Genomic DNA, 144,179 nt, shown 5'->3' on the forward strand with positions numbered 1-144,179 from the left:
ACGCATGATGTATACAATGTCAAACTTGAGAAATATGATTTTGAACTATTCTCGAAAGTACATCTAAAAATCAAAAACTTAACATACGCTGCTTTCAGAGGGAACCGCCAATAATTGATAATGGTTTATGAGAATCTTAACTAGAGAGAATCTAAATAGGACAGAGCTTTTTATATCCAAGAGTGATTAGCTACGGACAGAAAGATAAAAAGAAGAAAAAGATAACTATGATAAAGGAGATAAACTTTTTCTAAATTTAGATTCCGGGTGTCCATCGATGCAAAAGCTTACAAAAAAAAACATGTAAAATTGTTTTTTTTAAACTCGTCTTCAACAGCAATTATTTAGCACCCAAAAAATCGTAATAAATATATAATGACAAAATGGATATGATACAAGTAGGATATTGTAAGCATGTAATCATATCATTTAGACTCCTTAAAATTCAATTCCACAGGCAAATTCTGCTTTAATCCTGTGAGTGAAACAAAATGCAAGGGGAAAATTGCTAAATATATATTTGGTGGCTGCAAAGTTAATGGTCCAACTAAACATACCAAATGTACCATTCGTGTTCGATTCTGATCATATACTTCATAATTTACAGTCCACCAAGTTATATTTTTGTAAAGATACGCATCAAAGCAATATGCTTATAAGTACTTACTTGGATGCATGCAGTTAACATAGATCTGTTAAAGTAGTCCCATGGCAACGTTCTCGTCATATTGTGACGTCGCGTCCCGTCTTTCATGTCCGTCCTGCACGTCGGAAAGAATTTGAAGGAATTAAATTTATGAATTATTTATTTTTTAGACGAGAAATCTAGCAGCCTTATTTATACAATACAATTTACGAAAAACAAATATGACAGAAATGAACCAACGACAACCGTTGAATTACGAAGCACAAACAAACCAACTAACATAAAAAAATAGGCACAAAGTACCGATAAAAGAGTACTCGTAGCTACTGAAAGCTAGTTCAAAGCCAATTTCAACTGATAAAATAAATAATGTTTTCCATACTAAAGTATCAATCAGTACACATCCAAAGGAATTAATGTAAAGACTTCATAAACAGTCTGAGAAACGCATGACATTGTGTAATGCCAAAATATAAGTAAACAGTATCGACATTTGCTATTTTATTACCATTTTATACGGGAAACTTCTTGATGCGGGTATATATGTATACTGTTTTAAATATTGATTATTTCATTTAATCGATTCTAGTGTTATTATTTTGGGGACAATTCAAGAAATAAAAAAAAAAATTAGCACGTTAAACAAAACTTTGAATGATATAAAACAATATACGATTTTACACAGCAACAAAAAATGTTACATCGACTCACGACAAACAAAATCTAAACTTTAATAGTCACAATTCAAACAGAAAGTCGACTTGAATAGTGCTTATTTGTTTTCAAAGGGGATTTTTACGAACCCCACGACCCCCCCCCCCCTCCATTTCCCCGCCTGGCTACGGTCCTGAATGTACGTAACCTTTGATATTCGTAGATAACATGTCCACCTACGTTACGGTCGCGGTTTGCCGAGAGAAATTACGATGGAGTAAGGAGTAATAAGATTTGCATGAAAGAGGCCCCTCATGGGGGTGTCCAAGTAATCACATAATCACAATTGTTTTGCAAATATAATCACATAATCATTAATTATCTTTTTAAACAAGATAATCAAATAATCAAAAATACAGTCCTAGATTATCAAATAATCAAATAATCATGAAATATTTGGTCTGGTAATAAAATAATCACTATAAAAACGGCCAAGTAATCACATAATCAAAAACCCAATGAGGAGGCTCATAAAAAAACCGGTGAAATATTTTGGCAAACTCTCTCATTCGTTTTCCCCATAAAAGTACAGGATGTGTTGCCACGTTTTACATATAATGAATTGAATATATATTTTAGGTGAAGGCCTATGGCACAACAACCCAACAACATTTGTTACCAGGTTACTGAAACGTTTTTAATAAGCTATAGTCATATGCATGATCCGACTTTTATGATATATTCTGATAAATCGTTGTAACAGTTGTAAACAGAAGAATACAGACTCGCATATTAAATCAAGGAATTGTATATTTAAACTTTCTGGGTAACAGTTCATTTTGGGGTCCTCTTCGCGATCCGCGTTTAAACTATGTCGATTTCTTTGAAAAATCAGAGACAATGATTGGGAATTAAACAACAAAAGCCCCTGCTCAAGTGCCGGGTGTTGGTTGCAGCCTAGGATAAAAACAATATATGTACATTGTCGGAAATATAAAATGTATTTGTACTCGCTACGAAACAGGAGAAAAACTATATACAATTCCTTGGCATAATGTAGTAATACAAATATGTTTATTTCGAGATAACATCAAAATACCGTGAATACGGTTAAGTAAAAAAAAAAAAACTAAAAGCAGAATAATTTGGTTAAAGACGACGGACAAATTTCCAAGCAGTATGAAGGTCTATATGTGGTTTTTAGAATAGATCACTAGGGGGCGAAGAAAATAGAGAATAGTGGAAAAAATAGGCTGAAAAAAGAATAGATAATGACTAAAGGGGTTCTTAAATATAATTAAAGAATAGAGAAAAATGTCAGGCAAAAAGATAGAGAATAGATAAAACTGTCTTAGGTATACTTCTTAATTGGAATAATAGGGTTTTCATTTTTTGACTTATCGATAAAAATTTTAGGTATTATTTTTTAAACTGTAAATTTCTTTTCAAATGAATCTTCAAAGTTGGATTCAGGTTTTTGATATTTTTCTCCAACGTTTCATATTATTGGCTAATCTGTATTGCTACTACCAGAAGGCAATATTCGAAAAATAAATATCGAAATTACGAGAAATGGCAATATTTTGGTCATTATACATATATATATATATAAGCAGTAAGATACTTTTAGCTATAAAATCTAAAAAAAGGGCGGGAAAAATTGAAGTTTTTGACCAGAGTTACTTCCCCTTAATTCCATAGCGACTGCCAGGCGTTGAAAATGGCGGCGTAAACTTTAAAAACATACACATCAAATGACAATTCTAATTTGAACAGAAGAAGAACAATAAATATTGCGAAATGGCTGCACTGTTGAAGAGTGCTGCGGTTGCCTCTATAAACAGGGGACAGCCAAGTTCTTTCTACAGCAAAGACAAAACAAATCCAGTTTTCCAGTCGCTGGACCAAGAAATCAAAAAGTTTATGGGTTATATGCGCAAACGAAATAGCCCTGGCTACAAAAAACCTGCAGAAGAACCATCATCTAGGGCGTTAGTATTAGGTTTTAATGTAATGTCAATTGCCAACCAATTCAGTTATCATAGATATGCAACTAGCACTAGCAGGTGCTTCCCCTTGCATATGACTATGAGGGATCTGGGTATGTCATATCCTGATTTGTGTTTGCCAAAGTTTCTGTTTGTCCTAGGTCTGTTCGCCCTCATTTTTATTTCATTTTGGTGACATGTTGTAGAATTGTTTATTATATTATTTGAATAGCCTCAGTATGTATTGAAGTTATAGAGTGTTGAGATTTTGTAAACATGTTTGCAGGGGATGCTTAAAAATACATATAATTTTTGCTCACTGATTTTGCACAAAATGCAATATTTATGTTCTATTGCTCCAACCAGATAATTATTTATTTTGATTTGGCAAATTGCACTGAAGTCTTCGGAATACAAAGCATAAATTTTAATATAAGACAACTGAAGACCAATTTTACATTTTACTTATACACCTTATCGCTATTTGTCCGCCATTACTGGATATCACACAGGTTCCCGTAAAATTTTGACGTCATAAAACAAAATATCTGATGCCACAATGGAAAAGTGATTGTTGTTGACGTCAAAAGTTCAAGCGGCCGGGTCAGCCGGGAATAGCGATAAGGTGTATTCCAAGCTGACTAGTTTATTTTCATTATTAAACCACCAAGAACAATTTATACAAAAATCAGTGAGATTGAAGTGATAATCAGCATGTTCATAATTAAAATAAACAGTTATTAGAATTAATTCTAAATAAAAACAAATGTAACAATCATGACAATGAAGCCAATCAATGCTCGAAATCAAGCAATTCATTTAAAATATTTCCGTCTTGTTTTTATGAATTTTGAGATAGATATATTTGAGAATATAATATTTAGCAATAAATATCTGCATACATTTTTGTAGTTACATAAAAACCTAAATACCATTAATATATTTAAAAAGATAGGGCGAATAGACTATTGGCATGATGGGTGAATGAACTAAGGGCGAACTGAACCGATACCGCATTTGATTTGTAAGTCGTTGTAACTGGAAGTCTTTCACAAAATAAGATGATGACAAGAAACTAGGTGATATTTACAGTTGTTAAAATGAAAGTTTGGGAGTTGTGGTATTCTACTTAAAAAAATGGCTATATTTTATTTCTACTTCCTCGTCCTACAGCACATGCATTGGATGACTACTTCAGTCATAAGTACTGGACTTGACTTGAAAAACAATATTTTTATTTATATATATAGTTTTTAATTGTTGATTCAACTTGTAGATCTCAAGACAAACATGTAACATGTTGAGCATCATTAAAGAGCTTAATATTTGAAAATTATTTATTTTAATAATATTTGTTTAACCTTTAATCCAATCGGTTGTTGGAAATGAAGAATAAGATAATGACCATTTGTAGGGATAATCCAGTAAACTGAGCATTTAATTAGAACTGTTTATTTAGTAACTAAAGTCTAAATCAATTCTACGTTTTTTAACAGTTATCAATATTTATGTTGAGATTTGTCTATTTCATTGTATTTTAATTACACATGACAAGACTTATGTCTAATGAATGTTAACCTGTGTAAGTTGAGACAGCTTCTTTGAACAACATGAACAACTGATGGTTTCATATTGCATTCACCTAATTGGAAGGCTTAAGTTGTCATGTTCCTGTTCTATTAAATGATGTGTATAGATATTTTCTTTCCTATAAAGCTCCATAAACATGATAGAAATTTTCAAAGAAACAACACTCCTGCATATATATATATATATGAAAGAGGGATTGAAAATACTTTGTTTTTTTTTTCTTTTAGATCAGACACTCTGTTTGAATTATGGAACAAATATGAGCCAAAGCTACCAGAGATTTATTACCAGGAGAAATTGCTGCAAATGGGTGATTTTCTGATGACTGTGCGGGTAATTTAGAGTTTTATAAAAATTTATAACAAAAGAAAACTGATTTCCCCCCCACCAATTTAGAACAGGTAAAACAGTATCATATATTTTTTACCTCAATGTGTTATCAAAAACCTAAAAGATCATCTATAATGCTGCTATTCAGTTATTACTATATCTATTACTATATGACTATAGACAGTTTTAACATAGAAGAAAGAAAGTGTCCTTGTACACTAGATCCTGTAAAATACTACAAAATTATTCATATATCAAAACAATATCCCTTTTATTATGTTCAAAACTTTCTTAACATCCAAGAATAGAATCAGAATATGCCAGTTGATTTTTTTTAAAGTTCTAATAGGGTGGAAAACCACAGATAAAATACACATCACTTCTCATCTAACACTTTTTATTGGTGTCAAAAGTCTGGTAGCAGAAAAGCAAAAATTGGTAAATTTACTATTTAACTATTTATTATAAAGAATTTTATATTTTAGGAATACAGTTTAGCATTATGGCAGTGCTATGACAGGTATCTGTTACATTTTGGTAACATCAATGTGGAGGAGATCACTGATGTCGACATCTTTAGAATGACTTTTTTTCCAGAAGGATTTGATAGTGAGAATGCTGGATTGACAGTAAGTCTGAAAAAGAATACACATTTAAAAAGTAAAAGGAAAATATATTATACTCTTAATCAAGTAAATCCAAAAAGGAAGTACTTATTACAACAAAACCATATCCTGTAAACATGAAATATGTTCGTTGTTTGTTTTTTTACGATTTCAATGCCTTAAATTTTTTCCAGGAGAACATTTTTGTTTGATGAAATACCTATGTAGTAAAAACTGTATTGATAGGGCGAAGAATTTGGGAAAACTACATGACACTTTGACAAATGTATAGATTGAAAGAGGAAAGAACTATTATTTTCTACTTTTGGTACAGGAGTTGGAACTTAGTAAATATTCATCAGTTGTGTATTGATCCAAGTTAAAATCAAATAAACGCATTTTGAAGATTTCCACCAATGTTTTTGGTGTAAAAAAGGGAGTAAAAACATTCAGTTTAAGTGCCAATCTGACTAAGAATCAGGCAGTGGTGAAAACATGACAAACAAAAACTCACTCAAGTTGACATTAGTTTATGTTCAAAATGTATAATGGTGCATGAATATAACATTCGTTTCCTTTTCCTGTTCTGGTAATTACAGATATAATTTGGTTGATATGCACCAGAAATTAACTATTAAGGGGAGCTAACAGTGTAATTTGCTATTATTCTAACCAAAATTTATCAAAAGATTTCCGGAACTACCAGACACGCAGAAACGAAAGACCTACCATTTCTAACTTAGGATGAGTGTAACTTCAAAATAGGATGGTTAGGTCCGATGGTTTTTTTTCGGTCATGTTTTGATTTTTTTCAAAATTGCCTGATTCTTACAAAGACTGGCACTTAAGAAAGATAGATAACAACATTACCAAAGAAAAAAGATGAACAGACAAACAAGTCAACAAAACATTACATAGTAAACTAAAGACTGATCAACACAAACAACACTTCATTTTTTTTAACTATAAAAATATTATTTCGTAACTATTTGCATGTGCATATGTTACTATTTATTAGTAGTAATGTTAACTTTTCTACAGAAAGAGGAATTTTTTGTTAAGCAGGTAAATTTTTGCATAATTTCAACGTAAAGCTTAAATATTTTTATACATACTGTATGTTAAACAATTCCTTTAAACAGATGAAAAACAGAGTTGTCTCCTGTTTATGTGTTTTAATTTTAATATTTGTCATTTTAAAATACATGCTATACAGCATACCCAGAAGAATTAAAAGTATTAGTAGATTTTATATTCAATTTGTATACAAATATATATATATATATATATATATATATATATTAAACCTGCCTCTGAGAACATGTTTATTATTGTAAAGAATCTACAAACAGATGAAATGGGAGACAACTCACTCTCACCAAGATTTTTTTTAATCTGCATGATACAGGTTTGTTGTGCATAATAAATGTTTTCATAAAACATTTTTGGTAATCACTGCTGCAGTAAGAATTCATATTTTGAATGTATAACTTAATTTAAAAAACATTATATAATAGATAATTTGTAATTTTAATGGAAATATTTTAAATGGATTAATAAAATGACATATGCATGTTTGATGTGTTATTATATTTGTAGGTAGATCTCAAATGCATGTTTATTTGTGTGGTCAAATTATATTTAACAATCAACTTAATACATAACTGCACAGTAACAAGTGAAGACTGACATCCCATACACCAAGACAAATAAGCATGCAAATTAAAAAGACATAGACATATGAAAAAATTTCAGGCCTGATCTTTTCAAATAGGTTTATTTATATATTAACATATAATCTGCATGAAGCTAAAGGACAAACAAATTATCAAGGTTTCTCTTATTTCTTGCAAATGGTAACTGCAAAATTTGATGGAATTTTATTTCATTTCTCAGTTGTTATCTTAAAGATATGTGTTGTACAATATATTAAATTAAGTGGAAATTGCTTCCTAAATACCATTTTCAACATTTACAAGTTAGTGGAAAGATAGTGTATTATTTTTTAGTGCAGCAAAATATGTCTAAAACAAATCCTTTCTGAATCCAAGGTTTAAATACTGTTTAGATCAGACATGGCAGACATGGTTGGTTTATGCCTGTCAAATGACCAAAGAAAATATGTCCCTTTCTAAGAGTTTAGTTGAGAAAGTATACTTTTTCTATTTCAAGGCATAATTTTTAAATTGATAATCTACTTAGAAAGGTTGCTTTATTGTAAATTGATAAATTGGATTTGCATGTTTCAATAAAGTTTTGAAATTGATACTTTTACTTTTTCAGTTTCGTGCTTTAATGGGGAAAAGTATAAGCATGTACCAAACAGTTCGTATGGTTGATCCAAAACTTCAAAATACACAATCAACAGACAAATGTGTACATATACTGTCCTTTCTTAGACTTGTAATGCAGGTTGTACTGCCAAAGGAGTCATTATGTTGGCTTGTTTATAATGGTAAGTAATGTAGTAGTGATAAGGTCAAGTTTTTTCTTTATTATAGGATACGTGTCCTAATCACTCTGTCTGTGCTGGGCTTCCAAAATTTGTCACCAAAAAATCAACAGCAATTTTTTTTTCCAAATACAAAACGTTTGCCTTAACTCCCTCTAGTTGGATTTAGACCTTTGAATTTCAATATACAAAACTTCTGATATAAAACTCTGGTTCTCTGTACTTCCAGTGGACACCAAGTGATTTAAATTGTTGAATTGTAAACGTTCAGTTTACAGGTAAAAAAGTATGAGGATTTATAGAATAACATATGAAATACTCAGATGTTGAAACAAATTATTTGAACCTTGTAACTGGATGGAAACTAGCAAGCTAGCAAACACTTTGATCAACTTGAGTACGATAGTTTGGTGGTCATAGTCGTTTATTGTATTTTTATTTTAGAAAAGATTTTCTATGCACATTTCTGAAGGAAAACATGATTGCTTCAAATATTGTGCTGTATCTGTAAATGGTTAGTGACATAGTTTCTACTTATTTGTGTATTCTTGAATAATGTTATTTGAAATATTGATCCATTTATAAAAAGTACTTGATGAGTAATTATTTTTCTTGTTCTGACACTTTGTATTTTTTTTTTATCCTTAATAGGAACCATCCATATCTACAGTATATCTAGACATCTGATGTCCCTTGGTCATTCAGCTAGGGTAAGTCTAGAACTCGCAGAGATACAGTACATTACATTGTACTTACTATTGTCTATTCACATAGGTGCGTTTGATTTTCAACAATTCAATCAAAAGACATCATGTAGATATTATGAAGGTCTTAAATCAGTGCATGATTGTTGATAATTAATGGTTAATAAAGTATTCAAAAGAGACAGTATGATAAAGTCATAATTTTGGTTCCTTGATTTGAAAATTATAAATTATAAATCCATCAAATAACAGCATTCTGGTGTTTATAAGACAGTAGTCAAACAGATTTCAGTAATTAATTTTTTTTTGTTCATTTGCAAATTTCTTGCATTTAATGCCAAATTGCAAAATAAATCATAATAGCCTATTGTTGAGATCTTGACATTAGTATTTAGATATAAGACAAAGTCAAAGAATGCCAAAAGGGCCTAGTTAAAAAAAAAGGATATCTTTGCTGGAGGGACTTATAACCTTACCTTTAGCACAATTACAATGAAATAACAGTATAAACAAGCACCCTTACATATAAATATAGATTTGAATTAGGACACTTATAATCGGGTCTGAATATCCTGTATTACAAGTCTTTTAAAAAATAAAATGAGCAGCATATCTCATATTCTAAAAATAAATCTTAATCCATCAATCCATGTAGCAGTTCCTGTTATCACTTGTTTTGGAAATGATCCATGGAATTTTAGACATTATTGGAAAGACTTGTTCTTTTTATTAAAGCAATATATAAATATTCATACATGTTTTTTAATATAGGGGTGATGTTTTACATATTTCAGGTTTTAGAATTCCTTTTGTGGGCGTGTATGTGTATGGAGACATCTGTACCCCTGCTGTCAGTCAAATATTTACCATGGAGATCTACACTTTATACAGCTGTTTGCCAGTCTTATTTTGATTGTAAAGCATCACATCATGCTGAGGTATTTAAGTTATAACTTGAATAAATTCTTGTTAGCATAGTTAATCTGAATTGCATAGGCTTTAGTGGAAATTTTTTTATGCAGAGTTTGTAAGTTGGGTATTTTTCTGGTCATACATTTTAAACAGATCTGTTAATAATTTGTACCAAGTTTCAACAGAGATTTACAATTATCAACTAGACAACACTTTGAAAAACTTGAGATTTATAAAATTCATTTCTGAGCAACTAATATTCATGAACTGTTCCTAAATAAATCATAGTTGTTTTTTTAACTGCACACCAATACCAGGTGATCAATTTAGGCCCTTATGAGCCTCTTGTTTATATGGCATATTTTAATGAGGCTGTATAAACTTTCATTTTAGGCCTTTGCAAGAAGAGGATTAGCCAAAATTAATGAATTGAATAAATTGGAGAGTTTAAGTAGTGCTCCTGAAAGTGCTGATTCAGCAGAATCCTTCAGACAAGCCACAGTTAAGGTGAGTAATTATTTATTTAAAGAAAAGCAAAATTTTCTAATTGTTATAAAGCAAAAGTTGCTGGTCTATAATTGTATATGGACCAGAGTGTAATTAAAGAAAAAAAAAGCAAAGAAAATGACAGAAATAGAATAAGACTGACACACAAGCAAATGAAAGAAGTCACTTTTAATTTGACCTCAGAAAGTATCATTTGTGTAATAAAATAGAAAGAATTACTGGAAAACCTTTTTATCCCATGATGACAAGAACATATGCTTTTCATTTTCTACCTTGTTTGATAGCACACATGACTATTGGAGTGTCTGGTTATATACATGTATGGATGTAAAAGGAATTTATGAGTATTGAATTAAAGCAAACTTAGGAACAAAAATGGTGATACCTTTACAAAAAGTTTTGTAAAATATTGTATTTCAGATGGCAGTTATGGTGTTTAAAAGGTCTGTGTATGAAACAAGGAGAAAACCAAAAGAATGGCTGAGACCAAAGACAAGAGCTAACTTGGTAGAGGCAAAAAATATGCCATGGCCAAGAACACCAACAGAGAGATTATTAGCTGATATGTTTGAAGGAAGTGCTTCCCAGTTTCTGTGCATTCTGGAAGCACTGAATGATACTAATCGTCGTATATTGCTAACATCCCCACCAGCTGCTGATAGAGAAGTAGAAATCCTTGACGTATATGCAGAATTGTTTATGTCTGGACAAGAGATCTTAGCAGGAGGTGGAGGATTGAGAGGAGCCTCAATAAAACCACAGAGTCCATATCACCTTCCAGCATTAGCCGGAGTAGTGTCTGACAGGTCATTGATAGAGATGGCTACTAAAGGAGAGGACGGAGCTACTATTGATGGGGCTATTAAACTTGTCAAGATGGCCTTCTGTTTTGAACAGTGGGATGTATTTGATGGATTGATTGAAAGTGTCTTGGGATACCTACGGGTAAGGTGTCCAGATTGTTATCATTAATTTGATGTTTCAGATTCTGATAGATACAGTGGATTCATTTTTGTGTATACCAATTTTCGTGGATTGAGGAACAATTGTCTTTTTGAAGATATTTAATTTCATGGTTTCGCCAAAGTTTGCTTACAAACCTATAGAAAATTTAAACTTTGTTGAAGATATGAATTTGTGGTTAACCTTTACCAATGTAATCCTCAAAAACTTGTACCCCATAAAAATAATGAATCCACAAAAACTTTTTGTTGTTGTTGGAAATATACTATTGAAATCTTTTATTTAAAACACTCAGATACTTTTATACGGAATAAAAAGCAAAATTGTTTAGTTTTCCAAAAGTTTGTCTGAAAATTGCACAATTTTTGGTCTACACTGAGTATGGTGAGTCCAAAGCATAAGTTTCAAGGATCCCTGCAGAAACACAACTTGCCAAACAAAAATTTGATACTTAATGCATTTCTCTTTAAAGCTAATTTTTATCCCATAATGTTTTTAACAGCTGCTTGGTGAGGAAAAATTTGCCTGGGATGAAAAAGCTTTAGAACTGCTCCTTGCATTTGAGAAATTAAACCCAAGTAGACGTCACAAGCGAACTCTTACATCAATTGTTGAAGATGATAAAGATACGAGCAAAGATCGGGAAACTAAGGATACCAAAGACTCATTTAAAGAACATGAAAGTGGATTTGGTGGAACTGGCACAGGGATTACAATACAGCAAGTACCATCTTCAAGGTCGATGAATGTAAATGACGAGATGATACTTGCAGCCGAGTGTCTTCTATCTGTGATCAATGGACCTTTTCAGCCTTCCGGAATTGAAGTAGACATAATCGTTGATGCTGCCTTGATTCTCTGGAACAAGACTAAAAATGTTTTCCAGAAACACCAGACTGGATCTAGCGACAACCCTAAGTACCTGACGAAAATGGAAAACCCGAGCAAATGGGTGTTTCTACTGGATGTAGTACACAAGGCCTTGTGTTGGTGTGGTATAAGTAGTGTTGATCCTGCCCTGACTGCTGAGGTTGTTCTTAGACTGGCTCTTGTATTAGAGAGTAGTGCTAATATTGACGAAGGTTTGTATTAATTCAAAAAATTTTAAAATCTTTTAACATCCTTTTAAAAGAAAATTATGTTGCATATTTTGTTGTTGAGATCATGCAAAAAAAAATGATTGAATGTTTATTTATTTTTTTCCAAAACTTAAAATCAGTTTGACTATTTTTTTGTGAATATTTTAAGAAAGATTTGCTTTAAAGTGAAATTCAAGAAATTATGATTTATTTACATCTGTCTGGCTTAGTTTGAAGAATAGTATGAAAGGGTGTTGTACTGTTTAGAGTACATAGCAGTGTCCTGTTCATTTTGAAAATATGAATTCAAAGGACCTTAAATTGTGTATTGAAGCAAATAAATTATAAATTTATTTAAAAAAAATATATATATTCTTGAAAGAACAAGAGCTTTTATATTTTAATTATCTGATGCAATTAACCTTGCTGGGACAGAATGAGAAAATCTAAGGTTAAGTGACCATACTTGAGCTTTTTCAGTGCAGCAATTTTGTTTCCAACAACTAACAGTTTTATTAATTTAAATTGAATTAACTGTTTTCATGAATAATGGGTTTACACATGAATGTTTTATGCTGTAAATATGAATTTCATATTATGTTTACCTATTATTTACTTGTTCATTGATGTTTTTTTCAGGTGATTCTTCTGGAATAAAAGAGTCATCATTTTCTGACACACAGCAAACAGATGGCAGTCAGTTATTGGTCAGTCGTACGTCCATGTTATCTATGTCAATGATCAACATGAATCCACGTAACCAGCTTCTACAGGCTCGTGACATACTAGAGTTAGGGTTACAGAATGTGGCTTATGCCAGAAAGGCTAGTGCCAAACAGGATGGCACAAACATAGCTGATGTTTCCTGGGCTAAGGTATTTTCTATGCTTGATATTGAATCATTGATTTTATTAAAAAAAGTTAAGTATTGAAGAAGCAACCCAAGAATCACTTGTTTATCGAAAATAAAGTTATGTATGTCATGTGCACCTTAGTTCTTAAATGATGCCAAGCTCCAATTCTGTTTTGCAAGCTTAAGATTGATCTTGAAAATCTGAAAATCAAGTTAGCAGATGAGGTATTTTTTTATCTGAATTTTTGAGACTCATTTATAAAGTTCTTCAAAATTTGATTTGAACTAAGCATGTTTTAAATGATTTCAGATCAAAAAAATTTTAACCATTATTGTGTGTTCTTTAAGACGACAGCAGATTTTTTTCTGTTTTAAATCAAGTCAACCATTTTTTCAATGAAAGGCATTAACGTATTGAAGTACTACACACACAAATAAAGTTTTTTTAGATGATAAGTTTGATATTTAAAGGGTTAAGAAAACCTTGTAGTTGCTGCTAATACATATGTTTAATTTGCCTTTTTTGCCTTCAAGATTTGAAAAGTTTATGGTTTTATTAATCATTTGAGAATATGAAATACTAAAATATTGAATTCAATTCAAATATGTATAGGAAAAAGTGTAGAATAAGAAAAATACAACATTACTTTTCATGAGTTTTATCATAAGACATGAATATGATGTAGTTGATTAGTAAAACTTTTCTGATCGAGTTGAAATATGTACAAGTATATGATATTATTAATAGCTTGACACTGATATGGAAAAATGTCCCACTATGATTAGGGACGATATAGAAATACAAAGTATTGCTGGCAGTAATGCCAGTACTCTAGTAAGTATGGAGTGACTTCCCCTTAATATGTCAGGCAGACCCTCTAACAGGTCAAAATTCTGGAGAATTAACATCCCCTTTGATAGGAAATCTAACAGTCCTCTTCCAACTGATGGGTTCATCTTCAGTTATTACTACACATTTGACATCAAAGGGCAAAGAAAAGATTTTTTTAGCTTCTGAACACCAGCCTCATGAATTTATTTTATTTTGAGAATTTTTTTTTTCAAATTGGGATTTCTTCTTTTTTCTTATGTTGAAATATCAGTAATTGTTCATTTAATTTTGGGGCCGAAAATTTCAAAAGTATATTTTTCTATCTTAATGTATTTTTTATAAGAAAAAAAGTTAAGTCTTGGTTTATTTTATGTTTTGAAAATTTAATTATAGTGTGAATCTAAAAATTTATTTTGCATTGCCTAAAATGTGTAATAACAAGATGTTAGTGGAAAAGTTTACATCTAATATGGAGAAAATTTGTTTTTAACTTTATTTTGTTATCTTTAACCATAAATGTTCTAACAATGGTACAATGAAGTGATATGTTTTTGTATGTCGGTTAGCTCTTAACACATGGTGTCTTTCTGTTGATAATGAACTAGACACTGTTTCAATGTGATTAAGTTTTGTTATTGTTATAACAAAGTCTTGTTCAATCCGTGCACCATCTTATGTTGAAACTTAACTTATATGTGTAGATATAAAACTTAAAGAGACCTAGCTACATTTAAACAGCATTGTGAAATTCTAGCATTTTATTTCCCCAGATTTAAAAATCAAAACCGACAACATTTTCTGTTTTGATTATTGGAAATTAGTGTGAAATTTTATGGCTCAACTTCAATAAGATATTTAAAGGAGGAGATAGGGTAAGGCCACTTTTTTAGTCCTTTTTAACACAAATTAAAAAAAAGTATTATAAATCTACCAAATAAAATCATTCAGATGTTCACACGTCATCAGCCTTTGAAAATAACAGATATCAATATTTCTATTTTTGAATTTTGCTCTACTTATCTGTTTTACATATTTCTTGCATTTAATGCAAAACTGCCAAAAAAGTCTCAGTTTGAGATTTTTTTCATTAATATTATGATATGAGTCCTTACATAAAAAAAAACATTTTGCTACAAGATATCTATAATAAAAAGATGTTAAAATGAGTATAACAAATTTTTGTGTCTGACTTTTTACACATATTTAATCAGGAACATAGAAATAATATGAAACAAAAAGTTTTTTTCTAAAATCAGTTGACACGAGACTTACCGTTTGGTTCTTCTTTTAACTTCCATACAATATCAATTAAATAAACCTGGTTGCTCAAAAGAGTTTTGGATGATTGTTGTTTGCTGAATATTCAGTGGCAAATATTTCATGGATAATCAAGACAGTTTTGGATTTCTGGGGCTTGAAGTGACTGTAAAATAGTCAGAAGCGAAAGAAAAAGTTATTTTTTGTTTTAAGGACTTGAATGAAGATGTTTTCACACCAGACCCTCAGACAAGAGAGAATACAAAAATAACAGATACAAAAGAAGAAGAAGCACCAGGACCAAGAACAAGGGAGCCTACCACAATGACCGAAGCTAAAGATGATGATGCACAGGCCAGCAAAATGGACTTAATACCAGAGAGTATGAGAGGGTCTGCCATGGCAGTATGGAATACAATTAAAGATCTCCATCTAGAACTCATCTTGATGTATCATAGGGTCAGCATAAAACTGACCAGTTTGGCCCCTGAACCAGCACCTAAGAATAATCAGCCATTCAAAAGAAGAACTTGTTCTAAAATGGAATATGTAAGTTGCATGAAAAAATTATTTGCTGAAACAATAGATTGTCTCAAAAAGGGGGTAGGAGATCATGAAACAAAGCACACAGACCAAGAATATTGCAAATTATATTACAAGTTACTTAATATGAAAGGAAAGCTTGTACCACTTTTTATTAATTATAGCCTTTTAGGCAGCTTGTTGCTGTATTTCTTATTTCTGTGGATTTTGAAAGTTTAGTCATAATTTTAACAGTACAAAAATTTAATGTTTTTCAATAATATAGATAGACTAAGTGCATAAAAGATTATAATTTAATAAGAGTATATCTTTTATAAATAGAATCTAATATTCTTGATATTGTGCTAGTACAAGATAAGAAAACCTCGGACACTCTGGGGCAAAAATCCTTGTCTTCAACAATGCTTGTCTGGTGAAAACTGAAACCTAATCTATGGATATTTAAGATTTTTTTTTATATTGCATTTTACTGGATTTGCCTCAGTTTCTTGCATGTTTTAGGAAAAATCATAAGATCAAATATTTCGCATAATATTAAAAGGAGTACACATCATAGTTCATGGATTATTAAAATACATGTCTACTGAAAAAAAAAAGTTGTTTTAAATTTAATGATAATTACCTAATGGAGAAATTTTTTTTTAGGGAGAGGATGGAGAAATGATGAGTAGTTATGTAGAGAACTATGAAGAACTTTTAACCAGGTGTAATAAAAACCAGTTATCTAAATCACTTCTGCTGATGCAGAGGTCACTGTTATTGAGTGATGGTGTAGGATATTCAAAAGAACAGAAAAAACTTTTAGAGGTATAATATCTTTGAGAGCAATTGATTTTTATATGTATCTTCCAAGCCAAAAAAAAATATTAGTAGGTAAAATGATTTTGATTTCCTACTTGTGTTATTTTTTTTAGTTCGGTTTAATTTTCTTTGAAACTGCTTAAAGTTGAAATAAAATGTCAACTTTAAAATGGGTTGTGAAAATAGAAAAAAAGGAAAGTGAGGAGATGAGAATCTTAATTTATTATATGATGCCTACTTTTTTGCCCATTACCAGTTAATATTCATTTTGATAAATGAAATGTGATTTTGGTTGTTCTAATAGCTTTTCATTGGTTTAAATTTTCTTTCTTTATCAATATTCTTTTTTGTTCTTTGATTTTGCCATTGTGGCAGTCTTAAAAAAAGGTTGCCATACCTGATGTTGCTATGTAAAAAGAACATATTATGAATTTACAGAAAAATAGAAAATATGGACCATCATGAAAAAGATTCCAATTTCAATACTAAAAGGAGTATGAGCCCTGTTTGGCCCTCAATATTAAAACCATTATTTCAAGATGTGAAGAGTTTCAAGATCATACATAAACGTGAGGATGTGGAGTAGAACAATTTTTGTTAAGCCTTTTGTATCAACTATTGATCTTTTCGCCCTAAATAAGCCCCAAAAACAAAACTGTCAATGGCTTATATAATAGATATCAATAAAAATTTACAAACTTAAGGATGTTTTTGTTTCACTGATTTTACAATCTTTACTATACAGGATGCTGTAGCATGTATACAGAAAGCTCAGAATGAGGAGAAAATGATATTCACGGTCAATAATACTGTGGTTACTGATCCAAAACCCACCAAAGTACCAACAGCACCTATACTTCTATGTAGAACAGACACCATGATGATATTCAAACCCTCACCTTTTAAATCTGAGGATGGACAACAGGCAAGTTTACTTTACACCATAACTTGAAACAGTGTTAACTTATTTATCACAGTAAATATAGAAATGCATGTCATAAATAATGTCAGGACAGAATTATTGACTCGTGAGTTGATGATACCATCGGTGACAAAACAGTCCATCAGCAGCGATATCCAACCGGTGCTAGAAAATTCAATTTTGAAATCAAATTTGCTCAAGTAGCTTCGTAAAAAGATTTACTTGTCGGTTTTAAAACATCAATTCAATAAATTAAATTATAAATGACAATTTGAAAAAAAATAAGAAAACTTATGTATAAATGTGATTTTAATTTGGTATTTACTTAACATTTCATCTTTCCAATATTTTATATTTTAAGTATGCACTTTTTACATTAGTCTCTACTTTCTTGGTTATCTTGTCACAACAAGCATGACAAATGTGTGGGATACATGCTGTGTTTAAAAACAAAGAAAAATTCCCACAATGATTTACAGAACAAGATTTACAGCAAACTTCATGAAACATCAAATCAATATCAAGCAAAATTAAAAAAGGATTTCTTTTTTTTCAATTTATCATTTATTTTGGTAGGTTCTACTGTTAGTGATAAAATATTTGTTGGACTTTATTTACAATTATGGCTTTACCTATAGAAGATATGTTTTTTATTTAAATGGAACATTTAGATTTTGCAAGTATTACAATATTGTAAAAACTCAAATATTTGTTCTTATTTTAAGATTTGTATGTTTTCATTTTCATTATATTTTTTAACTTTATTTTGAAATACATTTGTTGTAGGTTTCATGGTACAAGTTATTCGCAAGGTCATCATCTGGAAGTAATGTCAAAGTGAGGCTCAATGATTATTTCTTGCCAGGAACTGGAGAATCTGTAAGTTTCTATGAAAAAGTATGAAAAATGAAATAGAGAAAGATATTTAAAAATTTCTTTGGTACTTTTAAATCGGGATTCATTTAATTTTCTTATTATTTTTCATGCTTTATTAATTTATTAGTGACTGTGACAAATTTTTAAGACAGAAGTTATCAGACCAAATATATCTTTATTGATAGTTGATAAATATGTGTAGAATCTATTATTCTACACATACTATTTACCATAATTATAATTTATATCAAATATTTTTTATTATCACTATCTTCAGTATCAATTTATCTATTTTTCATCTTTAACAGGTGCCAAGCAACCAATCTGAACTGAGAGTATCAGGATTGAAGCCAGATGAGAAATATGTTTTTGCTGTAGCAGCTTATAATTCTGATGGACAGATCATAGGAGGTGGCATTGGAGATAGCTCTAAACCAATCTTAGCATCAAGTCCCCTACCTGTACTGATGACTTGGGCTTTCCTTAGTCAGGTAAGTGTTTTAATTTAGTTCTCAGATAATTGGGCAATGGAAAAATTAAACTTCAATGTCAACAAATAGAAAAGTTGTTATTATAATAATAACTTTCATACAGACTTAATAAAGATTTGTCATCACTATTCAATCTGGGATTTCCAAAAAAAAAAAATGAGGTATGCAAAACTTTTACCAAGAGATCATTCAAATACTTAGACACCCAAAAAAAATACACATAAATTTTATGACAAACAAAAGGCTTGAATGGAAAATTTATAACGAAGATTTTTTTCTTCTCATTGTTTTGTTTTTGGCAAACAAAAAATCATGGTAGTAAAAAGGGAATTGCTTTGTCTTAAATGTGAGAAAATAAATATGTTTTTAACTTGTATTGAATCAGAAATGAACGGGATGTTTATATTATTATAACAGAATGAACTTTACAAGAATAACAAAATTTCATATTTTGGCAAATTAATTTCTACTACAATGTTTAGTAATCACATCAATTTAGGATGCGGGGCCTCGATGGCTGAGTGGTCTAAGTAGTTACTACTGTAATCACTAGCCAGTCAATACTGAGGTTGTGAGTTCGAACCCTGCTTGTGCAGGTGCACTCGTCTCCAATCTTAATTGACAAGGATTGTCAGTTTTCCTATCGAAGGTCGTGGTTTTCTCCGGGCACTCCGGCTTCCTCTACCTATAAAAACTGACCGCCACAAAATAGCCCAAAAGCGGTGCTAAAAAGTGGCGTTAAAACACCAAAAATCAAAATCAAATCAATTGAAGATGCAATAATGTTGGTAGTTAAAGATTTGCAATAATGAATGCATATATTTAATTTGAAAATGCACTATTAATATATGTACAATTTTATTGTAGATTGCCTACCAGGTTGGATGTTATGACATAGCCAAACAGGCCTGTAATGTTCTATGGGACCATTTTATTGCTGAACCTCCTGAACCACAGAGAGTGACCTATAATACACAATCAGAGGGAGCATTTGCTATAGATCTGATGAAGTAATCCTGATTTTCTATTTTTTTTGCTATTTTTCAAATATGAATGAAAGGAAATGTTTTGTTAACATCAGTGATAATGCACGTAATAACCTCCTCCCAACATGTGGCCTTCAACAATAGAAAAAGTGTCAATTTACAACTGGATATTAATCAGACAACAAACAGTCAGTCACATAATGCACACCAATAATAATCATACTGAATGTTATGTTAAAATGTTATTTGACACACAAACAAAAAAAGAAAGAATTAAAATCAATTATTAACAATTGCAATTATTATATAACACTGAACAATATTTTCTTTTTTACTTCAGACATGTTATACTGGATTATGATTTTTCTGTTATTTCAGATTAAACCAGAAAGTTGTATGCCTGACTTCCCCTGTGTTGTTACGACAGTTCTTGACCAGTATCTTCATCAATGTAGATATTGCTGTAAGAGAGGGACAACTTTTCTGTGATGTCATCAATGATAGAGGACCTTTACTTAAAGGACAAGTGAGTAATATAGAATTGAATTATTCAAAAGGTCATTTCCTCATTGGGTTGCTGCCTCATTGACACATTACCCCATATCTCTTTTTATTCATAAGAACATTTCAAATGCATGCAATATTTCATAATATATATGAGATTGTTCTATTTTCGAAATATCCACATTATTTGCTTGATCTAAAATAACTAAAATTAGGGTTAGTTTAGTAAAGCTCTATACATGTTGGACATGTAAAGTAAAAGAAAACTATTCAATTTTTGAAATCTATAAAAAATAATTTTTTGCTGTTTGACCTGCCCATCATGTCAAAATTTTGGAATGGTAAATTAACATCTTTAGTCATTCTGTGAAGAGCCAAGAAAAATTCCAACAGAACAGTGTATAAATTGTTAAAGAATTAAAGAAGGAAAATCATTTGTTCTTTAACTTTGTTAAATTGATCCTCTTTATGGAGTGAAATATTCTGTTTGTCTTCATTTATTATACCCCTGCTTTAAAAAAGTGGGGTATACTGTTTTACCTCTGTCTGGTCATCCATACCTCCATCCATCCGTACACCCATCAGTCCGTCCATCTGTCCCATGAATATTTTTTCGTCGCATCATTCTCAGGAATTACATCACAAGGATTTCTGAAATTTGGTTTCGGGGTTTATATAAGTCAGCTATACCGTGTGATGCGTTTTCAGATTCATCACTCAACAACTTCCTCAAGTATTTGGCCGGGGGTATCATCAGTGAGCAGTAGCTCGCAGTTTCAATTGTTTGTTGGAGTAAATGTAGCTGATCTTGCAAAAAGTGGTAGTATTCAAAAATCTAATCTTGACACCCAACTGTAGTAAGACAATATTTAGTCGTCCTGACAGTCAAAGTATGGTAGGTAATCTATTAAAATTGAAAAGAATTCGCATTTTACTGACATTTTGATGAATTGACTGCACAATCTTAGAATAGTTGACAGATAAGAATGCATAAATAAACCTGGCAACTCTCATCCGGAACCAAAAACAATTTCTGGTTTGAAATAAAAAAAAAAACAAAAACCTAAAGGAAAATATTAAGATATCTTGAATCCACATTATTTCTCTTTACTTTATTTATATTTGAGTAAGAGGATTCGGAAAATGATTTATTAAACTTTATTACTTTAAAGAACCTGTAACCAGTAACATTAAAAAAGAAAACAAATGATATAATATACAATAAATTGGAAGCTTTAGAAAATTGGATTGTTGCAAGTGTAAGCATTTTGATACAGGTAGTTATTGTATATTTGGCACAAAAAAAATATTCCCGTATTAGTAAGAAATTTGACACAACTTTCATATTACATGTACAATGTTAATCTTGGTAGGGAGATGGATTTAAATAAGAGCACTGCTCTTGTTTCCTAATCCCAATTTTTTAATTACTTGTATATTTCATATTTATTTACTCTTGTAGCTATAGCTGCTATTCATAACAAATTCTTAAATAACATATATTTATACTAATTTTGACTTATTTTTACAGTTAAGAAGACTAAAGGAATGTGAGAAGATGATTGTAGCTATAGAAATGGCTGGATGGTTGAATGAAGCTAACTTAGCTTTACAAGGTGTTGTTCAGTGTTATGGACTGCTAGCTCCTCTTATATTCTACAAGATACCGTCAGTGGCTGTTATCCAGGTCAGATACTTATTTAATCTTAGGTGGAATAAAATTTATTTAGTTCCTGTCACCAGTCATATAAAAGGGTCAGCCAGTCAGGATTCTTTTTTATTTTTTTATTTATTTTTATATTTGGGTATTGACAAATGTTTCCACCAAGTCAAATCCAGATTTGCGTATATTGTAATTTATAATATTCTGACAACTTTTCACTTGATTTTGGTCATTCTTATTACAAATTTGAGTGAATAATCCAGCAGAACTAAGATTTGTAGTCTACTCATACAGCATAAATCTCTAATTCTTGAATGATTTAATTGGAAAGGCAATTCAATTTTTTAGACTCAGTGATCAAACTTTGGGTTGGTAGGGAGGCTTGGTCATATAGCTATATAGTCGTTGTATGGAAACTTTATTGTACTAATATTTTATAATGGGTTGACAGCCTGGGCCAATCGGGAGAATAGTTGCACTGTTTTGAAGTTTGAGGATGAATGAATTTGCCTTCTTTAAAAAAATCAATGATTTTCTAGTTTACAATTATATTGCAATTAAAAGATTGTTGGATTCCTTTTGCTCTTATACAGACAGCTTATTACCTGCGGAGTTTGTGCCACTCTTTGAGATTGATGAATCTTTCCTTAACATTTAGTGGCAAATATTTCATGCAAATTCAGGATGGGCAACTGAAAATGGAATATATATAAGTTAAAAAAAAGGTCAAGGCCTTCCTTCTAGAAATGGTTTTCCTGGAGGCCTTCTTGTTTTGAAGTTTTAAAAAACAAATGAATATTTCCACCTTTTCATTTGTGATCATTTAAAGCTAATAAGATTTTCATGTAGTTATCTTTTTCCCAGGTACTTCAAAGATGCCATGCTGTTCTTCAAGAAATACCAACTGGTTTGCGTCAAAAGAGACAACAGAATATAGCTGATAGTTTACATCACATGACAGCCTGTATTACATATCACATGGCCAAGGTAAGATCCTGTGAAAACCCCTTAGTTGGAATATATCTTTATTTATTGTAGACATTTTTATGCCCCACCTAGGGGCATTATGTTTTTCGGTCTGTGTGTCCGTTCGTTCGTTTGTCAGTCCATCCGTCCATCTGTCCAGCTTCAGGTTAAAGTTTTTGGTCAAGGTAGTTTTTGATGAAGTTGAAGTCCAATCAACTTGAAACTTAGTACACATGTTCCCTATGATATGATCTTTTTAATTTTAATGCCAAATTTGAGTTTTGACCCCAATTTCACAATCCACTTAACATAGAAAATGATAGTGTGAGTGGGGCATCTGTGTACTATGGACACATTCTTGTTATACCAATTTTAAAAGAGGAGTATGCACAGACTTCTGCTTTGTGTTTCAACATTTTTTAAGAAAAAGATTTGTTATAAATATATGTTCAGAATTTTTAATGAAAATAGTGAGATTTTTGTTGTTGAAGAATTTCTAAAAGTGCATGAAAGTAAAAATATAGACACCAGAGGGTAGAGTTCCCTGAAAAACCTGTAAGTAACCAAACATCTTACTGCTGGTTGTCTGAGATTTCTTGGCAGCACTCTTGTACAATTTACATTCTTACAATGATTTCTTTTGAATGCATCATGCTGAACTGTGCTTGAGACTTTCTTACATTCATGGAAACTATTTCAGACAATCAGAATAAACACATTTAAGAATTTCGTGGTTACAGATATACCACATATTTAAATGCTCAACAAATTACAAATTTTCTATAGGAATATATGCATTAATTTTTAAAACACGAAATAAAATATCCAAGAAAGTAAAAGTTTACCTCAATCCACGAAAATTGGTACACATGAAAATACATGAATACACAGTAGCTGTATTATCTTTCTATAGGTATTGAGGTCATGGGGTCAAAAAGGTTTAGCCAACAACTTTAATGAGGCTGGTAAGAAATTACTGGCTTTAGAAACAGCTGAAGATGAGAAGAAAGATAGAAAGAAGGACCAGAAAGAACAGCCAGATAGTCCAGATAAAGATAGACCAATTGACCAGATTGGGGACAATGAAGGGGAATCTGCTCCACTGGCTAAGATGAAGAAAAAAATGAAGAAGGCCCCTGGGGCTGGCAAGGATGACCAAGATTCAGTCATGAACGAGGAACTTAAGGCTCTTGTCGCTCATATGTATAGCCTTTCTAAACAGAGTAAGTTGATTTAAACATGATTTTAATGATTGAGTAGGTTTGCACTTATGTAGCTCATATGTATAGCCTTTCTAAACAGAGTAAGTTGATTTAATCATGATTTTAATGGTTGAGTAGATTTGCACTTGTGTAGCTCATATGTATAGCCTTTCAACACAGAGTAAGTTGACTTAATCATGATTCTAGTGGTTGAGTAGCTCAGTGCATTTGTAGCTTATATGTGTAACCTTTCTAAACAGAGTAGGTTGATTTAATCATGATTTTAATGGTTGAGTAGCTCAGTGCATTTGTGGCTTATATGTGTAACCTTTGAAACTGTGCATTAAGTGGTGATATTTTTTGTTTGAGTGTTTGTTTAAATGGCAAAATGACTTTTTCAACACCTCCAAAGATAACATGTTAGTCCCATATAAACTGCTTTATTATGTTGGACATCAAATTAAAAGTGATGAGTTCACCCCTGGTTAATATTTAGTGGTGTTCTAGTTGATTCATTCTTAAGTGTTCTGTGTAGGGTTTGTGAACTATTGTTTGTCTGTTGGTGCTATCTTTTTTTTTCTTACTTTCTTGTTTTTAATTGCCACATTTGTACCCTCTACTTGCGTTTTAAACCACGCCAAGAAAAATTTCATTGACCAAAGTCCTGATTTGCAATATGGTAATGGAAATTAAGAATTTTTGGGATTTGACAATTAAAAATAAAGATCAATACAGTCAGCATTGGGAACACTCTTTGGTGTCTAAATAGCAAATACTAAATTTGTTTGGCAATATAAAAGAACAAGCTGTGTTACTTTTGTTTGAATAGCTTAAGTCAAGTACTGTTCATATTATTAAGTATCATTAACATCATAGAAGTTTAACTCCTCTAAAAAGATGCAGAGTGCATTGCATTAGCATAAATTTCATGGCTTTTGTTTTTGTTTGTGTGAATTGTTATGGAAATGGAAGAGTTTTTAATTTTTGTTTTTTATTTATTAGTTTTATACGCCCGTTTACAGGACTATTATGGTATATCGTTACCCGTCCGTCTGACTGTCTGTCATCAACATGTCGGACAATAATTCAAAAACGCTTTAACCAATTTGCATGAAACTTTGGTGAATTGTTTATATTTATTGATAAGCGCTCCCTTTCGATTTTTATAAATTTCAGATTTTACGTTTCTGAGTTATGGGGTTTTATTCATTAAAAAAGGGGGATTTTCCAGTTTCAGACAATAACTCAAAAATGCTATGAGCAGTTATTGTGAAACTTTGGTGAATTGTTTATATCTATTGACCTAAGCTCCCTTTCGATTTTTATAAATTTTAGATTTTACATGTCTGAGTTATGGAATTTTATTCATAAAAAAGGGGGGAGTTTCCAGTTTTCGGACAATAACTCAAAAGTGCTTTGAGCAGTTTTCATGAAACTTTGATGACTTTTTTATATCTATTAAAATAACCTCCTTTTAGTTTTTTTTATAAATTTCTGATATGACATTGAGCAGTTATGGAACTTTATTCTTTGAAAAAGCGACGGGCATATCATGCGCTCATGGCACAGCTGTTTATTTTATTTTTGGTTACTTTTAATTGGGTTTTACTGATATTATTATTATTTATATATATGTCGCAAAGTGAGACCTAATATGGAAAAAGTAAAATAACAACAAAACCCAACTCTATGGGGCCAAAATAAAAATACTGTATGTTTGCCCAAACGCGACCGACCCAAAAAAAACCCGCCGACTCAAATTCTTTTTTTGCCGTTTTTTTGAAGATTTTTTTTTTTTTTTCGGATCTTTTTCGTGTCCGCTCCGTCATCGTATAAAATTTAATGTTCGTCGTCTTTGCGTTTGAAAGTAACTGTGAATAAGATTAAAAGAAAGCTTGTTAGAGACGCAGTTAATCGATATTCGATGTTCTCGGTTTTTATCTTCTGATTTAACGAACGGTTACTTCTGCTTTGGCGCCGGCTACTTCAAAATTGTCAAAAATAATATTTTCACAAAGTTTTCATTTTTTACCAAGTCGATGAAACATTGATAATTAAAGAAATTCAGACATAAACGATTCATTTTCTGAAGAACAGAGATTTAAGCATTGACTTTACAGTGTGAAGCAGATTATTTAATAAAAAGACAACTTTTTATCACTTCATTCACTTCCGGTACTTGTTACACGAGATCGTACATCAATCTAACTTTCGGCGACAAAACAAGTTTGTTACTTCATTTGAACGTGATAAAAATTGCCTCCAGTAAATGTTTAATCCATTTATAGTCCGAGATTACTCTGACGTCATTTATTGCATTAAAAACGTTATATTCCTTTCCAAATAGCTTGTCAAACATCGTTTATTTTTGTAAATTTTCTTCATCCGCCATTAACTGTTTTCTAACTACGGATCGGAAACGGACCAGCTATGACCGAAATCCGTATTTTTACAATAATAACTACGGACGCATGAATGGAACAGCTGACAAGGAAATTGATCCCAAATGGAAAAATTGCGCATTCCACACGCATTAACAGACTATTTGTTAGATTTACTTGATTAATGTATATAATTCCATATATATGGATTGTTTCAAAATATTGATTAAACTTGCTTAATTAACTCTGGGACTATAATACTAATATCAATATATATGGCCCAGCTTAACTTTGTATATCTTTTGATGAGAAACACTGAATTTCATAAACATGATAAACAAGATAGTTTTTTAATTGAATTGTGATTTATATATTATAATTTCTTTTATCTTTTTGTCATAAAAAAAAATCTTTTTAGTGCTAGATATTTAGTTGGTAGTTTCTCACAAGAACCTAAACTTAAACAACTTTGAATTTGAACTTTTACTTTAATTGTATACTCAGATATGAATTGAACAATATAAAAAGAACATTATTTACATATGACCCTTTGTACTATAGGAAGTAAAAACCAAACATTGTAGCACAGTGTGCAAAGGAGCACTTCTCCCTATCAGTTTCAAAAAGAGAAGTCACTTCTCCCTATGATTCTGAAGTAGTGTGAGCCCTGCATGATTATGCATTTAAGGATATACTTAGGTCAGGTTTTGGAATTTATGTCAGAAGTTTGGACTCTGGTTTTTTCCTACGATACAGGGTAAATGGTTTTTTCCTACGATACAGGGTAAAATATTTTGCCCCATGACCCCCATTTTTTTTCCATATATAATACTTCAATTAATAACTCATAAAAGGTCATATACCAAAATTAAAGCAGATTGTAGATTTGATCATTTTTTCTCTTTCCATTAGTTTGCTTCTTAACTTAAATGCTCTTGAAGTCTTCTGACTTATAGTATCAATTTTAAATTCTACATTTTTCTAATTTCACCAAAGTACATCCTTAAAGAGTTCACCTTTTTGCCTGCAACAGTCCAATTCATCATTTGCTTTATTGTAATAAGTATGTGAAATTATTAATACTGAGAAATAAAAAAAAATGTCTATGGGTTCGAATTATTTGAATAATTGCATGTCTACAGTTAAACTAAAAATATTTTCAACTAATAAGATCAAATTTGAATCTTTTCCTGAATGATCACCATGTCTTACAGAGTCATCCTTCATCATTTTCCTCAAACAACTTCAACTACTTGTTAGCTGAAAGTCTTGTTATAGTGATAATAATATTTATGTGATCAACTTTATAGAAAATATGTGACCATCTTGCTGCTCATTTACCTTATCATCATTAAAAAAAATTAGAGTTCAGGAGCCCCCAGAATGCAGGATTTTTGCACCATTTTAGAAAAAAAAAACCCCTCGCCGTAAAGAGTTCACCTTTTTGCCTGCAACAGTCCAATTCATCATTTGCTTTATTGTAATAAGTATGTGAAATTATTAATACTGAGAAATAAAAAAAAATGTCTATGGGTTCGAATTATTTGAATAATTACATGTCTACAGTTAAACTAAAAATATTTTCAACTAATAAGATCAAATTTGAATCTTTTCCTGAATGATCACCATGTCTTACAGAGTCATCCTTCATCATTTTCCTCAAACAACTTCAACTACTTGTTAGCTGAAAGTCTTGTTATAGTGATAATAATATTTATGTGATCAACTTTATAGAAAATATGTGACCATCTTGCTGCTCATTTACCTTATCATCATTAAAAAAAATTAGAGTTCAGGAGCCCCCAGAATGCAGGATTTTTGCACCATTTTAGAAAAAAAAAACCCTCGCCGTCTTCTGACTTATAGTATCAATTTTAAATTCTACATTTTTCTAATTTCACCAAAGTACATCCTTAAAGAGTTCACCTTTTTGCCTGCAACAGTCCAATTCATCATTTGCTTTATTGTAATAAGTATGTGAAATTATTAATACTGAGAAATAAAAAAAAATGTCTAGTCTATGACGTCCGCAATCCTTGCCTGCTACTTTAATTATTAATCCTGCTACTTCAAAACCTAGTGACATCCCTGTAAAGAAGTAAAACGTGAAAATGGCAGACAGTTTTTCATGGCTTTTGATTGTCTCTACAAAGGTTTGACGAAAAAAAAAAATATACTGTTTTAATATTTTCATGCAAATTCTGATAAAAAAAAAAGAATTTGCCTACCTACCTACCCACACCCAGTCATCATGGGTCGGGTTTGGGCAAACTGAAATATTTTTAATTGTGGCCTGGAAAATTCAAAACGGAAAGTCCCTTATCAAATGGCAAAATCAAAAGCTCAAACACATCAAACGAATGGAAACAACTGTCATATTCCTAACTTGTTACAGGCATTTCCTTATGTAGAAAATTGAACAGACTCCCAATTCCCTAACTCTTTCAAGTCATTAGAATCTAAGCAACATCATCAGAGTACCTATCACAACCTACTTTTTTTACAAAAAAAATTTCAAGATGGAGTGTACCAGTTTATTGTACGATACCAATAGCTACACACTATTATGTCAAGCAAAAAAGATTTATTTGGCCTGTTTAAAATTCTTGGAAGTTTTCGTAAATCGACAGTTGACTTATTCATGATTTTGTATGTATGCCCAGTTGTCAATTGCTAATAAGTTTAATCCAATTGAAAAAATTTCTGAATGTTGTATTTAACAAGTCACAACTGTTTAATGTGTATTGTAGCTGAGTATGAGACAGAGGGTATGTTTTATTGTGTTTTTTTTTTTTTTAATTATTATTCATTTGTTGATTTTTTAAAGCATGCAATATACAAAATGTATAATTTGGTTATTTTTTTCAAATCAGTAAGTTTTTAAATTAGAAGTTTTTGTGAGAATTAACAGTTACTATAATAATGTTTTGTAGCAATTTAAATGTTTTATATATTAGATCTGTGTTTTTCATGATATGCATTCATTTAAATATATGTTTTCATGATATGTGTTAATTAAGATCTGTGTTTTTATGATATGTGTTGATTTAAATCTGTGTTTTCATGATATATACTATTTGAGATACTGTAATCATATGTTTTAATTTAGATTATATCTGATTTAAATAATGTGGTGATTTTAAACTTTTATGGCATTAAGTTTTAGAAATATACTGTTTTTGAAGTTTTTTGATTAACTAAACTTAGTGTCGATAGGTTAATATTTATAGGTGAAACCAAACTATTTGAGAAATATTTTGAACATTTTCTGTTTTCAGTGGTTTTTGTTGAAGAGGGTATGTTTTCAAGTTGAAATTGGTTCTGTTTTTTTTCTCATATTTTACAGCAAAGATCATCATTCTGTTAACAATTTTACTTACAAGAAACATTTTTATTTCAAATTGTGGCAACATCTGTTAAAAAAATAGGAAATTGCTCAGGAGATCTTATTCTAATCTTAATAGGTAAAGTTGCCAAATTGAGCAATTTTCATTTTTGAACAGCTAGCAATAATTTGAACATTTTCTGTAGCAATCTGCAAAAGAATTGACTTGGATTAAATTTATATACAGAGGAGAAGTCTTTACCATAAGTACATTCATTCAGCAGTATATAAAAGACAAATATCATTGAGTTCTGGCATGTTGTCTGATTATTTAATATTTGTTCATTTGTTATTAATCAACCAGTTTCATTTTTTTTTTCATAAAACATGTTCTTACAACAATTATGTTTTACTGTTATTACTTTTATCTCAACCATCTGATAGGTAGGGAGGCAGGAAACACAACTGTGTTTTTACTCAATGATAAAAATATATTGGTCGTTCTTGAAGCTAAATTGGTCAAGTTCTGCATTTAAGTTCAGATATAAGCAACTTAATGTAGTAGAAGAGAAACAAAAAAATGGATATATATTTTTGTTATAAGGTACATAAAAAAAAGTGCCGTCTTAACCTATATTACTACTCGCATGCATTTTGCACTGATGTTGTGTTAAGGCCCATATCTACATTTAAAAGCCATAGATATCAGACTTAAAGTACTTTTAAAATAAAATAAAAATCACAAGTACAGCTGGTGTGGGGATAAGATATTGCTTGCAACACCTTTTTTTTAGGAGGGGTCTACAAATAGCAATTCAGGGTGTTGAAAGTTTTTTTTGTTTTTGCAGCACATTATGAACATGAATTGACTGGCTTTGAAGATCCTGTTGTCCTACATGCCTACATTGCTTACTTGCCAAGTAAATTGGCTTATAGAGAAGGTAAATATAGTGTTTAAAATATTTAAGGAGTGAAAATACCTTGTTGAAAAGAAAATAGACAAAAGTTGTTCCAGAGCTTTGTAAATATTTTTTTTTCAAGTAAAAGTTACTAGTCTTGCCCTATTTGTTTCTTGGCAGCCATCAAAGAAGATTTTAAATATCTTAAATTTATTAAGTTTTATTGAAATGTTTGTTTACTGCATTCAAGGCGTTTTAAATCAAAAGTTTCATAAAATGAAATCCATGGAAAAGTTTGAATGTTAGAGTACATATGATAATCTTAATATTATAACATTCTGAGAATAAAAGAAATCCCTTTTTGAATGATTAATGTTTTTGGATCTCCAAAAATTGAGGAATACCTAGCTTTTTGATGTACTAAAAGATGTTTTTTCTATTGTCTACTTGCATCCAGTAACGCCTTTGTTTACTTTTCCATTTGTAGTTGTGAAATTTAGGAAGCGACCAAAGTATTTAGAATATTTTGTACAAGTGGCTCAGAAAGCATTAACAGAAGGATTGTATACTCAACTTGTAGATTGGTGTGAAGAAACTACTAATTCTCTCACAAGGTATACTGAAGTTTAGAAGTCTTTTTTATTTTACTTTTGTTATTTGGTTACTATTTTATTTTTTGCGGTCCTCGGTGGCCGAATGGTCTAAGTTGTTTATCTACTGTATCACTAGCCTGTCAACACTAAGGTTGTGAGTTTGAACCCCTCATGTTAGGTAGGCGGGTATGTTTGGCTTCAATGTTAATTGATTAGGATTGCCAGATTTTCTGCTGGTTGTGGTTCCTCCAAACTAAAAACTGGCTACCATGAAATTGCCAATAGTGCTGAAATTGGTGTAAACACCAAATAATCAATCAATATTTAAACTCAAGTCTACTTTTTTCATTCAAATAGAATTTACTACTAAAAATAAAAAAGATAAAAAATCTTTAACAGCAAACATTTTACCATTTTGATGTAAACATTAAATATGTTTATGATACTGATTGTTTGATTGATTGATTGGTGTTTAACGCCACTTTCAACACTATTGTGCTATTTTGTGGTGGTCAGTTTTTATTGGTGGAGGAAGCTGGAGTGTCCAGAGAGAACCACTGACCTACGGTAGCAAAACTGATAATCCTAGTCAATTAAGATTGGAGTCAAGTGCACCTGGCACATGCGGGATTCGAACTCACAACCTCAGTGTTGACTGGCTAGTGATACAGTAGTTCGACTACTTAGACCACTCAGCCACCGAGGCCCCACTTATGATACTGCAATATATTGATATTCATTGGTGAGAAGATGCTTTTGCTACAAGTATTTTTAAATTAATTACACCTTATGTAAGAATCCTGGGTTTTGATTGGTTGATAGCCAGTGTATTTTTCACCAATTTACTTTTATCAAATGAATATCGTTCATTTTTAAACAGCGCCGGGGTATATGCAAAAAGGATATGCCTTTTTTACCCTCTCTGCCGTGGTATTTGCCAAAATATACTCTATCCGACTGGACGCTTGTAATGTCACGATCATCAATGCGTTTTGTACGTTAACATTCGGTGTAATTAAACAGATATAGCATGTTCTTGAGGGGTATTTGCGAAAAATACCAGTCTTGAGAATGAATTTCCCTCGCCTTACGGCTCGCGAAATTTAACATTCTCTCGACTGGTATTTTTCGCAAATACCCGACCTTAACATGATATATCTGTTCAAAATACTATTTATAATATGGAATATGTTAAATATGGCTGTACTATTTTTACATCTTTTAATTGGCTTCAGTTTGAGAAATATAATAATACATTTTAGTATTTTCTCATAAAGTCATAAGACAACTATCCATATTTTTGGTTAATGATATTTTATTTCACTAAAATTTTGAACTTTTTCAATTTACCGCAGGGAATAGCAGAAGCCAAAATTATAATATTAAAGATCACACATGTATATATAAAGGGGTATATAAGGGGTACACAAGGATAGAGGAATTGTAGCATTATTTTCTACAGGTTTTGTTCATGAAAAGGATTTTTTACAAAATTGGATTTTTAGGTTTTAGTAGAATGATTAAAAGATATGTAGCGCTTAATTTTCTGATCTAATTTAATATTTCAGGCGAAATGAACATTACCTTGGAATTAAGCAACAGGGACAAACAGGATCACAGGAGGACCCTAAACGATTTGCCGTTGCTATGGCAGAATATAGTAAAGACAAGGTACATTTTACAGAGGTTAAAGGGTCAAGTTGAAGTTAACTCAGCACTGTTTAGAAATCTTTACTTATTTATTGTTTTCTTTTAATTTTACAATGTATTTTATAAAGTCAATAAATAACAAAGTAAAGCAAAAATAGTTTCATTTTCTCTCAGCAAAAATGTCATCTCGAATGACTAGCAGAGTATTATAAAGACAGTTATTTACTTTTAGATATTTCATAGTTGGAGAATCTCCATGAGTCAGTTATTTGAACTATAGTTTAAAACATATTATAGCATAACAAAAAATTGTTTAGTTAAAAGACAGAATAGTTTTAAAATTTAGTGAATTTGAAATGAGAAAGATATTTAGTATTGATATTCTAATTTTATTTCCTCTCAAGTTTTTGCCTCAGGTATATATATATATATATATGTATGTGTAAAAGTGTTTGTAGCTGGGTTTTTCAGGTTCTGTGTATCTGCAGTTAGGGGCTCAATCAGGCTATGAAGAATTATCTTCCTTTGAAAAATGTTCATGAAATTTCAGTTTCTCATTTATTATTTAGAAATGCAATCTAAACCTCTACATGGAATATCATGAAACATAATTAAACATTTCTGTGTAAACAAATTTCAAGTTTTATCATGAATTTCAGGGAGTTATATTTTTTTCATATCTAAATTAAAAACCTTTTTGCAAAATTATATTCAGCAGCACTTCTTAATTATATCTTCAAAATTTTAGATTGCACTTCCAAATGATATTAAAATGAGAAACTGAAATTTCATTCAAAAATTTCAAAGGGAGATAATTTTATATATCCATATTGATCTTAAATTGCCAGATAGAGCAATATTACCCCAAACTGCAAATATAAAGAACCTGACTTGATTGTCAGTCGATGTCCTGTCTTATTGCTCTTGAGTTTTCTCCTTTTAAGATGCTTTCTGGAGAGATATTTTCTATTGTCAAAATCAAATGTCTTAATATAATTTATGATATTAATATGAGTGAATTGGCTTACTTTGTTAAAGAGACTAATTATGGAATATGGCAAAAGTTATAAATATAATATCTAATCTTTTTTTAATCTGATTGTATTTTAAGTAGTGTCAAGTTTGTTTTTGTGTGACAGCTATAGTGTAGTTTTGACAAAATGTATATTTTTACAATGTCTGAGTGTGTAGTTTATCTTAATACTATATTAATAAGAGAAGTGTAGTAATACACAAAAGATAACTTCATTAGAACTCCTAAAACGTTTATTGTTTAAAAGTTCAAAGAGGCAGTTCCTGATTTTTTTTTAGGTTGACTTAGTAATTGAAATACTAGTAAGTCAACATGACTTTTTTTTTGTGTGGCAAGAAGACACTTTCTGAGGGGTTGTTTATTGGGCTGTGTTGTATATGTCAATACATAACCAAATCTAGTTGCACTTGTAGAATAATGAACCAAATTACAACAATTTCAGAAACTTTTTTTTTCCATTATTCTATGCTTACTTGAAATTGCAATTTTCGAAACTTCCGGAAATAAGTTTTGTGGAAGAATTTATTGAATTTTCATTTTTAGTGCATTAAATCGATTTTATTAATGGTGTTAGTTCATGAAATGCTGATATCTTTACTAATTGATTCTTCAATATTTAAGCCAAATGACATTATATGTAATTTTGGTTACATGATAAGTCCCAACATTTACTGTCAGCTAAAACAAGAAAAACAATTTTTATATTGTAACTTAACAACTTAACATTATAAGTTAAATATTTAGAACCGCAGTCAACATGTCTTTTCTCCCCTCATTAAAATTTTTAAGTTTGGTTGGCTGTGGTTTTTAATATTTCAAAAAATAAGATAAAACAATGAAAAAAATATAAAAAATTGATCGAAATTGTAAAAGTTTATAAAGCAAAAAAAAAAAAAAAATTGTAAATAATAGAATGATTAACTTTAAGTAAATCTCACACATGTGTGCAGTGATCGTCAAATATTTGAAGGATTTCAGTACCTAAAGAAGAGGAACTTAATTATTTTGTATGGTATTACAGGGTGGTGCTGGAGCAGCTGATGCATCTAAACAGACCAAAATGGTGTCACAGGCTGGTACTTCTAAGGCTGCTTCTCAGCTGGCTGGCTCTAAAGCTTCACAACTTCCCAAACAGTCTCCTAATAAAGCAAAGAAAAGAATGAAATACAAGGTAAAGTGATCTTATAAGAATGACATTTCAATTATGTATGACTAGAAAACTTCTCAGTTTCCAAAATAATCCACTACAAAGGCCATAAGAAAATTCCTAGATTCTTATCCCCACCCAACCTAATTTTTAAGAGCAAATTATTTTCTTTTAATCTAATTTCTTTTATTTTGCTGGAAGTGTTCACAATTTATGGAAAAAATGAAAAAAATGTGTCGGCCAACCACAGTTTGAAAAGAAAGTTAGAAGAGAATCTTGAATTTTTTATTAAAGCTTAGAAAAGGCTGGACACTTTTTTTACCTATATATTTGATGATTCAAACAAGAAACACTTGACTGTAAAAAGGTGGATTCGTCCATTAATTTCTTTTGCCACTTGTAATACTTCAATACAATAGAAAAAAAAAGATGTATTGTATAAAATCTGGAAACAGTTCATATTTACACATTTTCATCAATTTTCAAGTGCTAAAAGTAAAGCTATTGGAGTATAATGAATTGTTTGTTATTCTGTATTTCAGCCAATGGCATCCACTGCTAGGATAGCCAATGATGTTCTTAGACAGGCTCAAGAAGAAGCAGAAGTGAAGGTACCATTAAAATTCTCACAAATTATATAATAAATAAATATGCCATTAAACAATAGACAGGTGTCTACACAACATGCCGAGTTTTGTAAATTGCAAAATTACCTATTCAGTGAAAAAATTACAATGTTCTTTGTGTTTGCTTTTAGGTATATTCTATATTAACTCATCATAGATACCAGAATACAATCTGTGTATGTTAGACCAAGGATTCGGAAATTTTTCCAGACAATTTCGGTCATTTTGAGATGTTTGAAAAGTTGGTGCCCCTTTTCAAATTGTCGATATCAACTTGACTATATTCATAGCATCAACGAACATGGCGAACTTGTATTGCTGTTTCATCGCATTTACTAAGTAAATGTCTTACCATTACCATGAAGGACAGTTTAGGGAAGGCAACAGTCTAAAATTAAAATGATTTTAATGACTCAAAATGGTTAATTTCTCAGACATGGCTTACGTTTCTTTCGATTTGACAAAAGTTAAAACCGGAAGTTTGCGATATTTTAATGTACGAATAATTCCGGATTCATTTCCGGGATTTGTTTTGTTTATCAAATTGACAGGAAATCACCGGCTTTTTATGGCTTTTTTATTTTATTACCTTTAAAAGTGTTTGAATATAACAGATAATAGTTGCACTCGTTTAATTTAGCATGAAATCAATTTGCATTTTACGATTAAATATTAAATTTGCTGAAGACAATTTCACGCATGCGTATTACATAGTAAATAAAGCACATGTGTTACTCATGAAAAAATACTTTTTTCTACGTAAATTTAGATTTAATTTATAAATCAGAATTGATGACTGTCTTTGATGAAAAGTAAATAAATAATGAATACACTTGTCGGGGAGTTTTAATGTTTTAAAGATATTATTCTGAGCTTGTGATCACTGTCAGGTGTGAATTAAAACCACAGGTAAAAAGTGATTAGCGATCATTAGCCAATGTTTCCCGGAGGCATTGATATAGATATTAGGAGGGCCCTCAGGATTATCAAACTACTGTAGTGGCAGTTTTAATTACAGGAAAGGGATTATAAACAAAAACAAGTTATCACAAGTGCAAAATGGCGACTAAGAAATCCGATTTCAAACATTGAGTCAATGAAATGACCGAAATTACTTCTGTAAAAAAATAAAATTTGTCCTAAATCCCAATTACTCGTTTAGGACAAATACTTTCATCTTAGGACATGACTGGCAAATATGACCGTTTCCAGACCCTTGTGTTAGACGCTTGTTTTTTCTACAAAAGACTCATCAGTGACGGTCGAATCAAAAAAGTAAAAATAGAAAATAAATCAAATGTTAAAGAAATTTATGATACCACAATATGTTTTCTGGACAACAACATTCTGCTCCTTTTGACCAACATATAATAGCACTATAAATATGACTGAAGATTTTGAAAATCAAAATTGTTGAATTCTGTTTTCTTTTTGTGAATTACAATCATTACATGAGTTTAATTTTCAAATAAATTCATTCTCCTGCATTTGTATTCAATTTGATTAATTTTGTTTACATTTAGGCAATCGATACTTGCTCCAAATATTTCCCAGAAATCTTTAGGATGTCACAAAAGAGGAAGAAGTTAAGGAGGTGGTGTATGGATGAGATGCCATGGCGATGTCAGGTAAATAACAAATACAAAAAGGGGCCTCAGTGGCTGAGTGGTCTTAATAGTTCCTCTAATATATCACTAGCCTTTCAACACTGAGGATTTGAGTTTGAACCCTGCACATGTCAGATGGGATGATTGTCAGTTTTCCTGTTGAAGGTCAGTGGTTCTCTCCACAAACCCAGACTTCCTCCACCAATAAAAACTGAATGCCAAATAACACTAAAGTGGTGCTAAACACCTAACAATCAATCAATCAAATACAAATACCTTCTATTTGTTTTTGTTTATTATCGTATTCACATTTGACTTTTTTGTTCGTTTTTTTATTTGGTAAATATCAGTTTTTTATATTTTGGAATTTAATAAGTACTAACCCAAATCTACTTGCTACATATTATAAACTCTATAATATAAAAAAATGTGTATAATTCTTATAATGACATTTTTATTCTGTTACTATGACATTACAGGTTGCATGCAGTTAACAACTTTGTCATTGAAAGTGTATGAAGTCATTAATTTGCATTTTATTGGGAAATAAGTCATAAATATGCAATACCTTGCTTATGTTGTCTGCAGATTAAAAATATGTTATCTTATGAAACATATATGTAATGTAATTTTAGAAGTTTATATGTATATGAATTTTGTTTTAATTTGCAGATGTCATTGATACAAGGGTTGAGTCACTTTTCCAACTTCCTGCACAAACTGGAGACCAGAGATAAAATGATGGGTGCTCACAGTAGTAATTTGTATAAGTAAGTCAAATATTTGTACTTCTCAATTAATTTTTTATGAAAAATGTCTTGCTGTTATTGTCCCTCTCTGTGGATGGTATATAGAAATCACCTTCATCCAGCTACTGTAAATTCTGAAATTGTTTTGTGGATTTATTATTGCCATTTTTTAAGAATGAACAAAAGTGTGAGTTTAAGGATGTTCGCTCCTCTTGTTTTTTAATTTTTGTCAGATATTCTGAATCCTCTGCTTTTATCCATATAGTGTTAATAAATATTTTGGCTGCTAACCCCTACTTTTGTTTTCATAATTTTACTACATATGGTATAAAAAGCCATATTTGAAAATCTTTTAAATTCCTTTTTATTTTTCATAGTTTTAGAAAGAAAAAAGGTGACAATGTTAAATGTATGAAAAGTCTAGAGATAATAATTTCCTGCCAAATTTTCAACGGCTTATATCTCGAAAACAAACAGATGGACCCTTCATTTTTTTTCTGCTTTTTTGGTTCCTTTATTCATATACTTTAAATTTATAACAATCTTTTAAAAAGCTTGTTATTTTGAAACAGACTAGCGAACATCCTTAATTGTTATGATTTTTGAAAAAGCTACATACAGATATATATCAAAATCAGAATGTTTTTATTATTGCAATACTCAAGGAGTCGCATTATTTGCATTAATAAAACCTGACAATAATTTATGAATTTACAGTAATACTCCCTACATATAACTCAGCTTCTGCGTTAAGGAATAATTTGATATTTGGTCTAGAACTTTTATTATGTCTAGGGGTACCTGTGTAATTTCCAGATATGCCTATTTGATGACAAATTTTATATTACCAACAGCATGAATTTTCTTCAGAGAAGCAAGTGAGGGTATACTTTGCAAGACATAGCATGTCACTAGTCATTGTTAAACCAATTTGTTTTATAATATAGTAATTTGTCTGAAGGTTAAATTCTAATATCAAGTGGTATCTTTTCAAGTAAATATCATAGAACATACAATAATGACCAATAAGACTTGTTTTCTAGAAAGAAATACATAGCAAGTAATGAAATAAAAATTTAATGTAAAGTCATCGTTTGTACATTTCAAAGAATTTTCATCTTGAAAAGAAATATACATTTCTATTAAAGCGGATTAAGGTATAAAAGCTTTACTATTATTTTCAGGACTAATTTCCTAGACCAAGAATGGTTTACTTTTGAGACATCTGGTACCCTAATTGTCGGCTGGGAAGGAGGACCATCAAGGAATGGTGAGCTCTCAAAGAAAGATCAGAAAGAACTACAGAGGGCAATGAAGGCCAGCAGGGAGGATCGTGTATATGAAAGTCTAGATCTAGCTGATGAGAGACCAAGGACCACAGCAACTGGCATTGAAATAGCTGCTGCCTTAGCTACTGGTAAGCAGGATAAAATCATTTGGTTCATTTATCAAGCAAATTTTCATGGACATATTGTTTCATTGTAGGTCGGTATTAATGTAGTAAGGCCTTTATACATTTGTGTTACAGGAGATTGTATGTTAATGAAAGTTACATATTTGTTGAATAAAATGAATAAGGAATCAAAAGATGTATAATTTATCTACTTTAAGATGGATATGTTACCTTTTTAAGACAGAAATTTGCTGCCAAAGCCTGGGACTTGGATTTCCATGTTTTCTATATGGACTTCAATCAGGCGTCCTACAACCCCAACAAATCCTAGAAATGGATGTCAGACGTCAGAGCAATCTGGAACTAATTTTGAGTATATAACTTTTCTAGAAATGCAACTTGGTCTTTAGTTTTAAAATTTGTCAATGTACCCAATGAAAAAAAAAACTTCAGTACTCTAGTATGTAAATATAACAATTGTTTGTCTTGTATAGGTGCTCCTCCACCGCCAATGTACTTCTTCCCACCTGAGCAGGAAGACACCCCTAGGACATACAGATCTGAGGCCAGTGGTGTAGACCCTCCTAAAGTCCAGCCTAAGAATACTGATACATTGATATTGTCAACTAAAGTTACACTGGAATCTCTGAAGAAATCCTTTGCATACTTCAACAGAGCTATTGTAAGTATTTGGTACCTGATGTTCTTATGTTTTCTTTTATTTGTGATATATCCTGAAACTTTGGTACTGTCTAAGAAAAAAAAAAGAAAAAAATTATAAGAAGAATGAAACAAATAAAACAAAAGCAAAGCAGGAACTATTCCACTAGGGCAGGAAATGCATACAAGAAAACTTCTATGAATTACTATGCAAATTGTGCAGAAAAAGTACAAGACAACTTCTATGAATTACTTTGCAAATTGTACAGAGAAAGTATAAGAAATCTTCTTTGAATTACTATGCAAATAGTACAGAAAAAGTACAAGAAAACTTCTATGAATTACTATGCAAATTGTACAGAGACAGTATAAGAAAACTTCTATTAATTATGATGCAAATTGTGCAGAAAAGGTACAAGAAAACTTCTATGAATTACTATGCAAATTGAGCAGAAAAAGTACAAGAAAACTTCTTTGAATTACTATGCAAATTGTGCAGAAAAAGTACAAGAAAACTTCTATGAATTACTATGCAAATTGTCCAAGACAGTATAAGAAAACTTCTATGAATTACTATGCAAATTGTACAGAAAAAGTACAAGAAAACTTCTATGAATTACTATGCAAATTGTACAGAGACAGTATAAGAAATCTTCTTTGAATTACTATGCAAATAGTACAGAAAAAGTACAAGAGAACTTCTATGAATTACTATGCAAATTGTACAGAGACAGTATTAGAAAACTTCTATTAATTACGATGCAAATTGTGCAGAAAAGGTACAAGAAAACTTCTATGAATTACTATGCAAATTGAGCAGAAAAAGTACAAGAAAACTTCTATGAATTACTATGCAAATTGTACAGAGAAAGTATAAAAAAAACTTCTATGAATTACTTTGCAAATTGTACAGAGAAAGAAAACTTCTATGAATTACTATGCAAATTGTACAGAAACAGTATAAGAAAACTTCTATGAATTACTATGCAAATTGTACAGATGTTGGCCTGAATATTGTCTTAGTTAAGATAAAATGAAAAAATGAATAACTGAAAAAACTGTAGCCTATTTAAATGAAATGCATGCATTATGGTTACTTCTTGACATAAGTCTTGACATACACAATTTTGTTTCATATGATTGAAACAATCTATGAAAAGATAAATCATTCAGGCATAAAATATTTTAGGTACTAGCCCATAGAGGGCAGCATTGGACATTACTACAGAATTCCTGTCGTGCTTTATGGAATTGTGCCCATACAGCCTTACTTAGAGCTGTCAGTTCTCAGCCTGGAGGAGAGGAAGGACTTGTGACCATTGATGAACTTAGAGGACTTGTCTGGTTGCCAATGTACATGGCAGCAGACAGTATTTTGGATATGATGGTCCAATTCCAAAATGTACTGGAAGCCCAAGCATTAAAGGTATTTTATTTTTCTGATATTTACAGTCATTTACAGAATTAAATTATGGTAGACAGTGAAACACTTTTTTCCAAAATTAAGCTGAAATTTAGAGTTTCTGCTTGATTAACCAAGAAAGTTTGCTGATACCTAAAACGCCTATTTAGTGACATCATAATGAAGATCCTAAGACTTTAATATCAGAAAAACGAGCATTTGAAATTTGATTATGGTTTGAAAGTTGGTTTTGTGTTATGATTTAGATTTAAAAACAACTCTTTTTTTCAGTCAAATGTGAGTGGGAGAGACGCAAATAGTTGTTGAATCTCCCCTTTTTTACATGCTTCAGGCAAATATGTCATCAGTAGCAATTCTGTACTATTGTATTAAAATAATTATTTCCACAGCAAATTGTTGAAATATCTGCATGATCTTGTCATTTTAGTTTTATTGTAATTTGTAATTCATTGTAGAAAACTTCATTTTCTCCTGGAAAAGTACTTGTTCAAATTCAAGAATGTGACAGTTATTTTCCAGTTGCTCCATCAACTAATATGTTACAGCAAAAATTCTTCATGTGTTAATCAATTTTGTTTCAAGGGATGAATTAAGATGAAATATATAGACTTTTTCAACAGCTTTGCTACTAAATATAAAAATTTTCAGGCAGAACTCAGGTAGATCAAAGAATAAGTTACCTGAATTGAGTTAACCTGAAGCATATTTTTATTATTTGAATAGACAAGATAGAATTAGAATGTTTTTTTTCTCAGTTTTTATACGCCCATTTATGGGACGTATTATGGTATACCGTTGTCCGTCTGTCGTCAACATGTCGCACAATGACTCAAAAATGCTTTAACCAATTTGCATGAAATGATTGTGCCTGATATTCATATGATGAAGACATAATCTTTCAATCAGTTTAATTGAGGTCTGGAGCTGGCATGTTAGTTACTGCTAGTAGTCTGTTGTTATTTATGTATTATTGTCATTTTGTTTATTTTCTTTTGTTTCCTATTCTGACATCGGACTCAGACTTCTCTTAAACTGAGTTTTACTGTGTGTACTGTTGTACGTTTGTTTTTTCTACATTGGCTAGAGGTATAGGGGGAGGGTTGAGATCTCAAAAAACATGTTTAACCACCGCCGCATTTTTGCGCCTGTCCCAAGTCAGGAGCCTCTGGCCTTTGTTAGTCTTGTATCATTTTTAATTTTAGTTTCTTGTGTATAATTTGGAGTTTAGTATGACGTCCATTATCACTGAACTAGTATACATATTTGTTTTGGGGCCAGCTGAAGGACGCCTACGGGTGCGGGATTTTCTCGCTGCATTGAAGACCCATTGGTGGCCTTCGGCTGTTGTATGCTCTATGGTCGGGTTGTTGTCTCTTTGACACATTCCCCATTTCCATTCTCAGTTTTAATTCTATCTATTGACGTGAGCTCCCTTTCGTTTTTTATAAATTTTAGATTTTAAGTTTCCGAGTTATGGGGTTTTATTCATTAAAAAAGGGGGATTTTCCAGTTTTCGGACAAAAACTCAAAAACACTTACACCAATTTGCCAAAAACTTAGGTGAATTGTTTATATCTATTAACATGAGCTCCCTTTCGATTTTTATAAATTTTAGATTTTACATTTCCGAGTTATGGGGTTTTATTTATTAAAAAAAAGGGTGATTTTCCAGTTTTCAGACAATAACTGGAAAATGCTTTAAGCAGTTTTCATGAAACTTTGGTGAATTGTTTATTTCTATTGGCGTAAGCTGTCTTTCGATTATTATAAATTTTAGATTTTATGTTTCTGAGTTATGGGATTTTATTCATGAAAAAGGGGTGATTTTCCAGTTTTCCGACAATATCTTTAAAGTGCTTGGAGGAGTTTTCATGAAACTTTGGTGACTGGTTTATATCTATTAAGATAACCTCCCTTTAGTTTTTCATAAATTTCTGAAAGCCGGGCGTATCATGCGCTCATGGTGCAGCTGTTTTGAATTTCAATTATTGTTCTTTATTTTTTAAATCAGTATGAAGTTTTGTGCATCTGTTATTTTCAATTAATCAAAGCAAAATGATTTTGCAAAGAGAAGATTTTGATCAAGTACAGTTGGATAAATAAGTAATAAACATGTGTAATTTCAGGCCAAAAAAAAAGCCACAAAGTTGGGAGATTATTTTGAATCATGGACAGGGGACATTAAAAACGAGAAAGGAGGAGCTAATTTAAAGCATGAAAATCCATTGGATGATATGAGTTCATTAGACATTCGTTGGGTGAAGCGTCTGATTCTTCGTGTGATAGAATTGCTATATTACGAACAGAAATGGGAGAAGTTGGTAGACATTGCCCTCAGGTTTAGTGCTCTTACAAAGTAAGTAACCTTTTTTTTTTTGAATAATTAATATTAAAGATTATATTTATTTTTAACAGCAGAAAACTTTAGTTTATCTTTAAACATATGTAAAGCAATTTCCTTGCAAGTGGACAAGTTTGTATGAAGGAAAAGTATATAGCAGGTTTTTATTATCAGAATAATGGTTCATGAAATACAATTTAAAAAAAAACCACTTTAATAATGCATGAAGTAAATGTTTGAAACCACAGTTTTACAGTTCAGGAAATGCATGTTCATAACGTTAGTTTAATAATTGATAAAAAAAGGATTTTACATTTGATAGTTCATGACATATATGTTTGGAACAACAGTTAAATAGTTTGTAAATTACACGTTTGAAACCAGACTTCCATAATTTATTAAATAATATTTGAAACCACTCTTTAATCATGAAATACATGTTTGAAACCACAGTTCTATAGTTCAGCCAATGCAAGTTCGAAACAACATTTTGATAGTTAAGATATACATGTTTAGAACCAGAATTTAATAATTCATGGAATACAAGTTTGATAGTTTGATATGTTTGAAACAGTACTGACTTATATATTCTCTTCTTCAGTGATCGTTATGGTGAACAAGTTATTCCTATACTTGTACAAGCCCAGAGACAGTTACAGAAGAAAGTAAAAAGCCTGAAGGGTGAAGGACCACCACAATCTCACTATCTGTCACTAATGCAGAAGATTGGAGGTGTAGTGACTGCTAAGGACTATCTTCACGCCCAACTACTGACACATATAGACAAATCTAACTTGTCTAAGATATCCCCTGGAGCACAGATTGATCCCATGGGACATGGGGTCTATACAAGTAGGTTTATACCTTTGATAATTAGTTAATACAGGTAGAACATATGGAATACAAATATATACACGCTAAAAATTGGTGCATCTGAGACAATTGAATACTTTGAATGTGCTATTATTCCAAAAGTCCAAATGAATGGAATTTTTTATTGTAGGTGCAAACAAAGTAATTTTAAAAAGTTTGAATATTTATACATGCTGTGGATTCATTATTATTCGTTGGATGCCAATTTTCGTGGATTTTGTGGGTACCGGTGAACCATGAATTCAAATATTCAACGAATAACAGATTTTCTTGAGGCTTATATGAAGATTTCCCCTAAACCACGAGATTAAATATCCAGGAACATGTAAGTTTTCCTTAATCCATGAAAGTTGGTCCCCACGAAAATAAATGAATCCACAGTAGTTAGTTTGAAGAAAAAAAAACAAATCAGAATTGTCTGCAGGAAGTCATTCTTTAAGGGCATACGATACAATCACATGTGAGGTAATGATGTTGCTAACGTTAAATGTTTTTTTTGCGACGTCAAACTGTGACATATCGTGAAAAGATGCATTTGTCGACTGATTTTTATCATGCAGACTGATTTAACGTGAAAACGAGTTCATGGACCTCTCTTTTTTAAAATGACATTAGGTTTGATTACGTATGAAGATTATCTGTACCAATTTAAAAAAAAAAAAAAATCACAGATGAAATTGTTTTAAATTAGGTCAATGAAGTTTTTTTTCTAAAATCATGAAACTTTGATAAAAATTAATTATTTCCAAAGAATTGTAACACTAATTTAGAGCATACTTGTATAAGGCAGATTTTCCAAATGTTTTTACAAAAATCCTCTTTTGTTTATCTTTTGAAACAAAAAGGTTAAGTATGTCTATCCAAAGGATAGAAATGACAAAAAAGAAACGAAATTTTGAGTAAATGTCTAAAATTTTGACCCCATTTATCTCTTAAAGTAGCACATGAAGGTATATTTTTGATAATATATTTGAATTGGCTATGTGAAAAATAGCTTTTATGCAAATTTTTGTTAAAAAAAATCACTGGGATGAAAACTGTACCGTATGCCCTTAAGACTCACACTTCAAATAAAAAATGTATTAGCCTTAATAGTACAGTTGATTTTAAGTCAAATTGAGCAAATGAAGATTTGCAGGAAGAATCCACAGTTATCAATTTTCATGCATTTTAAAGAACATTTTGTTTATATTGTAGGTAAAGATGGACAAAGAGTAGTGTCTGTACCACTGGACATTCCACACAGTCTACAGACATTGAGAGATGTGTTAGATAAGTCACAATACACCAGTAGGGCACTACAGCACAGCCGTAAACTGTTAATGTTATATCTAGCAGGACAGCAAAATTGTAAGTCAAAAATAAATACTTAATTGTCCTTGTGAGCTTACAAGGTATAAAAGAGGAAACTCTTATTATTTGAAATTTATATGATCAGAAGAATTGGTAAAAATAGTTTCACATTCGTATCATACCTCTGTTTGTTAAAGTGAACCTTTCTTCCAAAAAAAGCTTCAGAAATATTTTAGATATGGGATATATCCATCCATATATTGATAATTGTTTTCACTGTAAAAGAGAAGAAGAAATATACCACTTTCACATTTAAACTCATAAGTCAAAAACAAACTGACAAAGCCATGGCAAAAAATGTAAAAAGACCAAAAGACAAACAACAGTATACAAAACACAACATAGAAAACTAAAGACTGATCAACAAGAACCACACCAAAAACCAGGGGTGATCTCAGGTGTAACGCAAGTGAATGTTTGCAGTAAAAAATACTACAAGTTTTTGAATGATTGTCATTGATACTTTTCTTTAATAAATAGTTTGCAAATTTACAGTACTGTACATTTATTTCATTTTAATATCCCATCTTCAAACGAGGAGGTTCAGCTCTGCCTGTTCATGCCTCCAACTGTAACATTTTTCTGTCATTTTACTTCGTCAAAGCTGGATATATGACACCAAGCTTCATCTGGTTATACCATACTATGTGAGTGAGTGACACAATTTCAGGTTCCTTCTATGTTCTCCTTTATTGGCTGAAAACCTAAAAAAAAAAGGGGGGGGGGGTATAATTAGTGAGCAATAGTACACACTTCATTTTTTTTTTGTATTCCAGCAGGTGATGGTTTTCTGAGTAGACAGGTATCTAAAGTAGAATTCCAGCCAAACACTGCCAGACCTCAACCAACCATGCCACCAGATATTAGCCATGATGAGTTTGAATATGTTGAAGATGTACAGACATCGTGTATGCCACGATCACAGTTACCTACAGTTCTGTCCTCTTATGAGAAAACTATCGGTATGCTTTAAAAATTTCTCTCATTATTTTCTTGTTGGTTGTCATATTTCCAGATGAGTTTATTACTAGCATGTTCAGGTTGAGTGAATTAAGTAGATGAAGAGTATACTATGAATTAAGAAATTTTTGTGATGTTTATATTATTGCAATAATTGCGATCGGTTCTGGGTTTTTTTCAAAAATTAGAACTTGTATTTTATAAGTTTATGCAGCTTTAATTGTATGCAGCAGTTTCTGAAAACAATTAATCTTGCAATTTTGTCCATTGTTTAACAACAGCAATAATAAATGCACACACGTCTTCAGTTTTATATATTTCTTTGTTTAAAAAACCATCTAATTCAACAAATGATTATATACAAGGTTTAAAAAAAATTGTTGTGTGTGTTTAACAGTTCAACTTTCAATTGAAGATGGTAAATTTGTGATATAATAAATCAAAATGTTTTACTTTTTTCTGGTTTAATGAGGCTAAGTAGATAACAAAAGTCTCTTGTACATTTTGACAACCCTGATAAAGTAATGCATTTATACTATCTCTGGTTGATTTATTAGTAAATGTAAATACCCTAACAGAAAAAAATATAAGCCAACAAGAGAAAAACATATAAAAACATTCCTTCATTCTCAATTCAATTTTATGTAATTTATAGATTAAGTTAGGATTTAAATTTTTATTCACAGACATGCTGAATGCCAAGAAAGAGAAAGGGTTGGCTTCACAAGCCATGCATGAACTTGGAAATCTCCAGTACCATGCTGGTAACATTAGGTAGGGTTAATTCTTACTGAAAACACTATTTCATCAATGGTACTGTTTTTCATGCTATTGTTGATAAATAATATAGTAATATAGTTATCCACAAAAATAACATTTTGTTTCACATTGATAAGAATATGCTTTGATAAGAAAATATAGATTTAACAGTCTGGGATGAACTTTGAAATAATCTGATGAATCCTATAAGCACCATGGAATTTTACGTAGATCTCAAGCAGACATGGGGTAATCAGCTGTAATCGATTACATTTTTCAATGTAAACACATTTATCAGTTTTCATGCATTTTCTGATTACAAGTAATGGTAATATAATCGGTTACAATGCAAAAAACAGGTGTAATCATGATTACTTTGAGATTCTCAAGTCTATTTTTAGTTTTATATAGATAATTTACTGAACATTTATAATACATTTCATACATTAATATAAAATATTGTTTATTTACTTAGAGGAGCATATAAATACTGGTCAGATTCACTTGACCTGGTGCTGAACACAAGTGATGCTATCCATACATGGAGGAGATTACTGGACAGTTCAGATGTTAGTGGGGACATGCTGCAGAGGTGTGGTCTATGGGGATGTATGGTGGGAGGAGTGCTGGCCTCTAATATAGCACAGTAAGCATTCTATTTTCTCTTATTTACCACTTGTAATAGAATATTTAGGGGGGGGGATGTCAATGATATAGCAACTGAACAAGATGTTTTCCTAATATAGCCATCTAGAGGTCATCATATGACCTTTGACAATGTAGAAACACTCAGTTCATATTGCAAACTTGGAATTCTCTGAAGTGAAGACAATTTTCGAATGCATCTGGTTACCACTGTCTTTGTTTCAGTTTTGACCTGTGTGGCAATCGTTTATATATGATTTTTTTTATTTTATGGATTAAATGGCAAGCATTTTCTAGTCATTTTCTTATCATATTTCTAAGAATTGCAAAATTTATTACGGACTTATTTTGTGATAATGATTTTTATATCATATTGGACATATCTGATGGACTAGTAAATTATTCTATACTAATTTTACGATTATAAATGATATATTTGGGAACATATATATGAATCAGTGTTGGATTAAACAATCATGATTATTCTTTCATTATTGTTTTTTTACTTTCAGATACATACTGACCTCAGATTTAGGATTAAGGATGGAGTGTTGTTTTCTATCTGGATATTTCTTCAAGGTCTGTAATAAATATTCTTTGGATTTTGAGAATGACATTAACCATGACTGAGATTCAATAGAATCACTATTAATGCAAGTTCCAAACTAAATGTATGATCCAAATATCTTATTTAGATCAATAAGAAATACGGAAAATTTAGAAATTTTAATATTATTAAATCACTGAGAATCAAAATGAAATATGAATAAGACTAAGATACGGAAATATATCTTCATGTATCAAACATCTGAGAAGGAATAGTTTTTAATTTTTATTAATTCCATGAAAGAAAAGTTTTTGGTAATTAACCTGATTCACAATTTTGACAGATTTTGCCCATATATTGTAAACCAAGTAATTTCGGGAGCAATTTATTTTCGCAACTTTGACAAATAGACAAATAATGTCAATATGTAAAACTCAGATTTTACCTTTTATAAATTAAGAAAATAAGAAAATTACAAAAATAATCACCACTAAGTCAGCTTGAAAGGACTAAATGAGTTATCCATTGGAATAACTTGGTTTCCATTATATTCCTTTACAAAATATAAAATATTTCCTGTTTTTTTCAGATTTTGGCACTTTCTGTACTCTCACTCTTGTAATCATAAAGTATATTTTGTATATTTTATTCATTGTAGGCATTGTTTAGATCATCCTTGCCCCACCCCAGGGCTGACAGAGACTATGCATTGTATGATGTAGGAGAAGGTTGTGAAGTAACAAACTTAGTACCTGGAATAGACCTTTTGTCAGAGAAATTCAGAAGTGATGGCAGACAACTTGCTGCTGCATTGAGATGGGTTACAGAAGAATTAGCCAGGGGAAATCATAATTTGTTTGTAAGTTTTGTAAGAGATCTTAATGTAGACTAACTGTTTATATTTTTGTGACATTTGGGAAGAATTTGCTAGATATATATATATATGATTTGTGGGTAAAAGTGAGATTTCAGTGGTATTTCGTTCTTTGTAAGGAGACTGATCTTAGTTGGTGTTAAAAAAATTAGCAAATGAAATCGTTCATATGATTGAAATTGATATTATATAAAAAGAAACATGTGTGAGTTTGAGTGGGAGGAGATGTTCGGTAGATTGCTCTTGTGAGAGGAGGTAACAGACATCCGACTGCAGGCCTTTTGAATAAACTCTAGAAAGGTAAAAAATCCAGTAGTAATTGTTTTTTATGATTCGTTTCGGAGAAAGGAGAAGTGTATGTATTATATGATTATTTATTTTAATTCACCGAAAAATGATGAGTAGATCAGTTTAGATTAAGTAATAATGTTGAAATCAACAATAAGTTTGAAGGTTTTGCATAAATTGAATATTAATTAATGGTTCTTAGATATCAGAACATTAAGCAATGGCTGCTTGTATTTAAATTAATGCATTTAAAAGTATATTTCATTTATTAATTTTCCAGGTACTTCCACTTTTGACATTATATTCCTATTTAGCAACATTTGTATCTCGTGACCTTCAGAGGTCAGTTGATGGAAGGATTTTGAAGGTCAGAGTACTGACAGAGTTATCTCTGTTTAATGAAGCATTTATTGTTATGCAAAGACTGTTACACGGAGAAAGACTTCCACACATTGGAGACAGTAATTTCAGACAGGTGGAATCTAAAATGAGCTCTCTGAAGTATAACACTAGTAAACCAATTACAGAACCTAATAACCTGAAGGTGAGAATAATAAAATATAAACTTTTACAGCTGATCTAATTAAGCGTTGTAATTGATAAGCCTGACACATTTAGGGCCCAAATAAGCAGTTATGATATTTTCAGATGTACATCTTATCCTGCAGTTTATTAAGAAGAATAAAACATGATACACAAGCTATCAAGCATACATAATTTTTTAAGATAGGAAATTTTTCCAGAGTTCCACCCTTGAATTTTACATTAGGTTGTAAATGTAGTTTGATATGATTAGGTAAAAATGAGAACAAAAATTCTGAGACAAACCATGTTTACCATTAGTTATTTTTCAAATATCAAAAATTTAAATGCAAAATTTTAGGGTTTTAGAACACTCTCAAAATATGTTTCTTGTACTGATTTTCAGTTCAATCATAAAAACTAAGTCAGTGATTTTAATTTGAAAATCAGATTTTACATCATCCCTGTTATTTTCATGTAGATAATGGTTTTATCTGGGATTTTTATTAAGATTAAGTACAGATATCTGAATTTAATATAACCACATTTAAATATGGATACTTTTTCAATTGTCATTACTCATTCTTCTCTCAATCTTTGTAGCTGCTTGAGATGGTGTTAGATAAAAGACTATCTTCCAGTTTGGCTACTCTGTATGGTCCACACATGACTTGCCATCTATCTTTGGCCCAGGCCAACTTGTTCATTAAACTGGCAGAGACACTCCATGTTATTCCACTGATAGAAGATACACTGTAAGTATGATGGCCATAGGACCACAGGCCACTATTAATTTCCCTATTAGTTATTTATAACATTTTAGAAAGGATGAACCTTTACAGTTCACAAATTTAGCCCCTACACATCCATACCGTATGGACAAGTCAAGAGATGTTCTGAAAACGAAAAATATTAGCCTTTTGCACCTGACCTAATCACTCCTTCCATCAATATATCAGTTAAAATAAAAATTCAAAAATTTTATGTCAACTCTCTTTTTCATTTCCACCACATAAAAACTTAGAAAGGGAAAGAAAAAAAAATAAAGAAAAAGTACACTATTATTAGATGGAACATTATTGGTAGACAACGAAAATAAAGGTGTTTTATTGCAGTCTTTGGCCGTTAGGTGATTTTTTTTGTCCAATATATCTTCATTTAATATAATTTGATATAAGAATGTGGAGATGTGGTATGATTGCCAATGAGACAATTATCTACCAGAGTTGAAATACATGTTGTATAATTAAAGTCAAAGTTTGATTTAGAATTGATGGAATAGAATGTCTGCTACAAGTACATTATACGGAGAGAAAGTATATTGGTTGAATTTTCATATATTTTTTTTTATTATTCTATTCAGGATAACTGATGGTGCTACTAAACCATATACTATGAGTACCATGTCAAAAGGTGGATTAGGAAGTAGGGGAGTTAAACTCTCCACAGGCAGTGCTCAATCTAGGACTACATCAAAATCAGGAAAGTCCATAGATCCTAAGAAAGAAGATGGTAAGTCCAAGTAAAAAAGGAGAGACAACTGAAAAGGCTTCAAAATTCTTTTCATGGCCAGCTTCAAAGTTGTCAGAGCCATATAGTTTTACCCTTATTATTCAATATCATAGTTCATGAGATATTTATCTTCATGAATATTATGAAGAATTATATTTTTATGCATGCATGGAGTTAGTATGCAATAGGCAAAACACAATATCAAATGTAGGGCTATTTAATTTAAACATATTTTGGGAGGTTGAATACTTGTTTTTTTCTTAGACCGCACCAATAAAATAAAGATTTTTAAGCGTTTTGTAACTGGATGCTTGCATATCATTTTCAGAAACTTATGAATTCTATATAGTCTTTTTTAACCTATTCCACAGAACATTTTTAACTCAAAATGTAAATAGAAAGTAAATAAAAAATGAAATCGTAATATAATTTTGTCAAGTCGATTGCATTTTGATGTTTGAAACATGAAATTAGAAGTCGAGTAAAGAGTAATAGTATACTGAGGAAAATTCCACTGGATTTTTAGCTGAAAGGATCCGCTGGTTACCAGATAACTATTATCCACCGGATAACTCTTATCCGCCAGATACCACATCTATATGAATAGAGTGCAAATATTAATCCACCATTCTGCCTCTGAGGAAGGTCTGTGAAGGGCAGAAACCGGTCAGGCTATGAATCATCACCAGGCGCTGTTAATTATGTGTTTTGGCATATACTATATTTTATTATGCCCCACCTATGATAGTAGAGGGGCATTAGGTTTTTCGGTCTATGCGTCAGTTCGTCCGTCCGTCCGCTTCAGGTTAAAGTTTTTGGTCAAGGTAGTTTCTGATGAAGTTGAAGTCCAATCTACTTGAAACTTAGTACACATATTCCCTATGATATGATCTTTCTAATTCAATGCCAATTTAGAGTTTTGACCCCAATTTCACGGTCCACTGAACATAGACAATGATAGTGCGAGTGGGGCATCCGTGTACTATGGACACATTCTTATTTGTGTTGAAATTAGAAGTTCTTTAGATTCTAAAACACCAAATCATTATTTTTTTTTTATTTATGATATTGTACAGAAGAAGAAGGAGACAGTGTGCAACACAAGCATGCTAACAAGAGATTTACAGCCAGTAAGAAGCCATTGACACAGGAAGTGATTAAGGGGACACTACTGGCTATAGCTGATCAGATGGTAGGAACCATTGCTGAAGTGATACAGGAAAATGCTGAACATGAAAAACATGGTAAGTACATTTGTTTTTTTAAATATGAAGAACAGGATATGTGTGGTGCCATTTTGTCCAAGGTTACAATTGTCTTTTTGACATTGTGTCATAGATCAAATTTATTCGTTTAGTGTATGTTTACTCGTTTTTGTTATTATGTCTTTTTGATTGAGTTAAGCTATTTCAATTGATATTTTATAGTGTGTCTTTCTATGTTGTAATGTTACACTACTATTTCAGGTTAGGGTGAAGGTTTGCACCTGTCCTAAGTCAGGAACCTGTTTCAGTGGTTGTTGTTTGTTGATGTGGTTCTTAAGTGTTTCTTGTTTCTTGTTTTTGTCGAGCCTTCGACTTTAGTAGAAAAAGCGAGACATAGCGATCCTACATTCCGTCGGCGGCGGCGGCGTCCACAAATATTCACTCTGTGGTAAAAGTTTTTGAAATTTTAATAACTTTCTAAAACTATCCTGGATTTCTACCAAACTTGGACAGAAGCTTGTTTATGATCATAAGATAGTATCCAGAAGTAAATTTTGTAAAAATAAAATTCCATTTTTTCTGTATTTTACTTATAAATGGACTTAGTTTTTCTGCCGGGAAATATTACATTCACTCTGTGGTTAAAGTTTTTAAAATTTTAATAACTTTCTTAAACTATCCTTGGTTTCTACCAAACTTGGACAGAAGCTTGTTTATGATCATAAGATAGTATCCAGAAGTAAATTTTGTAAAAAAAAAAATCCATTTTTTCCTTATTTTACTTTTAAATGGACTTAGATTTTCTGCCAGGAAACAACACATTCACTCTGTGGTTAAAGTTTTTAAAATTTTAATGACTTTCTTTTACTATTTTGGATTTGTACCAAACTTGGACAGAAGCTTGTTTATGATCAAAAGCTAGTATCTAGAAGGAAATTTTGTAAAAAAATAAATCCATTTTTTCTGTATTTTACTTTTAATGGACTTAGATCTTCTGCCAGGAAACAACACATTCACTCTGTGGTTAAAGTTTTTAAAATTTTAATAACTTTCTTATACTATTTTGGATTTGTACCAAACTTGGACAGAAGCTTGTTTATGATCAAATGCTAGTATCTAGAAGGAAATTTTGTTTTCTTCCAGTTAACATTACATTCAGTCTGCAGTTAAAGTTTTTAAACATTTATTAGATTCATAAACTATCCTGGATTTTTACCAAACTTGGACAGAAGCTTCTTACAATCAAAAGATAGTATCAAGAGGAATATTTTTATTGATTTACTTCCTCATTTTTGTTGAGCCTGCGATTAACAGAAAAAGTAGGCGAGACACTGGGTTCCGTGGAACCCTTACAAATTTTTTATATAGATAAAACCGTTGGTTTTCCTGTTTGAATTGTTTTACTTTAGTCATTTTGGGGCCCTTTATAGCTTGCTGTTTGGTATGAGCCAAGGCTCCGTTTTGAAACCGTACTTTGACCTATAATTGTTTACTATTTTTACACATTGTGACTCGGATGGAGTTGTCTCATTGGCACTCATACCACATCTTCTTATTTCTATTTACGTCAATTAGATAGAAATTATGATACAAAAAACCGAAGAGGTCGACATCACATCTTTAACAATAGACATCTGTCTTAGCAATATGTCAAAATTACCTTGCGTTTAGGAAAGCTTTTGCTAAAAGCTTTTTTCTGCAAAATTTCCAAATTGTTATTTACATATAGGATATTAAAAACATATGTTTAGCTTGAAATACATGAAAATCAGAGAAATTATAAATATGTATTATGTTTTTCATTAAAAATTCATTTAAAATATGAAGTAAAAAATTACTATTGCTGATATAATTACTTAAATTTCAATCATACAGCTATATTGTAATGCCTACATCATGTACATGTAAAAAGAATAAACTCACAGGAATAATTCAATAAAATAATTTTTTCTTCTTTGAAAATTATTTATCCATCAAGATTTGCAGTCAGAAACTGCACACATTTAGTATGCAAAACCCTATCCAATACAGTGTATTAAAATTGCTCAAAAGTTAACATGAAATTTGAGGAACTTATAAAAAAAGATGTTAAACTAACAAAAAGTGTTTATACATTTCTAGGTCTGGAAGGTTTGCCTGCTGCTGAGATGGAATTAGTTGTTCTGTGTAAACTTCAACAAGCTGCCATTGCTCGTCAGAAACACCATTCTGCAATGGCTGCCAGAATTGTCATGTCGGCTCTCAAGTTACTGAAGTCCTCACGATTATTCAGAAAGAGGAAAGAAGTTATTGCCCAACCAAGGTTTGTACAGAGCTATTATATACATGTAAATGTTTGAAAAAACCTAAATCATTAAAACATGAAATTATTTGCAGCTATTGCAAGGAATTAAGACTTGTCCATTAATTCAATAAGTTCCATTTAAAAATTTCTAGAACCTTTAATCTTTCAAATTAGTTTCCTTTTTGATATGTTAATAGTAAAAAAAGATAAAATTTTAAATCTCCAAGATGAAAACCCAATGCCATTATAGGCTTGTATCTAATAGTAATTTTAATGAATTTAAATGATACTTTACTTTCTATTTTATACACTTTCCTTGAAAGAATCATATATTTATATTGAGAGTATACAGATATTGTAGATTTAAGATAAAACATGAGTTGAGAGAAGTATTACCTCCCCTGTTATCAGAATCTTTCTACAGTACTGAATCTGATTGGTTAGTGGACCGTCTGCTTAGATGGGTGTAGATTGTTAAATTCATGGATTAGTTTGATTTTACGCAAATCTTGATAAAACTGTTAAAGGATTTTGGGTTTTCTTGCTACTGTGATTTGGGCTTTCTACTCTTCAGCCTTGAACATTAATTATTGTAAAATATTATACAAGTACAGTTTTGGATATTCAAGAAATGATTGCACATGGACTAACAAAATTTGTTCATTCAGTTTTTAATTGCTAAAGAAGAAGAGTAAGTAGCAATCTGATTAATTGGATTATTGGGGATTGTTAAAAGATGCCTCTGGTTCCTAATGAATTTATTTCTTGAATATTCATTTTCATGAAGAATTTACTAGATTGACAAATTTCTTTTCTTAAACTTTTCTCCAAGCTTAGCTACTCAGAAACAGATCTGAACTCTTATGGTAGACAGTTTGGTGCCTGATTGGAAATCTGCAGTAGCCCAGCTAAGAAAAATCTATAACTGTCCAGAGTTAAATATTTATAGAACTTAAATAATTTTGTCAGCCTGACTTTTATGCACTAAATTCAGGAGTTTTTCTCAGTTTCATTGGTTTCAGGCTACTAGTCTCTCTATTACTTTCTTCTTGCCATTTAATGTGAAGGTCATTTTTATAACTACGAACATTCATTAACAGGATTGTAAGCGCAAGTAGCCAAGAGAGGTAAAAGTTTTTTACAAGCTTATATTTCACAATTATATTTATAATTCACATCATTATAGATATAGTAGACAGCTTTATAATCCTATGTTTAATAATTTAAACGCCAATCAAGGAAATCGTAGACCTGACATTAAGTTGATTACTGTGGATTCATTTATTTTCATGGATACCAATTTTTGTGGATTGAGGAACAATTGTATTTTCGTGGATGTTTGATTTCGTGGATTTGCTAAAGTCTGCATACATGTATGCCTTTAGCATATTTGTTCTTCGTTGAAAATTTATATTTGTGGTAAACCTATACACAAAAAATCCACGAAAAATTGGTATCCCACGAATAGTAATGAATCTACAGTATATTAGAACTTGTTGCTGAATATACTTCCCTCTTAATTTGAACAGCAATAAGATACTGATACTTTGATATTAATAATTTTATCTTTCTTCTGAAGAGATTTCAGTTTTATTATTTCAACAAGTTTCTTACTTCAGCCAAGTTGTCAGAGATTTCTAAGATTAAGGCTAATATTGTCCAGTCCATGCATGAAGAATTTGAAATTTTTGTTTTTACTTATATTTTATGATTAGATCATACATTATAATACCAGTTAAACTAATTTTGCCTAGTTTTATCATTGTTTTATATTTTCATATCAAGAATACATTTGCATGTTTAAATGATAGATTGAAAAATAACAAGTTTACAGTTATAACATTTGTTTGTTGTATTTATTATTATTTTTTTTGTTGACAATTTTCACTTTTCAGAAATTAATATTCATATTGCATGTCCACATAACGATTAACTGTCATTGCTTTGTTATATTTTTATGCCCCTGTCGTCACCGGAGGGGGTCTTTAAGTGTTACCCTTGTCAGTATGTACGTTCCAAAATTGGTTTCCTTTCTCAAAACTTTAGTTTGCCTCAACCAAATGTTATGAAACTTATACACAATGCTTATTACCACAAATTACAGATCAAGAATAAATTTAAATGGCGTCATTTTTACATTTCTAGAGGTATGCCCCTTTACAAATAAAAAAATTGCTGAAATTTTCGTTTCCGTTCTCAAACTTCAGTTTGCCTCAACCAAATGTTATGAAACTTATACACAATGCTTATTACCACAAAACTCAGATCAAGTTTGAATTTGGGTGGTGTCACCTTTACTGTTCTTGAGTTATGTTCCTTTATAACGTTATATGCATGCGGGGGCATCATCTGTGTCCATTCTCCATCTATTTTGGGTATGATTTGCAGTTTCAATACAAACAATAGGCGATGCGAGGTAAAAATAAAGGAAACAAACATGTTATTGTTGAAATTAATAATTAGTGCACTTCATTTTCAGTGATTTATCATAACTACACTACATGTATTATAGATACAATGGATAAGCATTGATTCTTGAAAAAGAAACCATGAGCCTGGGCAATGGTTTAAGTCGCATTGGTAGCATTTTTAGTGTTTATTACATTATTTCATTGTTTCACATTGATTGTTGTCGCATGCCATCAATTTTTACATGCAGCCACTTCCTTTTTGCAGATAGTTTGAAATTTTACAACACTTATTGTACATGGAAAATTTTTATCAATTTTTTCTTGGGCTTCTATGGAAGGGAATGATTGTTTTTATACTTGGTTTGCAGCTTAAAACTGGAAAGTGATGTTTCAACTTTTTTTCTAATTTTCAGGCCATCATCATTAAAGAGTGATGGTACAGGCAGGAGGAGACATATGTATAAAGATGTACCAGTATCTAATCCTGAAAACAGCCTGTTCCAGTATCAGAACTTCCAAAGCAGAGCTAGGCTTGATGCCAGACTCTGGCTCAACTGTAGACAAGCTCTGGTCAAATGTCTTCTAATAGAAGTTAGAGGCTTAGGAGAGGTCAAAGGTGAGATAATTTAGAAATGGGCTAGATGCTATGTTCTGGTTTAACTATAGACTAAACTGTTCTAAAGTCTTTTTTAAAAGTCAGAGGTCTTTGTGGGGTCAAAGTTGAGGTATGATTTAGAGATGGGCTAAATGATATGCTCTTGTATGATTTAAGCTTAAAGTAAAGGTTATAATTAATTTCCTCAAATTTTACATTATCAATTATAGAAAAAATGGATTTGATGAATCAGTAACATAATTTATGAACTGGAAATATACAGATGAAATGTATGATTTAAATTGCTGGTTGCGAAGCCCTGAATACAAGGCAAAGGTTGCCTTCATAGACTGATAGTCCACCAGTGCCAGTAATAACCTAGTGTTAGGAATGATGTATGATGTATATATCTTTGATATTTTTGAAGGATACAAAGTTTCTCATTAACTGCCAAATTTTAGCTGTATTTTTAAAACTTTTATTGATTTTACAGATATTTACATATGTTACTGGTATTTTATTTTTTTTCTCCTTTTCAAAATACTTACAAAATAGCAAACCTCAAAATCTTGTTATAGAATATTATATACTGTAATTTTATTTATATTTTCATTGGTATTTATTTTTGTGGTTTAAAGATAAAGTAGGTGGTCTGACTCAAGGATTATCAGTTTTCTTGCTGAAGGTCAATGGTTCTCAGGGTACTACAGCTTCCCCCAACAACACAAAATTAGCTATATTTTGCTCATGGTGAGGTAGTCTGACTCAAGTATGAACTGACAAGGATTATCAGTTTTTGTCTTGCCTTGATGGAGTCAAAAAGCGCGACATAGGTATGCTGTTTCCGGCGGCAGCGTCAACAATGTATTAGTTTGTGATAAGGTCTAGTTTAAGGTGAACCACTAGTGGTAAGTCAATGATATTTGGTATGCAGTTGTATAAGCATTGGCATATCTCATTTTCATGGAGAATATTTGGTCCTGCCCTTGCAATCATGGTCTATTGACTTTGAAACTTTTGCTTAGTTTACATGTATTAGTTTGTGATTAGATCAGTTTAAGATGAACTGTTAAGTCAATGATATTTGGTATGCAAATTTATTGGCATTTGAAAGTCTTGTTTCCATGGAGATTATATAGCCCACCACCTTATCATGGTTCATTGACTTTGAAACTTTTACATAGTTTACAAGTCAATGTTTGTGTTTAGGTTTGTTGAAAGGGAACGACTTATGATAAGTCTATGGTATTTGGTATGTAGTTGTATAAGGTAATGGCACATCTCATTTCTATGGAGATTGTTTTACCATGTACCTTCAGTCATGGTTCATTGACTTTGAATATTTGCATAACTTACATGTAAAAGTATTGCTATTTTAATTTCAACATTTGCAAATCAAAAGTACAAAAGGCAAGACATATCTCTGTGTTAACAGTTTAACTTGCTGAAGGTCAATGGTTCTCAGGGTACTACAGCTTCCCCCACAGTGCAAAATTAGCTCTATTTTGCTCATGGTGAGGTGTGTTTGACTCCAATTTAAACAGAACAGGATTTCCAGTTTATCTTGCTGAAGGTCAATGGTTATCAGGGTACTACAGCTTCCCCCACAGTACAAAATTAGCTCTATTTTACTCATGGTGAAGTGTGTTTGACTCAAATTTGAACTGACAAGGATTACCAGTTTTCTATCTGAAGGTCAGTGGTTCTCTCAGGGTGCACTGAATTCCTCCAACAATACAAAACTGGCTGCCAAGATATAGAAAAATTTGCTGAAAGTTGTGTAAAACACCAATAAGCAAAGAAACTAATTAAAGTGAAAATTTAAATTATGCTGAGCATTTAAATTTTTGGTTTCCCCATACCCTTATCATCCACGTCAAATGGTATCTCACAAATATTGATAAATTTACAGTTTAGTAACATGCAATTAATTTGCTTTATAGATCCAGAAACTAAAGTTCTACAAGAGTTGGCAGATTGTCGCCAGTATTGTATAGAAGGATTAGGTGAAGCTGAAGCATGTGGTGATTTAGAGGTTCAGGCTGATTTCCTGTTCCAGGGGGCACTGCTTAACATCATGGAAGGAAAGAGTCAAGAAAATACTATATCCTTGATTGAGGTACTTCTACGATTATATGAAAGTGTTAATAATTAGATATTAGTCAAAAGTTAAATCACAAAAATACTGAACTCTGAGGAAAATCCAAAACGGAAAGTCCCTAATCAAATGGCAAAATCAAAAGCACAAACACATCAAACGAATGGACAACAACTGTCATATTCCTGACTTGGTACAGGCATTTTCTTATGTAGAAAATGGTGGATTGAACCTGGTATTATAGCACTAAACCTCTCACTTGTATGGCAGTCGCATCAAATTCCATTATATTGACAACAATGCATGAATAAAACAAGGATGGTTGAAAGGGGGGATGCAAGAAACATGGTTGATAATGAGCTTCAAGCTAAAAAAAACTTCAAATAAAAGTTTCAAACATGTTGCACGAAAAATAATCCTTTGGTACCCTAGTCTAGGTATGAAGCAGATCTTACTGCATGTTCATTCGAAAAGATGTGATTGCTCTTTGTTTTTGATAAAGGGATACACTGACAGTGTTAATTTTAAGTGCGTTGTTTTATGCATAGTATATAATAGGCAAGAACTGAATTTAGTCTTCATCTTAATTGACACACTGCTTTTCTGAGATAAACTTTTTTTTTTTACATCACTATTCTTTCATATGGCTTTTAGAATCATTTAGTACTCAATTTTTACTGCTGATTTATGTTTTTTTTTTTATTCAACAACATATTGCACTACTGCTGTTAGCAATTTACTTCACTAGTCCAGCATTATAGTGAAAGGTCCATGTTTGTTAATACCAGAAACCCAGGGTTACTCTCTGGTAAGCATCATTATATTCAACATTAGTAAGTTATATCTATTAAAATTGTATGATGATTTCTTTTTAAAGGATGCAATTATGTTGCTGAACAAAGTACCAAAATTGTCAATCCCAACACAACAACAACTAGTTACATGTATGGTCCTGAAGACTGACTTACAGGCTGCTGAGAGAGACAATGATAGTGTGTTGTTTACTGAGAAATCATTGGTTCAATATCTCACTGCTCAACAGCTTATTCTAAAACAGGTAAGTATCTTTACAACTTGCAAACTTTCTTGCCATTGATGCATATATTGCAGTAGGAAGATTTAGGAATCCAGTTTTAGGACTTTGTGTCAGTAACTGTTAAAATTCATTAAATTCAAAAATATTAGAGGAACTCTCTAAGTTGAACTTTTAAATTAGGTCAGTTTAATAGGAACCTCTGATTTTTTTGATTTTTGGTGTTTTAACGCCACTTTTCAGCACCGCTTTTGGGCTATTTCGTGGCGGCCAGTTTTATTTGCAGAAGGAAACCGGAGTGCCTGGAGAAAACCACCAACCTTCAATAGGAAAACTGACAATCCTAGTCAATTAAGTTTGGTGTCGAGTGCACCCGCACGAGCGGGGTTCGAACTCACAACCTCAGTGTTGACTGGCTAGTGATAACAGTAGAAACTACTTAGACCACTCGGCCACCGAGGCCCCTCTTATAATAAGACAATGATGTTTGGTATGGAGTTCATTACATTATTATTGTGAAAATTGAAACAGAACAGGTTTTATAAAATAATAACTTGCATTTGTAAGAGTTTGATAGTATTATTTGTATGTAGCAATTCCTGAAATCGCAATAATTAATCCTTCTGTTCAACAATCATAAAATATCAATGCACAAAAAAAATCTACATTTACAGTATGACAGGTCAACCTATATATATATATATATATAATTCTTACCCGATTTATCCCTTTCCTGACCTGTTGATTATTTTTATTCAATCAATGTGTGGTTCATTTGATCTGACTTCTTTATTGGTCTGAATTCGATTATGAGGTCATATTTTCTTGTTTTCCTCTGAATTTCCTATTGTGACATCATAAAAAAAGGCGACCATGCCTGATGATGTCACCTAGAAAGAACACATCTTTTTGCAGGTCATTCGAAAAGAAGGATTAAGATTGTCTGTATATCGTCTAAAAATCATTAGAGAAACAGATTCCACCACAAAATCTCGTGGATAAATATGGTATCACACTTGATGCAGTGGTAGAATCTATATATAAACTGGCTGCCACTATATAGCGAAGAGTTTTGAAAATGGTGTTAAACACCAACAATCAATCAATCATGTATATTTTTGTAGATGGAGACATTAGGAGAACAGATACAGCACTACTACCCTGAAGGAGAGAAATCATTCTATTCAACACCTATCAGTCCAATGAAGAATATTTATATTCCTCATATGCTACGCTTAGCTCAAATCAAATTACGTGTCGGACATGCCATGGCTCGTAATGCTGCTAAATATATTAGGAATGGGTAAGATATTTGATGTCATATCCTATAGTAATAATTGGGTGCCATTTTCTGTTTTTTATTCTCGTCTTTTCTAGGTTGAGTTTTGTTTCATTGCATTGGTTTATAAATTTGTTGATACTTGATTAGGTTAGAGCTGTTCAAGAATTAAACATGGGGGGCATGTATGCACTTTTTTTAAAGAACCCATCCCCACCACCCATAAAATAAAAATTTTCATTTTGCTTAAAATTCTTACAAAATTCTAAGGGAAATGAGACCACCCATATTTAATTTGAGTGCCTCCAATTCCCCCCACTGATGAATTTTGGAACAGCCCTTATTAAATTCATTGATTAAAGGATTACTAAGGATTTATCTTTATTCGTGGGGGTATCAATTTTCAGGAATTTCATGGATATAGGTTCACCACAAATTAAAATGTTCAACTAAGTATAAATTTTGTATTGGCTTGTATCTGGACTTTTGGAAAATCCCGAAATCAAATATCCATGAAATATACAATTTTTCCTCAATCCACGAAAACTGGTGCCCACAAAAATAAATGAATTCACAGTATTATGAGTTAAAGATGATATGGGATAGATATTAATGAATTTTTAATTTATCATGTTGATATAAAAATAAGAAGATGTGGTATGATTGCCAATGAGACAACTCTCCATCAGAGACCAAATGACGTAGCAATTATCAACTATAGGTCACCCTACAGCCTATTTCATATTATGTATGGAACATCCTAAGCATACCAATGTGTCAGTCAAATTTTGTAAAAATATTTGCTAAAGTATGCTTTTTCCACTTCAAAAATGTGTGATTTTTGTCGAGCCTGAGACTTTTGTCGCAAAAGCGAGACATAGCGATCCTACATTCCGTCGTCGGCGGCGGCGTCCACAAATATTCAGTCTGTGGTTAAAGTTTTTGAAATTTTAATAACTTTCTTACACTATCTTGGATTTCTACCAAACTTGGACAGAAGCTTGTTCATAAGATAGTATCCAGAAGTTTATTTTGTAAAAAAAAAATCCGTATTTTACTTATAAATGGACTTAGTTTTTCTGCCTGTTAACATGACATTCACTCTGTGGTTAAAGTTTTTAAAATTTTAATAACATTCTTAAGCTATCCTGGATTTGTACCAAACTTAGACAGAAGCTTGTTTGTGATCAAAAGCTAGTATCTAGAAGGAAATTTTGTAAAAATTTATTTCCTGTTTTTGTCGAGCCTTCGACTTTTGTCGAAAAAGCGAGACATAGCGATCCTACATTCCGTCGGCGTCGTCGTCGGCGGCGTCCACAAATATTCACTCTGTGGTTAAAGTTTTTGAAATTTTAATAACTTTCTTAAACTACCCTGGATTTCTACCAAACTTGGACAGAAGCTTGTTTATGATCATAAGATAGTATCCAGAATTAAATTTTGTAAAAAAAAAAATCCAGTTTTTCCGTATTTTACTTATAAATGGACTTAGTTTTTCTGCCAGGAAACATTACATTCACTGTGTGGTTAAAGTTTTTAAAATTTTAATAACTTTCTTAAACTATCCTGGATTTCTACCAAACTTGGACAGAAGCTTGTTTATGATCATAAGATAGTATCCAGAATTAAATTTTGTAAAAAAAAAAATCCTGTTTTTCCGTATTTTACTTATAAATGGACTTAGTTTTTCTGCCAGTTAACATGACATTCACTCTGTGGTTAAAGTTTTTTAAATTTTAATAACTTTCTTAAACTATCCTGGATTTCTACCAAACTTGGACAGAAGCTTGTTTATGATCATAAGATAGTATCCAGAAGTAAATTTGTAAAAAACAAAATTCCATTTTTTCCGTATTTAACTTATAAATGGACTTAGTTTTTCTGCCAGTTAACATTACATTCACTCTGTGGTTAAAGTTTTTAAAATTTTAATAACTTTCTTAAACTATCCTGGATTTGTACCAAACTTGGTTAGAAACTTGTTTATGATCAAAAGCTAGTATCTTGAAGGAAATTTTTAAAAATTTTGTACCTGTTTATCAGTATTTTACTTATAAATGGACTTAATTTTTCTTCCAGTTAACATTACATACAGTCTGCAGTTAAAGATTTAAAACATTTATTAGATTCATAAACTATCCTGGATTTTTACCAAATTGGGACAGAAGCTTCTTACAATCAAAAGATTGTATCGAAAGTAATATTGTTATTATTTTTTTTCCTCATTTTTGTTGAGCCTGCGATTTACAGCAAAAGTAGGCGAGACACTGGGTTCCGCGGAACCCTTACGAATTTTTCCATGTATTACTTATAAATGGACTTAGTTTTTCTTCCAGTTAACATTACTGTTTACATACAGTCTGCAGTTAAAGTTTTTAAAACATTTATAAGATTCATAAACCATCCTGGATTTTTACCAAACTTGGATAGAAGCTTCTTACAATCAAAAGATAGTATCTAGAGGAAAATTTTTAATAATTTTTTCCCCATTTTTGTTGAGCCTGCAACTAACAGCAAAAGTAGGCGAGACACTGGGTTCCGCGGAACTCTTATGAATTTTATAGTTTCATTGACATGAATATTTGTTGAGGGAAAACAAGTAAAAAGACATTTCATACAAAAATATGTGTGATTATTTAATATTTTTTCAAGTAGCAAAAATGTGATGGGCTTATTTATTGGTATTGTTTTCTTGAATTGTAGAACTGACAAAGATCCTGTTATATTATGGACAGAAGTGTTAGGGGTATTAACAACAGCATTAGAGATATCTCAAGCTAGTGTTTCCAGAGAGGCCAACCTAGAGGCTGAAATATTGTTCAACTTAGGTGAGATTAAAAAAAAAACGTGGAAACAATATAAAAAAAGAAAAATCTAGCTCAAATTTATTTATATCTTGCATTTTAATATCACTACAAAAAATTATCATCATCAGAAACTTTCTATATTCAGTAAAAGAAAATTGAAAAACTAGAAAGTTTTTATAAATTCTTGTATTTGTATATCGTATACTTTATAGCCAGGACATATAGTCTTATAGGTTTAGCTTTTCTTTCAGACCTTTTTGTTATTATCAGCTTTTTAATGTTTGAATCAGATTTGTGATTTTCAAAGATTTTTGCCTTGAACATCACACAGAGAAATTGATCGTAGAAATGCACATATGGTGTTGTATAATTTGTACCGTTGATGTTATTACCTAGTCATAAAACAAAATCTGTGCTCAAAACACCAAATCAACTATTTTGATTGGTTGATTTCTGGATCTTAGTCTAAGTACGATAATTGTTCTCAAAACTTTTATGATCATTAGGCCTGCATTCAGTACTTCTGTCATTAATATTCCCTCCTTCAGAAATTGAATGAACATTTTCATGTTTTGCCCATATATTTAAGTTTGGGAAGACTTATTGTTTTTGCTCAGTTCTTATTATTATTATTATTCTTCTTCTTCTTCTTCTTCTTCCGCCGCTTTTAAATTTGAACTTGTCCGCACCCGTTCTCCAAAACCGCTTGTCAGATTAACCTTGGGTTTCACAATATGTTAGACTAACATGTCTAGTGGTGCAATCAGGGTTTTGTTTGTGCAATGGGGTTTATAAAGGGTTACTTTGAGGGGCAAAAAGAAAAGAGGGTTTTACTATAGAACCCTATGGGATTTTATTTTTTTAAATTTTCAAATGATTATAAATTGAAAACCGTTTGTGATAGACACAATCTTTTTAATTGAAAATGTTCTAAATGATAAAGCCCATTAAATGAAATACAGGGTTAGTCCCCAGGGGTCACCCCCACCCCCTGCCATTTAAGAAAGTTCTAATACCTTGTTAGTGGTCAAGATCCCCACCCCTAAACCATATATATTTTGGTTTGTTATGCTAAGATGGTTTGAATGATATACAGGGTTAGTCCCCAGGGGTCATCCCGACCCCCTGCCATTTGAGAAAGTTCTAATATCTTGTAAATGGTTGAGATCCCCACCCCTAAACCATATATATTCCTATTTGTCATGTCTAGAACATTTGAATGACGTATACGTTCAGTCCCCAGGGGTTCCCCCCACCCCCAATGTTCTAATATCTTGTAAATGGTTGAGATCCCCACCCCTAAACCATATATATTCCTGTTCGTCATGTAATGAACATTTGAATGACGTATAGGGCCAGTCCCCAGGGGTTCCTCCCCACCCCCAATGTTCTAGTATCTTGTAAATGGTCGAGATCCCCACCCCTAAACCATATATATTCTGGTTTGTCATGCCAAGATGATTTGAATGATATACAAGGTTAGTCCCCAGGCATCACTAATGCATATAACTTTACTGGACCAAACCAATTTTCACTGGACGTTGCCCAATGTCAGGCGACCCTGGGAATTACGAATTATGGGAGCTTAGTTTGGGAGACTTCGTAACAGCATCCTGTTACAATCATTTCTTGTTAAAGGTGAATTTTGTTATGTACATGTACATATGCATGGAAGTGTATTTAATTGCAAGATAGATTTGGAAATTGCGTTTCATTATGAATGATATAGTTTTATCTTTAAGAACATACTAAATCAAATGTTTGTTTTTTGACTATAGGAAAAGTAGAGAGAATGTTGGTGTTACACGGTAAAGTTCAACCAAGGAAGGCTGCTGATACATTGTTACAGGCTATCAAGATATCCTTCAGGAATGACCATGATCTGGGGTGAGTATTACATGTAAAAACTTGTATGTTTATGCTAAATACGTAAATATGTCCGTGTTATATTGCAAAGTCAAAACAAGGAAATCTGCAGATACACTGTTACAGAGTATTTTTATACCCTGCAAAAGTGATGTTATAATATTTCTTTAATCCATTCAACCATTGTTGAGAAAAAGATTGAAATCTGCAAAAAAACATCATTAGGAATCTCAGATTATTGTTATTTTGACTTCAGCATCTTCAACTCATTTCACAAAGAATTTTACAAGTAAAAATACTTGTTAAGTCATGATCATTTCAGTATAACTTTCAAACAGTTTTAGTTGTATGGTTTTCCGTGAAAAGAACCCCACTCTTTGGTGTCTGAGATTTTTCAGTCTAACATTTTTTCAATTGACAGCGTTTCATTCTTATTTTCTCTGTTATATTAACATTATCAAGCAATGTAAATGTTGATGAGTGCCAATGAGACAACTCTCCATCCAAGTTAAAATTTATAAAAGTAAACCATTATAGGTCAAAGTATGGTCTTTAACACGGAGCCTTGACTCACATCGAACAGCAAGCTATAAAGGGCCCCAAAAATTACTAGTGTAAAACCATTCAAACAGGAAAACCAACAGTCAAATCTATATAAAAAACGATAAACACTTATGAACCACATCAACAAAAGACAACTACTGAACATCAGATTCCTGACTTAGGATAGGTGCAAACAATTGCAGCAGGTTTAAAAGTTTTAATGCTACCAAACCTTCGCCTTTATCTGAAACAATAGTGTAACATCACAACATAGAAAAACACACTTTGAAATATCAATTGAAATTAAAAATGTTAATAATTTTCACAGAATGAAAAAGGCAACTTGATTATTTCTCATATTAACAATTAAGCAATTATTAGACATGATTATTATAACGTTAATAAAGGATAGTTAAGAGAAAACACATCAACATCTTTTATAAACAGGTTCATTGAAATGATAGAAATGATGAAACATGTACTGTAAAAAATTGTGTATAATCTGCACACCCTTTAAACAAACACATTGTGAGATCAACATTTTCTTGTATTTGCTTGAAGTACTGTATAATTTGTACCCCTGCCTAGCTATTTGATTTTTTGAGTAAAAAATTGCACATTATACACACCCTAATTAGGCAATAAAGGTTTTTATGTCCCACCTAGGGGCATATTGTTTTTCGGTCTGTGCATCCATTCGTTCGTCTGTCTGTCCGTCTGTCTGTCCCGCTTCAGGTTAAAGTTTTTGGTCAAGGTTGTTTTTGATGAAGTTGAAGTCAAATCAACTTGAAACTTAGTACACATGTTCCCTATGATATGATCTTTCTAATTTTAATGCCAAATTAGAGTTTTGACCCCAATTTCACAGTCCACTGAACATAGAAAATGATAGTGCGAGTGGAGTGGGGCATCCGTGTACTATGGACACATTCTTGTTTTATTATGGAATTAATCCCAAAAATACTGAAGGGAAACATCCAATATCTGATTTGCTATCATATTATCTTTATAGAATGTTATAAGGTTTTCCACTTCACTGCCTGAGGCCAATTGTGTTGTGCCTATGTAAAGGGCAAACAGTAATACATGTATGTTAAGGTCAAGGATTACCATTATCAGCTATTGCCCATTATACTTCTTTTTATTGTATGTTTATTTCACAAACCACTCATATATTACAGGTTAATGAGACAAGCCTATTTAGAAGTTGCCATAGTGTATCTGTTTGCTGTAGGACTAGTGATTCTAAAGCCTAACGGGTCACTTGAAATAATACAAGATGGAATGGATGAAACAGGTAGTGTTAGACCTGGAACACTGGACTCAGCCAAAAGTAAAGCCACAAGTACTAGATCTTATAAGGTGTGTATGAAAATGGACCACATAAAATCACAATGGATGTAAATTAAATTAAAGGCAACAGTGGTTTACTGATGTTCATATCCCATCTAATGTAAAGTAGGAGATGGGAGTATGTGACAAATTTCTCAATTCTTACCTCCCTTTTTGCCTGTTTTTAACCAATGTTGTTTTTATTGTGGGCAGGTCCCAATTAATAAATTGTTTAATTTTTACTTTTGCAAATTTGATCATATTTTTATTATTTTTTTTTTTATTTAAATGGAAAATGTTAGTATATCATGTAATTATGATGAAATTTATGAACATCTTAATTTTGAAAAATTGAAAAAAGATGAAGTAGAAATAATAAAAATAATATTCTACTAAATAACTGTATAAAAATGTCTCCCTAATAGGCTAGCTTATATAAAAGGCTTAAACCAATTAAGTAGGATTTGCCTCTAGACATTAAGCAAGCTACCATCAAGTAGAAAAGCCAATTAAGTAGGATTTGCCTCTAGACATTAAGCAAGCTACCATCAAGTAGAATCTTTTTAAGGAATGTTTGAACATTTATAAAAATTGTCATGTTTTCTATCATAAAACAACTAACTTTTGTTCAGCATGACTTATTATTTAACTTGTATTTGTTGACATTTTCAGAGCAAGAAGGACCGTTTGAGCAGCAGAGCAAAGTCTGGTAAGAGTGATGAAATGGACGATTCCGAGAAACATCGTAGAGCAGCCTATGTGGCAATCAGGTGTGCCACAGCAGTGGCTCAGGCTCAGAGATGTAGAACATTATTGATAGGGGATACAGTTGTAACATCACAGCCACTATCAGAAACAGCTCAGAATGATATACCAGACTTTTTATCTCTGGACCTGGTCAGTGTGTATACCTTGGGCAAGAAGAAGAAAAAGTATAAAAGTAAGATTTTAAGTGTGGTTTTCAGTCAAAGAGTTGTTTCTGCCACACAATCCTCAGCAAATTAAAACTTATAGAATTACAAATACTTAAATTGAAATAATTGCATGTATTTCTTATTGTGATTTTTGAAGAATGGATAAAAATGTGAGATTGATTATTGCGATTTTAAGAAATTCTACATACAGATATATGTATCAGATAACAGAATGCAAGTTCTTATTATTCCATTAAAATGTATGTGGGAGGGTAGGAAGGGAAGTTTAATTATTGAATGTGGGTCATGGGTCTTTTTTCAGTATGTGTCTATTACCATTATGCAAAATTATTTAAAAAATGGTTCTTGTTTTTAGGGATATTTTGAAAGTCCCTTCCTACCCTCCAGCAGTTAACTTTATGATATGCTCTCTTAATTTTGATATACAGATAATCAGACTTTTGACTGTTAGCATAAGACTTCAAATTCAAATTATTTTACTAATGAAACTGAGTAAGAAATCTTTGTTTAATATCTTGCTATTTTTCTTCTTGGATTTGTTTATCATTTCTAATGTTGTTCTCATTCCAGATGAAATAGAAGAAGAGTTAGCTCCCCTTATAGAGGCTCAGGAAACAAAGAAAGTAGAGACATATGAAGAACAAGTATCTAGAACAAAAGACACTGCAAAGGAGTTGGGATGGATACATATATTAGGTCTCGAATTAATATTCATTATAATATCAAACAAAAGAATTAAGTTTTTCTTTTTGTCTCATTCTTTTGCATTTTGTGTGTGTAGGCTATTCATATTTTCAGAATCTGACAGAATTACTTGTAATTCAATTGTTTTTACACTAAATTAAAATAGCATATTGTCCATTACTTTTTCATTACAATAATAGAAAATTAAAGATTGAAGACAGAACTTGCCTAATTAAGTATAAGTATTATCATTTAAGCTACATGTACATTCATCATCAACTTATAAAGTATTATTTTCACATCCAACTGGTCTCTATTTCACAGGTTATCAGACTATACTGCAGAGAATGTGCTTCACAGCTACAGTATCCGCTTCTAGTACAAAGAAAGACAAGCAAGAGGATATGGCCGAGTCAGGTGACCTTGGACCAGGATTTGACCTTGGGTTTATCAGTCATGCTCAGTACGACACATCATTGAACCATGATGTGGTCAGATCAATGTTACTGTGTGGATCATGGATTGGTAGACTGAACAGACTACATACGTACTTAGCCAGTAATCTCTCAGTTTATAGTGCCACCTGTTGTGGAATTTATCCACCACCAATGCTGACCTTACCTGTACCAGCACTACCCAAAATGGACTTAGAGGTCATTTGTAGGTCGTATTCTCAAAACCAGACCAACCCAGGAGATACAGATCAATCCATTCCACTGGCAATCACTGCTGATCCAGGCAAACCCCTTCCACCTCCTGGTACTAACATGGAACCATACATGCCAAGTGATAAACCTGTGACTTCACCTACAGAGCCACAGGTGGCACTGCAGTTCTATCAACCATCTTTGGAAGAAAATGACCCACTGAATCCAGATGCTAAAGGACCCGACTCCAAGGTGTTGTTGTTGTATGCCCTTTTTAAGAAATCAACACTCCCTACTGTACAAGGATTACAATGGATATCTATGGCACAACTTAATGATCTTCATGACAGGTAAGTAGTCATACTATATATGGATTAATAAATTTTGGCAGATATCAATTTTGTGCATTAAGGATATTTTGCAATTTCGTGGATATTTGAATTCATGGTTTTGCCAAAGTCTGCATACAAGTCTATAGAAAATTTGTATTTCCTTGATCATTTAAATTCATTGTTTGCCTATATCCACAAAATCCACAAAAATTGGTATCCAACAAATAATTATAATAAATCCACAAAAATCCATTTGAATTTAATAGTAAATAACCAATAATTGATTTATTTAATTTTCCATAATTCTTTGTTTATATAATTTTTTTTTCCATACTTTTTATTTTTGATAAATGTTTCTTCATTCATTCATAAATAGTTTTAAATAAAAGGTTTGATTAATTATGATTTCAGATTTACTTCATGTTATATAGATTTGTCAATGACTACAAGAAAGAATGCTTATAATTGCAGCAACAAATATTATACCATTAATAACTTTTGATGAGGTTGATACAATAATTTATCATCCCTAGAGATGTGATATTCACTGAGATCAATGGCCGACGGTGAATGTTGTATCTCTGGGGTTGATAAATCATTGTATCAACCTCATCAAAAGTCAACAATTGTTTTATTATATATTTTTTTTATCCATCTCCAATTTTCTTGTATTTGTTCAAGATATTTAACTGCTCCTTGTTTTTGAACTAAATATATGTTATTTGCTTTGGTAATTGCTAACTTTTATATTTATTTTTTTACTCCTGGTATCTATGATGATTTTATTTATTTATAAGTTGAAATATTCATTCTATAAAACTCACTCAAATAAATAAACACTGAAAAAAGAAGAAGATAAAATAGAATTTGTATTAGGTCTTAAACTGATATCAATGACGTTGCCTTGAAAATGAACTATTTAGGTACATGTTAGCTGTTCAAAATCTTATATTAACCTTGGTGCATTTAATGTTATATCAAAGAAGATTCCCTCTGCTTTTAGCCAATGAGAGAAGAGAAAGTTTATAGTCATTTAATAATATGTTCTAATGTTGATTTGCATTCATGATACTGTTAAGTGGGAAATTTTCTTGAGGGGTTTAATTTTTCTAAATTTTTTATTTAAGTTGAAATTGTTGAAAATATCAACTGACACAGTTGGAAATTGGGACTGTGGGATGAACCCACTTTTTTATCATATAATTCTAATAGATAATTCTTGTGAGCTTACCTGATAGTTCATTTGATTGTACCATTTATTATTGATGCTTTTATAATAGGCTTGCAGTATTGGGTCAGAGAGGGGAAATTTCCCTTCAAGAGAAACAAAAGAAAGAACCAGTTGCTCCATCACCAACACCATCTACCAAGGCCAAGAAAACACAGAGGATAAAAGCATTGTCTCCTAAAGTACAGAGGGATGAACAATTAGAGGTACCTTTTTAGGGATTATCTTTAAATGTACAAATTTAAGGTAGCAATATGAGCCCAAAGTTAACCATTTAAAGACCTCCTAGTTAATTATTATTGTAGTTACTTTGATAACTGTCTTAGTTTATGTATTATTGTCCGCAGGACTAACTGATAGATTTCCTGAGCATTTTGAACACTTTTAGCTTGTCTCCTATATTTCATGAGTTATTTACATTTAAAAAAAAGAGATGATTGTGTATTTTTTTTTTTTAGATATACTACCAGCATTTTCAACAAAGAACATATATAAGCACATGATTCATTTTTTCAATAAGCCCGTAAATTCCTTTCCTTAGTTTTATTACACTTCAATAAACCATGCTAAAGGAACTACTTTCAAATTGGTTACCTATGTAAATACTGTGTCAATTTCATAGTGATTTATGCATGCACAATATACATTAATAGAATCCTGGGGTTCCAAAGAAAGGGAAATTTAGATAGAAATAAAAGTATATGTGTTCAAAATTATAAGGATTTAACATATTTTTAGAGGTAATTGATGTCTAAACTTGGTAAATGACCCACAAACTTTATTTAAAAGTAAAAAAATTCAATTAACTTTTTGATTGCATTGCCCCAGTTTACTCATCAATGACCTCTAGAAAAAAATTGTTTAACCTTGAAATAGATTTGTATTGTTTTTTCCCTCTTTTTTCAGACTTTATTGATGCAGTGTATCACTGATGTAATGTCACTACTAGGAATGGTATCAGAACCAGAGCCTAGTAGCTTACCTACTGATGTAAGTATCATATTTTATCATGTCAATGAATGGCCTGTTGGTGTTCCATTTCACACATTAAACAGTCACTATGTTCATGTTTTTAATTTAAAAAAACTCAAATTTTAATTTGTTATTTCAAATGAAATCTTATGGAGAATACAATTTTTTTCTTCAATTTTTCTAGTGTAGTCCCCGTAAACATTTTCTAACAGAAAAATCTTTTAAAAATATCACCTTTCACATTTATCAATTTTTTTTCAAAAATTTCAATGTCTTATAGACTTAAGTGATTTGTAAATATCTTTTATCGCTATTTTGTCAAATTTTGTTTGATCTGTTTTTGTGATTATTTTCCATATCATGCAACTCGATTTTGGATTTTCTTACTTGAGTAGAAAGAGAATATGACGTCATAAACCTATGTCGTTGACTTTGCCTAGGAAAATAGCAATAAACAAATTATTAATTGTCTTTCAAACTATCACCCTTCAAAGGGATTGTAGCCTAGATACCCTCTCTTGTTTGAGGAACTATCAATAATCTAAATTCAACACCCAAGTATGATTTATTACATAAGGAAACTATTTTGTTCAGACATAATGAAATTGATTATAAGTTCAGTAATGTAATTTTTATTCCAAAATGAAATAATGTCTTACAGAAAAAGTCTAAAAAAAAGGTAAATGTATGATAATGTATTCTTGCGTAATTTTTACATTGCAAATTATGTTCTCATTTTTAAATAGAATTTATCAAATATTGTACATTTTATATCTTTTTTTAGATGTTAAAATGCAATTTAATAAATAATGTAGAGCATTTATATTTTATTTAAATTCATCCTACACTTTATTAAGAAACACTTCACGTTTGATATAATTAAAAAAAATGCACAATGCACTGTAATTTACCCAACTTTCACACACTGCTTTAAAACACAACCCAAGTAGTAATATCCTTTTCTTTTAATGCTTGTTTTTCAAAACATTGTATTAAATGCTGTTTGATAATTTTTTATTTGTGACAATTATTTCTACACCACAATTCTTTGTAGACACAAACCTTTCCAGCTTATTGAGAGATCCAATGTATGAAAAGCATTACAGGGGCTGATCCAGCAATTTTCAAAAGGGAGGTTCCAACTACATGTCCCCATTCAAATGCATTGATCATCAAAAAAAGGGGGGATTCCAACCCCCGGAACCCCCCCCCCTTTCTTGGATCCGCCACTGCATTAAATTAACATCATAATTATTTTCAGTTTATTTTGAGAATTGAATTATTATATAAAGAACTTTTGATTTACACCCCAATTAGACATGTATGAAATCACAATATTAACACATTAGGGCTGATTTCAGCTACCACCCAAAACTGCACCAGAGTTTTACCCACATACTCCTATAAAATCAAGAACAATGTCGAGCGTAATGTCAAAACGTTCAAGGTCAGACATTACTTCTGCTCGGATGGTAAGACATTCTGACTTTAGAAAACAGGTAGGAGGGCAAAAGTATAAACATTTCAGTATACAGTACACATATGGGTTTAGTTGATAATCACTCTTGCTGGTGGTTTTTCACTCAGAATCGGTGATTGTAAGTGATTTCCTCTAAATTGTATTTAATCTATGTAAAAAACTATAAGAGGTAGACCTAAGGTAAAAGGGATACAACTCTTAGAAATCAATTGTATGTTTAGGTCAACCATTTTTGTAATTACATTATAAGATTCTTAGTAGCACAGATTATTTTACTTCTGTTTCACATAAGTGCTTTAAAATCATTGATTATACTTGCTATGACAGAACGCATTACTGATCCACAAAGAATTATCTCCTTTAATTTTGGCTTATCTCCTCAAAGAAATGACCTGTAAGTCAGAGTGTTACTTTTTTGAAATCATTAGTAAACACACTGTTTGTCTCAACACCAGCAAGAGTGATGTTCATCTGAATTGCTTTTTTAGGTGTACTGTATAGTATCATTAGCCTAGTTACTTTTCTACATTAGAGGGCAATAGGTGCATGTCTTTTCTGCAAAACAGTTACTTTAATTTTTTTCTCTTGTTTTTTTTTTCTTATGCAGTATCAAAGTAAAAATATAGAAAAACTTCTGAGTTCAGTCTAAATATATACAATAAAAACAGCCATACAGTAGATTAACAGCAGTTCTAAATATATGAACGTTAAACTAACAGTATCTTATTTTATCTAATATTTATTATATCTCCATTGCAATTTCATTCATTACTTGTCTCTCCGCCCAGATCATTTGTTAGGGTGTGGAATTCATAGTTTTTTGTTTTACTTTGTAAGTTTTTTTTTCCAGATTTAGGACAGTCAATTCTTGGTAGAAAATATTTTGTACCCACTGAACATCCAATTTTTTATTACTTATTACTCAGCTACTGTGTTAAGAAATGATTTGATATTTGACCCTGGACTGTATAATATAGAGTTGTTCCTTATGAATGATTTTCAGATCAGCTGTGCAGCCATTTTCTATTTTAACATTCTTATTATACAGAGTATTGAAGTTTTAATACACCTTACTAGCTTCTGTGTTGAAAATGATTTGAGATTTGGTCTACAAGAAATCAGTTTGGTTTGACACTGTATAATGTTGAGTTGTTCCTTGTCAATGATTTTTCAGATCTGCCTAGCTTGCGTCCATTTTCTATTTTCTACTTTACATTTTTAGTATACAGAGTATAGACTGAAGTTTTGTTACATATTTCTAGCTTCTGTGTTGAATAATGATTTGATAGTTGCTCTACAAGTTATAATTGTGTTGAAATATACCATGTTAGTGATTTTAAGATCTGCTGGGCAGTCACTTCCTGTTTGAAATTATTTTGAACTTTTATATATAGATATAAAAAGATGTGGTATGAGTGCCAATGAGACGACTCTCCATCCAAGTCACAATTTGTAAAAGTAAACCATTATAGGTCAAAGTGTGTACCCACTAAGCATTGATTTTTGTCAGTGTCTAGTAAAGAGTAAGGGTTTTTACTTGGCACACAATCATGTGCAATATCTTTATGCTTTCATAGTTATAGTGATATATTCTCAGTCTATGCTTTGTTAGAAAAAAATTAAGTAGTAGAAATGATAATAATAGTAATCGTAATTATACCAATAGACATAATAACAATTTTTTATGTTTTAATGAACGATAGTAAACTATCATTGATTGTTGGCATAATTCAATGTTAAATCACAACTGAATAATATTTAGGGACTGAAATCAGTCATTGTACTGTCAGAAAAATTGTTCTTTTTATTTTTACTCTTAAATCTGAGATTGATGCTGGCAAATTATTGTGATTGTAATTTTACAAGTGTAAAATTTCTGACAAAAAGTTATGTTTTGAAAATTTAATTTTTGTATTTTTTTTCCATGAACTTACCGCCTCTTTACAAACCTATATGCGATTAAACTTGTTAAAAAATCCTCTATTATAAGTAAATTTTATCTCTTGATAAACAGTTGACATAGTTTCTTATCTTTAAATTACAGATTCCATTTGAGGTCAGCAAGATGAACATCAGGTCCTTGGAAAACTTATTTGACCCAAGCTTTGGTGCCTTGATAAGCGGAGGTGAAATGGTCAAATGGCTGCTGAAGATAGTGCACACATCTGATACATCACTGAGTAAAGAGTCAACCAAAGATACGGCAGCATCTTCACCAACAAAAGAACCGACCAAAGAGTCTCTCCGAGAGAGTACTACAACAACAAATTAATTCTATAAATAGACCTTCAGTACTTTGATACTTTTACTGCCACATGGTGTTAAGAATTTTTTTTTAGACATATCATTCTTTATGACTGTTACATTTGGTTTAAAATCATTTTTGAATATGAGTGATTTATTTCATTGTTGTCACCTAAGTTATTTTTAAATTAAGATTTATTTGTTATTTTTAGCTCACCTGGCCCGAAGGGCCAAGTGAGCTTTTCTCATCACTTGGCGTCCGTCGTCCGGCGTCGTCCGTCGTCGGCGTTAACTTTTTACATTTTGAACTTCTTCTAAAGAACCACTGAATGGAATAAAACCAAACATGGCATGAATGTTCCTTATGAGGTGCTGACCAAGTGTTGTTACTTTGTAGCCGATCCATCATCCAAGATGGCCGCCAGCGGGGGACTTAGTTTAACATAGGACCCTATGGGAAATGCATACAAATGACTTCTTTTAGAGAACCACTGAATGGAATGAAACCAAACATGGCATGAATGTTCCTTATGAGGTGCTGACCAAGTGTTGTTACTTTGTAGCCGATCCATCATCCAAGATGGCCGCCAGCGGGGGACTTAGTTTAACATAGGACCCTATGGGAAATGCATACAAATGACTTCTTTTAGAGAACCACTGAATGGAATGAAACCAAACATGGCATGAATGTTCCTTATGAGGTGCTGACCAAGTGTTGTTACTTTGTAGCCGATCCATCATCCAAGATGGCCGCCAGCGGGGGACTTAGTTTAACATAGGACCCTATGGGAAATGCATACAAATGACTTCTTTTAGAGAACCACTGAATGGAATGAAACCAAACATGGCATGAATGTTCCTTATGAGGTGCTGACCAAGTGTTGTTACTTTGTAGCCGATCCATCATCAAAGATGGCCGCCAGCGGGGGACTTAGTTTAACATAGGACCCTATGGGAAATGCATACAAATGACTTCTTTTAGAGAACCACTGAATGGAATGAAACCAAACATGGCATGAATGTTCCTTATGAGGTGCTCACCAAGTGTTGTTACTTTGTAGCCGATCCATCATCCAAGATGGCCGCCAGCGGGGGACTTAGTTTAACATAGGACCCTATGGGAAATGCATACAAATGACTTCTTTTAGAGAACCACTGAATGGAATAAAACCAAACATGGCATGAATGTTCCTTATGAGGTGCTGACCATGTGTTGTTACTTTGTAGCCGATCCATCATCCAAGATGGCCGCCATCTGGGAACTTAGTTTAACATAGGACCCTATGGGAAATACATACAAATGTCTTCTTTTAGAGAACCACTGAATGGAATGAAACCAAACATGGCATGTATGTTCCTTATGAGGTGCTGACCAAGTGTTGTTACTTTGTAGCCGATCCATCATCCAAGATGGCCGCCAGCGGGGGACTTAGTTTAACATGGGACCCTATGGGAAATACATACAATGTCTTCTTTTAGAGAACCACTGAATGGAATGGAACCAAACATGGCATGAATGTTCCTTATGAGATGCTGACCAAGTGTTGTTACTTTGCAGTCGGTCCATCATCCAAGATGGCCGCCAGCGGGGGACTTAGTTTAACATAGGACCCTATGGGAAATACATACAAATGTCTTCTTTTAGAGAACCACTGAATGGAATGAAACCAAACATGGCATGAATGTTCCTTATGAGGTGCTGACCAAGTGTTGTTACTTTGCAGTCGGTCCATTATCCAAGATGGCCGACAGCAGGGGACTTATTTTAACATAGGACCTATGGGAAATACATACAAATGTCTTCTTTAATAGAACCACTGAATGGAATGAAACCAAACATGGCATGAATCTTCCTTATGAGATGCTGACCAAGTGTTGTTACTTTGTAGCGGATCCATCATCCAAGATGGCCGCCAGCGGGGGACTTAGTTTTACATAGGACCCTTTGGGAAATACATAAAAATGTCTTCTTTTAGAGAACCAATAAATGGAATGGAACCAAACATGGCATGAATGTTCCTTATGAGATGTTGACCAAGTGTTGTTACTTTGCAGTCGGTCCATCATCCAAGATGGCCGCCAGCGGGGGGACTTAGTTGAACATAAGACCCTATGGGAAATACATACAAAAGTCTTCTTTTAGAGAACCACTGAATGGAATGAAACAAAACATGGCATGAATGTTCCTTATAAGGTGCCGACCAAGTGTTGTTACTTTGCAGCCGATCCATCATCCAAGATGGCTGCCAGTGGGTGACTTAGTTTAACATAGGACCCTACTGGAAATACATACAAAATGTCTTCTTTTAGAGAACAGTTGAATGGAATGAAACCAAACATGGCATGAATGTTCCTTATAAGGTGCTGACCAAGTGTTGTTACTTTGCAGCCGATCCATCATCCAAGATGGCTGCCAGTGGGTGACTTAGTTTAACATAGGACCCTACTGGAAATACATACAAAATGTCTTCTTTTAGAGAATCACTGAATGGAATGAAACCAAACATGGCATGAATGTTCCTAATGAGGTGCTGACCAAGTGTTGTTACTTTGCAGTCGGTCCATCATCCAAGATGGCCGACAGCGGGGGACTTAGTTTAACATAGGACCCTATGGGAAATACATACAATTGTCTTCTTTTAGAGAACCACTGAATGGAATGGAACCAAACATGGCATATATGTTCCTTATGAGTTGCTGACCAAGTGTTGTTACTTTGCAGTTGATCCATCATCCAAGATGGCTGCTAAGGGGGGGGGGCTTAGTTTAACATAGGACCCTATGGGAAATACATACAAATGTCTACTTTTAGAGTACCACTGAATGGAATGAAACCAAACATGGCATGAATGTTCCTTATGAAGTGCTGACCAAGTGTTGCTACTTTGTTGCCGATTTACTGTTCAAGATGGCCACCAGGATATTTTATTAAATAACGGGACCAATATTAATCAAAATTTGGCCTCAATCATTATTTGGGTATCTGTTATGATTTTTATCTATCTTTACATGATTTCTAAAACCAAAGTAGAGTCAGGTGAGCGACACAGGCTCTTGAGAGCCTCTAGTTTTCTTTTAAAACAAATTGGACAAAAACATAAGAATGCATCAATTTTAAAAACAAAAACTCCTCAAAGTGTAACTCTAATCACAATAACATAACAAAATTGATGATTTAATGCATATAAACAGACTTCTTTTTTGGATAAGTCAGAAGAATTGAATTGATTTTTTTAAAGATTTCAGTCTGAAACAATTGCCTATTCATCTTTATAATACCAAAATATCTTAAAAGAAGATATAAGCAATACCTTATCTCATAAAAGGTTTTTTCTTCAATTGATATAGATGTTAGGCATTAAAGTCATTTGTAAGTAATGTAAAAAAAAGTAAAAAAGATAAATTGAAAAATGCTCTTTTACATTTATTTTATGTCCGTCCTTACAGACATTGCATTTGCATTCCAATATAATGATAATCTGTGATATTTACACTAATTTATTTTATTATATTTTTGTAATTTATATACTTTTTATTACTTTGTTTACTTGCAGAGCAAGTATTTAATTGCAGTTAGGACACACTTTTGTGTGCTGTTGTTTATATTGTTCAAAGAGGTATTTTATTAAATATTTGAGTATCACATTAAATTATTTGCAGTTCTATCTATTGTTGTTTGTATTTTATCTAGGAACAAAGTCTGAATAGCCTGTATGAATTGGAAGAAATTAGATAACAACTTTGAATAATTATCAAAATAATCAACATGCAGTTTTCAATTATTAGAAGTTTCCCATAACTGTATATTAAGTGCAATGAAGAAAGTAGAGGATCTTTAACCAGCAATAAAAAAAAAACCGAAATATTGATGAAAAAAGTTAATGGTTTAATCTTCTTTAACATAGCTATGGAAAAAAAAGAGACAGAAAACATTTTGGTTATTAAAAATTCAATTCCCAGCACCAAGGTATTCAGAATTTGTGTTCATATAAAATTGCCATAATCCTGTGTGATCCACGAATGTCAGATTGACAGTCAAAACTTACTTAAAGAATGTCACATATGATGTATTGCCTACAGATATAGAGAGAAGAACAAAGAAACATGTAATAAGTCGTAGACATTACCAATGCTTTTTGTCTTGCCTGTGACAAAGTTATCAAGGCAGGACTTGGCGATTCTAGATTCCCTTTGTGATGGCATAACTATTTTTAGACATCAACAATTTCAGGGAATTTTAATGAGGGCAGATGCTTAAAATGAGAACACTAAAGAGGTTTGAGTAGCATTATTTATAAATTAGAACTTATTATGACATTATGTTGAACTTTTTCAAATGTTGCAACAATAATAATAACTTTGTATGAACATTCGAGATATTATTTCAGTTAACATCCTAATGGAAATAAATCCTAGAACCCTTCGTAAAAACCTGATATATATAACATAGACCACAACAATGGAATTCAGACTCGATAATACAAAATAGGGGATGTGGCATAATTGGCAATGACCAAATGACATAGATGTTAGCAACTATAGGTCACTGCACGGCCTTCAACAATGAGCAAAACCCATAGCAAGCTATAAAAGACCCCAATATAATAAAACTCAAAACAAATTTTAATGAGAAAACCAACGGCCTAATTTATTTACAAAAGAACAAACAAAAAACAAATATAATATACAGCTACGAATGAAAACCACTGAATTAAAGGCTCCTGACTTGAGACAGGCACATACAAAATGTGACAGGGTGGAACATGCTTTTGGTCGCCAAACATTTTCCCTATCCTGGGACAGTGGTGTAACAGCACAATATAAGAACAAACTATAAAAATAAGTTGAAAAAGTCTTGACTCATCAGATGAATACAAAGCACAAAATACAATTAACAAAAAAAACTAAAGACACAAAGTAAGATAAGACCTTTATTGGATGTAAAGATTGTTTTTGTCCTTCTTTTTGTCACATTATAAGTAACCAATGATTACACTTAACATATACTAGAAAAATAAATCTTCGTAATAAGTACACGTCTTTCTTTAATATAACTTTAGTAAACCTATAATCTATAAAAACCCAAAGAAATATTCCTTGAGGAATCAAAAGTATTTCTCTTTTTTAAAACCACAATTAATAGAGATGACTCGGGTCTATTATTTGGTTGAATGACATACTGGTATTGGTAAATTCAATTCAAAGTTTTATTTAAATTCGATATTCAGTAAACTACATAAGCACAAGCTCTAGTGAGCTTTTCAAATCGACTGAATAACAAAATATATACACACATACACAAAAGTCACGAAAATAACACAATAAGAACTCAAGCCAAATCAAACTATAAGGTTTACAGATTGTTTTTATATTCTGATTTACACCATTGATCAGGTTTGGGGAGGGTTGAGAGTTCATAAACATGTAAAACACCGCCAGATTCTTTATTTGATTGTTTAAGGCCACGAAGCTGCAATGCAGTTATTGTTGTATATTACTGGTTGCCATCTGTTATTCTTTTTTCAATTGTTTCAAATGTTTGTCATACCTAAGACTTATTATCTTTCTTTACGGCATGGATTTGTTCATTGTAATAGGCCGCATAGTGAACTGCAAACTTTTTTCTGTGGTCTAGGGTTATTTGTCTCGTTGGCAAGCATACCACAACGCCTATTTTTATTTTTATTTTCATCATTATTTCAAAAGCATTCAGTCTGAATGAATCCAGCTTCAGTGTCAATGAATTCATTTAAAGCACATTAGTTGACATGATCAATTTAAATTTTTTTCCCCGAATATTTTGATATTGCTTCTCACTTTAGCTAATATAGTTATTTAAAAGTCATATTATAAATCCAATAAAAACAACCAATATTCTCGTGCAATGCTTTGTACATCTGAACCATAGCTGGTTATATTGTATTTATTTACCTTACATTGAACACTGCTTAAGCCTTTTTATAACGTTGAACAAAACACTTCAATCCACCATTTTCTACATAAGAAAATGCATGTACCAAGTCAGGAATAAGACAGTTGTTATTTATTCGTTTAATATGTTTGAGCTTTTGAATTTGCCATTTGATTAAGGACTTTCCTTTTTGAATTTTCCTCTGAGTTCAGTTTTTTTGTAATTTTACTTTTTTCTATACTAACCTGAAAATGGTTTCAAATATGTTCGAAATGTTTTATATGAACACAAACTTAAATGGTATGAATTATATAAACTTCTACATAGTCATTCGAATTTAAGTTAATACAAGACTTAGTGTAAATGTTTTATGCTTATGTAGAACTTTCAAACAAGCAAGTACAATTTAATTCAATATAATTTTTACTGAATGACACTATGAGTATTTCTGGAACTTATTTATACATGTTAAATACATGCACTGCGCACATTAACATTTAAAAATATAAAACAGTTGTGCTCATCAAAGTAATTTAGATCCACATGCAAACTATGTCGAAGAAACATATTTACGACCTTTGAAAAAGCGCAGATATGTAGTTGATAAGTAGTAATAATATGGTAAAATAAAATTGTATGCCTTATAAAAGCTACTATAACGAATGAGTCTATATCAATTCATCAGGACATTACCATTTTGCATGGATGTTCTTGTGGTCTGATGACTATTTACCTTTACCAAAGTTCATGATATAATATCAATATGAGACGATTGCAAATGTAATAGAATGTAAATCTTTAGTAAATACAGGTCTTTACAGTGTTTACATGGTTTACAAGATATTTAATACGATGTATAAAACGTTCACTGCATAAAGTGATAAAAAAAAAAAATTAAAACATAAAATATAAAATAAAAAACTATAAATATCTACTGGTCTGTTGTGCTATGGAATGACATGTGAATGATATAATAGCAGACAATCACAATACCGACGTACTGTTTACTCGAATGACCCGAGAACCTGACTGCTGACGAGTTAATTAAAAGAAATGACTGAGCTTGGCCGTTTTTTTATACGTCAACCAAAGCAACACTGATGCCCCTAACTCTCGATTTCGTATGTTTGGTTGGTCGGTGGCCGTTTGGCGGAAAATGTTTTAAGAAAGATGAGGGTACGCTAATCAAGGTAAGAAATTAGTTTAACAACGAGATAAAAAAACTCAAGAGGATTATGGAAAATGTTTTGCATTAGTTCCCTCATACATAATATTGAATTTAATTAATATCCGATTGCGGAGGAAAATATCTTTAAAAGCAGACAAACTCATACTTCCTTCCATTAGCCTTTCAACGAGAAAAAGTCTCAGCTGCAATATACTCAAGGCATCCTTGCTGGTTGGTACAGTATGCAGTCGACATCTAAATAACACTGTTGGGCATTATGATTTTCATTTCTCACAAAAAATCCATTACGTATGTCTTATAGAAATAAGAAGATGTGGTATGAGTGCCAATGAAACAACTCTCCATCCAAGTCACAATGTGTAAAAAGTAAACAATTATAGGTCAAAGTTTAGACTTCAAAACGGAGCCTAGGCTCATACCGAACAGCAAGATATAAAGGGCCCCAAAATGACTAAGTGTAAAACAATTTAAGCAGGAAAACCAACGGTCTAATCTATATTAAAAAAAAAACGAGATACACTTATGAACCACATCAACAAACGACATCCACTGAACAACAGGCTCCTGACTTAAGACAGGTGCAAACAAATGCAGCGGGTTTAAATGTTTTAACAGGCGCCAACCTGCACCCTTACCTGAAACAGTAGTGTAATATTATAACACAGAAAGACACACTATAAAGTATCAATTGAAATGGCTTAACTCGTTCAAAAAGACACATTAACAAAAGCAAGTAATTATACACTGAACAATCTATGATACAATATAAATACAATATTAATATAAAAGGGGGATGTTAAACAATGCTAAAAGACAACTCTCACCTGGGACAAAATGGCGTTAAATAATTTTGTTGTTAGGAATACGGAAATATTTATTACAAAATAGATAAATTTGTTGTTAATAGCACGAGTACAGAAGTGAAAATTTATCGTCATACTAAATACTTATCAAAGGCTGTTCATATCAAGAATAGTGAGACAAAATATAACACAAAATAAGTAAAAACAAAAATGCATATTAAAATTGTTTCAACAGGTCAAATTAACACAAAAGTACGACTTGAGAGTACTCGCAGTTACTGAAAGCTAGTTTTAGGCCAAAACAATTACAATATAAAATCGTGCACCAGAGACTTGTTTTCCAAATGGTATTTTCGTACGTCCTAGATATTTCTCACCTAAAATAATGCACCATCTTATTCATTAGTATTGCCATTTTTTCACTCTAGAATGGTTCATTTATTTCATACAATTTTTGTAAAAAATAATCTTAGTGGTTTTGATAAATAGTTTTCAGCCGAATAAGCCATTCTTCCACATAAACATGTTGGAGCAAGAGCACTCCCTGTTAATGAATTCTGAATATTGTGAATATTGTGAACAAACACGATCGGAACATATAAAATGAGATATGTAAACGCAACACGAGGGTCTAGAGAGTTCGTTACTACTGAGAAACTGGAAGTTGGTCATGGGAAATCTCAAATGTCAGAGATTCCCGTTTGAAGCTGTCCATCTGTGTCGATAACATATGCATGGAAAACAACATATGAAAAAAGTAAAATAACAAAAATACCGAACTCCGAGGAAAAGTCAAAACGGAGAGTCCCAAATCAAATGGCAAAATCAAAAGCTCAAACTCATCAAAAGAATGGATAACAACTGTCATATTCCCGACTTGTTACAGGCATTTTCCTATGTAGAAAATGGTGGATCTAACCTGGTTTTATAGATAAGTAAACCTCTCACTTGCCATCGCATACACTTCCATTATATTGACAACAATGAGGCAGACCTTGTGGGTGCATTAGTATCCTTTATTTCAAATTTTCTTGGATATAAAAAATGCAAGCACTCACTGAAATGTGATAATTTAAAGACTGGACATCATCAATAAAAGTGAAAGTAAAATTAAAGAAATAGGAAATACACTGACTGACATGGTAGCGCCATAAGATGGTACAGAAAATGTGTTACTACTGAAAAAGAAGAATTTGATCATGGGAAACCTTAAATCGCGTTTGTTAGAGATTCATGTTTGAAGCCGTCCATCTGATTCAAAAACATATGCATGGAATAGATCAATATATCAGAAAGAGCTTCTAGATTCTGTAGGATCCTTTATTTCAAATTCACATGGATATAAAAGATGCAATGACTCACTGAAATGTGAATAAATGAGAGACAGGACACCATCGGTATATCTTAGAGTAAATTTCAAAAAACTAGGGAAGATACTTATTCGCTTGCTTTTATTTTTACCCTTTAGAAGGTTTGGTATGAATTATGCAAATGTGTGCAAAAACAAGTCGTCCAGTAGGGATGCACAATAAGTGCCAATTGAATTATCGACTGTTTGTTGAACTACTTATCCGCAAAACTCAACAAATGAGTTCTTTTTGAAGATATCTTATTTGGTGTATTTGATGTTGAAATCAATGTAGGTTTTCGCAAAGTTTTTGATTACCTAATTCAAGGAAATTGAATCTACGATTTCCTTTTTATGTACGAAAGTACTGTTTAAAAAAAAGTTGTCAATCTTGCAATTAAGCATGTGGAATTGGATAAGTAGAGCGTAGAAAGAAAGGACTTTGGTATTATTTCAAAAGTGTACTTATCGTGATTGAAGATTTTGGAGTAAAATGATAAGTCTTAATATATGATTGACTCTTGTTGAGTATACCCATCTTTTACTATAGAAAGAAAGCAAATAAAAAACTTAATGATGTTTGTGAAGTTTTGGTATCCTCGGCAATTTCATCAGAAAAAATTTCTGATTATGACACTGTAAAGCAGGAAGTTTTTGAAAGCTTCTGAACTAGTGCCAGGAGCATATAGACAGAAATTTAGGTCTTATAAAAAGTTTGATTCACAAACCTATGTTGAATTTGCAAGGGAAAAAGAAGATCTATTTGATAAATGGCATACGTCAAAAGAAAGTAGATAACAATTTTGATTACATAAGACAATTGATTTTATTAAAATAGTTCAAGCAGTGTGTTCATTTAGACTGAAAACACAATTAGATGACAGAACTATTGAGACATTACAAGATGCAGCTGTTATTCACGATAATTATACACTTTCACATAAAAGAAGTTTCAAAGGTCAAAATTTTAATACATGTACTTCAAGCGGAAATTACAAAAAATCAAAGTACTGAGCGTACTGATAGTAAGCCTGTTGCACAGAATAAAAGTCAATCCAGTAATAATATGTCTAGTCCAAAATTTGATCTTTTTGAGAAGAAGTCACTGACTTGTGCTTATTGTAAGAAAAATGGTCACCTGATGGCTGATTGTTTTAGACTCCAGAAGAAGAATGAAAGAGATAACAAACCCAAGTCTAGCGCTTGTACGACACCCCTTGTTACCAATAATTTGAAATGCCCTGCGAGACAGGCTTGTAAGTCCAGTTTTTGTGATTACATGGAGGATTATCAACCCTTTATGTCTGATGGGTTTGTTTCTATTGATGACAATACTACTCCTCAGCCCATCAAGATTTTACGGGACATTGGAGCTTCGCAGACTTTGTTATTAGGTGTGCTGCCTTTGAGGGTATTTCATTGTTGCTAGGAAATGATCTAGCTAGGAACAAAGTGGTTGATGAACCAATTGTTACCAGTGAACCGGTAGCGGATGTACAATTACCTAAAGATGAAGCTGAACTGTGTTAAACTTGTGTTGTTACTGGACGATGGCAAGAAAACAACGAAATGAGGATTTACGAGAAGATCAGTATGATTATATGGACCTTTCTGACACTTTCCTTGCCGACATTGAAGGTTCCTTTGACTCAAAAAAGGCCGTTATAAGACCACTTAGTACTAACAAGCATATAATTATCCCATGGCCAGACGTGAACATCCATTTCTTCGACAAAAGAAAGTTTGTGGAAGAACAAAATAAAGACTCTGAGGTTCTTCAGCTCCGCAAGAGGGCCCAACCACAGGAGGAAGTGGCCGAATACTCTTACCATCAAGATTGCATTTTAATGAGGAAATGGAGACCACCTGATGCTATCTCAGGTGAGAAATGGAGAGTGGTATACCAAGTGGTGGTGCCTAAAGTCTATAGGCAAGAAATTATTGGTCTTGCCCATGACACCCCCTTGGCCGGACATATATATATATATAAGGAAAACTTGCCTCTACTGGCCCAGACTTCTTAAGTCAATGCAGTCCGTCCAGTGTTCAAATGTCATGTCAGTTTTGTTTCAGCAGGTTGTTTACCAGTTAGGGAATTGCTTAATATAGGTCAAGTGCTTATCAATCCGAATATCAAGGTGCCATAGAACATTTTCATCAAACATTAAAGAACATGATTAGAACTTTTTGTCTTCAATTTGAACCTTTGAAATTGGTTATGAAAAATGACTTACTGAACACACTGACTTGAATCTTCTAGACTATGTATCTAGATTTAAAGAAAAATTGTATATTGCATATTGCTCAGAAAAACTTAAAAACTGTTCAGAATAAGGTAAATATATGATATGAGAAGGATGCCAGGGACAGAGTTTTTGAGCTTGGTGATAATGTACTTATATTTTGCCAGTCCCTTTACAGGCTAAATACTGTGGTCCTTATACAATAGAGAGTAAAATCAATGATTTGAATTATATTGTAAAAACTCCAGGTCGGCACAAACAAAAAAGAGTGTGTCATATTAATATTTTAAAACCATATTTTTAGCGTACTAATGAAGGTGAGAGTAAACCAGTTGCAATTTTAGCCATTGTTAACTTGAAGAACGATCATGACAAACCAGATATTATTGAGCTCTCTTTTGATTCAAAGACTATGGAACAAACAGTAAGATTGAAAAATTCTGAAATTTTGTAAAATTTAGACTTAAAACTTTCAAATCTGACTTTTGATCGTAGAAAAATTCAAAACTTTGGGATTTTCTTTTAAAAATCTCTTTCCAGATATGCAAAACCAAACCACTGCTGTTTGTCATGTTGTTGATGTAGGCATCTTCAATTAAGCAACTTCCTTATCGGCCCAAACCAAATAAAACCTTTTGTTTCAGAAAAGATAATTCTGTTTCAAAATCTGATTTCTATCCGATTCCAAGAATAGACGACTGCATTGATAACATAGGACCAGCAAAATTTGTGAGCAAATTTGATTTATTGAAAGGTTACTGGCAGGTGCTCACCGAGAGCTCGTGAAATATCAGCTATTATCACACCAGACGGTTTCTTTCGATATACTGTCGGGGCCTCGGTGGCCGAGTAGTCTAAGTATTTACTACTTTAATTACTAGCCAGTCAACACTGAGGTTGTGAGTTTGAACCTCGCACGTGCGGGTGCACTCGACTCCAATCTTAATTGACTAGGATTGTCAGTTTTCCTATAAAAGGTCCGTGGTTTTCTCCGGGCACTACGGCTTCCTCCACCAATAAAAACTAGCCGTCACAAAATAGCCAAAAAAGCGGTGCTTAAAAGTGGCGTTAAAACACCAAAAATCAAATCAAATCGATATACTGTCATGCCGTTTGGTATGAAAAGTGATCCAGCTATTTTTCAAAGAATGACCAATAATGTTTTAAAAGATTTAGACTGTTGTTATGCTTATATTGATGATTTTATTGTATGTAGTGATAGCTGGAAAGACTATTTAACACATTTATATGATACTTTTGTCTGATTGTCACAGTCAAATTTGACTGTTAATTTTGGTAAAAGTGAATTTTGTCAGGCCACTGTTGATTATTTAATTAATTTGATTAAGGTCAAGTGAAACCTGTTATGGCTAAAGTGGATGCAATTACCGAATTTCCTCCTCTTACAAATAAAAACCAACTTATGAGATTTTTAAGCATGATTGGATTTTACAGGAAATTCTTTTCAAATTTTGCTACTGTTGTTCAACTATTGACTCATCTTTTACGGAAAGACAAATGAAAAATAAAAACCAGAGATTGACTAGGTTGAGTTTATTGTTACAGGAATATGATGTTATTGTAAAACATATTAAAGGTAAAGATAATGTAATAGCAGATGCTTTATCTAGATCTTATTAAAACACTGTATACGTGCTATATTTTTTTTGTATATAATGTTCAGGAATAGTTTTCGTTACACTCAAAACTATTTTTAAGGGGGAGGTGTTTTAATATTGCAAGTATTATTTACCTTAGCCATATTTGTTTAGTGTGGTCTTATACAAAGTTGACCTTAGATGGATTTGGCTATTTGTTTTAGGTATTTTTGTCATATAGCTCTTCAACTGTTTCGGTACTTATACATCCCTCGGATTTCAAATGTTCGGCTTTGAGCGTTCTTGATGAAGGTAAATCCAGAAAAGCGCTTCGGACGCATAACATTATTATTAAATGTTTTATAAGATGTTTACTATTTATAGTCTTTTTTTACAAAACAAGGTTATAATAGTGCAGTTTAGAAATTACTGGAACAATCATAGATACTGATGGAATGATTAGAACTTTCTATTTGACTTACATAATAATTCCAGAATGGTCATAATCTACGATGCGTAATTTAAACTTTTAGGTATTCTAGAAGTTTCCGTTCTACTGTTTTCTAGGAGTTTCTGTTCTACAGTGTTCTAGAAGGTTCCATGACAACTATTTATATATATATATGTACAGGCACCAAATTTCGACTTTCAGATCAGACATTAATATGCTTGGATTCTCTGGAGTTGTTGGATTGACACTTTCATATACGTTAACTACATCATACTAGATCGGACATATTCCGTACAGTTAAGAGAAGAAATCAGGATAAAGATATAACAAATCTTGTTAAATTTTATTATTGATTTGTGTCTTTTGTTGGCTACATGTACAATTAAAAGGTGATTTCCGGCCGTAACAATATCTTGCCAAATTGTAATTTGTGAAAAAAGAATTGGTTGCCGTTTATGTTTTCAAGCTAGCAGATGTGCAAAACGTTCTTATCTGGTATCAATCTAACAAAAAATACCATACTTTCATGTCAAAACCTAAATGATAGAGTTTTCAAATGATAACAGTGCATTTCTCAAACAAGATTAGCATATTTCAGTAAAATTTTGCACTGAATTCTACGCGACTGTCATACAAGTATGAGGTTTAGCTAGCTATAAAACCAGGTTTAATCCACCATTTTCTACATAAGAAAATGCCTGTACCAAGTCAGGAATATGACAGTTGTTTTCCATTCGTTTGATGTGTTTGTGCTTTTGATTTTGCCATATTATAAAGAACTTTCAGTTTTGAATTTCCCTTAGAGTTCGGTATTTTTGTTTTTTTACTTGTTGCAATATACGATGACTATGGTACATTACAAATACTTTACGTACAATAATAACACGCATTGTCTATTGTTGTAATTCAATTCATGATGTTTAATTTCTTTTACAAATTTACAAATTAACAAATTTACAAATAGTCCGTTTCTATGTATGTTGGCGTTTGTTTTAGTTGCAGTTCAGTGTTTCTTTTGTTCTTTTGTTTTCCTCTTATAGTTGATGTGTTTCACTCGGTTTTAGTTTGTAACCCGAATTTGTTTTCGCGTAATCGATTTATGACTATTGAACAGCGGTATATTACTGTTGTCTTTATTAATCTAGATATATGAAATAGACTATAGTTTGATATTTGATTGCTTGGGTAACATCCTGTTGATCATGCGTACACGACTTTTATAACCGGGTTACAATGCATCTATTCAGAAGTTTTAATTGAGATTTTAAGGTAGGTATTTTGTGTGTTTTTACAATTAAGAAAGTTTAGAAAAAAGTTTTGGAAAAGTGTCCCAACTTCTCTTCGTATTACAGGGAAAAATATTCTTTGTATTATGGTACCTATGGTTTGATGATTTTGTGTCCTTTTCACAATGAAATTAACAGTTTTGAGCAGGGTAAGAGTTATATCATGTCCTGGTCAATTTGTATACGGTAATTGACAATTGTGAACATTTAAAATTTAACGCTTAAATTGTTACACCGAGATCATATTAAAAAAAACGTATTTTAATTTGAAAACATTTAAGATACGTTTATAAGATTTTCAACTTTTCGTTTTTAAAAACGCATCGCAATAAATATATAGTATGTAATGGTAAGTTTTAATTGGTCTGCAACTTAAAATAATCCAGTCAGGCTTTGGACGATTGAGGTGTGCGCGAGCAGTCTTTTCTCTTCATTATTCTTGTTTCCTTTTAACGCAGATTAACTGATAAACCATGATATCGCCAAAAAGTTCGAAATGGTATGAAACTGGTAAGTGTAAATTATTCACGAATAAATTTGTTCAGAATTTAATTCAAAACATTCAATCTCCCAATTATAGGTTCTTCACATATGAAAATTTGCAGTTTAACATTAAAATCCTAATAAGATCAAAGACAAAGATATTAATAAGAAATACCTATTATTTTATCATTTTATTTTCTAGAAAAATGCAGAGTAAACGTTGTTGTGCGCATTTACTTTGACGACATTCTTAATTTGTAACACACATCAAATACAATTTGAATTAACCTGTCGTTTGTTCTTGTTTTGATTATTTTTAGTCTACAGCAGTAAACTGCTGAGAAAAAAAATAAAATTTACCAATTTTGAAATTGTAGTAAAATTCAATTTGGAACTAAAAATGAATTTTTGAATCTTGTTCAATTAAAAACTAAAGTATTTGAAATTTTTCATTTTCTTGTTTGTCATATTCTTTTATCTATTTACACACTATAGTTACGAAGACATCATAAAGAAGTTCACAATCCTGACAAGACACGTCCGTTGATTATTAAATGCCCTTTCTAAACTAAATTCCTTACTGAATCGATAAGGGTATTAGAGATTGAGCAAATTTAACAAAAACGATAATAAAATCAATAAAATGACTAAAGAATTTTGAAGATTTTGAAGTTACGTTTTAAATATTATATTACACAGTCTGACAGATGTATAAAAAATATACTAATTGAGCAGTTTTACTCTGCCATTTACGTAAATGCATATGAACAGTTTTGTTATTGTTCATCGCTTTAATGGACCCAGGACGAGAAACAACATATATATTTGTTCATATGTTATTCAATGCATATGAACAGTTTTATTATTGTTTATCGCTTTAACGGGAATAAGACGGGAAACAAAATATATTTGTTCATATGTTATCAAAAGGGCAATAGCTACGAATTGCAAGTCAATAATGTAAATCATTCAATAACATTTAGTTTGACTTTTCGCGCAAGTATTCAACGGGTGGTGGTCAGCAACTTTATTCATTAAAAAGGTAAGTATGTCCACATTGTAAAGTAAAACAAGGGAGACACTAGGAATAATCACATCCATTTCGTTGACTTATCCGACCTACAAAATTCACCCTTAAACAGCTAAGACCATGATTTATATATATTTTAAAACTATAACATAAAATCAACAGACCTAGAAAATCCCGATTGCACATGTTTGCTATATATTTATGTTTATTTCGGATTATACTCGTCAGAGGTCATCTCAATAGACAATCAGATGAAGTTTAGTCTAAAATACGCACGAAATGCTGATACATTAAAGCAAGCTTAGGCATTGTTAATTGTTACTTTTTAGACTTTTTGTAATATGGATATACATTTTAGTATGTTTTAAATAAAATTTAGAATTTGGGTAAAATTGGTGAACATAATTATGACAGGTAATGCCCCTTTAATTATTATTGTTCTTTTATTTATTCACCAAAACTATGCATACAACTTAGATATAAATATACACCTTAAGGATGCAATACAACTGCACAAATGAATTTTGACCTCATATTTATAACATCAAATATTGCACGTCAAATACGTGTTTTGTACATGTAAAACTGCAATAAAAAGTAAATTTCAATATTAACTTAATATGTCGTATTTGTTTACGTATTTTTTTGATTTTTTTGTTTAATTTCTTGACTTGGTACAGTTTGTTTCCAAGGAAAGCGGTGGGTTAAACCTGGTTTTATAGCTAGTTAAACCCCCTCTTGTATGATAGTTGTTTATAGTTCCGTCATATCGACAAAACTGTATGAGCAATCCAAACTGATACAATTGGTTTACGTGTCAATAATTGAGATCCAGCAGCCCCAATTGTGTAAACATACACCATATATATGCAACAAAACTGACTTAAAACAAGCCGAACAAACATACCAAAAAATCTGACAAAGATGCAAAAAAAAAGATTTGTAGTGAATAGAACAACAGTGGCATATACACTCTCGGGAAAGGGGGGTTGGGGTTAAACTTCGATCCTTTTGGGGTAGTGATGAACAGCTGAGACATCCAGTACCCTATCAGTTTAACACAAGATTTTAATCCTTGTATCTAGGATGAGTTCATTCATTTATTTTGAATAACTAAAATACACACCCTATCATATATTTTTTACTGCAATATATCTATATCTATCATGTTTACACTATTTTATGGAGAGATTCATTCACTTGACGAACACTGTTACATTTATGACAGTGGTTTTTAGTTGCATTTGTGTAATAAGTCGATATCAGATTAGTTTTACTTATGATTGTATCACCAACATTGTTAAATATTTCATCTTAATTTCTCGACCTTATCATATACCACGAAGCTGTAAATCGCGACATATTCCAGTGGCTCATCCAAACCACTCTTTACATAGTAAGTACCCCCTCCGAATATACACTTTCCCAATTAATTGTAAATCTAGTAAAAGAAAAAAAAATCAAGGGTAAAAAGGTGGATGTACAAATACCAGGCCACGTCAAGAGTCAAAAGGAATATAACAGTACAAAAATATAGTGAAAACTGTAAAAAAATAATAAAACGAGACACACTGTTAGCACTTAGAATCTATATCTCAAGACATTCCTGTATTATTTGTGACATTGACAATTAATCTATAAGATCTTGGTACTGTCAATTGATTTTTTTTTTTAGAAAAAGGACGAAAGGTTCTTTGACAAAACACTGCCTTCTTAACTTTGTATTAGACACAGATAACGTTAAACAATGTTTGAGTAGATCCGCAAGCTCCTAAATATTAAGAGATGAGAAATGTTTACTCCATACGCGGTTAAAGATTGATTATAACTGATATGGGGAAGAAAATTCATAATTTCAAAATTGAAATCGACTTGTTTGTCATAGACTCTGGTACTGAGATGACAGGTGGAGTTAAATTCTAGATAATTGTCTAAAAATGAGGCGTAGGAAGCTTTTCTGTGGTTTCCGTATTCTCTAGATAAGACGACATAGTTTCTATTATTTCTAGTTTCTACAAAACGCGAGTCTGGCGTACAAAATTATAAGCATGCAACTTTTAATGATTTTGAATAAGCTTCTTCCCTGATATATTGAAAATATACCGACAAACAAACTTTATATTCTTAAGTCCTTTACAATGGAAGAGTCTAACCTAACTGATAATTACAAGAAGAATATACTGACATAATAAAGATGCTTGATTTCTTGATTGACAATATATTAGTTACGTTTGGGGGACGTGTTTTTCAACAAACAATCGGCATTCCCATGGCAAGCAACTGTTGTTCTCTTCTTGCCGACTTGTTCCTTTATTCATATGAGGCTGACTTCATACTGGAATTTCTTATGACAAAAAAATGGTTAGCAGTATTATTAAACTTTACTTCCGATATATAGATGATGTTCTCTCACTAAATAATTCAACATTTGGTAACTATGTTGAACGCATCCATCCCATCGAACTTGGGATAAAGGATACAACAGATACAGTTACGTCTGCCGCATATCTTGACTTACATCTAGAAATTGACAATGATGGTCGGCTGAAAACAAAACTTTACGACAAAAGAGATGATTTCAGCTTCCTACTTGTTAACTTTCCATTTCTATGTAGCAACATTTCAGCAGCGCCTGCATACGGATTGTCACAATTTGACAAAACATGTTCAACTTGAACTTTTGTTTCAATAGCAAGACATAGCGCTAATTAGCATTTTGAGTTTGTTGTTATAGACTCTATGGTCATCTAGAAATCAAACATTGCCGATCAGTTAAGAACAAAACTTTACAACAAAAGGGATGATTTCAGCATCCCAATTGAGTATGTATCTCCATGTTGATACCATATTCCAGAGCTTGCGTTTCCTCCCATGATCTTGTTAAAATGTTGCTCAGGAATCTATTGAACCTAAAGGTTCCAAGTGGTGAAATTGAAGTCTCGAAAGTTTTATGCACGTCATCACGAGTTAGTTGACTTTTACTGAATAGCTATATCACAGATGACCACCGATATGTTTGAATAATCATAACCACAGTCATTGTCGATTATGACATCACTGAATGAAACTACTCATCGGATATGTACTTGCATCAGCAACACTACGGGTGCTGTATTTTGTGGGGATCGTGTTGTTCAATCTTTAAACTACTATGAGTTGTTTTTTTGATTTAGTCCTATTCATTTTTTTTTCGCAATGATGTTGTCAGTTTTTCTTCTACGCATGAGTATTGAATGTTCCCTTGGTATCTTTCGCCTCTTTCTTAATATTCAAATACCAGTAGGATTTTGCAACTTTTCGATTTTGACCTTTGGTAGGAATAAAATACAAGAGAAATTGACCTTACCTTTTTCATTGTTGACACCAGTTAAACACACTTTAATTGTTTTCTTTTAATTTGGAATAGTAACCCACACAAGGATAAAAGTCGACATATTGGCCAAAGTTTCAATTTTCAGGCAGATATAAACATAAGGATCTTGTATATAGAGATTTCATAACACCTTTATTATTTAAACTTTGATTTTGAAAAAGGAACTAGAAGCAGCAGAAGTTCTGATTTCCTCTCATGAAGCTTATTTTTTGTGTGTATAATAATATAAAATTGATCGCTTATAGACATAACCGAGTTAATAAATCCTAATACCAACGGACAACATCTAAAAATAAGGAAGCAAGCTCTGTATATAAGAAGAAATAAAGTAAAGTTATTCTCTATTACTAGGTATTAAGGTATGTCGAATAATGTGATGATACTGAAATACGTAACAAGTATTTCCGTTGGTTTTCTCGATTGTATTGTTTTACAATTTGTCATGTCGTGACTGTCTATAGTTACCATATTGAATTGTTTATGTTCATTGTTGAAGGCAAAACGGTGATCTACGAGTGTTCCAAATGTCCCAGAATTAAAATTAAACGATATTGTTCAGCTCATAATATTGATAGCAGAATGTCATTCTGAAATGAAATATAGTAATATGTAATTTCATAAGGGCATTGGCATTTTTTAAGTGATATCAATATCATTAAATTTTGTATATCTTTGATATGATGACATTACCACATGTGAATACAACTTTGGAATAAAATATTTTAAGTTGAATATGCTCACGTTTAAAAATGTATTTTCAAGAGATGGGATTGGAAGACCTCGTTATATTAAACTATATAATTTTCTTCTGCAAAAGCATGACATTACTTAAACAATATGTTGAAAAACTTGTCCTACTTTAAACGAAAAAGATGCGTAAGATTCGTCCAAGCCTCTTGTGTTCTTAAGTGTTACACATATTAACATATTGTTATAAAAGTACTCGACTTAGTTACTGAAAGTTGAAGATCAAAAGGCAGGATTTCCTTCACCTTGTTATGGGCAAAAAGGGCATATAAATATACAAAATTAATGAAGAAAATATTTTGTTCAAGCAGAGGACAACAAAAAATAAGAGATTTTCCCCATACCTTATTGTGTTAAATTTTGAACAAAATAATTTGATTGATAGCGTTGAAGAACTAAATAAAATAGTTCGCACTTTGACTCAAACAAAAAAACCATAACCCCTTATCCCCCCTTGAAGTTAGATGGTTGCTCCCTAAACATTCTTGGCATTCAAATATTCTGTTTTGAGCAATCATGATCTAAATCTAGAAAAGAGCTTCGGACCCATAATTTATAACGCGTTGTTTTCATTTTTTTGAAGAAAAAGATTATGATATGGCTGATACCTTCTACATGTTCTAGTTTTGGTAGTGTATTATTCTAAAGATAGGAGACATATAAGTACGTAAGTACGCAGAGAAGTTATGACATTATCAATATACCTGACAGAAAACGTAATAAAATTGTCTTTGTGAAAGGTTTGTTTGAATTCTGCTTCATACGAGTACAAAATCAAGTCAGCTAAAAGGGGTGCACAATAATATTCATTGCAATACAAACCATATATCAACCAATCTTCTCAATAAGATAAAAAAAATCATCATTTTAAACGATATACAGGAAAGAAACGTTGATGTTTTATCATTTTAACCATACTCTGTACTAGACAAGCACGGTAACCTTTAACCGTGCAAGCTTTTATTGTAGCAACTTTCAGAAAAAAAACCAAACAAGATGTGATTTGTCATAGAATAGAGAATGGAAGCAGGGAATATATCAAAGAGACAACAACCCAACTAAAGAGCAGAAACAGCCCAAGGCCACCAATAGGTCTTCAATACAGGGTGAAAATCCCGCACTCGGGATTAACATAACTGACCAAAAGCTTGAAAGAATAATATAAACTGTTGTGTAATTTTTTCTGCATTGTTATTCTGTACAAATTTGTTTTGCATTGGGCTAGATCGCATTTTCTGCACTTGTTATCAGATTCCTGCTTGAAGTATACCAGGTAATAGATTTTGAAGATAAGTATTTTACCGGACCAAATTTTACTTTTTATTTGCCTCTATGTATATCCTCAGCTATATCTACCATTGACTGTCTTGTTTTACAGGATATGAAAAGTCAACATGTCTAATAATGAAGAATTTGATTTTTCTTCAGACTTTGACGGAAGTGTAGACACATATCAAGGTTTGTATCTACATAGTTTCACTTTTCTTAAATAATCTCACCTGGCTTGAATAACGAATTTAAAATTAAAACTATGAATTTATCTTGTGTTCTAGACACAGTAATGGTAAAAGTTAACAACAAAGGATATTTTTTTCGGCTTTTTTTCATTGGACCCAAATCATGTGACGTCAAATAAAGACAACAGTAGTATACCGCTGGTCAATAGTCATTAATCGATTAAGCGAAAACAAATTTAGATCACATACCAAACCGAGGGAAACACATCAACTAAAAAAGGAAAACAACGGAACAACAGAAACACTGAACTGCTACATCAACAAACGCTAAACATACATAGAAACGGATGTTTGATAACAACTGCCATATTCTTGACTTGGTACAGGACATTGTAAGAAAAAACGGTGGGTTGAACCTGGTTTTATGGCTAGCGAAACCTCCCGCTTATATGGCAATGTTAAACATACCACTAAAATGACAACATTACATGACAGGAATACAGTACAAATAAACGCAAGAACACTCAGGACCGAGAAATACATAAATAAATAGTATAATAGTACATTACCACATGTAAACCACAGAGTATGAACGGACGCCATCCATGAATTTACGACAGTACACCTGTGCATCACAATAGAATTGTGAACTGTGCGTCACACGGGTGTATCAACGCTACAAAAAGTGACTAATTTTTGTGAAGTTTGTTTATATCAGGTAAATTTCCAAAAATAGAATATAAGATTGGGATTGAGTTTGTCATGGTGTTATTTTATGTATTTTCTAACTACAAATGTATTACAAGAATATTAATGTAGAATTGTGTTTGTAATGGTGTAACTATTTGTATTTTCTAACCATGTCGGTTTTTCTTCTAAATCAAAACTGTGTAAAAAAACAAATAAATCCTGTACATATTGTTGCTTTAAACTAAAAATCACATAAATGAACTAGCTGCTTAATTATCGTAACTTTTACATACATATAGAAAATAGAAATAAAATTCAAACAACAAACGATAAGACATAAAACAATATCCAACAATACTTACAAAAAAAAACATCATAACTAAATACATAAATGTTGGATGTATAATAGCAATGCGAAATCACACTCGGCAAAACAGTCATATTATGGAATAGATCACGTTCGGTACTTAGCAGACCAGACTACGTAGATGGTACAATCTAAGACGCGGTAAAATGTCGTTAGTAAGTTTAGTCAGACAAATCGTATAGATCAACCAATTTCTGATGGTGTCCATATTTATGGAGTGTCATTTTTAATCTTTCCTCCTCATAAATCTGCTGGAGCAGTTTATTGACAGATTTTAGAGGACGGAAGTATACCTTAAACAGTTGCTGCGCTACTGATTTATATATTCGCCAATGGCAGTCAGCAGGGTTTAAGAACATCAGTTGTTCGACCTGCTAGTCAAATGCGTTTTGTTAAAATATACTTTTCACTCATTTGGTCTTTTGGAAAATGTTGTTTGTGCAGTATTTAGACCCCTCTACCAAGAAATTTGTTTTGCATGCACACGTATAAAAATTGCGGTTTTTATCCAACGCAATCATATGTTTGAATGTTGTTTTTCAATTTAGACTTGTTTATATTTTTTCGTTTGGGCTTGTATTATATTTGCCTTCGGGTTTATATGATCCGTTCATCCTATTTTGACTCTTTCAAAATTCAAGAGTCTATCCTAAATTGAGGTAAATTATATGGCCTTCCAAATACCGTTTTGATTCCTAACATCACTGAAGAGACATTAATTGTCGAAATCCGGATATGGTGTACAAAAATCTTTGTACCTTTTGTTTGCGGTATACCATCTTTGCCGCAAGTTTATTGTTTTCTGTTTGGTAGTAATTTATAAATAAGATCTATTTGTTACACATGGTGATCCGTTTTCAATTTAGACTTGTTTATATTTTTTCGTTTGGGGGATGTATTATATTTGCCTTCAGGTTTATATGATCCGTTCATCCTATTTTGACTCCTCAAAATTCAAGAGTCTATCCTAAATTGAGGTAAATTATATGGCCTTCCAAATACCAAAATTCCTAACATCACTGAAGAGACATAATTGTCGAAATCCGGATATGGTGTACAAAAATCTTTGTACCTTTTGTTTGCGGTATACCATCTTTGCCGCAAGTTTATTGTTTTCTGTTTGGTAGTAATTTATAAATAAGATCTATTTATTACACATGGTGATCCGTTTTCAATTTAGACTTGTTCAAAATTTTTTCGTTTGGGCTTGTATTATATTTGCCTTCAGGTTTATATGATCCGTTCATCCTATTTTGACTCCTCAAAATTCAAGAGTCTATCCTAAATTGAGGTAAATTATATGGCCTTCAAAATACCAAAATTCCTAACATCACTGACGAGACATAATTGTCGAAATCCGGATATGGTGTACAAAAATCTTTGTACCTTTTGTTTGCGGTATACCAACGTTGTCGCAAGTTTATTGTTTTCTGTTTGATATTAATTTATAAATAAGATCTATTTATTACACATGGTGATCCGTTTATCTGGCAATCGCCAATGGCAGTCGGCAGGGTTAAGAACATTTGTTGTTCGACCTGTTAGTCAAATGCGTTTTGTTAAAATATACTTTTTCACTTTTTTGGTCTATTGGAAAATGTTGTTTGTGCTGTATTTAGACCCCTCTAACAAGAAATTTGTTTTGCATGCACACGTATAAAAATTGCGATTTTTATTCAACGCAATCATAGGTTTGAACGTTGTTTTCAATTTAGACTTGTTTATATATAGATATATCATTTTTGTGTGACACGAGTAAAAGGCGACACAATATGGCTCAGTATTACCATTTTAATAATGTCAATGATGAATCATTGGTTCATGAATGGTTGATACCCAATAAAACTAATAGTTGTTGTTGAGGTTAAAAGACCTTTTAAGGTTATATTACATTGACTTTATTTTCCTCAATGTTAATAATAGTTGTTTCATTTTTTTACAGGGCAGGATGAAACATACATTAATGAAGATTTTGATGACGATGACCTTCGACTATTCCTAGGTTTGTAGCTTGTTTGTCACAGTGGTGGGTTTCAACTTATTGATTTACATACAAAGTTAAGGAGATGTTTTATGATTGCCAATGAGTTGTCCACAAGAGATACAAACTGACGTAGGTGTCAGCAACTATAGGTCATCGTATGGCTTTCAACAATGTGAAAACCCTTCAATGTGTCAATATCAAACTGTCCAATTAGTTTTAATCTATAAATTCTTATGCATTGGATTTAATGTTTGCCAGTAAATAATATACTGTCGTTTTCTATCAGGATTTCTGTAATAAAGGTTTATTACTAAAAAGGAACATATCTAACCAATGTATCAAAGTGGTAATGCTGAAGTCATCCCTTCGAAAAGTTTACGGACTCCATCACGATTTGGTTGTACGTTATGGAATATCTGTTTTACAGACAATGAACGATATGTTATAATTGTCGAAAGCATAATTCCATCCTCTTTTTCTCAATAATGACATCACCAAATCAGCATTATCAAGTTGTACTAACATGAACAGCACGACGGATGCCACATGTGCAGCAGGATCTGTTTACTCTATCTGGGTAACTGAGACCCCCTTGTTTATGTTGGGGTTCTTGTCGTTGAGTCGTTATTTGTGTACGTTTTATTTTGTATACTGTTTTTTTTTTTATCATTTTTCGTTTTTTGTCATGGCTTTGTCAGTTTGTCTTCCACTTATAAGTAAACTTATCCATTTTGTATATTTCTTATTTCGTCAAAGAGTTTATAATATTTTGGTCTGTGGAATTATACCATTTCGTCGCAGTTCATGTTATCTTAACATTTATTTAAAAAATGAATAGTTTATCAGTACATATACATCGGATTAAGTCAAGACGTCATAAGTAGTCAGAAAAAGCGTAACTATTTGAAATGCAAAAAACAAGTAAATAGTATCGACAGGATGTAGGACCACAAGTGTTTATTACTGTATATCAATACATATTTAGTTATGTGTTAAATCATTCTTTTACAAACCATTGTAAGACAATATTCGAAGATCTTGCTACATTGGTAAATTGAAAACATTTAAAAATCGAATTTTCAATAAGATAATATGGTTCGCATTGAAATTTACAACAAAACTGTAAAATTTAGGATGTTCTATCCTAATTGTAACAAGGCTTCTACGGGTACAACCAAACATCCAATCCAAAATCTTTGTACCGATGTAAGAATTAAGTTAACTGAATGTTATAGGTAATTTGTGATAACGATGAAAAATTACCAGTTATACATAAGTAAACGTCTTTTAAAATCTTAAAATGGAAAAATAACAATATGGAACGCGCCTGACGATAGAACATGATAAATCTTTTAGCTTTATTTAGTGTTTTTAAACCACTGACGTTATGAACCCGATTATATCACCAGCAATGTATTCATTACTTTTGTGGTGACATGAGATATCATTGACACGTTCATCATCTGTAAATTTATTATCCATGAAATGCAAGATCATTCGAAACACTAAGGTTTTTCTATCCCCAGGCATAAATAACCTAAAACATTTTGTGTAACTGATTTGGAACTTTCGTATTTGATGCGTCATAGATACAAGAAACGGCAATTCTGGCGTACCGCATTGAAAATTGGTAATCTTTAGTTTTTGTGTAGAAGGGACTGACATCATTTGTTTATCCGACCACTAGGCAAGGTGGTCGACTAGTTATGAGTGATTTCAAATTGCTTTTTAAATAAAACGATATGTTTGCGCAATGCGCGCAATATGAATAACTTTCATCAGATTCGACCAAGACTAAACAAAGCGTACAATGTGACAGGAACAAATGCAAATGGTATAAAAAAGATATAAAAAAGCATCTAAGATCAATTGCGCCTAAGAGTTAATTTCAAACATATATTTACCCGCTAAAATGATTCCATGGACTTTAAATTTACTGACAAAATGTATTATGTTAATCATGTGTATATATTAAATTAATGCTGAAGTTAAAAGTTCACAACAAATAACCTCCCTGTTGACTATATTGCCTTTATTTACAATATTCGAGGAAACTGTTTTTTTCCCTTTACAGATCAAGATACTACATCTACAGATGAAGAAGATGATTACGATTTTAGCTTTCTTGGTTTGTATTAGTAACATCTTTTTCTTCTGTTTTTTAAAGATTCATTCATACTAAAGCTGACTTATTGCTATAATAACATAAAAGGTACAATTTTTTCTGCACCAGATGCGCATTTCGACAATCAATGTCTCTTCAGTGATGCTGGAGGCCAAAATATTTGAAAATCCAAAGCTTATTAAAAATACGAAGAGCTATAAACAAAAAAGGACCAAAAAGTATAGCCAAAGCCGGGCAAGGAATCAGAGCTTTGCATGAGGGAGATACATTGTGTTCCTTATTAGTGGTAATTGCTTGACAGTGGTTTTTACTTTCAATATCGACCAAATTGACACACATGTTTTCTCTTTATTACTTTACGCTCTCTTTGCAACACAACTGTTGCAGGAGTAGCCTTTGTTGTTCATATCATCACAAAAGACTGTACGATAGCGCGTTCAAAATTATTGTTATACCCTTCAACCACCAATTTTTGTCCATAAGGAACCAGTACACACCGTTGTAATGGTCATCATGTTATGAATTTATAAAATGTTATCATCACTTTATCAGGTTACCAAGCATTCATTTCGATGTTTGAATTTGAGCTTTTCTAAATTTAAAAATCCAATGCTCGATCGTTGAACAAAGTCTCTTGCCAAATCCATTTGAAGTTAACTGATTGATGTTTTGTTTTGGACACCGGATTTTGTAATTATTTGTTTTGGCTTTGATTTATCATGCGGTTATTTTCTCGTTTCAATTGTTCTTCACTTGTCATGTCGAGGTCTTTAATAGATTATGTGTTTTGCTCATTGTTGAAAGCTATATTGTGTTCTACAATGGCATGCATTTATGCATTTGGTCGTTGATGGAGTCTTATCTGATCAGGAATCAGACCATATCTCATTATTTTATTTATGGGATCCCGGGACCCGTTTTTGTACCTGACAATTTTTTTATTGCATAACTTGCTATGCGTACACGTTAGCATTAGATTAACGGCTTTTGCTGTGGATGTTTGCAAACAATACAGGAACAGTTATCAATATCAATGGGAATGTTGGTATTAATAATCTCAAAATCTTCAACGTTATCTCGAAATCTTTTGATAGTGATATCTTTAAAATCATGCGTGTTTAGGAATTCCATCATGTAAAGAGAATATTGTTAGGCCAATCTTTGCTTCTACTTTGAACGTTACCATATAGGGCATCTTCTAATGCTTCATTGATAGCTTTGATTTCCCCCAAATGTTTACAACTGTTTTCCCACAGCATTTTATTCAAACAAATGATCGTAATGTTATTTATAATCCCTGACATAACACTTTCACTTTAACATATCCATTCATTTGAGCGAACTAGAAATAACCATTTCATAAACCTGCTCATTGTAAACATAGATCAATTACAATAAAGGACTAGCAGTCTCCAATCGTCACTTAAACGCTATTGTTAAAAGATTTTCGTGCAGACATTTCACATTTGACTTCTTTTTGGTGAAAACGTGCTTCAATGAAATATATTTTTTCACAAAGTAAGGAGAATGTTTTACTGTCTAAACTAGTAACAAGACATGATATCTTTATAAAAAAAAGAGTCGAAACAAACCAAAGGCATATACAGAAGACATTTTGAAAGTTCAAAAGCTCAAAGTCAAAACAACAACAACAAGGCACGGAATTAAAATGCAACTAAAAACAAATTAGTTTACATTGTTGACAAACACTCAATAGAAAACTAAGAGCAACAGAAACCCAACCAAATACTTATCTCATGTGCGTTTAAGGGGTAATAAGATCCTGCTCAACTAGTAGTATCCTTGTAATTCGGTGGTGAGTCTCATTCGATGATGTTATAGTCGAGCAAAAAAGGACAGGATTATGATAACGACAATTGCAACATATCCGTGGTCATCTGTTACACAGATATTCCATGACAGTCAACTTACTCGTGGTGTAGTACGTAAAACTTTCGAATTGATGATATTACTTTATAACTTGGAACTATTAGTCAATAAAAGCTTCATTGTAAGCAACAACCCTCTGTCAAAGAAATCATGGTAGGACACGCATGCGTCTGTATATCATATCAAATGGTGATATATCATTTATATGAAGGCGCTGCTGGAAAGTTGCTTCATAGAAATGAAAAGTTCATAATAGGGAATTTAAAATCGTTTCTTTTGCCGTAATATTGTTTTCTCCGCCGACCCTCATTCTCGATTACTAAAGATGATATCTGTGGGATCCTTTTTTTTTAAAGTTCCTTGGAATACTAGGAGATGCATCCACAATTGTCCCCGAACTCTGAATATGTTAGTTAGAGGACATATTTATCAATAGAGTGGAACAGGAATTCAAAGGACAATGTAAGCTTCTTTGAATTCTTCATGAGAAGCTCCGTAATAACGTCTCACTGTCGAACGTAACAGATATGTCGTAAAAAACTAAGCATGTTGATGATATCAGTTTCATTGAATGTTTTGTTCGAATCAGGGTTCTTGATTTAAAAAAGTATGATTTATCCTTCCTAAAAATACGTAAATCAAAAATAGTATTTTTCAGTTTCTTACATAATCTTCAAGCAGGATCTGCTTACCCTTCCGGAACACCTGAAATCAACCCCAGTTTTTAGAGGGGTTCGTGTTGTTGTTGTACCCCTATTTGTGACATTATGTTCATGCATCGTTGTCAATATAATGGAATTTAATGCAACTGTCGTACAAGTGAGAGGTTAAGCGCTAAAAAACCAGGTTCAATCCACCATTTTCTACATTTGAAAATGCTTGTACCAAGTCAGGAATATGACAGTTGTTGTCCATTCGTTTGATGTGTTTTATCATTTGATTTTGCCATTTGATTAGGGACTTTCCGTTTTGAATTTTCCTCGGAGTTCAGTATTTTTGTAATTTAACTTTGTCATATATTAATAATAATGTAATTCAGTGTTGTCTTACATATTTATTTGAAGCCGTTTGATATTAGGCAAGAAGAGAAAAAGAAGTCAAAATTGCCTTGTTATCATTTAAGATAAAACATAAAATCAGCATTTATATTCTTAAATATTTTGTGTCAACTTATATTTTGTACACACATTTTGGTCAGATATTTTTATATTTCTCATTATGATTAATTTACCACAAATTAAATACTATTTTTTTAAAATTTTCTCAAATTACTATCATAGCCCAGAATTTATCATACATAGCCACATCGTTTCACCGTCAAAAGATTTTAGCCGTCCTATAAGCCTGTTTATATATAAATGTGCACACGTCAAAATATATTTATTTCTTCAGAAAATGAATCCTGGCTACAAGAAGTTTTGCATAAAGGTGAGTAACTAATAAAAAATTCAAACTCTCTGACCTTTAAAAGTACATTTTTTTTAATTCTGGATTTTTTTTGCTAAGTATGTATCCTAGTTATCAACAAATATTTTTGTTATTCATTAGAAAATCTTGGTTTGAAAATTTATCACAAAGCCTAATAATATTTGAAGCCAGTAGCATACATATGACGTTATGTTATTATGATAACAAAATACAAGCAGCAAATTATTTCGGGAGTTAATCGAAATATGAGATTTGTAAACTGAACGTAGGAAAAATATGAATGGTTCAAAAGTTTTAATTCGCATGGCAATGCATTGTATTTCAAGGTTTGATGACTAACTTGGTCGCTAATATTCGTTTATCTAGTTTTACTATGCATTGAAAGATAATCTGTATTTACAACAGAAAAACCTACATTTTAAGTTGGTCAAGCTTTAACTCCAATCAATTTTCATTTTTTCATTCTTACCTTGAATTTTCTTGAGTTTAAAAATACATATTCATGTTTACATCAATGTACCTTGTATCAATAAGTCATTGATGTTATGATATACCCCTGTATTTATCATTGCATTATCATGGTTAAAACACATATTGAATTGCCATATACTGTGGATTCATTTATTTTCGTGGATTGAGGAAAACTTGCATAATCGTGGATGTTTGATTTAATGGTTTTGGCAAAGTCTGCATACATTCCTTATGATAATTTATAATTCGTTGAACATTTAAATTCTTGTTTCTCTGTACATACGAAATCCACAAAAATTAGTATCCAACGAATATTAATGAATCCATAGTATTAACATATGAAAAAGGGTAAAGATTTGGGGTTTCGAGTAAAGTTTGGGTTTCTCGCCGTTTCTTATATGGACATCCGGTGAAGAAGAAAAAAAATCTAATGGAAGTTCATATGTTAATACATCAATCATGTATATTGTATTGTAACCTGCTTAAGTGACTTTCAATATAACAAGTACAGTGGTTCATGAACATATGACCTGAAATACAATACGCCAGTATATGTACATTGTATAAAAGATTATTCAAGTTTATGGATATTGAAAGACAAGGAGGTCTCATTGTCATTTAAGCGGTCTCGGGTAGGTTTTCATTATAAATTTTGAATATCAAACTGGCACTTTTAACCCTCCGTAAACAGAAGACAAGAAGTATACCCAAATTCCTTTAAGTGTCATTTGTATACTTAAATTAACTAACTATCTGCATAATGTTATGAAGATTGAGAGATCAGGGATCTCTAGCCATCGTCTTGTGCCCTTTTACCTGAATTTTCAACGATTTCTTTTTTTTTTACTTTCCATTACTACTTCTATTTGTATTTCTAAATGTTATTAGAGTGATCGTATGTTTTTGTTTCTAGAAAGATCATGTATAAAAGTACATCTTTGATTGATTTTTATTGATTACAATCTATATTTCATAAAGACAAATGTGCTATTTACATTAGGGTTTATATTTGACAACGATAATTCACGACAGCTTGAAGGGGTCATAAAACGATTTGTACATATCTTTTTACTCATTTCATCTATGACTATCATGTTTTTAATGTTATTGGATATTTAGAGTTTTGTTGTTTTCAAGTCATAAATTTGAATATCGAACCGACTGCTAGCTGCCGGTTGGATAATGAATATTGGATAGCGAATGTTTGCTTCTTTATTACCACAGATGATTTAAACCATGACAAATGAATATCATTGTTTGGTTTCTGATGTCTATATCTACTGTTTACAGCATTTTCACGTTCGAACGTAAATTAATGTTCAGACGTCATTATTCAAATCAAAATGTTTAACAGTACGCTGTCAAACAATAATTGTATGCACAAAGCTTATCATTATCATTTACAAAGCTGTACGTTAGGCATTGTAAACATAGTTTGATATCCACATTTACCTGTGAAATAAAAATGAACTGTTGCCAAATCTCCCTTCAAGATAATATACACTACAACTATCAGTTATAAATACTCAATCAGGTGATCGTGCATCAGTCAATACATTATCATATTTTTCTATGTACATAATGTAATGAAATACCATGCCTCTTTTACTTTTACAAATTAAGTATTATACGTCATATTAAATTTGTAACTAACAGGTTGAACATATTATGTTTTTTGATTGCATGTTGTATAAAATACCAGATCTCATTGCCCTTCATTAAAATGTGAGATTTTCATTTAAAAGACTCATACTGTCTACAAATTGGAATTACTCGTTCGAGAACAAAAGTTAAATTACCTATACAAAATTTAAATAAAGTGCCAAATATGAGTTTCAATTACAAATATACAATTGATAGTCAAATACAATTTTCAGAAACTCAACATTGGTATTTGGTAACAAAATTTCCTTTCTAATGCAAAATATTGAAATGGTTTACAGGGAAGCATATCAAATGTTTATATTCAAGCAACTGAACATAATTTGATTATTTTGGAAAAAACAAAACACTTAATAATCAATTTTGATTTTTTCTTATAAAAGTACATGCGAAAACTCATCGAAGGTAAGAGGCTTATCACTTTTACACCTGACGCGCGGAATTCTAACGTTATATTTCAGAATATGATTATGCGCGCACACCGGATAGCCTTGAAAGCGTTGAAGAATTGCCAAGACAAGCATACACATCTTCAGGTTTGATTATATATACTAGAAAAATACAAAATGTCATTGTTAATACTTATCGTATTGATTTCAGTACTCTTGACTAAAAAAAAAAAACGTTTGTACTCCAAATTTCATTATAATGTACATATCGAGGGCTGAGTAGGTTTGGGAATATGATTACTTGGACTTCCCATCCCGTTTTATAACATATGTTTAAAATGACGTATGTTTGTCTGTGCGATGAATAACACCTTGCAACATAGATAGTATACAAAATGTAAGGAGTTGGCTGGTGCCAGTTCAGGTTTCTGTCAACAAATCTTTTTTTCCTTTAGAAGTCAAAAGGGCCCCGTTTGATCAAGGTTTGTCCAACTTGCAATAGCTATACATGGAAATTTTATGTAATACAGGTTTCATTTATTGCCATTCTGCTTATATTTATAAAAAACTAATTTAAACTTAAGGGAAGAGATGTAACATTTAGTTGGAAAGTGATTTGTTACATGTAAATCACATTTTAATTATACAGACAAAGAAGTAAAACATCTGAATAACAGTGCCTGTACTAAAGGAGGGTCGCAATGCGGCAATTCCCACCTCGCAAAGGAGCTTAGTAATCTTGAAGATACATTTCCTGGTTCTTAAACTAATGCAATGAAATCCTATTTTCAATAGCAACAGCTTGACATATGAACAAAAACGTTTGAAAAATTAAAACTTAGGTCGAGAATTTTTACACATGTATCCACTTGATCAATAATAAGTGTTGGATAAGCGTTAGGCATATTTCCCAAATGCACGATAGACTTATTACAACTCTTTCATTATGAAAATGCAGCTACTAAAAAGTCATATAGATATCAATGTTTAAAAGTGCAGGATGTTTGAAATTCGATTGTCCTGTTTCAAGTCTCAGAGGATTGTAACATTATTTCACATTGGTATATTCATCTTTTTGTTTTGTAATGTATGTTTCAATGCTAATTAATCTACATGCTTATGATTGACATATTCTTTAGTTTCTATTTTATCACAAATAAAATTTCATACAGAAAATAAAAGAAGATGAGATGTCATTGACGAAATTTGTAATATTTACAGCAAATCACTGATTTCAACATTCTATGAAAAGCTATTTCCAAATATTATCTAAATATAACGTGAAAATGTACACATTATATATAATGTACAAAATTCTACTTTGTGCTTCATAAAAGCATTTCTAATACACATTATCTGAAATTATTCTTTAAGTTACAAATCCCATTGTTGATCTCGTGGGAGTGTATTTCCTTTATTTTTTACAAGATTTATATGGAGTTGAAACTACATAACTACATAACTACATATTTTCTTCGGAATTAAAAATCATTTGAATTATAGTACACGTGTAAATAAAACAATCGTTAATATGCAGCACATTATATGGAAATAAAAAATATATATATGTTCCATTAATACTGTGTGCAAGTACTACGCATATCAAATTAATCAACATATGAAACTTGTATCTAGTAGATTATAAATCTAATATTTTATAATTTAATTTGAATACAGAAGTTTCATAAAGATACCAGAATACATCGTAATGCCTCTTTTATAAATGTTATATTTCAGAAGTGCGTTCTCATTTGACAGCAGTGTTAATTGCCCATGGGAGTTAAATAGTATAAGCTCTAGACCAGACACTTTCAATGACCCCAAAAATACAGTTTCAGCCAGGAGTAGCATTATTTGAGATACATAAAAAGTCATAACAGAAAATTATAGGGCAAAATATATGAATGTCTATATTCTAGCAACTGAAAATTGATAAATTAATTTGGAATGGCCAATATATGCATTAATTGTTTTTAAGTTAATGGATTGTATACTTAGCAATTACGATTTTTATGATATTTTATGTTTTAGAATATAATCGCTATCGCTATGATAGTGATATACCAGGACAAATACACATATCTCCAGGTATGACTTTATATAGTTTATACATTACAGGATGAATGAATTATTTAGGTTAAATACTTATCCTGATAATTGTAATAATCTTTACAAAAAAATGTTTTATTACGACTACTATATTACCACAAACATTGGGCACACCAATCATCTTTATGTCGCATTAGTTGTGAACAAACATGAAAAAGAAAAGGTGTTGCAATTTTTTTTCCAAAATCTAATTTGCATATAAATTTCGATCGATTCTTATGAAAAGTTATTTGAAACATGTTTGACAACCATTCATTATACAATATAAAGATAATAAAATGTGATTTGATTGAAAAGTGAGACAACTATTATGAAGATACTAAATCATGTTAATGTAAGCAACTATTTGTCAGCATATGGATTTATACAATGAGCTAACTCAGACCGCAAAGTAAGCTATACTAGTGGTTATGGCTACCTGCATTAAACTCCATCTATATTTAAATGGTTACTTAACCTGCTCGCATACCAGCTGTATATAATAGGAAAAGCATTGTCTTTTAAATCAGTCTGTATTAATCAAATAAAAAAAAAACCTTGACCTTAGGTCATATAGCCCTACAGCAGTTTTGGATCTTAAATATCCTTGGCTTAAAAATATTTGGCTTTGGTCGCTTTTAATGAAGGCAAATCGCTTCAAACGCATGAAACTTACAAAGTTTTGTTTTCATTTTTTTGGCAGATGTAGCTGTAAATGATTAACATTACATTCTTCAGTGTATTATGTTTAATGCTGAAGTCATATATTGTGTGTTGAGTTTTTCAATATTTATTGTCTTGTAGGTGGAACGCCGCGACCAATTCCAAGTCTTCATAGAGACGATTTTGTAACAGATGTATCACAGGATGATGCAGAATATATTAAAGAAGGTACATATTATTAAGGCAAAATTATTCTATAATCTACAATATTAAATATTAAGAAAAGTAAATAAAAGTGAAGAATAAACGAAATGCCGCGAAAGAGTCCTAACAATTCTCTTTTGTTTTAGTTCACCATGCCCAAAGGGACAAGTGTGGTTTTCTAATCATTTGGCGTCCGTCGTCCATCGTCGTCGTCATTAATACTTAAACAAAATCTTCTCTGAAATTCAGCATTATTGTCTCTAGTGAAAAAGATATATTGTACTATGATCCTACTCTTCGATCATAATGGCAGCCATGACTGAAAACAAATGAGATCTACCCATTGTTCATTTACATCAAAACTGGTGGATGACTTCTGAAAAGAGTTATTGCCCTACAAGGACGAACTTAACCAACTTTTCCAGTTCATTTTGAAAATTGTAAAAGATAAAGAGAAATTGTAAATAGTAAACATGATAAGCAAGACAAGATCCATGAATAATTCAAAATGGTCGAAGACTCCTAATTGTAATTATTGTCCTTTAAATACGATTTGTATTAATGTTTTGCGTTTTCGTCTGATATAAAAAGTATAAAATAGGTAGAGAAAAACCTTAACTAGCAAAAATGATCAACAAGACGAGATCCAGTAAAAGTATAATGGTCGAAATCTACAGTTCAATCCTTATTAGAGAGAAAATCTTGAAAGCGCTATTATTGCTAGATAGAAACTTTAACTTACAAAAATGGTCAACAAGACAAAGCATACAAAGTAGTCAACATGGCTGAAATATTCAGTGGACTTCTTTTTGGACTTCGCGCTTTCTAATGACGAATTTTACCCATTTTTAGTGTGCTGCCTCTTATCTTAAAAACCATAAATAAAAGATAGACACTTCAATTAGAAAAAAATGATCAGCAAGACATGTACAAGAAATACAAATAAGCCAGATTAGGCCGAAATTATGAGTAGCCTGTTTATAGGTGTGATTGCCCTTTAATTGACGATTTGTTTTACTCTTTTATGTGTGTTCGTCTAAAATTAAAAAGAGATAGAGAGAAAAAGTGCTCAGAAAATATGACCTGCAAGGTCCGTGAAGTTATGTGTCCATTTGTCTTTTTTCCGTTTTGAAATATATAAAAAAAAAAAAAACGAAAACTGAAAGTGTTTTGTTTTGAGTTTTTGAATTCTCAAAACGAAAAAACCAATGGACGCAAATATACACGGAGCCAAGAATACAAGATTAGCAAAATGATTTTTTTTTGTAATGAAATCTATTCTAGTTCACATTGTTTGAGAGAATTCATGGTTGAAAATTGCACATAGACCTAGGTGAGCAACACAGGCTCTTTAGAGCCTCTAACTAATTAAAATTTAAAATTAAAATTTTTGGATCACATCAATAAAAGTCGATAAAGTCGAGTATGCGGTTAAACTAAGTATCTTTATTCATCAAATTATATTTGGCTTCATATACTATCAGTATAGTAAGAACCGATTCTCTGCAATAAAAAGACAAATACACATTAACATACATCGTAAGTTCAAATATGAATTAAAACACTAAAACATTAAACGAAACAAACAATAGGAATCACTTTCTTTCAAGCTTCATAAATAACTTGTTAAATTAAAAAGGTAGTTGAAATACATATTAAAGTTCTGTTACATTTCTTAATAAAAGATACAATAGTTTCTTCTTTAAATAAATATTGTTCTAAAAATGTACATAAATATCTCTTACCGATTATAATCTCTCTAAACAAATAACGATGTGTCTCCGAATCAAAATAACTTGCAATGAATATGAACTCTAGACAACGTAACGTACGTCAAAGGCGTAAAGTCATAAAACTAAAAAAACGGGAAAAATCACAATTTATATGAGCGCAACGTTACATATCATAATTACTATTAAAAAATAAATAAAATCAGTAATAATAAATGAATAAACCCAACAATTTGGAATTTGGAACATTTCAAATCTAACAATATTTATATATTCATTGCTTCTCGCCACATCATGTATGTGCCTGTGAGAAGCATGTACATAATTAGTTGCTGTATGTCATGTTAGTTTTTCGTTTATTGTGTTAACATTATTCAGACTGTTCATATAAACAGCTGATGCATGATTTTCCTATTTTAATTGTTTTTGTTAAATTCAAAGCGAAACAAAATCAAGCACACGGGCCCTTACTTTTATGTTATTATAAGATATCTTGTCTGTAAAGTTGGAGATGTAATTACTTAACAAACTTTTATATTAAAAACCTCGACTAAAAAGAAGTAATTATATTGCTGTAATGCATGTTAGACAATAGTCAGTGCTGACTTAAATTTTTTGGTTAAAGTAGGCAGAATGTGAGATTAGTGGAGAGTTGATAACAATTATTAAGTGTATACATTGAGGCGTTGTCTAGTATAGGTGTACATGAATGTATAACTATGTTGATTTAATCATTCTACTTTGTTGACATTTTTATTACGCTATATAAGTGTTTATCTTACAGGATTCACAAAGGTCTTAATAGTTCACATAGTTTTTGTAAAGATATATCAAATGTCTAGACATCTACACCCAATGTTACGGAATTTACAACAAACTTGGTAGAGAACCCATGTGTAAATCTTACCAAAGAATTTATGCAATTCATAAGATAATTAGAAATAACCGAAAGTTACACAGTTGTTGTAAATATTTAAATGATATGTGTAGAAATATCAGATTACCAAGAATGTTAATTGTATTTGTTTTTTTTTTTAAATAAACTACTTTACCTTTGACCAAACGTCATGTGATATGCGTATTGCAAGGCTTTGTTGTGTGTGAATTAGAGGCTTCAACACCTATCCATAGTTTGATTCACATTTAAACTATAGTATTCAAGGTGTATATAGCTTGTTTCAAATATTTTTCCCACACGTTTTTGTAAGGTGACCTACTTAATTAGACCTATTCCCGGTTTGTACTAACTTAAGCAACACGAAGGGTGTCACAGTAGAGCAAGATCTGCTTACCCTTCCGGAGCACCTGCAATCACCACCACTTTTTGATGGGGTTCGTGTTACTCAGTCTTTAGTTTTCTATGTTGTGTTTTGTGAACTGTTTTTATTCTTATCTGGCAGATAGTTTTCAAATTGACAATCAAACCACAACTAAATATGTATTAAAAGAGAGGCGAAAGATACCAAAGAGACGTTCAAACTCATGAGTGGTAAATAAACTGACACCGCCATTGTTAAAAAAAAAAAAAAACAGACAACCAACAGTACACAAAACACAACTTAGAAAGACCGAGCAACATGAACCCCAACAAAAACTGGGGGTGATCTCAGGTGATCCGTAACGGTCAGGAGATCCTTATAAGATATTACGTAGAGAATTAATAAGGCAATGTTATTGGATAATGTCATCGGTGTATTGACTCTCAATACTGTTTGTTGCATCTAAATTACATAAACTGTGTAGTTTTTAATACATGATTCTTCGATGAACGTTTTTAGAAACATAGTAATAAGCATTTATAATGATGGTATTAGGACAATGAAGGTAATTGTTGGCTGAATTTTTTGAAATGTTTATTATGCAGGTGCAACGACGCGACCAGAAAAAAGACGTATGCCTAATCGAATGGATTCTATATTAGACGGAGCACATGAGCTTGAAAAATATATGCATAAAGGTAATTAATAATAAGAGCTATTTCATTTGAAAGAAGTTGTCACTAATGTATTTTTTTGGAAAGAAGACTTGCAGTGATAACTATACAAAATATCGTCACTGGTAAACAAAACAACTTTTCGAACACAACATTGTTACGAAGGAGCTAGGTTAGATCTTGCACATATATATCAATAATTAAATGAAAAATCCTAATATACAAAGACCGTGATTTTGATCCCACTCCCTTCCATAAAACGGCGTTGATTCGAGTGTACATGAATAATTATAGATATATAGAAGCAACCTTTTCCGCCTCAACTCTTGAAAACAGATTCAATTAGTGCAATATTTACGGAATATTTCGTACCGAAAAAGAAAAAAAGCTCATTTAAGATTTTCTGTTAATACAGGGTATATAGTAAACTTTTAAAAGCACCTTTGTATTCATTATAGAATATGGCACAAATTTTTATCAACATTGAAACAATACTCACAAATGCAAAAAAAAACCCGAAACATTGTTGGTGTAATTGAAATGTCACTACTGACGAGATTTTGCATAGGTAAGTGGTCAGGTCCAAGTGTCGGTAGTATAGTGAACGGAAAAATAGATATGCTATTTTCATAAATTTGACTTTAGCTGATTGTTCAAGTTTGTACGGGGATCTTTAGTTGGTACTTTATTGTCAGTTGGTGTTTTAATTGTCAGTTCTCTCATTTGCAATCGCATAACATAACATTTTCTCATTTTATATAGAGTTGAAATTCTAAGACATCAGTTCTGTATTTTGAAAATAAAAATGAAAGTTCATGTTTGAACAATTCAAACGTTTACTTATTTAGCAAATTCGTAATTCCCGGTTAGAAATAAATTCATATAACATGATAATTTTAAGTTAAACTTTTTACAAGAGGAACATTCAAATTAAAAATATGCAAATTTTTAATATTTCATTTCAATTTCTTCAATTCATGATCAAAGTTTACTGTTTTGTTCGGATGCAGTCTCGTTCAAACGAGATCTTGAAACGTCATTACTGCATAATCCATATCACTCATGAAAGTGATTAACAAACACCGCGATCTCATTGTGTCAATAGGTAGAGTAGAGATAGAAACTTCGGAGTTTAAATTTAAGAAAAAAAAACTGTATGTTGAAGCGAATTACACCATCACATTGAAATAAGATTTGACGTTCGGTATTAATTGAACAATGCCAATGATACTTTCATCATGTTCATACTTAGACGATATTATTGTTTCACATCAAAGTTATAGTCGTGAACATTTGATTCAAAGTAAAGTTGACATTGACAAGCTGCTTGGCAACCACTGTAATGATGTTAAATGTATCTAAGTGTTTATTTCGGAAAAAAATAGTGTTTCCGTTAGTCATGCATTGGACAACCTTACATGTATAATTCCAACATGGTTTTCGAATATGTTTAATTTAACAGTGCAGTTTTGAATCATTGACACGTCAAGGAAATATAGCACTTTGAAGTAACCAAAGTATTTAATATATGCTTTTTCAAATGTTGCTCATAAAAAAAAAGTTTGCAATTTAGCTTATCTTTATTTATACAATAATGTTTTCAAACAATTAAACATTTTATTCTAGCTTATTTTACAAAAATAATCATTATATTTCTTTCCGTTCAAAAAATCAAGTTTTCAACTGCGTGTACTGTGTTTTCTGAAAAAAGACAAAATATAGATAATATTAAACTGGAGTGAAATATCCTGGTTAATCCTACAATTTGATTGGTTACCTACACAGGGGATATGAGCCATGTCAACGGAAAACAAAGATAAATTAAAAATCAATTGTTCACAGAACCTAAAAGTTACGGAATATTGCAATGGACAATTTGGTAATGTTTAATACTGTATGTGAGGTAAAACGAAAATTATCAAAAGTTTAAATTTAGATCATCACCTTTGACTTTGACGACACATTTCTTTTGGTGAAACAATTCATCAAATCAAAATTACTCAGGGTTCTATAACTTACAGTTCATGAGTAACATTTATGTATCACTATTTAAATTAAATAATGGGAAAAAACACTCATATGGAGTCTTCGTATGGCTTGGGACAAAATTTCACAAGCAATCCTGAGGATGTAACGAGCAATCTGGAAAACATATCTTGTCGATTTCTTTTACGGTTGCGAAGGAGTAGACAACACAAGAAAAAAGTGTACGGGAATAACTCTCACCGGAGAAAGTGTACGCTTACACAGGTTTAAATGCGAAAGCGTATTTAGCATGTTTAGTGTTCGATATTATGTACCAAAAATCTTTTTGATATCTTGCTAAACAAAAAAGAAATCTCAACATGCTTTCCACTGTTAAAGGTTATATCTAGTGTATCAACCTAATGTGGGTATCAATCGATAATACATAAAAAAAGATAGCATGCTACTGAATAGTAAAATATACCGTATAAACCACCAGTATTAGGATCTTTCGAAAGCCCGCAATCACACAAGGACCACCCACACCCTACTCCTCCGAAACAAACGAAGTACAATCAACACCCCTGACTCTTCCGATGCCCCACAAACACACAACAACCACCCACCAACAACGAAAAACAGATGGTACAGCTTGGTTAGTTTAGCTGTATTTGGCAAAACCTTTTGGAATACTTAATGCTCTTAAACGTCGTACTTTATTTGGCCTTTTTTTTTAACATTGTTTATTTGAGCGCCACTGATGAGTATTTTCTAGACGAAACGCGCGTCTGGCGTACACAATTTTCATCCTGGTATCGATGATGAGTTTATTTGGTACTAGTACAAAATTTATTGGGGCCAATAAGTTTTATGAGGGCAGATTTCTCCACCTTTGCCTTAGTAGACCATAAGTTGTAAAGCTCATCCTCATTTTGACAAAAACAAGTTACCACTAGCCTGAACAAGGAAAAAAACGGCATACAAGTTTGTCAAAGGTGATCGCTACTACATGAAGATTGATAAAGTAGCTAAAGATGTCGGTTGCATCCAAGATTGTCAACCACAAGAGGGTTTTAGAGGCCTATAAACTCACAGATTTGAACTTCAAACCTCCGGATTGCTCATGTGCGTCGTCAAAATACAATTATAGTCCAGCTGGTAATGTAAAAACTGGCGATTTTGGCATCGTAGCCAATGAACAACAAAGAGAGTTGTTAGCCAAGGGACCAAAATATAGAATTCCCCAGCCCATCAACTGGAAAGAGAACTTCAGGTTACTGATGGATGCAGTTGAGGAATATGCCAGAAAATGGGTAAAACACGAACCAGATGAACCAGAACTGGACTCTTTGCCTGAATGTATCAAAGCTTTTCGACCATGCATCCATTCAGAAACTGTGATGTACTATGAGAACACGGGTTTCTAACCGGTTTAAGAAACCGGAGGTTGTGGCTGATTTATTCTCTTTTCATGACAAATATTTCGTTGTTCCAGCAGATAAATGATATTGTTGTTATATCTAAAAGCCATTATATGGAATGTCTCATAAAAGAGCTAGGAATAAACAGCAAAACTGGTAATCCTACATATTCTTTAAGATCATTTACAAAGGATGACATTTTGGAAAATTACAAATTTGTCCTTCCTTTTTTTGCTATTAACATAAAAAAAGACGAAGAAAATCTACCGTCATTATACTGGGTCCGAAAACTTCACAAAACTCTTTAGAAAGAACGGTACATAGCTTGATCATTATTATGTTCGACTGAACATCTTTCTAAAGTGCTGACTACTATTTTTTCTACAGACAAAAATGGCCTTAAAATAGTGTGATGATATATATTCAACCAGTGGTGTCAATCAGATGTGGATTCTTAAAAATTATAAAGATCTACCGCTAAATCTTAGATCAAAATCTTTGCAATTTTGCAGCAACATTAAGACCTTTGATTTGTCTCACTTTACACTACTACAATGTATTCCCCATGCTCAAATTAAAGATCGACTTCAACATCTTATTATACAGAACTTTTTCTAAAAAAAAATGGGAATCGTAGATATACATTTCTTGTTTTGGGTTATAATAATTCCTTTTGTATTTGTATTTGTTGAGTTTGGAGGATTAATATTTCAACAGACAGTCGGTATTCCAATGGGTCCTAATTGTGCACTCCTACTAGTCGATATGTTTTTGTACTCGTATGAAGCAGAATTTATTCAGAACCTTCTAATAGACAAAAAGAAAAAGCACCTTGCGAAATTCTTTAATTTTACTCCCAGATATATTGATGATGTCCTATTACTGAATAACATATATTTCAATCAGTACTTGCATCTCATATATCCATGTGAACTTGAAATCAAGGATACTACTGATAGTAGAAGGACTGCTTCATACCTTGATATTTCCTAAAGATTGACACAGACTAAAATATATGACAAACGGGACGATTTCAACTTCCCGATTATTAATTTCCCATTTCTCAGCAGTGACAAGCCCTCTGCCCGTCTATGGTGTTTATATATCTCAATTTATACATTATGCTCGTGTATGTTCACACTATACGAACTTCATATACAGGAGTGTGCTGCTTACGCAGAAACTGATCCAACAGAGTTATGAGGAGGAAAATAACACTCCGTAAATTTTATAGACACCATTACGAATTGGTTGATCTATACGATGTGTCTGTGTTTAAACTAACTAACAATACTACTTTCTCATCCGTGTGGGTCCGATGGGTCATTTTGTGCTGAGTTGTTGTCTGTTTATTTCGTTTGTGGTTTGAATTCTGTATTTTCAGAACATTTCACATATGTCTTATTTGTCAGTATAGTCTAGTTACTCGTGGTTCCACTACAGGGTTTTTGTTTATGTTGTTTGTTTTCTCGTGTGGTTATACAGTTTGGTCTTACATAATCTTGCCTTATATTACAGTTATTGTTTTTTGATTTTCTATATGTATGTAAAAGTTCAGATAGAAAATCAGCTACTTCATTTATATGATTTTAAGTTTAAAGCAACAGAACGTTTTTGTTGATATATAGTTTTGATTCAGAAAAAGAACTGAAATGGTTAGAAAGTACAAATAATAATACCATTTCAAACACAATTCCATTTTGATATTCTTGTTATGGTTAGAAAATACATAAAATAACTCCATTACAAACTTAATTCAAATTTGATATTCTTGTACGTGTCTATAAATAAAACAAATCTATTTTATTTTTTAGAATTTTACTAGTAAGAATATAAACGTCAGAAAAAAATATGTCACTTTTTGTGGCTTTGATCCGTTATGCGCAGTTTAAATGTCGTTTGTGGTGTCCTGGTGTGATGTCGTAAATTCATAGGAGGTGTCCGTCGTTTTTCTGCGGTTTACATGTAATGTACTATTATATAATTTATTGACGTGTTTCTCTGTGCTGAGTGTTCTTGCGTTTGTTTGTATTATACTCCTGTCACGTAGTGTTGTCATTTTCGCGGTATTGTAACATTGCCATATTAGCGGGAGGTTTGGATAGGCATAAAACCAGGTTCATCCCACCATGTCCTGTACCAAGTCAGGAATATGGCAGTTGTTATCTACAGTCCGTTTCTATGTATGTTGTCGTTTGCTTTTGTTGTAGTTTAGTATTGCTGTTGTTCCGTTGTTTTCCTCTTTTAGTTGCTGTGTTTCCCTCGGTTTTAGTTTATTACCCCGATTTGGTTTTGCTTAATCAAATTATGACTATTGAACAGCGGTATACTACTGTTGCTTTATTTATCAGGACACTTTCGGTCAAAATGAAAATCAGAAAATGTCCTCAGAGTTTTCATTAAACTTCAGCATAAAATTAAAATAAAATCGTGTGATATATACACACCAAAACCAGCAAGAGAAACGCGGCCGTACAAAACGGAAGATTGATGGCAAATATCAAATCGTTTAAATTGCCTAAATGGCAATGTATGCTTTTTGTCAATTTACATCCGTCTTCTGGTGTCCTTTCACTTATACAAAATCTTTTCTAGTGAAACTGATTGTCCAAAAATGGAACCAAACTAGGCCACAAGCAAGTATGGATTATCTTAAATATCACCGTTAAAGCTAAACATTAAATAAAGGGTAAAATGCAAGTATAAAGTGGATAATATCGACTGTTTATGTTCGATTTATTAAGCAGAATTTATTTCTCGGGTAAATGCATTTAGCATATTTTATTACCTTTTCACCGATTAAAAGGAGGCGGAATATACAAAGGGAACAAATATTTAAGTGGAAGGGAGACCGTTAAAACCATTGTTCAATATAGATTCCAGCACTGCATCAAGTGTTTTACGATATTTTTCCACTCGAGACAGTTAAATTCTAAAATTGAAAGCAAGAGGCTTGTCGCACTTTTTAAATAATTAATAGCAATTCTCTGTAACCACCAACCAAGATGCGGCACGCATAGTCTCAGATTTTCTTGAAATTTTGTTTGTTGGTAGCTATCAATAAACAAACAAAAAATATGCTGACTTTTTTTTTTTATGTCCCCGTTGCCATGGTAACGGGTCCCCTTGGTTTTTGCCTCAAAAATGCATATTTTAACGAACAAAAATGACCAATTTTAAGCAGTTATCATGCACATATTTCAATTTTGATGAATATTTTGACTTTTGTTTATTGAAATATAACACTTAATGAGTTAGATGAAAGATGAAAACCAATTCTGGTAAAAAGGGGAGAAAGGGGTATCACTGATTTAAATAATGGAGTTTTCAATGTATTCAAAAAGTCAAATTATAGGCATTTTGAATGACATAATTTCACATTTTTGCATCCACAACCAATTATATGTAAGTTGTATATGCAAACTATCACTGTTGCCCAGACCTTTGACCTTCAGTCTTTTTTATTAGATATGTTATTTTTGTTAAGAAATTGTAACAAATCAACCCATACAGTATATATATAAAGTATTCAAAAATGATTATTGCTTTTATTTGGTAATAAAGCAAAAGCTGGAGGTCAAGGTCATGTCATACATTCTTAGCAACGACCCTTACTTGATATAAAAGTACCTAGCAACCATACAGAGTTGGGTTCGGATTAATATAAACTATAATATAGATCCTAATTGAAAGATAAGGGGTCAATATTGTCAACATAGACTTTAGCAGCCATTTTCGTATAGTTATAAAATGCCTAGCAACCATCATTGTATTGTTGTCTAAGGTACAAATAATGTGAATTAAGAAATTTTGAAACTAAACTTGTAACTATTTCTTCCAATTAGACTTTCGAATTCCTTTTAAGAACAGTAATTGTGTTTCTTAAATAATTCACAAACATGATTTTACTCTTGTGAATTTCAGTTAATCACCAGCTACTTTGTCTCCTGTTCTGTCTTGAAATACAAAATTAATGCTGTTTGTTCCAGGCATATGGACATGTTTATATAAAGTAGTAAGAACAAGAAATGAATATTATGGTCAGTTGGTATTGATCAATCGTAAAATTTCCAGAACAGTTGGACAACATTAAATGTCAGCTTTAAGCAAATTTCGTAACCCAAATAACTCAGTCCCTATATTCTTCTGATCTACGATGGCTCACGTGGAAGAAAATCAGACAAGGAGAGGAATTGAATTATTTGAGTTACAAATTTCGCAGTTATTTTACTTCATATTTTTTTCTAGATAAAACAGTTACAAAAAGGTTTATAGACTTTTAAAGACGATTTTAAAACATTTATTTTTATTTTGCGAGCCTATCCATCAGGGCAAATTGAGTTTTTCATCTCTTGTCGTCTGTCTGAAATTACTGGGCAAATTGCAACCAACACATATCATTCTTTTTTTCTCCTGTTTTTTTTTCTTTTCTCTTCTCTCTATCTTGAAGATTAAATGAAAATGAATTATATCAAAGAATGATTTTATGATAATTTATGTATTGGTCTTAAGCTGTTGCAATTACCTAATTGCTACAGCTTTCACAAACAAGGTACCCTGGAATATTAATATCTGTAAGTTTAAAGTTCTTTCTTTCTATTATGATATTTTTGATATTAAGCAAAAAGGCAAAAAAAAAAAAACGTCTTTAAGGGGCAGTACTCCAATAAAAAAAATCAGCTGACGATTTCAACCAAGTCAATATTTTGTAGACCTGGTGTTGCTGACCATTTTTCCTATATAAAATGTTTCTCTTTATCTATTATAGTTTTCGAGATAATTGGTAAAAACAAAAAACAAAATGTTAAAATTCATGGTTTAAGGGCAGAAACTCCCGTAAGAAGTTGTCAAACAGTTTTGATGTAAATAGACCATTATTATTTAGGAAGATCCCATCACTCGGAATATTAAAGCTCTTGTCAGATTTTTCTCTATTTATAACAGTTTTGATGATGATAGACAATCATAACTTGCATTTAACCCCCATATTCTATTTCAGCCATGTTAGCCAAAATGGGACACATTTTTTAAAGTGCATACTCTAATGATGATTGTCGCCAAGTCTGGTTTAAGCAGAAGTCCGGTTAGGGCTAATTTTGGCTAAAATGTTTTATAAATGCTCAAATTCAAGTTTAAATATGAAAAATCTATCAAACATGCAATCAAACGTCACTGTTAAGATGGTTTTTGACTAAAACGGAAGTGGCCGAAATGTTCAGTCTCAAAAATTTATATATGTAGTGCGTTTTCATTAAATACAATATTTTTCATGCCCCATTTATGTGCATTATGTTTTCTGGTCTGTGTGTCTGTTCGTCCGTCAAAAGTTTTTGGTTAAAGTTTTTGGTCAAGGTAGTTTTTGATGAAGTTGATGTCCTATCAACTTGAAACTTAGTACAAATGTCCCTTATGATATGATCTTTCTAATTCTAATGCCAATTTAGAATTTTAACCACAATTTTACGGTCCACTGAACATAGAAAGTGATAGTGAGATTGGAGCATCCATGTACTATGAACACATTCTTGTTTGATATTAAGACTGAACACTAGTGCCGTCACTTCCATTGAAGGCAACTAGAAACTCTAAAGAGCCTGTGTCGCTCACCTTGGTCTATGTTGATATCAAACAAAGGACACTCTCCAACATTGAATTTGCAGACGAGAATAGACTTCATGACAAAAATCTCTATTTTGTTGATCTTGTATTTCTAATCTTTAAGTCTGTTTGGTTTCTATCTATCTTCTTTAGTTTTTGCTCAAAACACAAAAGAAGATTAGAGTAATTTTTATTTAAGGGCAATCACTCCTATCAGTTTTAGAGATATAAGCCAAAATCTGTATTTTAGCCAAATTTTCTTTTTTTAAGCCATGTTGGTTAATAGGCTGGGACATCAGACACATTTTTTAAAACTTAGTAGATACCCAAATGATGATTGTGGCCAAGTTTGCTTGAATTTGTCTGAGTACTTTCAGAGGTGATGATTTGGTAAAAGATGACAAAAATTTACATACAAAATTGTTAAAAATTGACTTTAACGGGCAATAACTCAATTTTGTTCATATTGGCTATTTGTAGATCTTACTTGGCTGTTCATTATTGCTGTTTACAGTATATCTCTATCTATGATAAAATTGCAGATCAAAAACAAAAAACTGCAAAATTTTCTTAAAATTACCAATTCAAGGTCAGCAAGCTTTAGCCAACAACGGGTATCCTGATTTGTCTGATAATTTCAGGGCAGATAGACTCTATCCTGATGAATTTTTTATTCCAATTTCAGATTTTCTTTAAATGCTTTATTTTCAGAGATATAAGCCAAAATCTGCATTACCCCCCACGTTCAATTTTAGCCATTTCTGGGTCATCGAACACAAGATACCCTAATGACGATTGTGGCCAAGTTTGGTTAAATTTGTCTCTGTAGTTTCAGAAGAGAAGATTTGTCAAAGTTAACGACGGACGACAAGTGATGAAAAGGCTTACTTGGCCCTATGGGCCAGGTGAGCTACAAAAAAAAAATCTTACAATTAGCACAAGTGCTTAAATTTCGTTTTTTCGCATTATATAATGATTCTAGTACCTGATGTGTGTATGTTGTATTGTTAAACACGACCCATATTTATCTAACAAAAGTATTCTACTTTATTATAAATAGCTTAGAGTTTACATTTTTAAAAACTTTGTAAAAACGGTATATTTTTTGGGACAAAAATAGGGGTCTTGCTGGGCCCACTCTGTACGCTTAATAGTTTAAGAGGAGAACACTTTTTTGAACAATTTAACGACGACCAGCGCTATGTTATGAGAAAATATCACTTGACCCTGTGGGCCATGTGAGTTTAAAATTTTTGCAGAGAAATTTGTATTTTTTTTTTAAAACGTCCACTGTTGAAATACAAACATAATTGAACAGATTCAGGGGAGTTCTATTGGTTAGGAAAGATCATTTCATATTTTGTGATTGGGATAATGGATGCTTAATGAAATGAATGTGATGGTGTCTGGAAATGAAGATCAATAATATTGCACAAGAAATGATGTAAAGAAATTTTCTGTACATTCAGATGCACATCAGCCATATACGATTTGATATACGAAAAACAAGTTAACACAATGAAAAATAATTTTTGAATGAAAAAATATAAAATGAGTTATCTAGCCTTATTACCAGTGAAAATGATTGTTCTGTCTATACAAAACTTCATGTCCGAAAGCCCAACCCCAACCAAAGAAACAATCTGGTTATCGTCTTAGCAGTTATGTTCTTTTTCTCTTGTTCTTGAAGATTCAATGACCTGTCTAAAAATAAACTATGGTGTCTTGTGGAAAGTTGTCCCACTGACAATCGTACGACATCTTTCTTTTTTGTATTTGAATGTGTAATTGTGATCCAAAATTTGTTCCTGTGAAAAAAGTTCCAGTGGAACTAATATCACAGGAACTATGTTCAGGAACTTTTTTCGCAGATAATTTCTATATAATTTGTTCCATCTCTATAAAATAAGTTCCACACTTTACCTGGTGAAATGAGTACCGGGTTGGTGAAATATGTTCCTTACCTAGTGAAATAAGTTCCGGGTTTATGAGATTTGTTCCTTACCTGGTGAAATAAGTTCTTGGTTTGTGAGATTTGTTCCTCACCTGGTGAAATAAGTTCCTTGTCTGTGAAATATGTTCCACTGGTTAAACAAGTTATCTTATATAATGAACATTTGTCATCATTGAGTTTAAAGTGCATTATAAAAATAAGTATTATATTAATGATAAAATGAATAAAAAATGTAAATCATCCAATTCGAATCCTATGGAGTATAGCAAATGGTTAATTATATTCTCCGTAAAAAATATCAAAATGACACTTTTGATCCAGAATAGAGTAGAATAAGAAAAATCATTCAGAAAAAAAGTATAGTTAAAGACGAACATATGTACTTATTTGAAAAGGACAAATAGACTGGTCAATAATATCAAAAGACATGTAGAAACAAAAGACAATCTTTTGAAACTGTACCATGACCTTAGTACATGTATGACCAATGATGACTAGAACACGGGGTATTTACAGTAAACAGGAACCAAGGAGGAATACCACATAAAACATAAATACAAATTATGAAACATTATCATCGCTTTTCTTTTTTTATCTTCATCCTATAGTTACACTCATGCCTTCAATTGCAAATGTATCCCATGTAAGCACACTTAGTACAGCATTGAGATTGCATCATAGTTTTAATATAACAAGAAAATGTTTCGCTGTTGAATATGTTGCCAAGGTACTTATTTTCTGTGAAAATAGGTTTTGAGTGTAACTTATTCATTTATGTTTATGAAATAAGTACATGTTCGTTTAAAAGTAATTATCACAGGAACTTATTTAACTTTTTTAAAACTTTAAATAATAATTGGAACAACATTCATGGAGCTATGATTTTTGTTCTGGAACTTATTTCACATTCAGTCAAAAAATTACAGTGCTGGAACATATTTTCTGTGATATAAATTCCGGTGGAACATATTTCCTATGAAATTTGTTCCCGCGGAACAAATGTCACGCCGGAACAAATTTTTTGTTACATCATTAGTCTCTTGAAAATAAATTTGCCATGTAATTTACTATTCTGGTTTATACATGTGATCTTAAAGAAGACTGCATGTTAATATAATTTTTTTTCTGAATTTTGTACCAATAAAACCGAAAATATATTGATGCTCGGCAGTCTTCCTATATTAATAAATGGTTGCTAGGCACTTTTTCAATATAAATAGATGGTTGCTAGGCATTTTTCCAATATACATAAATGGTTGCTAGGTACTTTTCCACTTTAAATGAATGATAGTTTAAAACTTATGTGATGACAACTCCCCTAGCCGTTTTAGGTAAGGTCTATGTACTGGTTTATATAGTCCTGAATCAAATCATGTATGGTTACTAGGTACTTTTTATCAAATAAGGGTGGTTGCTAAGCACTTTTGACATGACCTTGACTTTTTATTGTTTATATGTTAAAATAATCATGGCTATAAACGTCCTGAACATTTTCCACATGTAAGGTATGCTACTTTCTTTTATATTTCCTTTTAAATTCAATTTATATACACAAGGTCAAAGGCCCAAGATCATCAATGACCTTTGACCTTTGGTCAAATTCATGGTAATTCAATTGCCAATAGATTGCACATCATATTCATTAAATAGTAATTACTTTTTGTGGATTATTTTGATAACATGGTCAAATTTCAGTAGTAAAAAGGCAAAAAAGATAGATTTTTGTTTCCATAGCAACCATCATAGAACCCAATATCCCAAACATTTTGTTATAAATTTTTTACTATAAAGATTGATACTTTTAATTTATAACCACAGCTTAAATGGAGGTGGATGCAAAAATGTATATTTTGTTCATGCAAAATGTGTATAATTTGTCTACTCAAATACTATGAAAAATGACCTCTGCTCATGTGGTTGTGACAATTTTCAGCAAAAATATTTTTTATATATGACATTGCTGTTTTGTTTGTTAAGTTTCATGTATCTGAAACATATTTACAAATATCACCAAATAAAACCTGGTTTTCATTTTGAATAACTTCAAAGTAGTTGTTTTGTCGATGCTAGATTCCTCAAAATATACGGGAAAACCCATTTACTTGGTTACCATGGCAACCGTCGCCTAGAAACAATTTGGTCAGCATTTTACTTACTTTTTTATATGATTACATGTTTTGTCTAAGTTTCATGAAAATCGGTGAATATGCGTGACGACCTCCCTATATAAAATGGTTGGTGGTTACAGAGAATTGCTCTTAAAATGTAACTGTTGAGAGATGAGATAAATAGTTAAACACTAGTTATAGTCGTAGAATCTGTTTCTCTTATGGTTTTAGACGATATCTAAACAAAGTTTATCCGTCCTTTCCAAAGATTTGCAAAATGTTGTGTTCGTTTTATATGACATATTTTATAATGTCACAATAGAAAATTCAGAAGAAAATTGTGATAGACTTTCCAACGACAGCGAAGGGAAATCAATTGAATCTTCACGTATGTTAAAATTTTTACACAATTGTAGAATATAATTGCATTATTTTATTTATTTCTGCTGTGGGATGTAACGTTTTCCACAATATTCTTAGATTATCCAAAATAAGTGATTATGCACTGCAAAACGATGATTAAAAGGACAATAACCTTGAGTTGGCCAAACTTGTGTTTTAGCTGCGCAAGTAGCAGGTAACTTTACACAAAGAACGAAATAAAAATGGAGGTTTTTAGACTTGTCACTCTATGCACCTTATATGGCTTTGCCAATTTTCAGGTCCTTCTTGGTCATATAGCTTTTCAACATTTTTCATAGATTCTCTGCTTTAACATGTTTAAGTTATTAAGTTTGAGCGTTCCTGATGAAAATAAATCAAGGAAAGCGCTTCGAGCGCACGAAATTTTTAAAGTGTTTTCTGAGGCTCTAGAAAATCAGTCCACGAGAGTATCATCAGCTCAGTAGACAGCACTTCGATACTGTCATGATTTATAATAAACATGTCTTAATTGTCCGTTTATGAATTTAAAATTCAACAAAGCCGACCTTATATGGTTATATCATTTTTATGTCCTTTTTTGGTCATACATCTCTTCAAATGTTTCGGTTCTTATGCATCCTTTGAGTTCAAATATTCAACTTTTTCCGTTCCTGATGAAGGTCAATCCAGAAAATGGGACGCATGAAAGTTATAAATTTAAAAAAAAAAAATTTCAAAGTCCTTGAAAGTAAAAGGAAATTATTTTCAAAGATTATTTGAAAATAAAAATCTGACCCGACGTTGTTGAATATAACTGCGTATGCAAGACATAAATGCATACTGTGTACAAAACTTATATGAGATACATAGCTTACAATTGAGTATGCAAACTTGCGTTTCGTCAACAAAAGTCTCATCAGGTTAAGGTCGTTGAATTCTAAAATTCTTTTAGAGTTCAAATAATTCAATCAGTTTATCTTTGAGTTGTATCCTCCCAATCGAATGAAGTGATTTGAACATCGATATACTGTTATGTAACGTTTCTTCATTTACTGTATGCAAACACGGCCAGTCTGAATGAACAGGTTTAATCCTATGACTCGTATAGTAGAGATTCACAACTCTTAAATCAACTTTTTCCGATGTTTTTAGTTGAATTGTTGCAAATCAAAATTATTGGCCGTATCCAGCGTTCTTTCAATTTATTTTAAGTGTTTTGGTTGGGTTCGTGTTAGCAGCCTTTAGTTTTTTCTGTAGCGTTTAGTAAACTGTTATTTTTCAGAGCCTATTGATTTTAATTAATTTAAATGTCTTAAATATCACGTATTTTCAGTTAGGCGAAAGGTAAACAACAATCAATAAATCGTATACATAATATATATCTTTTACATGACTATAGTATGAAAAGATAACGATGTTTATCGATATTTTACGAAATTTTCATTTGATCTTACTGACTGATAATTTTCATTCTCAGCACAGCAGAGTGATATGAAAAATTATTACTAGAAACTAAGGGCGCAAGTGCGGTTGTCAATGTAAACATCAACGACTTCATAGGCAAACTAACGATAAACTGATTATCATTGTCATCTGAACTCGTTTGCCTTTCTCACTTTCGACGTATCGGCTCCAGCGAGAAAATCAATCTCGTTGAGATGACCAACGATAAGATATGATAATTAAAAGTGAAATAACTTTTTCTAACATGTTTATTGTAAGACAGTTGAATGCCAAAAAAAAAACAAAAAACAAAAAACAAAACACAAAAAAGAACCAAAAGATTGAAGAAAAAATATTCATTTTCCTTGGATCGGGAATTAATTGTAGTTACGAAGATCGTATGATCAGTGTTCAATAAGTGAAAACACAACAAGATTTTGGCTTTAATATTGATTCACTTATAGGGTCTTTGCATCGGAATTAAACAAATTTATTCCAAAATCAGTTGTTGGCATGACACGGGTTATGTTCTTCTCATATATTTTATGACGGTATAATACTAAACCCCTAACAGGAGGGATTTTGCCTGATATTCATATGATGAAGACATAATTTTTCAATCAGTTTAATTGAGGTCTGGAGCTGGCATGTCAGTAACTGCTAGTAGTCTGTTGTTATTTATGTATTATTGTCATTTTGTTTATTTTCTTTTGTTTCCTATTCTGACATCGGACTCGGACTTCTCTTATACTGAGTTTTACTGTGCGTACTGTTGTGCGTTTGTTTTTTTCTACATTGGCTGGATGTATAGGGGGAGGGTTGAGATGTCAAAAAACATGTTTAACCCCCGCCGCATTTTTGCGCCTGTCCCACGTCAGGAGCCTCTGACCTTTGTTAGTCTTGTATCATTTTTAATTTTAGTTTCCCGTGTATAATTTGGAGTTTAGTATGACGTCTATTATCACTGAACTAGTATACATATTTGTTTAGGGGCCAGCTGAAGGACGCCTCCGGGTGCGGGAGTTTCTCGCTGCATTGAAGACCCATTAGTGGCCTTCGGCTGTTGTCTGCTCTATGGTCGGGTTGTTGTCTCTTTAACACATTCCCCATTTTCATTCTCAATTTTATTTGTAAAGAAATATGATTATTTATTGATGAAAAAGGAACAAATCATCTAGCATCCGTTTTTGCAAACTAAATAATATGTTGTAAATTAAAGAAATTGAAAAAAAATTAATAATAAACAAAACAAAAAAAAAAGAGATTCCAAAACTATGCATAAACATCGCCAAAATGTTAATAAAAATCAAAAGCTCGGTATCTAAAATTACAAACCTCAAAAGTCACAAATAACCATGACATTTATCATTGTCCTCTAAAATTAAGAGGAGAACAAATACCAATAGGATTTGTATTGAGTGTTTTTACCTTAGAACTTATAAACCCTGCATATGAATCATATTAAATTTATTTCAGATAATAACGGATTCAAATATTCAGAGCCTCCTGTTATGTATACTCCCTTGTAACTTTCGGTTAAAACAATGCCAAATAATAGAAACAGGAACATGCTATCACTATAAAGAAGAAGAATATTATAATCACATTTCTTTTAAAATGCCAAGATTTTACATCATTGTGGAAAGTGCAAAATATAATTCTGAAACTGCACACGGGTAGACATGCAATTTACTTTAAAACCTTAGGGTTTGTATATGAAGTGTATGGCAAAGGGTATGATGAAATTAATTGAGTTTGAACAATAACATTAAGCTACACTACTTATGAAGTGTACCTTTTGTAAAAGAATCAAAAGTTATTCCAGCTTATTAGATTGGTCTTGCTTTGTCTTTTATCGTCTACGTTTGTGTATTTCTGAAAAGTTTAAGTGTTTTAATGCAAGATGCTGTGAAATATAGTTATTTTTGTGGTTAGTCAGATAACAATCTTCTAAAGGACAACACACTATCATGAAAGGTAACAAATAAATGAAGAAGAATTTTTATTAGAAAACTTGTATTTCATAATCTTTACACGATGAAACATATATCTGAATAACGATTGTTAAGGAGTAATATTAATATTACTGTTGAAAAAAGATATTTGTAATAGTATTGAAAGTGAAAAATTACTGTTCTGCTATAAATTCTGTTTAGTTTGTTTGGTTTATATATGAATATAAATTAACGAGTAAGTCAATATGTAGGAAGTGAAGACAGAAATGAAAAAGTACATCAATAATCATAATTTTACCTCTAATAACCTATCAGCAGAGTGTTTCGACATATAATAAGGTACTTACCATATTTTATAACCAATGATGCAAAATTAAAATAGTATCAGTTATAACTATACATTATACAAAGAAGTTCCATACGGCTCCGTAATTCTGATTGGCTGAGACATTCCAGAAGTATAATATCATATCCATATAGTCAATTTATCAGTAGTTATTTATTTTACAATATACCTTGATTGTTTATACATTTGCTATTTTCTATGAAATCAAAACATGATTAAATTTGTTTAGAAGGAAACACACCAGATCATGAAAGTAAATTACCAACTTCAAAAGCAATGAGACCAGGTAAGGCAATCTTTGAGTATATATGTTGTTTTGTCTTATTTGAAAGTCTTAAAGTCAGTGCTTTTAATTCAATATAACACTTGCGTATAGTTAAAGTTTGAACATTGACCAAATAACTGATTAGCAAAGGGAATCTGACCATCAGATTGATGTTCCAACAGTGACCCTTGTTACCATTGTCACTATATACCCGTTATTTCTATTCTCCATTCCTTTTAATGTGCCCAAGGCTACATTCACGCAACTTAAGTCTCTTTGATGGCATATATCACGCATATTTCTTTAATTAATAAAATACTTTGACGATTTCAATGTTTTTTTGTCATAAAAATGTAATATACCTTCATTGAATAGAATATTAACTTAGATTCATCTTGAAAAATCAACATAAGCATTTGAAATTGTTTTCTTATACTCAGAAATAGAAGTTTAATCTCTTATTGCAGAGTATTTCTTTTTCTTATCATAGACACATTTTTGTTTATCTAAATGAATATTAATTAATTTATATTTTTGTTACTATTGAACATGAATAAAATATCTGCTTGATGATATTTTAAACTCTCAACCTTAATATGCAATACATTACTTTAACATCAATCACATATACCTTATGCTAAGTAACGAAAAAGTTGACATTATATTTTGATATTTTTTAAACCAAACAAACGTCATCACCTGTTATACAAATAGAAACTGAAAACTAAACTAGAATTATCCTTACAAAAGGTCCCCCAGAGCTTACAACCAAGAAAGACCAATATAGCGTCAAAACTGGAGAATCAGTCACCCTTGAATGTATAGTCCATGCATATCCTCCAGTTGGGACCATAAGGTGGACCAGAGATTTGCATGGAGCCATAACAGAGATAGACAACAAGTCTACCCGTTTTTCTGGAAATAAGCCAAGTAATCCTTCATTGACCATACTATCTGCATCAATTGCTGACGAAGGCTGTTACACATGTTTTGCATCCAATTTCCTAGGAGAAAAAAACAGTCGACAAATAGTACTTAATGTACAAAAAGGTTTGTGCTGCATTTGATAATAAAAGGACATTTATATAGGAGAGAGTACTAAAATAAGACAATAAAATAAATAAATGAAGGTATAGGGAACAATATAAAATATATGGGAGAAGCCAGTGCAAAAACATCAGTCTTTTTTATCATCTTACAATGGGAAAAGCTTTTAAATGGCTAATTTTTTTATGATTATTGCAATCGTCAACACGTTAAACAGCTGCGGAAATTAAAATAAATAATGTTCATTCCAAAATTAAAAAATAGGTGCAATAGTAACCTGTACAACAAGTTAATTCAATAACATGTCATTCTGAATACTAGTAGTTAAAGTTTACCTCCGACAGATTTACGGATTGCTCCAAGGACTAAACTCAAGCTAACTTGAAAAGTAGACTTGGTCCTAGAATTTGTTTATGACTACCGAAAGGACTCAAAGCTTAAGACAGGTTCGCTACTGAAATTAACTTCTAAATTGTGAACTTTCACAATGGAGCATATATCTCCCAGTTGATACGATATTCCAGGGCTTGTATTTCCATGATTTCCATGATAGAGGGTTTCTACTTACACTGAAGTGATAGAATCCAAGAGTTTCAAGTGGTGAAGTTGAAATCATCACTTCGTAAATTTTACGGACGCGGTCACCAGTTGGTTCACCGTTATGGAGTATACGTTTCACATACGACAACGGATATGTCCCAATTGTCGTAACTAAAATCCCGCCCCCTTGTTTTTTGATAGAGCACAGATAAATGTGTTGACATTCCAAAGGACAAACAACCCGATATCCAATGAGCGGATTAAGCATATTGCGGACCCTTTGATAACCTATAGTCAAACATAACCCTGCTAAGTGCAAGAATTGACTGAACGGAGAACCTCCTTTAAAAATTTCTCCAAAGATACAACAGTCACTTCTTTTTATTTTCAGATTAACTAGAGGCTCTCAAGAGCCTGTGTCGCTCACCTTTATCTACTGTTGTTTTGGAAATCATGTAAAATAAGGTTAAAATCATATAGATACCCCAACAATGATTGAGGCCCAGTTTGGTTTAATTTGGCCCAGTAGTTAAATTAAAAGCAGAAGATTTTTGAAAAGATTTACAAGAATTACCAATAAATTGCAGTAAACTTTAAAACTCCATTAAGATGTCAATTGCTAATTGGTCATGTTAACTTATTTGTAGATCTTTCTTTGCTTGATATTTTTACTGTTTACAGATATCTAAATCTATAATGATAATCAAGATAATTAACAAAAAATCAAAAAATTCTTTTCCTCCGCTCCATAATTTATTTCACTCATGGCCTTATAATGCTGAAATTGGCTTTATATGTTTTTATGGAACAACCTTTAAAAAAAGATTAGGCAGTGGTTCCCCTGAACCCGACTAACACGCCGGATCTCGGAGGGGGATTCACCTTATATAAATATGCTGAAAGAAAAGATATAATAATGGTTTATAGAAAAATTAACACTGAATATTTCTGAAAATGGAATATTTCAAGGAGAAATTAATAGCACCAACCCTGAAAAAAATTGCACCCCCTGGAAAAAAAGCAAGTCATCCCATTGTAGTCTTACAATAGTTACTGAAGACCCCTTATCATTATTTAAATTAGTTTTCAAATTGTGACCATTTGAATTTGTTTTTTACAATTTCCCCATAGACTTCTGTAGTAAACCCCTATGTTCTATTTTTACCAATGAGGATCATCTTGGTTGTAGGGCAGGGTCATCGGATACATTTTTCAATCAAGATACTCTAATAATAATTGTGGCTAAGTTTAATTCCGTTTGGCCATGTAGATTAAGAGGAGAAGGTTTTTTAAAAGATTAAAAAGATTTACGAAAAACAGTGAAAAATTTACTTTAAAGGGCAATAACTCCTTAAGAGGTTAATTGACAATTTTGATCATGTTGACCTGATTAACATTTTAGCCTCGTTATATTTGCTCTAAATGCTTTAGTTTCAGAGAAATAAGTCGAAACTGCATTTTACCTCTATGTGCGATTTTTAGCCATGGCGGCCATCTTGGTAAGTGGGCGCGGTCATCAGATACATTTCTAAACTAGATATCCTCAGGATGATTTAGGCCAAGTATGGTTAACTTGACCCAGTAATTTCAGGAGAAGATTATTGTAAAAGATTACAAAAATTTACGAAAAATTGTGAAAATTGACTTAAAAGGGCAATAACTCCTTATGGGGTTAATTGACAATTTTGGTCATTTACCTTATTTGTAGATCTTACTTTGCTTAACAATTTTGCTGTTTACAGTTTATCTCTATCTACTATAATATTCAAGATATTAACCAAAAACTGCAAACTTGCCTTAAAATTAGCAATTCAGGGCCAGCAACCCAACAACGGGTTGTCTGATGCGTCTGAAATTTCCACGGCAGCTAGATCTTGACCTGATGAACATTTACAACCATGTCAGATTTGCTCTAAATGCTTTAGTTTTAGAGATATAGGCCAAAAACTTCATTTTACCCCCATGTTCTATTTTTAGCCATGGCGGCAATCTTGGTTAATGGGCTGGATCATCGGATACATTTTTTCAAAATAGATACCCTAAGGATGATTTAGGCCAAGTTTGGTTTAGTTTGGCTCAGTAGTTTCAAAGGAGAAGATTTTTGTAAAAGTTATCGACGACGACGACGACGGACGACGACGGACGCCAATTGATAAGGAAAGCTCACTTGGCCCTCTGAGCCAGGTGAACTTAAAAAGTGTGCTGCGGAGATAACGCCTCCCCTTTGTAACCAGAGGTGGAGAATATCTTCCAATGACAAGAATGAACCCTGGATATTAAATGTATACCAACCTTCTACCATTTTGAGTGAAATATGTGTTCATTTATTGTGTTACTGAAACGGACAGGTGAGCTAAAAACGAGATGACGCCTCCCCTTTGTAACCAGAGGTGGAGAATTTCTTCCAATGACAAGAATTTAACTCTGGGTATTAAATTCATACCATCCTTCTACCATTTTGAGTGAAATATGTGTTCATTTATTGTGTTACTGAAACGGCCAGGTGAGCTAAAAACGAGATGACGCCTCCCCTTTGTAACCAGAGGTGGAGAATTTCTTCCAATGACAAGAATAAACCCTGGGTATTAAATTCATACCATCCTTCTACCATAAGGAGTGAAAGATGTGTTCATTTATTGTGTTACTGAAACGGCCAGGGGGCTAAAAACGTGTACTGCGGAGATGACGCCTCCCCTTTGTAACCAGAGGTGGAGAATTTCTTCCAATGACAAGAATTTAACTCTAGGTATTAAATTCATACCATCCTTCTACCATTTTGAGTGAAATATGTGTTCATTCAGTGTGTTACTGAAACGGCCAGGTGAGCTAAAAACGAGATGACGCCTCCCCTTTGTAACCAGAGGTGGAGAATTTCTTCCAATGACAAGAATGAACCCTGGGTATACAATTCATACCATCCTTCTACCATTAGGAGTGAAATATGTGTTCATTTATTGTGTTACTGAAACGGCCTCTTAACAGATCTGAGAGTCCTCAGTTTTATTGCTCTAACTTGTTGTTATGTTCTACATTAAACACTAAGACATGAACAATATTTATAAAGGTATTTGCCATTTTTGTTAAAAAAACCAATCAGTTACAAAAAAATGATAATGTTTTTTACTCTTATTTTTCAGCCAAAACAGATACAGAATGTGATAACATGCAAACTCCACGACCGAAAAGTGAAGGTAAAAATAATAAAATCTTTTACTTTTCTAAGTTAATGTGTTGTAAATTGATTGAAACAGCTACATAATCTTAAAGACCAGTACATGTTTCTATCAACCATCAAAATTAAATCTTCAGCTTTTGGCTACAAAATTTGGTTTTAATGTTTTACGATTATGTGTAGTTCATAAATGCGTATGTTTAAATGCATAAGTTGACATCCTATTTAACTGGAAATAGTATAAACGTTTAACAAAGATGCCAGACTCCAAGGAAAATTCAAACGGGAAGTCCATAAAAATAGAAAAAATAAATCGCTTTCAAATAACGAAACAATCGAAAAACAACTGTCACATTTCTGACTATGTACAGGCATTTTCAGAAGAAAGATTATCTCAACATCAATTCCAATCACATTAAATCGATTCATTTATAAAACCCGATGATAAATACCATAATTACTTTGAAATAAGGTTTCAAAAATTTACTTCCAATGTTAATTGATAACTTATTTAAAAAAAATATAGTTTCTTTGTATTTTTTATATCAAGGAAATAATTGTATACTTCCGGCCTATAAAATGAAATTTCATTCGTCAAATGATTGCTTAACAAATGGTTCCTAAATGTATATACTTTTATTTTAAATAAGGAATACAATTTGCTACTTCCGCTGGAGTTTCTTATCGACAACATATTTGTTGAATTTGAAGGTTGACTTTTTCAACAAATTGTCGGCATTCCTATGGGAACGAACTGTGCGCTTCTCCTTGCCGACCTCTTCTTTTTTTCATATGAATCGGAGTTCCTTTAGACACTTGTCAAAAACAAGAAGATCAAAGAAGCCAGATTATTTAATTTCACTTTCAGATATATTGATGATGTTCTTTCCATAAACAATCCGAACTTTTCTGATTGGGTTCCATCAATATATCCCCCAGAACTAGAAATTGAAGAAACAACAGACACGGCTTCCTCCGCCTCATTTTTAGACTTATACCTCGAATTTGACATACACAGTCATCTCAGTACCAGAATCTATGACAAACGAGACGATTTTAATTTTGAAATTATCAATTTACCCCACCTTAGTAGCAATATACCAACTTCACCTGCATATGGGATATATATTTTCCAACTTATTCGATATTCAAGAGCTTGCAGCTCCTACTCAGACTTTGTAAAACGTCACCAGTGTCTGTGCAAAAATTTGATGAGCCAGGGGTATGTCAAAGAACGTCTCGTCCTTTTTCTAAAAAATTTATCGGAAGGTACCAAGACCTTGTTGATAAATATTCCGTATCAACTTCACAAATAATACATGATGGTCTTGATGTATATATTCTGCGTACTGACGTTGATTATCATCTTAATAAATTGTTATATTGTTCTTTTATTTGTCTTTGTTCTATTATTAATGTTACTTTTACCGTTTGGTCTGTTTTCTGTGATATCCATTTGACGTGGCTCGGTATTTATACATCCCGTCAATGTGTTTGTATTATCTTTCATTTTTACTGGTGTGTTTTATGTGTGTGACTTTATGTGTTTCTTTGGTACATATGACGTGGCTCTGTACTTTTAAAGATCCCGCCATTTTGTTTTTGTTCTATTATAATACCATTATGTTATTGTTCTATTATATTTTTGAAAATACTTTGAACTACAGAATTATTTTACTCGCGTAGTGGTATTAACCATATGTGGATTCTTAAAAATTCTAGATAATTTTACATCTCGGTCTTTTTCTGAAATTAGTTTTAGCAATAACTTTTGATTTTTCAACCCTGTATACCACCATTCCCCATGTGAAATTATAATTTTGAAAATACTTTGAACGACAAAATTATTTTATATTTCTTCCAGTGTGACGTTTACATTTTCTGGCGTCAAACACGACTCTACACTAAGAGTAGATGTGAATGCAGTCACAGGACTTTAAATATTTCAATCCTTTATGAGTTGATTTATAATACATATATAAATAAGCAATGAATGTGGTTGTTATATTTGATAGATGCTTTTTGTGTTTCTTTGTTATATGTTTGTTTGTTTTGAGATTGTGACACAGTGATGACTGCTGAACCCATATTTTGACAAAGTTGCCTATTATGTCTGTTTTGTTCACGCATCGTTGTAAATATAATGGAATTTGATGCGACTGTCATACAAGTGAGAGGTTTAGCGCTATAAAACCAGGTTCAATCCACCATTTTCTACATTTGAAAATGCCTGTACCAAGTCAGAAATATGACAGTTGTTGTTCATTCGTTTGATGTGTTTTATCATTTGATTTTGCCATTTGATTAGGGACTTTCCGTTTTGAATTTTCCTCGGAGTTCAGTATTTTTGTGATTTTACTTTTTATTAAATGTCACTTCTGGTTCAAATTATTGTCACATTAACTTATTATGGTTTTTAATTACTTTTACATTAAGATAGTGCATCTGAAAATCTGGCCTCTTTTAGTTTTCATAATGTTACCTGCGGTCTATCTATCGAGATCATATGTTGTCAAACTTATACAAACGGCCTACCTTATACATTTATCCTGTACCAATATGAAGTTATAAAAAAGGTCAAACTCTAGAACGACAAATTGACCTTTGACATATTTTCCATTAATTACGTTTTGTATTATTAATAATTAAATTGAAATATCTTAAAAATAGCATATAGTTTCATAAGGATTAGTGTTATTTGTTATACCTTGAATATCCACTTTAGGTTATCTCTAAAGCAAGTCCTATCAAATTAGAACTTTTTAACCGTAAGATATATGGATACTTACTTTATAGCTCAAACAGAAAGAGAATTTGACAACAGACTAACAACACCACCAAAATACGAAGGTAATACTATGATATTCTTGTTAATTCATGGAGAATATGATGTAAAACGATCAATACAGTAAAATAAATGAGCTGTATATTGGTCCATGCTTTAAAAAAGTGGATCTTGTTAGAAATCACTAGCCACTTTTAAGTGAATATAGGTAAATAAAGCTGACGAACAAACTCGAATTAAAGTGTTAGCTGAAGAATTTCAAAAGGACAATCTAATTTGCCTTGTTGAGACTTTTTTATCCTAATTTTCATTGATCTGAAGAGCCCTAATCAAAGTAAAAACCAAGCCTTCCAAGACGTCATATTTTTGGTAGGATTAAATATCTTGAATGACATGTATAAAATAAAATTCTGCCATTCGTTATCATCACTTCATCTGTATTTATCTTTTTTTAAAGCTAAAATTGTCAATGCCCGATTAAAATATGATAGAAATCTTTTCCATATGAGGTAGTGTAATTTTCAATGAAACAAAGCAAATTTCAGACTATTTCTGAGTTCAATAAAGTTACTCACGGATAGTTCACTATATGGTTCGTATAATGTCTATAATGATAAAAGTGACGACCAGCTACCTCGGTTTACAAAAAAATCCTGATCTTAAACCGATCAGGTTTTGCTAATTCCAAAAATAAATGATTTGTAGTATTTATTTTAAAAATAAGATAGTTTACAATTTTTGATTGTCACAAGGTATATTGATAGCCATGGGATACTTCTTTACTGACATTTTTTCACGGTCTTAAAATGATGTTCAAAACAGATTGGGATGGTTTTTCATGGCTTCCTGAAGTTACATATTGGTTGAAGCTATCGCATTTGTAATATAAAATATGATGGTGAAATTTAATCCTTCAAAAATACGTTTCTAGTCATTGTTTTGCATTGGGATTGTGTAATGTATAATGTCGAATTATATTTTGATTTTACAAATAAAAATACTCAAGTCAACATTTGTATGAGTTAAATAATCCTTTATTCAAAAAGTTAACGAACTCTGTTTAGAAAAATCACGCCTTGTAATAAGAAGAAAGATGCTTAAATTCTCTTTGCATGACTATTTTTACAACAATATTATTTAGCGAACCCGCTTCAAAACCTTGAATCCGTTGGTACTTTGTTAGATATTTATATATCGTTCCCGGAAAATGAAG

The 144,179-nt window shown here is 31.8% G+C and overlaps 1 protein-coding gene across 16 annotated transcripts; it reads left to right on the top strand.

Annotated features, from left to right (window-relative positions):
- The first annotated feature begins 3,016 nt into the window (after positions 1-3,016).
- On the top strand, positions 3,017-82,126 carry LOC127717605 (cilia- and flagella-associated protein 54-like). Of its 16 annotated transcripts, none has more exons than XR_007989262.1 (63): positions 3,017-3,291; positions 5,106-5,211; positions 5,694-5,837; positions 8,097-8,268; positions 8,917-8,975; positions 9,764-9,907; positions 10,275-10,388; positions 10,809-11,333; positions 11,854-12,433; positions 13,070-13,305; positions 14,032-14,118; positions 15,586-15,921; positions 16,561-16,722; positions 17,462-17,641; positions 18,425-18,517; positions 18,823-19,005; positions 19,873-20,015; positions 20,370-20,517; positions 22,027-22,182; positions 23,023-23,145; positions 24,038-24,347; positions 29,458-29,475; positions 29,986-30,003; positions 30,881-30,973; positions 31,419-31,545; positions 33,093-33,195; positions 33,579-33,590; positions 35,229-35,378; positions 35,897-35,965; positions 37,504-37,608; positions 38,260-38,357; positions 39,521-39,753; positions 40,224-40,411; positions 41,579-41,815; positions 43,939-44,168; positions 44,755-45,005; positions 46,224-46,376; positions 47,156-47,341; positions 48,026-48,113; positions 48,574-48,744; positions 49,256-49,322; positions 49,949-50,149; positions 50,733-50,996; positions 51,578-51,729; positions 52,338-52,486; positions 53,563-53,730; positions 55,813-55,993; positions 56,337-56,414; positions 58,800-59,002; positions 60,925-61,100; positions 61,957-62,136; positions 63,237-63,415; positions 66,095-66,219; positions 67,977-68,085; positions 69,789-69,969; positions 70,612-70,879; positions 71,445-71,570; positions 71,883-72,555; positions 73,818-73,971; positions 74,672-74,755; positions 76,099-76,236; positions 78,262-79,660; positions 79,827-82,126. XR_007989262.1 is itself a non-coding variant. In XM_052223394.1 (62 exons), the coding sequence occupies exons 1-62, from the start codon at positions 3,101-3,103 to the stop codon at positions 78,487-78,489; spliced, it is 10,686 nt and encodes a 3,561-aa protein (XP_052079354.1). In that variant the 5' UTR covers positions 3,017-3,100; the 3' UTR covers positions 78,490-82,126. The 16 variants fall into 16 exon arrangements, 11 of the variants coding, with proteins under 11 accessions (XP_052079354.1, XP_052079275.1, XP_052079315.1 ...); XR_007989270.1 differs by having other exon boundaries at positions 78,262-79,494; XR_007989264.1 differs by having other exon boundaries at positions 78,262-79,328; positions 79,495-82,126.
- The last annotated feature ends 62,053 nt before the right edge of the window (positions 82,127-144,179 follow it).

Source organism: Mytilus californianus, unplaced genomic scaffold (genome assembly GCF_021869535.1).
Source record: "Mytilus californianus isolate M0D057914Y unplaced genomic scaffold, xbMytCali1.0.p SCAF_1, whole genome shotgun sequence".
Taxonomy (NCBI): Eukaryota; Metazoa; Mollusca; class Bivalvia; order Mytilida; family Mytilidae; genus Mytilus; species Mytilus californianus.

Coding starts and splice junctions, on each gene's coding strand:
- LOC127717605 (XM_052223315.1), top strand. CDS start 3,101: ATGGCTGCACTGTTGAAGAGTGCTGCGGTTGCCTCTATAAACAGGGGA. Junction 17,642..18,424: donor AATCTGAGGATGGACAACAG/GCAAGTTTACTT, acceptor CATTTGTTGTAG/GTTTCATGGTACAAGTTATT. Junction 51,730..52,337: donor CCACTGATAGAAGATACACT/GTAAGTATGATG, acceptor TATTCTATTCAG/GATAACTGATGGTGCTACTA.